The sequence below is a fragment of the Sebastes umbrosus genome, chromosome 24 (genome assembly GCF_015220745.1).
Source record: "Sebastes umbrosus isolate fSebUmb1 chromosome 24, fSebUmb1.pri, whole genome shotgun sequence".
Taxonomy (NCBI): domain Eukaryota; kingdom Metazoa; phylum Chordata; class Actinopteri; order Perciformes; family Sebastidae; genus Sebastes; species Sebastes umbrosus.
Window position 1 is genome coordinate 3,827,285 of NC_051292.1, and position 142,357 is coordinate 3,969,641.

At 41.2% G+C, this 142,357-nt stretch overlaps 9 protein-coding genes across 20 annotated transcripts in view; 5 read left to right on the forward strand and 4 right to left on the reverse strand.

The window, feature by feature from the left end:
- The window catches only part of zgc:65895 (uncharacterized protein LOC393546 homolog), a 36,689-nt gene extending 28,427 nt beyond the window's left edge, over positions 1-8,262 (reverse strand). Inside the window, exons 1-2 of one of the 2 annotated variants that reach the window (XM_037761683.1) lie at positions 7,975-8,262; positions 4,722-6,633 (exon numbers count right to left, since the gene is read on the reverse strand). In XM_037761683.1, the coding sequence (XP_037617611.1) occupies positions 4,722-6,628 (1,907 nt within the window). In that variant the 5' untranslated portion in view covers positions 6,629-6,633; positions 7,975-8,262. Of the gene's footprint in view, positions 1-4,721; positions 6,961-7,974 lie in introns of those variants that run through there. The other variant, XM_037761684.1, reaches the window with a different exon arrangement.
- Positions 8,263-11,728: 3,466 nt separating this feature from the next.
- On the reverse strand, positions 11,729-20,500 carry LOC119483506 (thioredoxin domain-containing protein 16-like). Of its 2 annotated transcripts, none has more exons than XM_037761671.1 (20): positions 20,362-20,500; positions 17,919-18,102; positions 17,702-17,784; positions 17,437-17,510; positions 17,269-17,343; positions 17,050-17,171; positions 16,793-16,883; positions 16,485-16,653; positions 16,169-16,338; positions 15,873-15,933; positions 15,626-15,752; positions 15,390-15,536; positions 15,228-15,287; positions 14,896-15,091; positions 13,858-13,991; positions 13,612-13,696; positions 13,306-13,447; positions 12,870-13,057; positions 12,586-12,776; positions 11,729-12,503 (listed from the first exon to the last, which is right to left on the reverse strand). In XM_037761671.1, exons 2-20 carry the CDS (start codon positions 18,076-18,078, stop codon positions 12,304-12,306), a joined length of 2,475 nt encoding a protein of 824 aa, XP_037617599.1. In that variant the 5' UTR covers positions 18,079-18,102; positions 20,362-20,500; the 3' UTR covers positions 11,729-12,303. The 2 variants fall into 2 exon arrangements, with proteins under 2 accessions (XP_037617599.1, XP_037617598.1); XM_037761670.1 differs by lacking the exon at positions 20,362-20,500 and adding an exon at positions 18,752-19,014.
- Positions 19,962-30,707, forward strand: gpr137c (G protein-coupled receptor 137c). The gene is made up of 8 exons (XM_037761752.1): positions 19,962-20,695; positions 24,894-24,943; positions 25,201-25,308; positions 26,803-26,941; positions 27,633-27,782; positions 28,901-29,026; positions 29,119-29,243; positions 29,330-30,707. Exons 1-8 carry the CDS (start codon positions 20,321-20,323, stop codon positions 29,613-29,615), a joined length of 1,359 nt encoding a protein of 452 aa, XP_037617680.1. The 5' UTR covers positions 19,962-20,320; the 3' UTR covers positions 29,616-30,707.
- A 5,542-nt stretch (positions 30,708-36,249) lies between these two features.
- Positions 36,250-41,676, reverse strand: LOC119483513 (probable myosin light chain kinase DDB_G0279831). Of its 3 annotated transcripts, XM_037761690.1 has the most exons (13): positions 41,510-41,676; positions 41,240-41,401; positions 40,549-40,751; positions 40,308-40,380; positions 39,945-40,163; positions 39,503-39,817; positions 39,123-39,359; positions 38,647-38,741; positions 37,894-37,935; positions 37,473-37,688; positions 37,207-37,384; positions 36,907-37,086; positions 36,250-36,816 (listed from the first exon to the last, which is right to left on the reverse strand). In XM_037761690.1, the coding sequence occupies exons 1-13, from the start codon at positions 41,574-41,576 to the stop codon at positions 36,725-36,727; spliced, it is 2,079 nt and encodes a 692-aa protein (XP_037617618.1). In that variant the 5' UTR covers positions 41,577-41,676; the 3' UTR covers positions 36,250-36,724. The 3 variants fall into 3 exon arrangements, with proteins under 3 accessions (XP_037617618.1, XP_037617617.1, XP_037617619.1); XM_037761689.1 differs by having other exon boundaries at positions 40,308-40,751; positions 41,510-41,674; XM_037761691.1 differs by lacking the exon at positions 39,945-40,163 and having other exon boundaries at positions 40,308-40,751.
- A 1,453-nt stretch (positions 41,677-43,129) lies between these two features.
- Positions 43,130-51,869, reverse strand: acp2 (acid phosphatase 2, lysosomal). The gene is made up of 13 exons (XM_037761758.1): positions 51,704-51,869; positions 48,520-48,615; positions 48,347-48,433; positions 48,034-48,094; positions 47,860-47,951; positions 47,679-47,777; positions 47,479-47,568; positions 46,294-46,377; positions 46,139-46,187; positions 45,695-45,783; positions 45,364-45,470; positions 44,844-45,019; positions 43,130-44,759 (listed from the first exon to the last, which is right to left on the reverse strand). Exons 1-13 carry the CDS (start codon positions 51,791-51,793, stop codon positions 44,614-44,616), a joined length of 1,266 nt encoding a protein of 421 aa, XP_037617686.1. The 5' UTR covers positions 51,794-51,869; the 3' UTR covers positions 43,130-44,613.
- Positions 51,870-52,633: 764 nt separating this feature from the next.
- Positions 52,634-79,388, forward strand: LOC119483500 (insulin receptor substrate 2-like). Of its 3 annotated transcripts, none has more exons than XM_037761656.1 (5): positions 52,634-52,719; positions 61,670-61,730; positions 65,839-68,874; positions 68,981-69,465; positions 76,771-79,388. In XM_037761656.1, the coding sequence occupies exons 3-5, from the start codon at positions 66,215-66,217 to the stop codon at positions 76,773-76,775; spliced, it is 3,150 nt and encodes a 1,049-aa protein (XP_037617584.1). In that variant the 5' UTR covers positions 52,634-52,719; positions 61,670-61,730; positions 65,839-66,214; the 3' UTR covers positions 76,776-79,388. The 3 variants fall into 3 exon arrangements, with proteins under 3 accessions (XP_037617584.1, XP_037617582.1, XP_037617583.1); XM_037761654.1 differs by having other exon boundaries at positions 52,636-52,719; positions 68,978-69,465; XM_037761655.1 differs by having other exon boundaries at positions 52,654-52,719; positions 66,048-68,874; positions 68,978-69,465.
- LOC119483510 (calcium-dependent protein kinase 1-like) lies at positions 55,551-61,095 on the forward strand. 5 transcript variants are annotated; one of them, XM_037761678.1, is made up of 12 exons: positions 55,552-55,735; positions 55,844-56,005; positions 56,285-56,706; positions 56,791-57,022; positions 57,167-57,442; positions 57,587-57,862; positions 58,244-58,338; positions 58,946-58,987; positions 59,144-59,359; positions 59,448-59,625; positions 59,741-59,920; positions 60,011-61,095. In XM_037761678.1, exons 1-12 carry the CDS (start codon positions 55,669-55,671, stop codon positions 60,124-60,126), a joined length of 2,262 nt encoding a protein of 753 aa, XP_037617606.1. In that variant the 5' UTR covers positions 55,552-55,668; the 3' UTR covers positions 60,127-61,095. The 5 variants fall into 5 exon arrangements, with proteins under 5 accessions (XP_037617608.1, XP_037617606.1, XP_037617607.1 ...); XM_037761679.1 differs by having other exon boundaries at positions 55,553-55,735; positions 56,285-56,451; positions 56,671-57,022; XM_037761681.1 differs by having other exon boundaries at positions 55,554-55,735; positions 56,285-56,515; positions 56,978-57,022.
- Positions 79,389-101,583: 22,195 nt separating the features above from the next.
- lig4 (ligase IV, DNA, ATP-dependent) lies at positions 101,584-108,145 on the forward strand. 2 transcript variants are annotated; one of them, XM_037761663.1, is made up of 4 exons: positions 101,584-102,530; positions 103,196-103,309; positions 104,648-106,718; positions 106,805-108,145. In XM_037761663.1, the coding sequence occupies exons 3-4, from the start codon at positions 104,656-104,658 to the stop codon at positions 107,472-107,474; spliced, it is 2,733 nt and encodes a 910-aa protein (XP_037617591.1). In that variant the 5' UTR covers positions 101,584-102,530; positions 103,196-103,309; positions 104,648-104,655; the 3' UTR covers positions 107,475-108,145. The 2 variants fall into 2 exon arrangements, with proteins under 2 accessions (XP_037617591.1, XP_037617593.1); XM_037761665.1 differs by lacking the exons at positions 101,584-102,530; positions 103,196-103,309 and adding an exon at positions 103,333-103,860.
- A 4,225-nt stretch (positions 108,146-112,370) lies between these two features.
- On the forward strand, positions 112,371-142,191 carry fam155a (family with sequence similarity 155 member A). The gene is made up of 3 exons (XM_037761768.1): positions 112,371-113,655; positions 138,747-138,918; positions 141,324-142,191. The coding sequence occupies exons 1-3, from the start codon at positions 112,957-112,959 to the stop codon at positions 141,620-141,622; spliced, it is 1,170 nt and encodes a 389-aa protein (XP_037617696.1). The 5' UTR covers positions 112,371-112,956; the 3' UTR covers positions 141,623-142,191.
- The last annotated feature ends 166 nt before the right edge of the window (positions 142,192-142,357 follow it).

The following is a 142,357-nucleotide window of genomic DNA, read 5'->3' on the forward strand; positions in this document are numbered from 1 at the left end:
ATTCTTGAATTTAAATAAATCTCATGTAAAAAGATGTAAAGTGAATTCTGTAGTTTCGTTTCTTCGAGGAGAAAATGCAACACAGTCCACTTTATTCTTGTCTTTGTCACGTCTATTAGTCATTCATTAGTCAAGCATGTATAAACAATGCTGCGGTACACCTTACATTCATATCCTGGGGTGTGTTCGCCAGAGCTGTGCTTCACAAATATGTTTGTCGTTAGGCATGGCTCACTGCTCAGTTTTATGTTTATACTATAAATAGATTTAGAATACGTTTACAATCTGAACGCTACGTAAACTACACCCTACGCCCGTCACAATAATTACTATATCAAGTTATTGTACAATATATGGACATGACCTCACTGACTTATGGTCCACAGCTCCAGTGCGGGCACATTTTGTGTTTAAGCCAAATGAGAGGGGAGTGTTGTTGCTACTTAAATCTAAATTATAGCTCATGTGTTCTTACTGTTCTGTTAACAAAGGTCTTCCTACTTCCGGCTCCTTTGCTCGGACCACACCCATCTTCAAACTTGACCTTCATTTTGATCTCAACGACACACCTGTAAACTTTCGTGACTGCATCTTGCAAGGTTGTGACCTATCGCAGTGACAAAATCTGTCCACAGATGTATAAACACCTGTCAAAGACGCACTAAAAAAACGCTTTGTTGTAAATCCTCCTAAAAGTATAGTAGTAAAAATGTCTAGATCTTATCTTGGAAACGCCTGGGATCGTCATATCGTGGCACTTAAAGAAGCTAGCATTTTCTTGAAGTCATACATCATAACATGAGCTCCATTTCTGACAGTAGCTCCAAGCATTTATATGTTTGGTTTTAACCGTTGGGGGCGCCCTCCACCTCGTAGATGCTCAGTTTTGGATGGCGAGCAAATTAAAAACAGGCGTGTCGATATTAACATCACGAGTCAAAGCCGGTATAACTGCAGAGCTTGACAGGCAGATGAAAGACGCATAAAAACTAAACAGCTTTCAGTCACATACTGACATGAAACACATAAGTCAGTTTAAGTGCTTAGAAATGTCAATCAGCTCAGAAACCAAACCAACATGTTATTCTTCTTACATTTAGAAAACCAACTGATCATCTACTGATGCTGAGAAGTCATGAGATGATTGTTAACGCCTTAAAAAAACGATCAGAAAATCAGAAAGTAAGCTTGCACCCCCAGAATTTTACACAGCAAAATATTCAGTCTAGAACAAAGCTCTTTTGACAACCGTATGAGCCTTGTCAAGCGCAACAAAAAGGAGTCTTGACTCTTTCAGATCCACCTATAGCACACCTGCTGATTTCACTTTGTATTCAGGCTGTAAACTCGGTGCCCCTCAACCTCACGTTCTCGCATGTTACCTAATAAAACACTGGAAAAAAAACCCCTTCAAATTTAAAAAGAATGCCGCTAATATAAAACTGTTGAGCGTGCAAAATGAGCAAATAATAAAGATTGCACCTCTAACTTTTATGGCTCCAAAGGATGAAGTCATACAGATAAATTACCCTAATAAAACGCACTAAATGCAATATGACACTTCATACAGTATATCTTTGACGTTTAGTTGGCAGGGAAATACATATTAAAACTGTTATTGTATTTTTTAACAAACGTAAAGGAAATATTTTTAGATTCTTGTGGTAACATGTGTTGACTGAAGAATAGAAAAAGACTTTGGCATAGTAAATTATTCCAAAAATAATGCCTTGAACCAGAGTGTTCAATATGCTTTACTGCAAGGAAAAATGAGCATGGCCATTTTCAAAGGGGTCCCTTGACCTCTGACCTCAAGATATGTGAATGAAAATGGGTTCTATGGGTATCAGCATATTTTTTTATGCTAAATGCAGTACCTGCGAGGGTTTCTGGACAATATTTCTCATTGTTTTGTGTTGTTAATTGATTTCCAATAATAAATATATAGATACATTTGCATAAAGCAGCATATTTGTCCACTCCCGTGTTGACAACAGGTGTATAATATACTGGAAGTGTGTATGTGAAAGTCACAAGTGTTTTCCTTTTACTGTGAAGCGATGTTGGCAGATATCCAAAAGTCAAATCATACCGGTACCGACCTGCCGGCTGAAATTCCACCCGGGGCGGCACGAGGACCTGATGAAAGCCCTGATTAATACCACCGTCCCTACGGCACTCTCACTGACGGATATAGAAACAGACAGCAAGGCAGGTGAAAAGACTCAATCCTGCAGACACACCTTCACATCCCTGTTTTACAACATGACACACGAGTCACGCACACAGCTGTGCTCGATCAGGCGTTGTCCGAGTCGTGACAGCTGCAACGTGACGCTGTTAAAGAGCCAAACTGGACTCTGACAACAGGTAATCAGGTGCTCTTGGTACAGCAATCATCCTGGACAACTAGTTCTTGTTTAAAGGGCGGGTCCCTCATTTTTTAGGTTTTTATATCATTCTGTAGTTTCCCAGTGGTGTTCCTTATATATTCAAATCCAAAACTGGTACTCTCATTGGTAAATACAGGTGTAAATGCCTCAATGTTAGCTTCACTATGGCACAGGACTCGATGCTATTAGTTTAGGGGAAACACTGCATGCATGCAGGGAAAGGAGAGGGATATTTTAAGAGTGGAAAGAGAAGAAAAGGGTAGAGGAGAAGAGTTCGGACAGCTGACACATGACGCAAAACTGCAAATGGAAAGGAGATAGAGAGGGTGACAAAAGGAGATAAACGCAGAATGACATGACCATGACTATGAACAAAGCAGACACACTAAGACTGTCTGCAGGACAGTGGACGATTCATGACAAGAAAACGGGCCGACTAACGGACGGATAGACGGAAACACACCATGCAAAAGACACACAAACACAGTCATGATGGGGTGCCATGAATTGCTGACAAAAGCCTCCACACACAGAATACAGTCCTGCTCTGTCTGCAGCTGAATATGACGACTACATCAACATTAATCCAGCAGTTATTGCACCCTCCGTCTCTCCGTTCCTCGAGTTCAGACACAGCTGACAATACATAAACAGCTTCAGCTCACCGACTACCTGCTGTGCTGATAATTAAATTAGAAGTATGTTTACTGGTTCGCACAGCAACTGTTGTTTTAATCACGGAGCTACTTAGAAGTCTCCATTGCAGTTCTGATGTATACAGCATGTGTTTGTACAACATTTTCACGTTTCTCCACAAAGAATCACACAAAAGTACCACTTTAAATCCTGTGTTTACTAGAGATGGGCTCATAAGTTTCTTGTAGATGTAGAACGATTCATCTACTAAATCGATGCATCGATTTATATTCCTACGATCCAACATCGATAGGTACTCGGCAAGTTGTCCTAGTAGTCGACTAACACTCATACGATTTTGTCGACTAATCGATTAGTTAATTTATCGACAAAGAATCACACAAAAGCACCACTTCTTCCCCTCTTGTGTTTACCAGAGATGTGCTCATAAGTTTCTTGGAAATACGTCATTCAGCATGAAAGAAGCTTAAAAACCGACTAATCGACTAAAGAAATATTGGTCGACCAAGACCAAAACGACCAATTAGTTAACTAACCGACTACTTTGTAGACAGTTTGCATTTGTTTCCAAAAGCTGAATAAAAGTCACAATCTTCAAAAAGTATTTCAGTTATGGGTGCCTAGGTGAGGCTGACAGTCTTCAGTCAAACTCCCTCCGTACCCTGCAGGCATTATTGTTGTACTCACAACATGAAACTCCTGCTAAACCAGAACACGGGACAGTACAGTGGTAACACTAGACTGCTGCCACAACAGTGCTCCATTTCTCTGCAGGGAGAGTTTATCAGATTTATGCAACACAATGACCAGACCGTCTACAGCACAGACTCTGAAAGACTGCAGCTTCAAATGGGGCAGTGGAGGTTTTGTTTTTTTCAGGGCATCGACTCTATTTAGACCAATACCATACCTTTTTAGAAACTACCTGCAGCTGTAATTACCACTTTCAAGCTGCAAAACTAACAGGAGTAATTGTTCACATAAATAAACCACTGCAGAGCTCTCCCAGGGGGGGTACAAATTCACACAACCAGTGTCTAATAAAAGACTGAACCTGAGGGGAGATAGAGACACAAATACTGAATAACAAAGGAAGGATAGTGCAACCTTAGTGACACAAATGGAGGAGCTAAAGGAGGTGGATGTGTGATAGTCGGGGGGTCGATCCACGGCACATCATCTGCTGAGTCACCAGCTCCCTCGGTGACTCAGCAACTCCACTGCTGCTACTCCAGTTACTGATATTTTTAAAATAACAGCGAGCTGTTTTTCAACCACTGTCCTCTGGAGGCTGACCTCAAGGGACAGGGGATCAAGCAAATGGGACAAAACCAGACAGACCAGTTGCAGGATGCTGTTACAAGCAGAGCAGGACAGTTATGGTGAGGAAATATCTCACTGCATGTTTTGCCATTCAATATTACTGCAAAAGAAAGTATTTGTGTTACAATGAGAAGCTGTCTGAACTACAATGTTAACTTAAAAACTAGAGAAAATCGATTCACCTATGTATCATGATTTTTTAATGCCAGAATCGGTATATTTGCTTCATTTGAGTCTATGCAGAGGTAGAAGGAAGTTTTATTGTTGTAGTCTGAGCAACGTGATGTATTAAAAACCTTAATCTGCAAAAAAGAGTTTACATTAGAATAAAGAGCTTTACATCCTCACCTGTCGTCCTCTCCTTCAGCGTGCTGAGTCCTGAGGCCTGCAGCAGCGGCCATGAAGGCGCTGGCCTCAGCCGACATCCCCATGTGGGCCAGCGTTCCAGCAGCACCGCCGGCCTCCGCAGCCCCCTCTCTGCTTACTGCCACCCCCAGCCTGGGCAGACCCGGCAGCCCCAGCAGGCCCTGGTGCTGGAGCAGAAGCTTATGGGCGTCCTCCAGCTGGGACGCCCTTATGGAGCTCCCTCCTCCGGGGACCTGGGTGAGCGTCGCACCCAGGTTGAGGAGAGGCTGAAGGTCAGCTTGTAGTGCAGTCAAAGGCATGTAGGGGGACATGTGGGTGGGCAGTACTGGGACTGTAGCAGTGGAGGGGGGCTGGATTTGTGGCGGTGGGAGGGTCTGTTGCTGTCCTGTAAAAGCTGGCTGACCTGGATGTGGTAGCTGATGAGTAATGCTGATCGGCGGCTGTGCTGTGACCCCTGGAATTGGTGGTAAGATTCCCGTTGTAAGATGCGGCAGCGGAGGCTGGACCTGCGTCTGGAAGGGAGCAGTGGGCTGGATAAAGTCTGGCTGTCGGACACTTCCTGGAGCTATGACCCCTGTGTGGAACTGAGGTACAGGGTAACCTCCCGCCTGGTGGGGATCCACAGTGTAGGGCAGCTGCTGGGGTATTACAGCGGGAAGCTGTGGCATTGCTGTCGGGAGCATGACATTAGCGACTGGTTGCTGCATGTGGCTCCCAGCAACAACCTCCTGGGGTGAAACATAGGTCAGAGTAGTCGTTTGGGCCAATCCCTGTTGTGGGCTCTGCATTGCTTGTGGACTGGTGAAGTCCTGGCTCGGCTGCTGGTAGGACTGAAGCGTGTGAGGTGGCTGTACAGCAGGTACGTTTCCTGCTTCTGTCTCCACAGCCACCTCGACACCTTTTGGTGCCTCAGATGTAGTCGGATGAGGAACCTCCTTTTCATAATAATCTGTACACGTCCATCTTCCTTTGCGGAACGGCTCAGAATTAGTGTCTAGTTTGACCACCCGAAAACGAGAGCCGGTAGCGGTCTGAGTTTGGGTGTGCTGGGTTTGAGCGTTGGGCGCTGTTCCTCCTCCAGCAGGAACTACTTGCCCACTCACACTAGTGTTGTCAGAAGGACCTGCAGCAGCAGCAGGCACATTAGAAACACTGCCTTGTAGATGTGGATCTGTCCCACCAACCATAGGGGGTATAGGTTGGGCTGCAGGTTTACTGTTATCCAGCATCGGTTGCCTCTGTGCCTGCCCGGCTTTGGACGCCATAGCCGGGCTGGAGCTCGCCACAGGAGCAACGGGAAGTCCTGGTTCACTTCCTCCCACGCTATCAGAGTGATGATGGTGCGGAGGATAATAATGCATGGTCCCATTCACCATGGAGGTGTGTTGTTGGGACCCCTGAGGGATGGAATGAGGGTGAAGAGGCTCGTTGGGTGACACAATCCCAGGCGTGTCCACCCCATGGAGGCTATTGAGCGTCTCATCAGAGGAGCTTCTCTCCGGCACACCTGTATCCGTGGCCCTGGACACGGAAACATCCAGCATATCTGAGGAGGAGAGGTCTTCTGTGTGGGACTCATCCATATCATCATAGCTCTCGGTGTCATCTGCCAAGCTGTTGTTGCCGCTCACGTTGCTCTGAGCTGAGGTGACACTTGTTATCTGGAAGCCACTCTTCTTCTTCACCTGGGCGCCAGCCGCTTGGGACTGATGATGGAGAGCTGGAGAGTTGGATCCAGGCTGGGCTGGAATGTCGTCAGCCGGGTTGGCTCCACTGCCGCCGGGTGTGGAGGGAGCAGAGGCACTGCTGCTACCTCTCCGGTAGTGGTAGGCTTGTTTCCTACTCCCGGTCCCAGCAGGCTGGTCTGCAGAAAAGTCCTGGTGGTGCATCTTGACTGTCAAAGAGTTACTAAAGATGAGTGTATCTTTTTGGCTTAAAGAGCTCTCATCATATTTACCTTCAGAAAAGATTATGTTTAATCTCAAAAAGAAACCATGGCTCTTTAATAAATGCTGGTGTAACCTTTTTACATACCGGTACTTCTCTTAATGGTGTTGTCCTTGGTCAGACCGTTTAAGAGATTATACTACACTATAGCTTGTCTATCTCTTGTACTACTATTACTTCTGTAATTCTCTCTCTTTATTTGTTTTTACTTATTTATATGTATGTATATATGTATATATATATTCTTTCTTCCTTCTCTATTAGTTTTTTACTTTCTCCCCTTTTTTATGTATTTATTTATTTATTTGACTACTGTTATGTTGACTACTGATATTTTACTTTTTTTTTTTACTGTTATTTTACTTTTACTTATTTATATGTATATGTATGTATATATATTCTTTCTTCCTTCTCTATTATTTTTTTACTTTCTCCTTTTTTTTAATTTATTTATTTGACTACTGTTATTTTACTTTTTTCTGTTATTTAATTGTTTTTACTGTTATTTAATTTTTTACTGTTATTTTACTTTTACTTATTTATAATTTTACTGTTTTAACTTTTTTTACTGTTATTTTACTTTTACTTATTTATATGTATATGTATGTATATATGTATATATGAATATATATATTATTTCTTCCTTCTCTATTAATTTTTTAATTTCTCCTTTTTTTATTAATTAATTTATTTATTTATTTTAAATTTTTGTATTTATTTATTTGACTACTGTTATTTTACTTTTTTCTGTTATTTATTGTTTTTACTGTTATTTAATTTTTTACTGTTATTTTACTTTTACTTATTTATATGTATGTATATATGTATATATGAATATATATATTATTTCTTCCTTCTCTATTAATTTTTTAATTTCTCCTTTTTTTATTAATTAATTAATTAATTTATTTTCATTTTTTGTATTTATTTATTTGACTACTGTTATTGTGACTACTGTTATTTTGTTAAATTTGTTGTTATTTTGCTAAATTTATTCATGCAATTATCTATGTGTATTGCTATCTGTATTGATTGTGTTTCTATCGTTTAAAACTCAATAAACATATTGATTAAGAGTTACTAAAGGCCTTCAATTAGCTGCTAGCTAGCTAAACAGATGCTAACCAGCTAGCATCAGCTGTTAGCCGTTGGTTAGCTTTAAAAGCTATCTAGCATTAGCCTCACTCTTCCTCACCTTTACTGCATCTCTCCACTACTTATACTGATTATTCCTGCACACATTAGAGTCACATTAAAGCATGAATAAGAGTAGTAAAGGAGAGTTTACTCAGGAGTTCTTCAGAGAGGATGTGGCTGGTTTGGTGTCGCAGGTCGCATCAGTTCCTCCTCTTCTCTTCTCTCTCTCTGGAGACGGTGAGTAATGATCCTAGAGAGGGTTCAACTCCGTGGTTAGTCAGTGTAGAGCAGGGTGGGAGTAGTAGCCGTGTTTGTGGTGGTATAAAGGCTCCGTTAAGTCCATGTCTTGGTGTCTAGTGGAGCTGTTTGCTGTCTCATTGTATCTCTGCCGGTGAACAGCAGCAGCTAACGGGCTGTCACTCTGAAAACACAACCACTGCGCATGCGCGGAACGGCCCAGTTTTTTATGCGACATTCATGATCAGCTATAAAATCGGAATATACCAAATTCAAGTTGGTCAGGTCGACTTTTAAAAAAATAAAAATAAAAATGTATTCTGATATTAATCGTTGTTCATTAAGATAAGATAATATAAGATAAGATATTCCTTTATTTGTTCCACAGTGGAAAATTTGCAGTGTACAGCAGCAAAGGGGATAGTGAAAAAAAACAAGATGCATCAGCTAACACATTAAAAAAAAAAGAGCTAAACAAAGTGTAACAAAATATGAACCATTTAAATAGAAGGAAGTAAGGGATATATATATATATTAATATAAAAATAGAAGAGAAAAAAAAAATAATAATAATAATGATAATAATGAATAAATAAATACATTTAAAAAAAAGGAAAAAGAAGTTAGCACTACTGGCTACTCAGATTACTGTAGTGGGTTTCTCAAAAAATGATTAATATGATATTAAAAAAATGATAAATGTAATATTAAAAATATACTATTAAAAAAATATTTAAAAAAATAATAATAATAATGATAATAATGAATAAATAAATACAATTTTTAAAAAAGAAGATAGCACTACTGGCTACTCAGATTACTGTAGTGGGTTTCTCAAAAAATGATAAATATGATATTAAAAAAATGATAAATGTAATATTAAAAATATACTATTAAAAAACATATTAAAAAAAAATAATAATGATAATAATTAATAAATAAATACAATTTTTAAATAAAAGGAAAAAGAAGATACTACTCCTGGCTACTCAGAGATTACTGTAGTGGGTTTCTCAAAAAATGATTGATATGATATTAAAAAAATTATAAATATAATATTACAAATATAATATTAAAAAATATAATATTCAAAAATATAATATTAAAAAAAATAATAATAATGATAATAATGAATAAATAAATACAATTTAAAGAAAAGGAAAAAGAAGATACTACTACTGGCTACTCAGAGATTACTGTAGTGGGTTTCTCAAAAAAATTATAATTAATATTAACTAATATTAAAGTTGCCTAAATAATGAACAACGATTTATATCAGAATAAATCGATCTTTATTTATTTTTTTACATATCGATGTATCGATGTAATCGCTCAGACAGCTGCAGCTGATTCAGAACGCTGCTGCTAGAGTCCTCACTAAGACCAAGAAAGTGGATCATATCAGTCCAGTTCTGATGTCTTAACTTTCCCTGTATATAGACTGTTCTATTGATTATTGACAATTAATAAAAAGACCTTTGAAGAAAAAGAAAAAAGAAGAAAAAACAAAAAATTGTTGTTTTACAATGTATTCATCACTTGAACCACATGTCCAAGGTCACATCTCCATTTTACAATATTTACTAAGCACGTGAAGGCAGCACTAGCCTCTGGGTCATGTTTATTTATTTTCTTGGACCTCACTGTTTGGGAAGTTGCTACCATAAGCAATCTGTATAAACTACTAAACAAAGCTGATTGATGTCTTTGAAGCTGCTATTTCCTTTCTTTTTTTGCTAGTTACTGCTTAATACATAACACATTCTACCATTATATAATATGTGCCTCTATACACATTGTTATAAGCTTAATTAAGACTGATTTTCCTTATAGAAAATACAGTTTACTGCATTTTAGAAAAGGTTCAGCCTCTTTTTTCTGTGTTCAAATAACCTTTTGATGGAAAACAAGTTTTTACAAATAGACAGTTGAACCACCTCCTCATATAGGACCAGCTTGTTTAATTGCTAGTTACTAGTTAATACATAGCAAATTATCTTATATTTACCCCTATACACATGAATTTTCCTCATAGCAAATACAGTATACTGCATTTTAGAAAAGTTTCAGCCTCAATTTTCTGTATTCAAATAACCTTTTGATGGACGCAATAACAAGCAAATTATTGCTGACATGTCATGCAAAACAAATGAAACAACTATCTAATATTTTCCCCTATACACATGGATTATAAACTTAAGTAAGACTGATTTTCCTCATAGCAAATACAGTGTGCTGCATTTTAGAAAAGGTCTCTATTTTCTGTATTCAAATAACCTTTTGATGGACGGCATAACAAGTCAATCATTGCTGACATGTCATGCAAAACAAGTCCTGACACAAACATAAAGCTGAACCATCACCTGATATAGGACCAGCTTGTTTATTTGCTGGTTAATACATAACAAATTAAGCCATTATGTAACATTTTCCCCTGTGCACATGAGTTATAAACTCAGGTAAGGCTGATTTTCCTCACAGAAGATACCTCTATTTCATGTATTCAAATAATCTTTTGATGGACGTGATAATAAGCCAATTATTACTGACATGCCATGCAAAACAAGTCCTGACACAAAGATAGAGTTGAACCATCTCCTCATATAGGACCAGCTTGTTCTGCCTGTTGGGTAGATGTCAGCTACTGTTATATAAACCCACCTATACAGATCTTACACATAAAAAAATAGTTTGTTTTTGTGCCTGCCTTCTGGCAACAGGTATAACTGACGTTTTGCCAGAGTGACGGGGAAGCTAAAACAAAGAATTGAGACACGCCTGTCAGAGGACTTCCAACCTGTCAGCATCACGGCTATTCATAAACACACATCACATGTAGCTGCAGGGGAGGGCGAGCGATGGGAAAGTTCCACTCCGAAGTCTGATTCCAAAGGTTGCATAATGTTGAAACCACAGAAAGTAAACAGAGAGACGTAAGCCATGCTTTCTGTAAACGTTCAACCTGAATGTCAAGACTGTTCCTGGACAGCTTCTGCTGCATGATAAGAAGTTATGTCAACCTCTGCTTGGATTTTAAATTAATTCAAATGTATAAAAAGCTCCTCATCACAGGACATTTTCCTCTTATAATAAAAATAATATAATAAAACAAAAGGCATATATTTAACAATGAGCAAACTATTTCTATATATGAATAAGTGTCACCATAAACCAGTTGTGGATGAAGTACTCAGAACTTTTACTCATGTAAAAGTAGTAATCCCACAATGTAAAAAATACTAAGCATTCAGAGTAAAACTACAAAAGTATTAGAATCTAAATAAACTTAAAATATCAAAAGTACAAGTACTTATTATGCAGAATGTAACTGCCATAATTATGTATGTCATTATTTGATGTTTGTTTATATATAGTGTATTTAACGCAATTTATTTTCATGAATATTGATTTGTTTGTATTAAAACTCACAGTAGGAGCAATGTTTATTATTAGATGTTGGCCCACTGGCAGTGGAAACAGACGGTTGTATCTTTAAAAAGCAGTTGTCTGCTTATCAGGTAAAACCAGAGTCCACCAGGAGTCAGTTGCAAAACCGCAGCAGCTAAAAACCAGGAAATGAAACTTAATGTTTTTTGTTTTTTATTTAATTTAATGAGCAAAGAATATAAATAATATTAATAATAATTATCATATAGTCAGGGGGGTGTGGCCCTGTCCTCTGGTAGTAAAGCAGCACCGGGGCACCTTCAAGGAGCTCCAGAACGGGTCAGTCCAGCAGGGTCAACCGGGTTATTGTTTCATTTTGTACTTATTAATATGACATTGTATTCATAATTCTTTTGACTGATTGGACCAGCTATAGGTCCCCCCCCCCAGACCCCTATAGGAGGTACATACTGACGCGTCGTCAGAGCCCTCAGCGTCACTTTTCAGTCGCAGTAAACACGTTCTTAATGTTGTGAATTAAACAAAAACCCTTGCTTAGGTTTATGCAAGCACGGGACACGAACAGCTGATTGTAACGGGACACAAAGGACACGGACACCTGTCTCCTGGATGAAAGACTTGTGTTTACTGCAGATTCCAAAGTTCAGTGTCTTTTCATTATTCCCACCTTTAACTGTATTAATACATTGCATTGTGTGTTTTTGCTAAATCTTGCTCCGATACATCTCAGATACTTATTCAATAATCTTATGATAAATACATCATAATATTAAAAATAAGTAAGAACTGAAGCCTAGAATCATCAGCCACATTGTTATTGTTCCATCTTGTTCTGTTACAGTTCAGTGTGGAGTTTGTTGTCAGGAGAGCTGGAGGAGGAATCGTCTTCTTCCTCCACAGTCATCTCTTCCTCTTCCTCCTCCACCTCCTCTGTAGGAGTCTGCTGCTTGGCCGAGTCGGGGTCCTGCATGTCGATGACTTTCAGGAAGTCGATGAAGTCGGCAGAGGGAGCCCAGTTGTCCTCGCCCATCATCCCTACAGAGACAAAGACATTTAATCTAATGCTACAATAGTTTTCTGTTATAATATCAAGAACCAGAGACTTCCTCTTCCTGACCTGCTGCTGACTCCGTCCCCTCCTCGATTCTCTGCAGCCACTGCAGCACAGACGAGGCCACGATGGGCGTGTTGGCAGCGTACTGGTAGATTTCACCTCCAGAGGGCAAATGGGTGAGGACCAGAGCAGGGAGGGGGGGCATAGAGCCCAGGTATGAGCCCAGGACGGACATACCAGCTGGAGTACGGCCACTGGAACACACATGGAGACAGAAATATAAGAATACATGACGGATGGATGGATGAGCCATCTAGTGGGGCTTTCATTTTGATTGGTGTACGTACAGGTGGATCCAGCAGGCCAGGTACGGCTCCATCTTCTCCCCTCCCATCTCCACCACTGCTCTCATCTCCTCCACCAGCGCCTGGTTCTGCCTCCGCCCGATCTCGTCCTCCTCCTCTCCCACGAAGAGGAGCAGCAGGGCTTTACCCCGAGAGAGGAAGGACGGCAGGTTCTCCACCGTCAGCTCAGGCTGGAGACAAAACAGAGACGGAGAGTTCAAATATACACGTTAATAAATCAAGGTTTGGCTCAACCACCTTATTCTCGGAGGCGTTACTGTAGAAATGATTATGGGCGTAACTTCCAGTGAGGTAGCGGAAGTATCAGTAAGTGACTAACCACAAAATTTGGACTCTAAATCAGACAATTGTTAGTATTTCCCGATGCAAACGTGTCTTTATAACACAGAATGATGAATGAGTACACAGTTTGATTTACCAGTGGATGCAGCAGTGCAGCGTTAATGTGTGAGACCAGCTCTTTAGGACAGGAGGACACAGGCAGCGTGGAGGGACGAGTGGGTGTCCCCCAGGACGGGAACACCAACAATGCAGGGAGGTCCACATTGTGCTCTGCCGCCCTGCACAGAAATACACATTAAGACACTAATTGTTCTCCTACTCTTCATCCTTTGGTGACATTGTGTTTCGTCAAATCCAGACAAAAAGCACTTGAGGTGCATTATGACGTCAAACGGTCAGGGACGACCTTGAAACGGGAATGATGAAAGTTTAGAGCCATTACCATTCCTCTGCCAGCTCATCAGTCAGCGTTCCAGTCAGCACTTCTCCTCTCAGCGACTTTGCTGCGTCAATAAACGGTGCTACGCCTGACAAGACAGAGCAGCATCATTGTTACATCATCGTTACATCATCAGGTCACTGGGTTGAAGGGGACATTCACTAAGTGCCACAGCATCCAGGGTGCCAGGGTAGGCATCACCATCAATTAGAAAATGTCATCACTAGCCGATAAAGTACAGCCTCACACCTGCTAGTGTCTTAAACAGTCCCAGTACTCTGTCGACAGGCTTATGGGCCACTAGCTCCGGGTGAGGAACCTCCTGAAGGAATGATGTCACTTTCTCTTTGGTGGACAGCAGTGCAGGAGAAGCTGTCTGGCTCCTGGTTAAAGAAGAGACAATAAGCACATACACATAAAAACAGTACACAGATAGACAACACACATATAGCAAAACTTCACAGGCATGTAGTTTACTGTTGTGCCTGAACTGAGTGGAAGGCCTGGTACAAGTTAAAGGCTCAGGAATGTGTGTTGAAATGTTGGTGATTTGTTTATTTTAATGTTGCACTTAATAAATGTATTATGTGATATGTATTACTATAATTTAATATGATGTTAATCGCTAATTTGTTAGTACGCAATTTATTATAATACTATGCAATTCTTTTCTTTATGATCATGACTATGATTATTACTTTAACGAATTTCTTATATTTTCTCCATTCACTTACCATTATTTGTATTAATATTTTAATTCATTAATATTTTAAATTTTATTTACTTTTCTTCTTTTTGTCCTTGCTTTTAATTTATTTTATTGTTTTATTTATTTTATTTACTTTTCTTCTCTTTTTCTTGCTTTTAATTTATTTTATTTATTTATGTAATTTTCTTTTCTTCTCTTTTTCGTTATTTTCCTTTTCTTCTCGCTGTTAATTTATATTGTTTAATTTATTTTTATTCTCTTTTTCTTGCTTTTAATTTATTTTATTTTATTCTCTTGTTTTTAATTTATTTTATGTACTTATTTTATTTACTTTTTCTGGCTTTTAATTTATTTTATTTAATGTATTTATTAATTTTTCGTTTCTTCTCTTTTTCTTGCTTTTAAATTAATTAATTAATTTTCCTTTTCTTTTCTTTCAGTCAATGAATGAAAATAAAATAAAATAAATTATTAATATTAAGAATAAGAATAAGAATAAAATATGAAGTAATTCAACTCCTGATTTCAAAAATGATTTCAAAGACAAATTCTTGTCTGCGGATTCTTAGCAAACTCACATCATGATGAAGCGATGCAGCGCCTCAGTACCCAGCATGCCTCCGTAGTGCTGCGCCAACTCCTTGGGGCGGATCAGCAAAACGGTGGGGAAGACCGTGATTGGCTGGAACGGGATCGGGAGGTCGCTGCCTATCTCGGCACCACAGAGGTCGCTCCACTCGCCGCAGTCGACCCCCGCCATCTGAACCTCGGAATCTGGAGAGATTTAGTAAATCAGGCAAAAACATCAAGATCAAGTCATTTCAAAACTGTCTCTGTTTATCTATTTAGTCAGGTTATCTCCTTTAACTCCCCATGCCTGGCCTAAGAATCATCACATCCTCCTGTTTACCTCCAAGTCTCTCTGCAACGTCCATGAAGGAGTGGAGGAAAACCTTTGAAACAGCATCCCCTGGTGGGGAAAAGCAGAAATTAATTCCATCCGCATGTATCTCAAATTCATATTCATTTGCTTCCCATTGCCTGACAGGACAGGAGGAAGAGTGTGGCTTACATCTGAGGTAGAAGAGCACCACCGTCAGGCTGCTTTGAGCCACTTCGGTGTGGAAGTTGTCAGAAGTTAACTCGATGATGGAGTCCAGGTCCAGCATGTTGGCTCGTTGTGTGTGGACGGATGCCGCGATTTCATCGTCCAGCTTGGCTGGGGGCAGACACAGAAACACATAAACACTCCTTTCTCTCTCCTTCTCTAACCTCCTCTCTCTGTCTCATCTCTCATCAGACACTTACTAGCATGTGGATCCACGTCGTCTTCCTCCAGCTGCCCCCCTTGCTCCTCTTTCTCTTTCTCTTGGTTTGCAAAGAGCTGATACAACTCATCGATGTGGTGATAGGTCATATACTTCACGTCTGAACTCTTAAAGCACACACACATAAGAGTATTAAATACTTGTCAAATCTCCCTTTAAGGCACATTTTGAACAGATAAAAAAATGTGCAATTAAATATTTTAAATCGGTAAAATATTATATCATACCTTCTCGGGAAGCCGGAAAGCAGCGTTATAGAGTTCGGGGGTTTTCACCGAAGGACTCTGTCTGATAACACACACAGATAAAAGTAGATTAGACAGTTTTGCAGGGAAAATAGAGAATGCCAAAAAGAATATAGGACAATATGTTTAGGATGAAATACAGTAATAAAAATATAATAAAATTGAAAGCTATAACAAGATTAAATTGCAGGAAAAATACAGCATGTGTGATGTGTTAGCTCTCAACAAAAACAAAGCCTGAAACCGTATTCAGATCCATGCTCATATATGTATCTCACCTGTGAACGAGCACCAGCAGGGCGAGGCCGCGGAGCTTCCAGGCCAGGGTGGTGGCCGTGTCCAGGTCGGCGTGCTTGGTCGCGGGACGAGAGAACAGGAAGATCTGGGGGGTGTGCTGGTAGGGGAACTGAGGGCGCTGGACCGAGGACGGGTCGTCGTAAACTTCAGACTGGCGGTGGAGAGACACATTTGATTATGTACGAATTAATACCGTTTAGATTTTGTTCTGACTTGTGCTACAAAATGTTGCAGACATCTCTAATGAATATCCTGTCTAGCTATTAAATTTTAAAACTTTATTTCCATCCCACTCACCACTAGTGGAGCCTCCATGAGCTGCAGGAAGGAGTGGAGGCTGAGGGTGGACAGGGGCTTCCTCATACGGGTCAGAGGACAGTGCTCGGAGGTCTTCGCGGTCTTGAGCCCGCTGCGAACTCGGCAGTGGAGGAACCACACCTGAGACGAGTGAGACGCCTCGTCAACACTGGAAGACAGGTGGAGACGGAGAGACACAGTAAGTACTCTTCAGGGGTTTGATGACAGTTTTTTGCCTCAACATCACCACGTAGATTAAAACAGTTTTAAGACGAGGGAAGACAGGAAAGAAGGGAAGAACAACCTACCCTAAATGCTTCAAAACTGGGCCTCCAGTTATGAGGATGAACTGGTATTTGGATCCGTACACATACGCCGTCTCCATCATCGATCTGTGCTCTAGAGTAACACAATGGTACATTTAATTCGTCATTGAAGTCAAACAGACAATCTGAGTCTCCATGAGGAGTGGCGGCCTCTCACAGTACGATCCAGACTAGGAGGAATCAGTCCTTAAATGCATCATCTCCATCACTGACTCTGTACATCTCCTTCTTTTCCATACCTTGTGTACCCAGACTGCGGACGTAACCCAGCACGATATCCTTCTTCCCTTTGGCTGCCTTCTCCATGGCCAGCAGGTCTGTGTCTGTGTGAACGTACTTGACCTCTTCACGCAGAATGGCACTAGAAGAGAGAGACAAAAGCTCTGTCAAGTACATCTTAAAGGAGGAATCTGGTGTTGCTCTATATCTTTATCATAAAAAGAGTGTTTTATACTTACAACAGGATTTCAGAGACGATGGAGTTGACGTCAAACACGGTGTCCAAACCAAAACCCAGGAATTCCTTGCCGCCCCTGTTAGAAAGACACAGGCAGAGTTAGAGGAAGATTAAAGTACAACACACCTGTAGGTCTTCTGTGTCTACAAATACGATCAACAAAACCCACCTGAACAGAAAAGCTGTGTGCACCACCTTCTCTTCTGAGCAGTATTCAGAAACCAGCTCTTTGTTGCAGTCGACCTAATCAGGAAAAACAAAAAAAGATAAACCGTGCTCAGATTGAGGATTTAACATCTGGAGAGATAAAGAGATTAACAGTTTAAAAGTTTTCGACTGCAGCCTAAGTTTGAGGTTTGTGTTTTTTTTTCTGTGTTAATAAAAATATTGTTTGAAACAGATGGAGCACATTGGACCGAGAGGACTACAGTTACCTTGCCAACAAGTACTCCATAATCCTTCAGAGCGTCAGCAGACTTCTCCAACTCCGCCAAGAAGAGAGAGATGGTTGGAGAGACTGGAGACAGAAATGCATTTTTAAACATTGAGGTTAATGTTACTGCTGTGTTCAATGTGAGCTACTCCTTGTGCATTTAAAAACTACGTGAAACGAATACAAATATGGAAAGCCATTGTGTGTGAGCAGCCTACCTTGACGCTCGAAATAGACGAACATCGTCTTCCCAGAATGCAGTTTCTCGTAGAAGTCTGCAGCCGTGTATTCTATTAGGTCTGGTGTGCTGGCCTTCTCTGTGCATACTCCTGACCCCACACACAGCAGGAAAACTGCCACGCACGTCCACATCATCATGGAGAACAATCCCTGTTGGGCTCTCTGTGGGGGGGAAGAAAGCATTGTTATTAGCACAGAGGAATAAAAAGAAAAGTATGTTGTCTGTGCATGACATGATGATCCCAAACTAACCGAGGAGGGTCAACAATATGAACACTCATATGACCTGCACTATAAGATAAGATCAGATATTCCTTTATTAGTCCTGCAGTGGGGAGATGTGCAGTGTACAGCAGCAAAGGGGATAGTGCAAAAAACAAGATGCATCAGCTAACACAGTAAAATAGAGCTAAACAAAGTGTAACAAAATATGAAACATTTAAATAGAAGGAAGTATAAAAATAGGAGCAGTATATACAGTATTGACAATAAACAGACTATTAACAAAATTGCACATGTGGAAAATGATATTGCACAGTGAGAATGAATGAATGAATGAATGAATGAAATTCCACCTGAAAATATCAGGTTATTGTCATTTTTTGTGTGTAAGTGGTAAAAATGGAGCTGATCTTTTTCACATGTCACAGTGGGGAAAAGCACAGGTGTATGTGATTAATATCACTGGAATATAGCTTTACTGTGACACAAGTAAGATCAATTTCACCTGTGCTTTTCCTGCTTATGATAAGTCTGCTGTGGAAAAATAAGCAGCCACAGCAAAAGATGCTGACAGTTACAGCTTGTTTACCTGAGAAAGTAGAGGAGGGGTTAAAGTTCTAGCTAGTCCATTAGCTAGGCTTGTTAGCTGCCAACTTCTGGATGTTCCTCCATGGTTTTACATGCCTAAAGTGAGCTAAGGTAAACACCTGTGCAGTTAAAAGATACATGTCTGTATAAGTCTAAGGTTAGGCCAGCAACAAAGCAGGTTTTCAAGGTTATTTTGCACCAAACTACACAGAGAAATATGAAAAATAGTGTGTCTTGGCAGAGTGATGTGTCAAGCTACCAGAGATGAAACAGGATTTCCTGTTATGGTGTCAAAATAAAATCCTTCAATGACTATTTTTTTTTTAGTAGTCCTACCACTTATATGATAAACACTCAAATTATACTGTAATAGTCTGCACCTAATGATAATACAGCTGTTTTGCAGTTGTTATAAATATTGTCTCCGGTGATTCCGTGCACGCCAATATTTCTATTTTTTAATTTTTAATTTATTTATTTGCACATATATAAAACTGCAAACAGAGATAGATATATTTTCTTTTCTTCTGTACTGTTTTTTGTATGTGTTTTTTATTGTTTTTATTGGATTGTTTTCCACTGCTTGGTTAGGTTTTTCTGCACATTTTGTGTACTTCTTGTTGTTGTTTAACTTTTGTTGTATTTTTAAAATTATGTTAGTTTAGATCTTTCTTCCTTTTTTGTTATTTTTTTTTCTCCTTTGGTCCTTTGTACAAGACTGTGGCTTCTTGACCTCTCCTGACACATTTCTTGTTTGTTTATTTTAATTGACTGGATTTTGTGCAGTTTTATATATGTGCAAATAAATAAATAAAAAAAATAAAAAATAATTACGAGCAGTGGATTGCATATATGAAAACAGCCTTGAAAAAAGGGAGAAAAAAAGTATAAAAAAAATGAGTGTGAGAGCAATTTCTTTCCATGTACTGACAATATTTTAAGCTTTTATTTCGAAGGCACTTGTCCTTGCCTCTTTGAGCCAATCAGATCAGAGAACAGTTGTTTGGCCAATCAGAACGCACGGTGGGCGGGCTCTGCCACAGCTGACATCATCATGAACCAATGGGGTGAGAGCGCTGTGGAGGTTGGGCTGCGGGGTTAGCCAATGAGAACGCTGCACTGGGGAAATGTGTGTGAGGAAACTGGCTTGAATCTGTGGCTCTGGAGTCAGCTGTTTCAATACAAAACGGGTGTGGTGTTGAGCCAAGATGGCGGCCTAAGGAGCGCCAGTTTCCGTTTTAGTTGAAAACAAGGGGGGCGGGTCTAAAACTGCATCACAGCTGATCTGGAGGTTTTCCCCCCCTTAAGTTGTTTTTTGCAGAGAACAGCTTTGCAGAGATTCACAAGGGGGACCTCTCTTGTTTTCTTTCTTGTTATTTTTAACATTTTTTTTTAAAACTAGACATTTTCAGCCTTTTTGTGGATTTAAACATCATTATGCCACTTATTTTTAGAATAAAACTGCTTTTATTGCATTTTTTACCCTCGTCTTTTTGATGCATTCAGCCCAGATCTGACCCATTTTTAAGTGTCTTCGCCTTTCACAGCATCCCATGTGTTAAAGTGCGAGATGTTTTCTGCAGGAGAGGAGGTTAATCCCCATTTGTTTACCTCACTGAAGGAGTCCCCTGCAGCTGCAATCTCCCCAACACTGGAGCTCAGTCTCACAGCCGTCTACACCGTGCTCTACTCCTTCTTGTTTGTGTTCGTCTACCTGCAGCTCTGGCTCATTTTGCACTATGGACACAAGCGGTTCAGCTACCAGAGTGTGTTTTTGTTCCTGTGCCTGCTGTGGGCTGCTCTGAGGACGACCCTCTTCTCTTTTTACTTTAGAAATGTGGTGCAGGCCAACCAGCTGCAGCCTCTGGCCTACTGGCTGCTCTACTGCTGCCCAGTCTGCCTGCAGTTCTTCACCCTCTGCCTGCTCAACCTTTACTTCACACAGGTAGGAATCTGCACTGTGTCTGACAAAAGAAGGTGTGTGCAATGTTTGTGCATATGTGACCTGATTTCATAAAACAGCTGACATTGCAGTTTTTGTTTTCATTGTATTAAATCTGATTTTTGCACACATTTTAACCTCCATGCATGCAAATTCTCTCCCATTGGTACATCCTTATATATAAAGTGATTCTGGGTCTGCTCCCACAAAAATTGTGCACAGTATTCACTGCCTTCACAGGACCTTCTTTGTGCTCTCTGTCCCAAAAGCTCAGACAAAAATTGGGGAATTTGCATTTTCTGCACCTTCAGTCTGGAATTTGCTCAAAAATGACCTAAAAATCAAGGAGCTGGTATCATTAAATATTTTCAAATTGTTGTTTGTTTATTTGTTTTGCACAATTTAAGACTATACAACATAACAAAAATGAATAATATACAGTGCAGGAAGAGGCAAAAAACCCACTGAGCTTATCTGAAGCCTCCACCTACAGACAAGATTAATATAAAGAAATAATATGACTATATAATAGTGATAACAAAACAATTAGGACAAGATATATACAATAACAACAATAACAATACAGTAAATATATCAAAAAAAGACAAGTGAGTGTGTGTTACGTGGAAGTGTATGGTTAGTGTTTGTGAGGTGGATATTGATTTAAATATCTATAAAGACTTCTGGGAAATCAAATCCAAACAACAAATCCAAACAACAAATCTAAAATGAAGGCTTTAGAAGCAGACTCTATGGCATGCCAATGTTTTTAGCTTCCGTTGTTGTACAGTGGTCCCACCATTTCTCTTTAGATAGTTCTCTTTCAATGCAAATTTTAGTGCTATTAGTGTTTTGTGAATTGTATTTTATCTCTATTTGTGTCTGCAACTTTGTGTTCTTGCTGCTGACCGTCTTGGTCAGGTCTCCATTGGAAAAGAGGTTCTTAATCTCAATGGGACTAACCTGGTTAAATAAAGGTTAAATAATAAAAAAAAAAGTCTTCACATTGAATTTGCAATAAACACACAAGATAAAAGACCAACTATTCAAAAAACTACAGCTCCCATGAGGCAGTGCTTCTTTGACATTGAACATTATTTTCAGTATTTTTATTGATATTTTAATGATTAATTGGTTAATTGAGAATATATTAGCAGAGCAGATCAATCGTCAAGGAAAATAATTTGCAGCCCTAGATTAAAGGTGCAGTGTGTAGGCCTTGGCTCTAGGATCCTGGCTCTAGCGTCATATTTAAAGGTGCTGTGTGCATCTAGCGGTGAGGTTGCAGATTGCAACCATCTGAAACTTCTCTCTCTTCTTGGTTTAGATAGCCAGGAAAGCTATTCCCCCCTGTTTCCAGTCTTTATACTAAGCTAAAGTAGCCGTCTCCTTGCTCTACTGTCATATTTAAAGGTGCAGTGTGCATCTAGTGGTGAGGTTGCACATTGCAACCATCTGAAACTTCTCTCTCTTCTTGATTTAAATGTGCACAGACAGTCGAATAAAGGGGTTTGAGTAGAAAGGAGAGGGAGAGTGGAGATTAGGTAACGAAGCCAAGGTTGTCATATGATAGCTGAATAAACATTGCAACCCCTCAGTTGATCTGCGTCCAGTTAAAGCATACAAACTACACTCCCTCTGAGTAAACATAAATGTCTTCCATTCACATGTATGGTGGCAACATATGCCTGTCTTCTTCCATCTCTCTGTCTATGTTGGGAAAACCATGTGACTGGCCAACTCAGTGAGCAAACCTTTCCTACTTATGGTTTCATGTCTAGCCGGGTCAGAATCTGAGTAATAGATCACATTCATATTTTTCTCCCACAGTAGAGGCTTTGACCATCCTGCTGCTGCATTACTTTCTCAATCACGAGTCGTGAAACAAATTGCTTTTACAGTCTCAGTTATATTAAAGCTATCAATTAAAAAAGGACGACATTATAATATTATGTATTTTCTTTCTTTTTGATCATGATTATTATTATTTTTAATTAATTTTCTATTTATTTTATTATTATTATTATTATTATTATTATTATTATTTTGGCTGTTTGGTTGTTTTCGCTTTTATTTATGTCATTTTTAAAATAATATCTAAATATATATTATAATTATAATATATATAATAATAATAATAATGATAATAATAATATAATTATTTTAATAATACTGTCTGTTTGTTTGGCTGTTTTTGCTTTTATTTATGTCATTATTTTTTATTCTTTCTTTTATCTTTTCCCCTCAAATAAAAATACTACTTTTGGATTTACATATGATGATTATGTTATGGCAGGTTATATTAATTTATATTATATGATGAAATGAGTTTGTATCTTAGATGACAAAGTACATGTACGGATTAATTGAGTTAATAAATAAAAAGATTAATAAAAAAAAAGGATGCCCCGTACTGAATGTCATTAAAGAAAACATTAAAGCAGCTATAATCCTCAAAAAGCAATACTGCTGAACATCGCTGTTTAATGTTGAACTCACTGACAGCAATAAAGCGAGCTGATATAACATCATGCCACGGTGATACAGCCTACCGTGTGACACACACAGGCATGTGTGGAAATACTTGTATATAGTGTGTTTTCTGATGAGTCAGGCTTGACTCCTGACCTGTTATTTACTTCCCCCTTATTACATTTTAGCTCCTTCTCACTACAGAAAACGTTAATGGTAACGCTGAGCTACAAACACAGATATAGTTCACTATAGTATGTAATCCGGCCGTGCTCTGTTGCTTCATTTCTAGGTTACAAATGACCTCCTTCTGGCCTACATTCTCACACAAAAGGCAGAGTGTTGACCACGTTGAGCAATTTACAAGATCATATAATATCAACCTGAAAGATGGTAGACTTTGATCAGAGATAGTATTAAATGTCTGGTAATAACCGAACATTTTGGTAAACATTTTTCAAAACCAAAAAGTCATTCCAGGAAGTGAGTGATCTAGATCAGTGGAGGCCAGTGTCCCAGCTTTGGTAAATTGGACTTGTGTCCAGCTGGATGTTTTTTACTGATAACATGTTGGCAGCGAGGCAGCTGGTAGATATGTAGTTTGTTTGGCTTGTTTTGTCTATTTGTTTGATCATTTTCAGACTATATCAGAGCTAGTAACAGTCCAAATTACATTTTATATTAAAGAGGATTGTGTTTTTTCCCTTTCCTTTAGTGTGCTATGTAGTTTTTTGTGCATGTAAAAGGTCTGTACAAAAGTCCAAAGTCCAAGTGAAAAAAAATGCTGCATATGCATACAGTTTATTGTCTTAATAAATGAGCTACCAAACTAACATCCACCAGAAAAACAGACATAAAGGCCTACCTGCATACCGTGTCAGGGATCGGTCAGATATTGAGCGGCGTGCTCCTTTTTCTTCGAGTGCTGCTCGCAACTTGGCAACTGTTGTTTTCTTGTTTGTTTGTTTAGTTAACCAAATGAATTAACCACTTGACTTCCTTTTGCTAAGTTTACATCTCCGCCCCATCTCCGGGCTAAAGGAGCGTCTAAGAGTACAAACAGTTGTAAGCATTATGCTTGCACTACGTTTTGGTCTTAGTCGACTAAGATTTCTTTAGTCGATTAGTCGACTAATCGGTTGTTTTGGTCTTATTCCACTAAGGTTTCTTTAGTCGATTAGTTGACTAATCGGCTGTTTTGGTCTTAGTTAACTAAGATTTTTTTTGTCGATTAGTTGTTATTTTTATGCTTCTTTTCATGCTGAATGACTTATTTCTAAGAAATTTCTGAGCACATCTCCGGTAAAGACTAAGTGGTGCTTTTGTGTGATTCTTTGTGGAGAAACTCAGTTTCACAGATCTGACGATTAAATCAACTAATCGATTGGTCGACAGAATCGTACGAGTGTTAATCGACTAAGAAATTCATTGGTCGAGGACAGTCCCTGCTATGATGATGTGGATTCTTGCTCGGCCTTATCGTTTGTCAAGTTGTCTTGTTTTAATGTTCGTTGCATAAATGTTTGCATATGTGTTACGACACACCAGAATCTCCTCAAGCACTGTTAAGTTCACACCCGTCTCCTAAAAGAAACCCCCACCCTCTGCTGCTCCCCCTTTCATTCTATATCTTAAATGTGAAATTTTTAAAATACCATACTGGGATTATGAAGTGTGAAATATGTATTATTATCTCTGCATGATATCTTCTATACTTTTCTTTGTTTAGGTGATGTTTAAGGCTAAAGCCAAGTATTCCCCAGAGCTCACCAAATACAAGTAAGTCTGTCCTTTAACTTTGTTTGTTATATAACTCCCTTTTTCTTGCATTTATTTTGACTTTTTTATGAGAAATTATTCTAAAAGAATCTGCATCTAATCACATGCAATAATATTTTTGTCCTTCCTCTCCTCGACTCTGTCTTTTCTTTTTTTCTCACAGTTGGTTTGCAGCTTCGACACCATGAATTTTAATTAGTTGTTGTTTATGAATAAAGTCACATTGTCTGTATTTTCCTCTCTCTTTCCCTCTCCAGGGTTCCTCTGCGTTTGTTCTTCCTGTGTCTCAGTATATTTTTCCTGGTGGTGAATTTAACTTGTGCGTTGTTAGTGCAAGGAGCTCTGGAGCGCTCTGAATCACCGAGGTAAACAAAACAAACATCATTAATAGAACATGTTTTTCCTGCATATTAATGTAACATTTAGCCCCCACACAGTGCTTAATTTGTAAATGAGGAGGTCCTAGAGCCGGAACAGCCTCCAGGCACTCGGTGCTAGCTGTTGAAACTTGACTTAACATAACGGTCATCACAAACAAAGCATTATTTACATGTGCCTAAGGGGAGATAGCAGGTCAACAGTAGATGTCACATAGAAGTGGTGTACATCATCTGAAAGCTGGGAACCTGAAGATTAATTTCAGCTCAGCACTGTGTGTCAAGTTGTTTTAGTCATAAACCAGAAATAACATGAATTCATTTATTAAAATAAATTGTGAAAGTGTATGGGTTGATACCATTTGTTACACAGATTTGGTGCTAAATTTAACCATTTTTTACCACTCGAGAATTGATAAAAAATGATCAATAATCCCTCCAAAATACCACATTAAGACACCAAGACCTTGAGGAACACCATAGAAAAAGATACGCTGTGATTTGGTATAAAAAACTTTTGACATTTGGAGATTTCTGCAAGAACTGCATCATTTTTCGGCGATTAGATAGCGAGCACTTGTGTTGTGTAAACTGCTCAGAAACCCCCTTATTGTTAATATAGCTAGGAAAGCCATCCATCCTCTGAATGCTCTAGGTCTCTAGTTTGTGGCTGTAAAGTTTCAGGAGGTTGTGTTTATCCTAGAGGTCACCACAGGTCATTTTATACAGTGAGGTCAAGTTTAAAAAAATGGTCTCACTACAATGAAATGTCTCCTATGGGGACTAACATCATCACACATGAATACAGTTGGGCTCATTTGAGTCTCAGCTTTACAGTGATACCCAATTTATGTAATTCAACACTGTTTAGGGACCACAGTATGCAGAAATATTCAAACACACCATTTTAGAATAGGCTAATATAACACATTTATACTACATTATACTTTTCATTCACATATCTTGAGGTCAGAGGTCAAGGGACCCCTTTGAAAATGGCCATTCAAATAAATATTGTGATTAATATGTCCTATGTAATCATCATTGTTATGGGTAATTTTAGCGGACAGATGTGAGTTTAATTTATCAAAATTTGGTTGGTCTAGTCCAAATAGTCTCTGAGTAATTGAGAGAAATGTAAAAAACAGAATGTGTTGCAACTGTCCCCAGGCTCTTAGCCAAAAGCAAACACACTTTCATCCAATCCTAAACCTCCAAGTGGACAAATGGTCCTTGCATGTAGTGTCATAAAACAGCATGTCTTAAAGGGGAACTACACCCATTGTCAAAACTGTTATTCCTATGGTCTAAGACAGTCCAAAAAATATAAGTAAACATGAACAACTCTCTCCCAAATCTAAAAACTAAAGTGATAAAACTCAAACTTGTGATGTCATAGGGTATAAAGTCTGGAAATAACATGTATGCATTTTGAAAATGGACGTAGTTCCCCTTTTAAGTTAATAACTTTTATGTCTCCAGTGATGGGGGTATCAGACATGCAGTCCTGGCCCGGGTCTTGATCAACGACAGTCTGTTTGTCCTGTGTGCTGTCTCTCTGGCCGTCTGCATCTTCAAGATCGCCAAGATGTCCTCGGCCAACGTTTACCTTGTGTCCAAGGTAGGAATAAAAATGTGCATAAAAAAATGATAACTGAGAACTGTGTCACTTCATGTCGCTGTGTTAAATTGAAAAAAATAACTAGCAAATGTCACAAAAACATCAAGGAATCGCCTTCCACCAGCTTATACATACTTATAAGTAGTTTCACATTCTTCGTTGTAGCTGCTCTTCCTTTTTCTTTGTGGTAGTTTCCATCATATTCCGTCTAAATCTGCATAGCTTGTGACTTTGCTGTGACTTTGCTGTGACTTTGCGGTGACTTGCAATTTTCCCTTGTTGGGTGTATAGCGTAGCAAAGACGGTGAAAGGTTAACCTGCACTTGACCCACGTGTGCGCAGTTTTACAGCAAACACAGCGCCTTGATGAGAGCTCTCTTCACAGCCAATTGGATAAAAGCCAGATTTTTAAAAAGCGGTTTGACTTTTGAAAACTGGAGCCAATGAAAATGTGGGACATCGTCTCAATATGTGGGATAAAAATGCTGTGCAGTCCCCCGTAAAGTGGGACACCTGGTCACTCTAAGTAACTCTATTGGTATCAGGACTCAAAAAGTTGGAATGTTGCATCCCTAATGTCATTTCAGCCTCAGTCATTTGATGGATCCCATCTGCGGCCCACATCTGACATTCAATTACAGGGCAATAGCCGACGCATGGCTTGTAATAAGCATAGCATCTCTTCCACCAGGGTACATCAGTGTGCCAAGCTACCGCCATAGGAGCCGTGGTGATCCTGCTCTACACGTCCAGAGCCTGTTACAACCTGGTGGCGGTGGCCCTGTCACCACAGGACAAACCCAGTCCCTTCAACTACGGCTGGTACAGCGTTTCTGATCAGGTACTGCACCATCATCATCTCCATCACCATCAGTTGGATGGAAAACAAGCTTTTATTTAGCCAGAAACACAGTGCCCTGTGTGTGTGTGTGGAGGGGGTGCTGGGGGACAATCCATCTTAGGAGATTTGGGAAAGCAATGCTTACTGGGGTAAAGGGCTTTGTTTGGCTATAAATAACCATGTGTGTGTGTGTCCTGACCTACATCATGGCTCAGGCCTTAAGATGGACAGCTCATTTTTAAGGGTTGATATACAATATTTTCTATTTGTTCAGTTGTTTAGTGTGCTCAAGATTCAGGTAATGAATATTATGTGTGTTTCTACAACTATGGTCACTTTTTATTAAAAATAAGTTAATAAAAAAATCAACTTTTATGAATTTTAACCATCAGAGTATGTTTTTATTTCATTTATTTATTAGATTATTTGACAGGGACAATACAAAGGCATTGTTACACTTAATTAAAGTGCAACCGATGCAACGTAAGCCTGGTTAGGCTTTTAAGAAAAAGAAAATAAAGAATAGCACATCATACATTCAATTCAATTCAATTTATTTTTATATAGCGTCAAATCATAACAGAAGTTATCTCGAGACGCTCTATCAAATAATACAACATCGTACATTACAATCAATTTACATATGTATATTCCCAATCGATAATCAGTGATCACAGGTTTGGTTTAGTTTCAGCCAGTATTTCACATATATTTCATTTATATGTAATACACATAAACATTACATATAGTCGTTATGATTTTAATCCGTAACAGGTTTATTTTTGTATGGTTTCATCACTAAATGTCGTTACCGCAACATTACAATAACCTTCATTTTATACATTTTACTTTTTCAAATTCTATAATTCTATAATTCATTTTCATCAAGCTAAGTGCATCATTGTAAATATTGATATAAAAACATTTTCTATAAATAGGGGATTTCATGATTTTCTCACATTATTTAGGAATTTTTTTTAATGTCATGATGGGAAATAACACTGTATATATTTATCAAGCATTGCACTGCAATTATTAACAAAAATCAGAAATTTGGTTGCTGTGACTTCCCAGGAAACACCCTAATATATTAAACACTGTGTTTACGTGTTTCACAGGCCGATGTGCAGGAGATCAGCGGAGAAGCCTACGTTGTGTTTGGGATCATTCTGCTCTTCTGGGAGCTGCTACCTACAAGTTTAGTGGTGGTTTTCTTCAGAGTCCAGAGACCCAACCAAAATCTGGTAATGTAACATTTAAATAAAGATAGACAGACAGATGTGACCCTTCAGGGCTGTGAAGTATAACGAAGTTTGAACATCTCTATAACTGTCAGGCTCCAGGAGGGATGATCAACAGCCACAGTTTCAGCTCCAGAGCATATTTCTTTGACAACCCTCGACGGTACGATAGCGATGACGACCTGTCCAGAAGCATTACTAGTAGGAACGATCGGGCCAGGTGGGCACACACCCAAGCAAAAATACAGTTAAGCTTTATATTGAAAAATCAATACAAGATTCATTTCTCTATTTTCACTCTCTCAGCCTGCTGTCCACCACTCCCCAGCTGGGTACGTCCAGTTGGTACGGCTCCATCCAACGCAACGGGACTCTGACCGCGGGCGTCGCGTCCGCCCAGCCACCGCCGTCTTCCACGGCGCCCCTCCTCTTCGCCTACGGAAACATCCAGAGTCACGATCACCACCATCACAACTACTACTCCACCCCGCAGAACAACAACTACCACCACCATCATCACAGCAACTACTTTTCCACGCCGCAGAATTATTACTGCGGTTCGCAGACGTATTTCTGCACACCACAGAATTAATCCATCCTAAAGATCGGAAAAAGACTTGCAATTTCCTGCGTTTTTTGTCACCATTTCGCTTCCCCAGATACATCACGGCAGGTACTTTTGAGTGATATTCTGAGGCGTTGCTCCGGACCAGGTTGGGCCTAAAAGTTGGGTCCAGAGAAATGTGGTGGCATCAGTAACTGGGAAGTTCTTATGCCATGACTAACTGTTGTTTTTAGGTCATCACTGTCTTTAAATGGCATGACCAGAATGAAAGCAAGCACAGGCCATGGACCAGAGTTTTAGCACTAATATGGCTAATACACCTAAAACTGCAAAGACCAAAACAAATGTTTTGGTCAGTTATCATTTCTAAGACTGGAAATCGTCAGGGACCAGATAATCATCGCTCTCATTATCCTTTCCTTGTAAATTTCCTCCAATTGTGCTTCTATGGAACAATACCATTCTGCTCAGATAGGATGTAGCCGGCTAGCTAACGTCAGTCAAAAGTTCTGGAAAAAAACACATAATATTCACTCGCCGTTTCTCAAACTGTAATTTGGGTTGTCAAAAATGGGTTGTGTGACTGTTTTTAATGGGCACACGTATGGTACAATCATTAATTAGTATAAAAAGGTTATTTTTTTATTTGGCGGGAAAGTAACAGTGAAGGATGCTGGCCTGCTAGCTTGAGCCTCCGTGCTCAAAAAAAGCTTTTCTGACAATGAAAACGCATCTACAAAAAGGGCATTTCATGGTGTTTCTCACCGTTAGGTCTGGTTACGTGTGACAGGAATTAGCTGTTGCTAATTTGCCATTTGGCTGTTTGTAGCAGTGTGAGCTAGCTTATCGCCAACGCTAACCGTTAGCTTAAACATAATCTCAGACCGAGCAAAACTGAAATACAAAAAAGCTAATCTATCCATCACAGACTTGGTAATATTATCATGTTGGTGGCAAATTAAACAGCTTGTTAATTTTGGTGCCACAGAAATAGAAAGTTGTACAAACACCGTTAGCCTAATTTGCCGTTGGAAGCAGTGAGAGCTTATTGCTACTGCTAACCGTTAGCTTAAACTCATCTGTCTAGAAAAGACAGAGAGACCTAGCAAAACTGAAATACAAAGCTAATAAAACTTCCATCCATCACAGGTAATATTATCATGTTGGTGGCAAATTATTTATTTGTTAAACAACTTGTTAACTTTGGTGCCACAGAAATATAAAGTTGTACAAACACCGTTCGCGGGTGCAAGCGGCCGAAATGGGTTTCCTCAGGAGGGTGGCTGGCGTCTCCCTTAGAGATAGGGTAAGAAGCTCAGTCATCCGTGAGGGACTCGGAGTAGAGTCCTTGCTCCTTTGCGTCGAAAGGAGCCAGTTGAGGTGGTTCGGGCATCTAGCACGGATGCCTCCTGGGCGCCTCCCTTGGGAGGTGTTCCAGGCACGACCAGCTGGGAGGAGACCACGGGGAAGACCCAGGACTAGGTGGAGAGATTATATCTCTACTCTGGCCTGGGAACGCCTCGGGATCCCCCAGTCAGAGCTGGTTAATGTGGCCCGGGAAAGGGAAGTTTGGGGTCCCCTGCTGGAGCTGTTGCCCCCGCGACCCGATCCCGGATAAGCGGTTGAAGATGGATGGACAAACACCGTTAGCCTAATTTGCCGTTGGTAGCAGTGAGAGCTATTGCTGCTGCTAACCGTTAGCTTAAAGTCATCTGTTAAAAGACAGAGAGACCTAGCTAAACTGAAATACAAAAGCTAATATCCATCCATCACAGATAATATTATTGTGTTGGTGGCATATTATTATTATTTTAAACAGCTTGTTAATTTTGGTGCCACAGAAATAGAGAGTTGTACAAACGGCGTTAGCAAGCTTAAGGCTTCAGCCTGCCTGCTCGGTACCGGATTGGTGTTTAGTTTGTAAAATAAGCTTATTGCAGTTCTCATAACTGACTGTAATCAAAAATACTGGTCAATTTATTTCAGTGTTCACAAGTATCATCCATGTTAACTGCTTACAGATGCAAAATATATGTGAAATTGATATGTAGCTGCCATGTCTCAATAGCACAAGCTTGGTGAATAGCTTGGTTAAGTGTGTGAAACATCTGCATTTATAGAGAAATAGTGGAGGAACAGTTTCAACATGAATTTAATGACCGACTCAGGCTTTAACAAAATCTGCTCATGAACATGCCACTGCTGTTGGATTATACTAAACAGCAGCTTTACTTCCCCATAATTATACATAATGGAAACTATGTGGAAAAACCTAAAACAGGGAGTGCCATACACTGTCAAGATGCTGAATGTTGGGGATTAAAAACATATCATTGATTTTGGTAGCATTATATAATTTGGACAATATATAATGGATCAAAATGTAAGCTACATCGGAGTAGAAATCAACCCTAGGATTGTTTATAACAGGGTGAAAATGTTTCTGAAACATATGTTTGACCAAAAATATTTCATGTAATCTGATCCTCTGTGAGATGTGAGGCAACAATTTGCACTTAGAAGTTCACCTTCAGAGAAAAAGGCTTCAGGCCTGAATGTAGGATCTCCTACTTGTTTTATGTCTTTTCTCCAATCATCGTCTATATTTTAATATTTATCCTGAGAAAGGAAATATCAATGTGCCATCACATTTATCATAATCATTCCTTAAGGAAAATATTTTTGCACAAGAAATGGTTGGATGATTTTTAATTGTGTGTAATCGATTTCTAATCCATGTGAGTTTTTTGAGTCTGTGTGATCTTACATTTTAGTTTTTATACATTTTTATTTGACATTTTTTTTTATTGTTTAACAGATTGTTTTTCCTCCTATTGTTATTCACAAATCTTCTGAATCTCATGGCAGACTGCGAGCAATATTTCACTTTGACGGAACATTTCCGCGTACCGGCCCAGACTGAAATCAGTGTACATATCTGTGCTGAGTCACGACTGAATGGAAAAAATGCTACCCAACACCGCGGTACTTCAGCTGTCATGAAAATCAATCTGTAAATGACCATGTAAACTTTGACTCCATACAAGAAAACAAAAAAAACAATACTTATTAATAATGGAAATGAAGTTGTTGGGTCCAGCTGTTCACCTATTCCAGAAATATTAACATCTGCAGTGCATGCTTCTGCATCAGAGTGCAAGAACTCAGTGTCATATTTTCTTTTCCAAGGTGATATAATTTATGTAAAAATGTTGCTCTATCTGCTATAAAATGGCAGCGATAATTGTTTTATGAATCGTTTCATGTTATGGATTGTTTTATCCGTGGCCATACTGAATGTAACCTATCGTGCGACAGATCACTAACGATGTATGCAAGAAAAGCACTACCATGTTTAAATAAAGGCCTACTGCACTGTTTTTAAGACAAACGTGAACCAAATTTTTGTTTCTCTTGTCGAACTAATCATAATTATTAATCTATAAAAGTGTTAAATGAAATATTACACTCTCCTAGCTCCTTCACAGATTTCCGCAGGTTTGACCGCGTCATCCCGCCAGCACCACGGAGCAGTTGGACTACTGCTTTGCTGACAAAGCCCTGGCATCGGACCTCCACGGGATAAACCTTTGCTTTCCAGCCAGCCTCTTGGCGTTCCGCCGCCAGCTCTGAGTACTTCAGATGTTTCCTTTTGTTGGCTGCTGTTATGCCCTCTTCTATTACAGTATATTGAAAACCAGTCCTTCATTTGTTATTTATTCTACTGTACCAACTCTTGTTAACAAGCTTTTTATCATTCTTTGTGGCTTCAGGCCTCTCAATAATTTTCCAGCTGTTATTTTTGTAAAGACGTGATTGTCAAATAGTCTTTCTGGGTCCCATTTATCACATGACCTGTGGTTCAAACATCAAAATCACTGCACATCCATCCAAATACTGAATGTTGGGAGCTAGTCCCGCTGATCTTAACTGCAATTTATCATGAACACGTGGACAATCTAATGCAGGGGTCTCAAACTCTCGGCCCGCGGGCCAATTGCGGCCCGCAAGACGATATTTTGTGGCCCCCACCTTGATATGAAAGTTTAATGTTAGTGCGGCCCGCAAATTTTTTTTTTTTTTTAGGGGGCATTTTTTCATTTTTATTGACAGGACAGTGGATAGAGTCTTGGAAAGGGGGGAGAGAGAGAGTGGATGCGGAAAGGGCCACAGGCCGGATTCGAACCCGGGCCGCCGCGGTCAGGACCAAGGCTGTTTTCGAAACCGCATACTGCATACTACTGAGGAGCGCAGTATGCAGTATGCAGTACATACTGCATACTGCGCATCCTCAGTAGTATGCAGTATGGAACGTAAATCGGTTTATTTTGTAGTACGCGAGGCCGAGTTTCGCGGGCTTCCGGTTTTGGAAAGCTTAAAAAAAACTTAAAAGTTACGGCTTTGCTATGGGTAAAGTTAACGTTAGTAGGACAGATTACGTTCGTTACAGATAGACAGTAGCACTTATGAATTGCTGTCCTTACATTAAATTAGAAAAATAATATGCTATTTTTACATTTATATTCCTCCCTGTCCACCGCTGTCACCGGGATGTTGACGTCCGTCATTTCCGCCATTACAAAAATTTCCAAAAAGTGACCGTCGCAGCGCATTGCATTGTGGGATACAGTAGGCGAGGTAGACTGGTCTGATGCATACTGGAGAATTTTTCCAAATCAGTACGTCATCCGGGTATTTTTGGCATACTGGAGATTTTGCTTTTGTTCGCATACTGCATACTACATACTACATTTTGGCCAAATCAGTACGTACTACTAGTATAGTATGCGGTTTCGAATACAGCCCAAGTCTTGTTACATGGGCGCCCGCTCTACCAACTGAGCTAACCACGCGCTCTCGGCCCGCGAGTTCTATGTGAATGGCAGTTTGCCGCGTTGTGTGTGGAAGGTCCCTTTGTTGCGCGAGCCCGAGCTGAACGAACCGACCAATCACAGCGGGGTATGTGGCTCCCGGGGGCGGGCCAATCACAGCGGGGTATATGGCTCCCGGGGGCGGGCAATCAGCCGGGCTTGATGCAAGCAGAGAAACATTTCACAACAACTATGGCGGCGGCCCGTGTAACATCGCATAAGCTTGATTAAAGCTTGATTTATACTTCTGCGTTGACTCGACGCCGTAGCCTGACTCCACCTCTCCAGACATGGAACTACACGTCGCGGCGACGCAGACCGCAACAGCTGTGATTGGTCCAGTCTCTCAGCGATGCTGAGCGGCCAGGACCAAGTTCTACTTCTCTCTGCCTCCATCTGTTCAATGTTTGTTCACACAAATCCACTCAGATATATGTTCTCTTTTCGGCGTTGCAGTAATGTCAGTAAAAGTTCTGTGGTTCAACAGTTATTAGCTCCAACTGCGCTCAGTTTCTGTTTGTAGTACAAGAAGAAGAAGAAACTCATAGAGACGCCGCCAACTAGCGGCTTGGTGGTGTAATTGCAGAGCAACACAAACACAGCAGGCACAACTTTACTGTGGAGTGACACCAAGTGGAATGAATATATATCATGTCTTTTTCAAAGCCTGCAGTGAAGAGAAAGGTTGGTGACGAGCACAGACAATTTCAGGAAAAGTGGGAGACGCAATAGAGGCCATGTTCAGAAGAACTGTTCATGTTCTTCAATGTTCCATTCATGTTCAGGACAGTTCATGTTCAGAAGAACCGTTCATGTTCAGAAGAACCCATTCAAGTTAAAGAACTGTTAATAATGACGTTTGAGAAGATTGTTTTTTTTTTAACAAAGCTTTTTTTGTGGAATACCTGATGCGGCCCAGCCTCACCCAGACTCTGCCTCCCGCGGCCCCCAGGTAAATTGAGTTTGAGACCACTGCTCTAATGCAATCCAGTACAGCAACCCTTTCTTCAAAAACATTAAGATGTAATAGTACACATAAATCATTGTGTCAAGAAGTTGTTATGAGGCATTATTTATTTATCAAGCCTTCTTTCTGTGAGGTGACAGTGATCACCACTGCACCTCCACCTTTTAGACATTTTGAATTCACTTCAAGTCATTTTTATTTGTAGCCCCATGTATAAAATAACCCCCATTATTACACGGCTACGGTCTGTTATTTCTTCATAGCAGTTCCGATGTCGGACTCTGGAGGACCATTTTTGTCTCAAATTAGTGATTTCTTAAGTAAGTAGCCGTGTAATAAGCGGGATAATGTACAGTTAGCGGGACAACAATGACCAGCTCGCCGTACATTATCCCGTGCACTCTCAACCCAGCTCCAGCTCTCTAAGAAAACGAGGAAAAACTCGGTAAGAAACCTCGGAAAAGGCAATTCAAAGAGAGATCCCCTCTCCACGGACAGCTGGGTGTTTGAAGCATGAACGTAGGCCTATAATCACTATGGCTTGTCGCGGTAGTCCGTGTTACCAGTGTTACACAGTGGTCGGGCACATTACATTACATACCCGCCACCCACACCTGACAACTTGCCGCCAAAATGAATTAAATGGGTTTTATTTCTGTAAAAAAAAGCAAAACAACGCTTTTGTATTTGTACAGAAATAAAATCCCCACCCTCATTTTGGCGTATCAGCGGCAGGTTGTCAATAGATAGTCGGACGACCGATGCATCTGCTCCATACAGATTCTCAGCACAGAGTAGCAGGAGTCAGATTTCACACACACGGGACGGGAGAGAGTTGAAAGACGGAGCGGTCACAGCTGGTGTGCGCGGCGGAGCGGCACCGGGTACACCCCAGCGGCTCCGCAGCAAAAGTTCTACCGGAGAGGCCAGTCACTCAGCCACCCGATGGTAAAGATCAAAGTAAGCGCGCTACACATAATGACCGTCATCTTTTCCTGTAAAATCTCCAGTGTAATCGGTAACACCCATGTTGTCACAAGAAATTTTCCTCCCTGTCACATCCCTACTAGAGATTGACGCCACCGGCCTCTCGGTCTAATTTCTACTGCTTCAAGAGAGAGTGCAATGGGAGCCACATATGGGGACAACAGCAGCGTTAACCCTGGACGAGGTCCTTCCGTGATCCTGAGGGGTCCTTCCGTGGTCTTAAGGGGTCCTTCCGTGGCCTTCAGGGATCCATCCGTGGTCCGAGAGGTCCAGTCTGTATCACATCAGACTGGACCCCTTAGTACCACAGATCACACGAGCCAGGGGTGTTGCTTAAGAGTCTCCAGGGTGGGTCGGGCCTCTGGGCTCTTGTCCATACAGCGCGCTAGAAAATCTTGGCAATCTGGACAGACCAACAGGAATCATGTTTAAATACAAACGCTGTACTCTTTGTGTGTTTATGTGTGTGCTTGTATTCTACTGCATGTCTTACTGTAGGAAAGAGTGTCACGGATGTCAGGGACTGTTTTGATGATCTCACGGGGGCTACGGAAGGGGGGCGCCCCATCATGCAGCATCTCAAACAGCACCACACCGAGCTGCCACACAGTGGTAGCTTCAGGCGTGGACCACCCACGCCGGATAAACTCAGGAGTGGTGTATATAGGGGTACCTACAATATATACAGCCACACAGAGACAAAGGTTAATGGATGAGGGACGGGAGTAGAGGAAAGAGACGGCAAAGATGCTGGGTTGTTTCAGAGAACAGGACCATAAGAACGATAGCCTACCTTTATTATTAGTGTACCTCTCCTCTGTCAGAAATGCGCCGCAGCCAAAGTCAATGATCCTGACACGTGGGACATCAGAGCCGGTTTCGATGAGGATGTTTTCCATCTTGATGTCCCTGTGGAAAACACCTCTGGATTGGACCTCTTGGAGACCTTCCACCAGTTGTTTTGTTATGATCTGGGGGAGAAAGAAAGAGACATGAATACTGTGTGACATGGTTGGCGTGGACACACATACAGAAACACACATGTCATCAGCTACTTACCCGGCCTATGTCCTCCTGTATTGATAACTGTATGGACACCAAATAGTCATAGAGATCCATGCAGGGGGCGGGTCTCTCTAGGACGAGAATCAGCTCATTGCCCAGATTGTACCAGTCCAGCAGGCTCACCACGGCACTGGTTCCTGCTGCTGCTGGTTTGAGGTGCAGCAGCAGCGCCACCTCTGTAGGGATCGATGTCATTTCCCCTTCCAGATCCTAAAGATATGGAGTGAAAGAGAAAGCAAATAATGAAACCTTCATGTACACATGTATACAAAAGTTAACAGTATTTTAACTGTTAGATTGTATGAGGTACAAGAGGAACATGTTCCCTTTGTACTCAGAATAAAAAGAGAAATGTTACTCAAATGATTTAAATAATGTAGAGTGTTGATATTAGGATGAAAAACAAATCTCTTACCACTGTTGTGCAAAGAAACCGGCGGATACGCTTTATGGCCACCTACGGGATAGAAACAGACATTTGGTCAGCTTATACTACATGAGGCTGTTCTCATACACCCTTCGTAGCTATACCTACGAAAAGTAATGCACTGTAGTTCGTATAAATCAAAGGAATTTCCCCAATAGGCCGGTGTTTGTATCCCACGTGAAACCTGTAGTCAACGTTGATTTGTCACGTAACCTCTGTACTTAAGTTACGCCACTTCTGGAGTTATTTTAACCCAACCGTGTTGTCTAAACCTAACTAAATATTTTTTTGTCTAAACCTAACTAAGTAGTTTTGTCGCCTAAACCTAACTAAGTAGTTTTGGTTCCTAAACCTAACTAAGTAGTTTTGTTGCCGAAACCTAACCAAGTCGATCTTTTCCTAAACCTAACTAAGTCGTTTTTCTCATGTAACTTCTGTACTTAAATTACGCCACTTCCGGTGTTATTTTAACCCAAACCAATTTCAATACCTAACTAAGTAGTTTTGTTGCTGAAACCTACCCAAGTCGATCTTTTCCTAACTTTTATTTTGAAAAGACTGGAGCGGAAATTGACACATGCGTCACGTGTTGCTAGACATTCGTATGAAAACGCAATGAAAAGTAGGAATAACTTTTTGTAAAATATCATTCGAACCGTTGTATGAGGATACGTTGACTACTTACAGAGTGGATACATGAATCATGGATTATTTGTGTGTGTGTGTTTGTGTGTAACTTACAGGCAGATGGTCGTCTTTGCGGATGCCAGCAAAGACTGCTCCGAAGCCTCCTTCACCCAGAATTTCCTCTTCTTCATATTTCGCCTCAAAGTCAGCTGCAGAAACAAAACACAAACACTTTGACTGTACTTGTTCAGAACTTTCATTCCACTTCTAAACTAACCCCTAATACTACAGTAACAATTACTGATTTAAAATCTAATCCTATTACCAATATGAATCCAAAAGCCAAGACTGAAACTTATAGGAACGATATGACCTTTTGAGCCAGCAGACGATTAAGCTTAGCTTAGAATCAAGACTGTAAACAGTCTGATTCTGTCCAAAGGTAACAAGATCTGCCTATCAACATCCACTAGACATTATACAACAGTCTTCCCAGGCTAGTAGTACGCCCCATGAAGAATAAACTCAACTGAATTTACTGATGGAACTCACACTTCATCAACGTTTCACGTATTTCTATCTCTACTCACCTCTGTTGTGAAACAGAGTGGCTTCTGGGAAGCTGGTGTCAGAGTCGCTACTGCTGGTCTCAGGGATGGCCTCAGTAGTGGCCTGGTAGCTGCAGCCCTCACCGGACCTGAGGGGCGTTTTTCTCCTCTTCCTGTATATTTTTGTGTCCTTATACTTCCTCTTCCTGCTCTTCTTCTCCTCAGAGTCTGTGCTGGTGGGTATCCGTGGCACAGCATTCTCAGCGGTGTAAAAGGTTTCTAAACACATTATACATGTTAGAAAATAAGTGCTGAAACAGTCTTCCTAGGCTAGTAGTGTTCCTCATGAAGAGTAACTCAACTGAATTTACTGATAGAACTCACACTTCATCAATGTTTCACGTATTTCTATCTCTACTCACCTCCGCTGTCTTCTGAGAAGGTGTCAGATCGGTAACTGAAGGAGGTCTCAGGGATGGTCTCAGGAATGGTCTCAGGGATGGCCTCAGAGTTGGATGGAAAAAAGAGATTAAAAAGAAAAGGAAATGGGTTAGAGAGGTAGCGCAGGGGCGCCTGGTACCAGGGGTAGCTGGTGCCAGCATCGGGAATGAGGGACGTTCTACTCCTCTTCCCGTAGTCTCCTGTGTCCTCAGACTTCCTCTTCCTGCTCTTCTTCTCCTCAGAGTCAGTGCTGGCGGGTCTCCGTAACACAGCATCCTCAGAGGAGTAAAAGATTTCTAAACACATAATACATGTTAGAAAATAAGCGCTGAAACAGCCTTCCTCATGAAGAGTAAACTCAACTGAATTTACTGATAGAACTCACACTTCATCAATGTTTCACGTATTTCTATCTCTACTCACCACCGCTGTCTTCTGAGAAGAAGGTGTCCTCAGGGATGGCCTCAAGGGCGGTCTCAGTGGTGGCCTGGTAGCTGGTGCCCTCACCGGGACGTAGGAACGTTCTTTTCCTCTCCCCGGATGTTTCTGTTTCCTCAGACTTCCTCTTCCTGCCCTTCTTCTCCTCAGATTTGGTGCTGGCGGGTTCCGATTTCCCAGCATCCCCAGTGGAGTAAAAGGTTCCTAAACACATTATACATGTTAGAAAATAAGTGCTGAAACAGTCTTCCCAGGCTAGTAGTGTTCCTCATGAAGAGTAAACTCAACTGAATTTACTGATGGAACTCACACTTCATCAGTGTTTCACGTATTTCTATCTCTACTCACCTCTGCTGTTTTCTGAGAAGAAGGTGTCAAATTCATCACTGGAGGTGGTGTCAGGGGTGGCCTCAGTGGTGGTCTCAGTGGTGGACTGGTAGCTGGTGTCCGTACCGGAACTGAGGGGCGTTTTTCTTCTCTTCCCGTAGTCTCCTGTGTCGTCAGACTTCCTCTTCCTGCCCTTCTTCTCCTCAGAGTCGGTGCTGATGAAGGTGTCAGATCCAGATCTGAAGGAGGTTTCAGGAGTGGCCTCAGGGATGCCGTCAGGGATGGTCTCAGTGGTGGCCTGGTAGCTGGTGCCCTCACTGGGACTCAGGAACGTTCTTTTCCTCTTCCCGTATTCTTCTGTGTCCTCGAACCTCCTCTTCCTGCCCTTCTTCTCCTCAGATTTGGAGCTAATGCTGGCGCAGGCGGGTGTCGATGTCCCAGCATCCTCAGTGGAGTTAAAGGTTCCTAAACACATTAAACATGTTAGAAAATTAGTGCTGAAAACATGTGAAGAGACTGAACTATATAGTACTGAATTGTGGAGTTAGACTGCTTTTCACCACTGGAGCCATCCTTAGTATAACCCTTTGCCTAATACTATATAAAAACTAGAGTGGTTCGCCCACTCATTCGAGACTTGTAACACTTAACACTCATTTTTTCATGATTTTTAAACCAAATTTTTTTATACTTGGTGATATTTTTAAGGTAGATGTTATAGGTGTATATAGCATGGCAGAGACAAGCCGGACCGACCCAGGCACACTAGATACTGTATGTGTATACAGTATGTACTGTTTGGATATTTTTCCTAAACCTAACCAAGTAGTTTTGTTGCCTTAACCCAACTAAGTCGATCTTTTCCTAAACCTAACCAAGTAGTCGTGTTGCTATTTTTACGTTACCCGGACTTTAACAAAATAGCCCCTGAGGTTCTTTCCATGTCATCTAACCTCTGCTGAATGACGGTCTGAAGCCCTCGGAGGGACATTGACTTTTCCTACTCGTCTTGATGGCTCTTTCATGGCTCTCGTCAGACTTTCTCTTGGTGGCCCTCTGGTTTCCACCTGACCTGTTGTCCAGCGTGTCCTGGTTGTGATCTACTATATGAGAGACTTAAGGAAGAAGCAGCGTTAGTAATCATTAGCCCAGCAGCTAAATCACATGGATATTAAAGTAAGAGAGACTGCAGTTCTCGTCAGGATTTTGGTATCACTACTTACCCAGTTTTCTCTTGTTGGACGGACGCTCAGGAGTCCTTACTAATCTTGATCTCAAATTGTAAGGCATGGCTCTCAAACAGTAATAGTTCACCGTTGAAATGTCGAAGATTCGAAGTTCACCGTTGAAATGTCGAAGACTCGAAGTTCACAGTTGAAGTGAGATTGATGAGAGATTCTGGTTGGTATCAAGAGTTTTCTCCGGAATGTTGGCCTCACAATTCCATTAATACCTCACAACTGTTTCATGACCTCACAACTCCTTTATGACATCACAACTGCTTCATGACCTCACAACTGCTTCATGACCTCACAACTGCTTCATGACCTCACAACTCCTTTATGACATCACAACTGCTTCATGACCTCACAACTCCTTTATGACATCACAACTGCTTCATGACCTCACAACTGCTTCATGACCTCACAACATTCTACTGTTGTACAATTCTACTCTTGGAATGCATGATGTCATGTCAAATCTAAACCAATAAATGCATTTAAAGGTCCCATATTGTAAAAAGTGAGATTTTCATGTATTTTATATTATAAAGCAGGGTTAAGTGATATATAAATACTGTTAAACTATCAAAACACTCAATATACGGAGAAATACAAACAGCCTGTATTGCCGTTTGGATTTTTGTCCATTTGTGATGTCACAGATATACAGTATTTAAACCATTACACGGTTTTAAACATAAATATTCTAAATGTGTCCCAGTTTATTTCCTGTTGCAGTGTATGTGAATAACACCAGCTGACAGGAAGTAAACATGGACCCAAACTGTTGCCTAGCAACGCAATTCCATTGCAATTCCGTTGAAATGCACCAAAACAGTGCGTTTCAGACAGAGGGTAAATACAGGTATATTCAGGCAGACAGTATGAGGAAAATAAAGTTGTTTTTTTTAACATTACAGCATGTAAACATGTTCTGATAGAAACACAAAATACAAGTGTGAACCTGAAAATGATATCAAATAAAAATGTATATATATAATATAATATATAATATAATATTATAAATTATATTATATTTTATTTGTATTATTTTTTTAAAATATTTTTTCATTATTATTTTACTTTTTTTTCAGACCCTCGACCCTTTTTTAATCGTATCTTAATTGTAATAAATATTATTTAATATCTTGACATTATTAATATTTTGGGTGCACAAGTTCTCATCATGTATGCACAAGATTTTATTTAAAACATTAATTAAAAAAAAATGTGGGACTTCGGGGGCTGTGTATTTCTAAATATTTTTTAATTAATCATATTTAACTTTCTTTTATTTTTCATGGACCCTTGAAGTCCCAGAAGATTATATATATATATTTTTTTATCTTATCTTAATTGTAATAAATATTATTTAATATATTTATATTATTACAAGTTATCCACCTGTATGTGCAAGATTTTAAAAAAATCATAATTTTTTATTCATATATTTCATAAAATGTTTAAATCAACAGCACAAAAACAAACTAAATATATAAACCTGTCTGAACCAGCTGAAACTTAACTAAACACACTGAAAACTAAACTAAAATGGAATCAAAAAGTCAAAACTAAAATAAAATAAAAACTAACTGAAAATTAAAAACTATTACAACCTACATTCACATTGATTGTTTATTTTTCAGAGAGAGAAACCCATTTACAACACATTCTCAGGCTGATGAATTATTTCATACAGCATGAAAGAACATTTGAATGACAGCTTAGAGTGGAGCCACACAATACAGACAAATAAGCTTTATTTAATTGAATATTGAAATGTGTTGATTTTTCAACAAAGATCATGTGTTCTCCATCTTTGACGTAACTGCAGTTACAATGATGATTTTGACAATGTGCAAATTAAATCAAAGTGCTGACTTGAAGAAAAACAAGATCCTAGTCAAGGCTGCATTAGGATTATTTGTAATATATTAGATTTTCTTTTCTGTTTTCTAACCAAAGACCCATCATTTCATCACCTGTTATATAAAAGCCAGGGTGTGACCCTTTTAAGTTTTATTTAGCCAACACAGTTTATGGTTTTTCATAATATCTCTTGAGGAAAAGCATCTAATATCTGCATTTTAAATGATAGTTTCAAAGATAAAACATTTTATTTTTCAAATAATTCAAAGTCAGCCATATTAAAAAACAAACAAGGTTTCCAGTGTTTCCAAAGATATTCACAATAAAAAATCATATTCTGTTTTAAGCTCCATCTGTACAAAGTTGGTTTACATGATCACAAGAGCGATTTGATTCTTGTAGACATCCAAAAGATATTTTATTTGCTGGTGTTTTAGTGTCTTTCTAAAGGACACTCGGAGGGTGATGCTTGCTGTCATGAGCCTTAAAGGGATAGTTTGGGTGTTTTGAAGTGGTACGTATCCATAGTCAGTGTATTATTTACAGGTAAATACCTCGTACCACTCTTCAAAACACCCGAACTATCCCTTTAAGCCATCTCTCTCTGGGCGAGAAGCACCCTGCTGCTCCTTTGATAAATCAAACGCACCTATCTGAAGAAGTTCAAATCAAAAACTTGAAATCCTACAAAATGATGTGACGCATCAGAACAAAATAAAACACTCCGTATTCAAAATATTTAAGGCATCTTGGTCATTAGGCCTCCGAGTCAACGCACATACTATACACGCAAAGCATGAATACACATGGACTTACAAAACAAATGTATTCTGCCCATTAAAAAAGATAAAGATCTTTTTTTTAAGAACTGATTGGAGATCGGACCACACAGCAGTTACTTTAGCTCACAAAGTGTTAAAACACAAAAGGTTTTCCCCGCTGTAGAAATCAGTCCTGGTCCCTCCGACAATATCTCACTCATCAAGTTAGTTTAGAGCGATGACGAAACAGTTTTTCTCTAAAATCTGAAGTCAAAATATTTCTTAAATTCCTCTCTCTGACCAAACACAAACATGGTCATTTTGGACAAAAGCTCTCAGTTTAAAAATAACAAAACAATTTATTTGAGGGTCCCGAACGTGTTGCTGAAACCATCAAAAAGGTCAAAGTCCATCGTCATCGCTGCTGTCCCAGGACGCCGGGCTGGTCGATCTCCGAGAGAGGAGAGGCTTCTGTCAGGATTCCTCTCCGACTTCCTGGTTGACCACATGGCGGTACCCCCGGTTGCTGATTGGCTCCTTCTGCCAACAAATAACGCCGAGGAGGATGATGATGATGAAGAGGAGCAGACAGCCGGACACCGCCAGACTGATGATCACCTCTGGAGACGAAGAAGAAAAAGGATCAATGGTGGCACAATCATTTAGTCATCTCTCTTTATCTGGAGTTTCTAGAGTGTGTTCACCTTTATCTCGCCCTCCTGAAGGCACTTGACACTCTTTGTCCCGGTCGTCTGAAATAGAGAGCTTTGTAATTCTCACAAACTCCTCTAGAGGGCAGTCAAGGGAGCAGCCTGGTATCTGCTGAGGGAACGGCTCCACTGTGCTGTCATTCCTGAAGAACAGCGACACCGAAACAGAGCTGGAGGCACAGAGAGAGAGAGAGAGAGAGAGAGAGAGAGTTTATGATTGTCTAGTGTCACTTAAAGATGTTTCGATCAGCAGTTTGGACATTAAAGGGACAGTCTGGGTGTTTTTAAGCAGCGTTGTAAGAGTGTATTACCTACAGTAGATGACGGTCGGCAGCTGAATCTGGTTGTGTTGAATTTCAAAGTAAAAGTCTCATCTGTTTATTCCACTTTGCATATTGTTTTTACTTTCTTTCTGGTATCAGCTCCTAAAATCCGTCTGTTTGAGTCCATATTATAATGTTTTTGTGAGTGTCTACAGTATGCTCTGTGTGTGTAAGTGTGTGTATTTGTTTACCCGTTGTCGTCCCTGTGCAGCTCAAATATCTGACAGGAGGCATATGGCGGCTGTCTCCCACTGAACACATCCAAGCTGGTCTGAAGAGCAGCTATAGTGGTGTCATGCTGTGGAACAGACACACGCACATTAAAGGGATAGTTCAACATTTTTTTTAAACTTGCTTTTTATCCCCAGAGTTAGATGAGAAGATCGACACCAATCATGTCTGTATGTTAAATATGAAGCTACAGCCAGGAGACAGTTAGCTTAGCTTAGCTGGAAACAAGCTCTGTCCAAGGTAAAAAAAATAAAATAAAAATCAACCTACTAGTAATTGAAAAATTCTTACCGCTGACAGCATCATCAATTTCAGTTTCTGTTTTGGGTCCGGGACAGCCATCTTGGAAAGATTCTTCACTATTTCACCCAACAGCATACCTACAAGACAGACAACAGTTCTCATTTCCGTATTTAGTACTGTAATTAAAAGATAAGTCTAAGATATTCTATAGTTTATCAATAAATCCCATGAAAAAAAACAAAACAATAGTGAATAACAAGTATTGTTATTGATATATCTTCTTCCTCTGTGCCACACTCTTTACTGACATGTTCCTTCATTATCATGAACTGTAGTTTATTTAGACTTGATCCCACATACACCTCCCTGCTGCCAGATATAGTAACTAAAGCACCAAATGAGGATTAATCCGCCGCTGAAAATAATCCCCAACAAACACCATTTCTTCCTGTTTGAGTTGTATTAGATTTTCACCAAACTACACACACATACCTCCCTGCAGCCGGCTCTTTTCTCGTTGTTCGTGGACCCCGAACAGGACCTGTGAATAGTGGAGATCATTACATTACTTTACATACTTAGCATTTAGACCATTATGAGACACCAAAAACTCATAAATGAAACCAGATATTTGCTGCTGCTTTTACCCGAAATCCAAAATCTTTGAGGTCTTGGAGCATCTTCATAACATCGGGAGTCACCCATTCGGGAGCTGTGAGGTTGTGACAGGACTGAATTCAAACACAGACAACACAAAGAGACACTTGATTAAAAGGAGAATGTCAAAAGAGGCCTATAAGCTTCAATTAAGCAGTCGTTAGGTTGTCTTGATAGCACTTTGTCAGCAGTCCTCTCACTGCAACCATCTCTCACATTGTTGCTCATCTCGTGGCTGCACTCAGTGACCCAGATGTCCCTCATTTCAGAATTGGCTCACACTTGAAACCTCACACTATTCTGTGTGTATTTGACTCGTGATAATGTGGACAAAATAATAGCTACACATGTCTGATTATGTATTAACAGTAATACAATATATTGATTGGAGGCTGAAATGCCAGCAGTGACCTTTGTTAACTAGATAAGATCAGACAAAACACACATGTGAAAGCGGTACTAGTTGCACATTTCTGTTCCTCAAACAGCTTCTTTGCCAAAATGTCGACGTGTTCCTGAAATGCTGATGAGGACCGGTTGAGTCACAAGACTAAAAACCAACAGCTTTGAGATCTGGTCAGTCACAGTCTCGCCTGCCAGAGGTTTACACATGACTTATGTCTGTTGAAATACAAACAACTTGTGAATTGTGTCTTGAATAACAGGAAACTCTTATTTTAAATAACCGCAACACAAGCAGTTTGAGTTCATACTTGAAAAAATGTCTTTCATGTTACATAAAACACGTCATGAAAGTCCTGCCAAAACCTAAATATTACAGATTTATGGCCAGAATTCAGATGTTAATTTTTGCAATTATTTACCTATAGTTTATGTACTTAAAAATAATTGTTTCAATCCAAGAACTATACTCTATTTCGCCCAGCAAAAAGATCCAAATTTGTTGGTATTGTATGTACAAAAAGTCAACAGAAATATTAGAGGTGCAGTGTGTGGGATCTGGCGCCATCTAGCGGTGAGGTTGCAGATTGCAACCAACTGAAATTTCTCCCATGTGCCAAGCGTGTAGTGGAACACTTTGGGCCACGCCGAGTCAAACCATGCTGTGCTGATTTGCGTTTCCATTACCATTTTAGCGAGCCGAGTTGGACTGGGCGGCGGTGACGTCTTGCCGGCCGCGGCCAACCCGACTGTGACTGTGTGTGTGTTCTCACCTCACAGAAGAGTGTGTCGTAAACGCTCCAGACGGATTCCACAGTCGTCTTATTCAGTCCTGTTTTTTTCCTTACCAGCTCTATAACATCCTGAAGAGAGGAACACAGTAAGCTCAACATAACATCATCATTGCATCACAAAATCATGAGTAATCGTAGGCTCCTTTTGATGTCACGTAACACCCCAAAAATCCCCGTACCTTGTACGTAGTGGTGTAATTAATAAATATCTTGGTGTGTTCAGTTTCGTTCATCAGCTGTTCGTAGCGAGGACAGTCACGCAGAGGAAAAGAGAGAAGCTAAAAACAAAAAGAGAGAAGAGGTGTTGAATCACTTGGAGCGAGGAGCACTTATAAAACTATTTATATTATACACACATACCCTCTCTTCACTTGGTGGTACCGTGTGTACAGGTATCGGCTGCCACTGCAAGGTTTTTGTGAAGACCTGCTGACCAGCGGGGGGGTAGAGACCTGGATGACCGCAAGAGACTGTTAATGTGAGGAGGAAAAGTACGAGTATTGCAGGTAGAAGGAGGAAGAGGAGTTAGCTGACCTGCAAGGTTGGCCTCAGCGCTCATCAGGGTGCGATCATAGTCTGTACTGCGAACCAAGATCTGAGGACAAAGGAGTAGCGAGTGTCATCGCAGCCTTAAGACAGACATTAGTTTGGTCAATCTGTTAATGAAGTGTTATGATAAACAGAAATACACAGAGGCCTCCTCTCAGAAAACACCTCTATCATGCTCCAGGAATTCCAGCACCAGTGGGAACCCTGTATAACACCAACGTGGCGAAGGAGCCCTTCTCCTAAACATTCAAATGAATCATCGTTCTGGTGACGTGTCATGTGATCTGAAAGAGGTTACCTCGTGTCTGTCGTAGGATTCGTTAAGGAATCCTTTGTAGCGATTCCTCAGGAACTGGCCCAGGTCTAAGTGCTGCCTCATCCCATCCTGAAAACACACATCCAGAGGTGACGTCACTGGATGTAGTTAACCTTTCAAACTTTGACACACTTGATAAGACATATTGATTATACCTGTGTCAGCTGTCCAAAGCCTTGAGGCCAGCTGCTCTCTTGGTAAGGGTCGGTAGGATAGGCTTTGATTGGTGACCTGTCGCCGTGCCGAAACAACTGGAGGGGAGAGAGAGAGAGAGGAGAAGTTAGGCAACTAACAACAAAAACTTCCCCTATTGCATAAGAAAATGGGACATCTTTCAGTATCTTTATAGCTGTTTTAAAATCCCAGCATTGCTACGATATCAGCCTGAGAGTCACGCTCTATAATCCAACAACACAAATGCAATTATGGAAAAAATGTGAATGTATTTACCAAACTTTTTGTTGTTGCAGCCTGGAAGCTACTTGATCAAGCTAATAAAACATTCACTGTTTCATCATGTGCCTTGTGTTTGACTTTATTAGCCTACTTAGAGGCCCAGTTTCCCACTGCTTGAGAGTAGATATATTTGATACAACCGTTATCATTCCCCCTCAGAATCAAGCCAAAAGCCTCGTCCAAGTGTTATCTGTGTCACTAGCTGTTATGAAACCCAAGTCAGCTGATAGTGACGATCTTGCCAAGTGTTTGTAAGAGACTTAAACTTTAGTGTGGAGTGAAATGTCTGTAATCCAGTCGGTTGGGTCTTGTAACTGGATGCCACCACATCAGCTGTCTACTCAAGTTTCAGTCTTCACTCCAGAGAATTGTGGGTTTCTGGTTTCTTTGGTGTGGAGAGCATGCATGACTGATCCGTCCAAAATAGATGAAAAAAAAGTGTGTAAACTCTATTTGAAGGGTGGATTATCCCTTTAGGACTCCTAATCTTATCTGCTCCGTGATCCATTAACGGCTATCTTGGTTTTTTAAGAACGAGTGCAATAATAAGAACATTTAGTTGTCAACAAAACAACTTCCACACGAGAAAATCTACGTTGACCTTCTGACCTGACTTCTCTTTCAGCGGCGTCATATTTTAACAGCGTGACATGCAAGATGCTTGATGTCACGGCTTTGACACGGGAAAACACGAGTGTGTCCAATGCTATTTCAATTCTCACATACATGACAGATTCTGTGTCTGTAACGCTAAAAAAACAGAAATGGAGGGTGGGAAACCTCCTCAAACCACGGTAGATTTAGAAAGAGATTGTGGTAAATAATCCAAAAAAGGACACTTTAAATTTAACAAAATTGTTGTTATTAGTGTTGCTGTACTAGTATTACAACTTTGTCTTTACAATGTTTTTAATACCGTTAAGCAGTCGCAATGTTTGTGTTCACAGCTTGCCACACTGGTTCTCTGCAGGGTGATCCAAGGACGCCACCCTGCAGGTATCGCCATACTTTGTATGGGAGATTAGCAGACAGATCAAATTCACTGGCCCTCATTCAACAGTTAGATAAACGCAATGAAAAAAGGACATGCAAAAATGCATTAATGTGGGAGTGACGCTTTAGTGCTGGTTTTTACTGTATATGGATAATGGTCAATGAAGGAAGTAGACAACCTTTAAACAAACAGTAAAGCTACAAATAACCATTTAAAATAGTGCATTTCAGTTGTATAATGCAAGCAAGGAGCGAGATGTTTTGTTCTTTACTACAGTTTCAATTTTCAAGCTTGTGTTCTCTCTGCATCATCTTGCATTGACGTCAATGAGTAACTCTGTCAAAACAATAACTTCTGTATCCTTGACTACACTGGGTTTCTGTGAACAGGTCCAGGGCAGAGCAGCTGCATATTCAAATACTTTAACAAGTGCTTTTTTTAACATGTGACTAATATGAGAAATATGCAAGCAGAACCAAATGAGGTATTTGTTTATGTAATGAACAATAGCTATTCACAACTGGGGTTTGGTTGTTTGTGTTGTTAGTACAGCTGACTAGTCACCTGATCAGACAGTACGGAAACCCTAAAGGGACATTATTCAAACATGTTATTTCCTTCCTTTAAAGGCTTGTAATGCAGGGTTAACAGAAATACATATTTACTTAGCTAGCTCATGCGGAAAATGTTTAATGCTGCTGTTACTGCTACTGTTTGCCTTTGTTAGTGTGACTCTAGTACAGATGTCATCTCAATTTTACTTCTTCTTGTATGCAATGTAAAGAACTTGACCTGCATTAATGTGAGAGATTGCTTTAAGTGTGTGATTAGGTAACAAAGGAAACTTTTAAAATGAAAGGGACTTGTTTTATTGGGAAATAAGTTTCTTCATCTGTTCATTGCCTTTTCTGGTGTTTCATTAGTTAGTTCTGTCACCTTTAAAGGTTCCATATCGTGCTCATTTTCAGGTTCATACTTGTATTTTGTGTTTCTACTAGAACATCTTTACATGCTTTAATGATCAAAAAAACCTTTATTTTCCGCATACCGTCTGCCTGAATATGCCTGTATTCACCCTCTGTCTGAAACACTCTGTTTTAGCGCATTTTGACGGAATTGCGTTGCTAGGCAACAGCTTGGGTCCATGTGTACTTCCTGTCAGCTGATGACTTTCACATATACACTGCAACCAGAAAATAAACTGGGACACATTTAGGATGTTTACGTTTAAAACTGTGTCAAGGGTCTAAATATAGTATATTCGTGACATCACAAATGGACAGAAATCCTGACAGCTTGTTTCAAACGCAGAGTTTCTGAATACGGGCTGTGTGTATTTCCCTATGGATTGAGTGTTTCGATACTTTCACAGTATTTATATAGGACTTATGCCTGCTTTATAATAAAAAAACAGGTCACTTTTTTATAATGTGGGACCTTTAATACTCAGGGGCAAACTACTAACTACCTCTTTTAGTTTTTTCAATATTTGAGTTGTAGTGGGATACTTCTGTATTTCCTTTTTTTATAATTTATCACACCAGTAAAGTATTTTTTTGCATTCCTGTGTTAACCATCACTGCATTATTCTCACATTCTCTGTTGACTTATAAAATGCATCTGAAAAAAGCATTACTTGCAAGCAATGTGAACCAAACACAGCTTTTTTAAGTGTTGCTAGGTGGATTATTAATAAGCCGAATACAATAAAAGACTCTAATTATTCCTGACATACTTAATTGGTGTTCATAGAAACATGCATGTTTAAATAAAAGCAGATTAAACACTAAATCTGCTATTTTTTAAATGTAGTTCCGCACCACACCGCCTAGACACGCAGATCTCAACATAGCTTCTGTTGCATCATATTAAATATGATTAATACTCACCACAGTCACATAAACTAGTTGTCTTTCTGCAGCAGCTTCTCCACAGATATAAACCAGCGTTAAAAGACAGAGAACCGCAGCGGACACCATGTTTACGTCTCTATAACCGAAGGCTCTAACCAACGGATCACAGACTGAGATTGTAGGTTTCTACGGACTCCTGTTTGAGCTACACCAAGTCAGCCGCATCTACACCGGAAATTAAAGCGTAAAATGTAATTTTTAAAAAATACGTGCAAGTCTGAGGGCCCATGAAGCATTCAAATGTTTAATATATCTATTTAATTATTTTCAAAGCATTTTTATACATTTTCGACCACATTTTTCCTTTTTATTTGTTAAAAATGTCACATATTGGTTAGCACGTATTTTATTTTGAAATGAATAGCCTGCATATTGCTGGGTGGCAAAAAAAAAGAAAAACGGAAGTGACGGAAAGGAAGTGATGATAGAGTGAAATATATTTTGCCGTTTTTTTAATTTATTTATTTATTTATTTATTTATTTATTTATTTATTTATTTATTTATTTATTTACTTATTTATTTTATTTTATGTTGGTTTTGTTTCATTTCTGTTGTCCTTTTATGTTTGGCACAGCTCTTTGTTTATGTTTTTGCTATGCTTTTGTATGTAAATGTTTTTAATGTTTTCTGCTGTTACTATGGATACTGTCATTTTGAAATAATAATAAAAAAAATCTATATACATATTTTTTTTTTTTTTTAATTTTCTTTTTCTTTATTTCTTTCTTTATTTTTTATTTCATAATGACAGTATACATAATAACAGCAGAAAACATTAAAAACATTTACATACAGAAGAAGCATAGTGAAAACATAAACAAAGAGCTGTGCCACACATAAAGGGGAAACGGAAGTGACGGAACGGAAGTGACGACAGAGTGATATATTTTGTAGTTCTTGTAGTTTCTGCCACTAGAGGTCGGTGTTGTGCTCTCTGCAAACAACTACATCTGATATCAACTTTACTGGATTCCTACGACATTAATAAAGTGTAAGTATTGATTATATATGTTGTGTGTGCTGTATTAGACGTTTTGTTGTGTTAAGTTTGAAGTATAAACCGCTATATAGGCTAAGTTAGCTTCTAGATAATTAGCTACATTGCTAACGACCGTTAGTTTACTGTGCGCGCGCTTAAACTGACCTCACAGGTGTTACATTGAAATCTGTCCCCTTGTTGAATAGTGTTTCCTTATGTTCCATAGAACATAAATTGGAGGAAATTTTACAAGATAATGAGAGCGATGATTATCTGGTCCCTGACAATTCCAGTCTTTTTATTTATTTATTTATTAGTTTATTTGACAGGGACAATACATAGGCATTGTTACACTTGATTAAAAAGCAATCGATGCAACATATATAGCAGCTATTCTCAACCACTGGGCCGGGGCCCACTGGTGGCCCTCAGAGGACCACATAGTGGGCCGTGGAGGACCTGCACAAATGGTTAGATTAACCTCTTCAAAATCTGATTGCTGGTATTCTGTCTTTCAGTGGTTGTAGTGGGCTCAGTTTTAAAGCTACCGGTATCATAGGAAACTAAAAAACCTAAAGAATCCATTGGTCCCAACCATGTCTTGCCATCTTGTCGGAAAGGAGGCTAAATAACGCTCCAAATATACACTAAATTTTGGAGAGGAAAAACTGGCATTGCCATTTTCAAAGGGGTCCCTTGACCTCTGACCTCCAGATATGTGAATGAAAATGGTTTCAATGGGTACCCACGAGTCTCCCCTTTACAGACATATATGTCTTGGATGCAAAGTTGAGTGGTTTATGAAACGAAAAAAATGTTGTTGGAGCCCAGTTTGTCATTTATTTGGCAAGGTGGTCCTCAGAATGTTTTTAACAATCAGAAGTGGGCCTCAGGATACAGAAGGTTGAGAAACACCTACTATGGATAAGTACCTCCTACAACCCCACTTCAAAACATCCAAACTATGGCTTTAAGCCTCATGACGGCAAGCACCACCCTCCTGGTGTCCTTTAGAAAGACACTAAAACACCAGCAAATAAAATATCTTTTGGTTGTCAACAAGAATCAAATCGCTCTGGTGATCATGTAAACCAGCTTTGTACAGACGGAGCTTAAAACAGAATATGATTTTTTATTGTGAATATCTTTGGAAACACTGGAAACCTTGTTTGTTTTTTAATATGGCTGACTTTGAATTATTTGAAAAATAAAATGTTTTATCTTTGAAACTATCATTTAAAATGCAGATATTAGATGCTTTTCCTCAAGAGATATTATGAAAAACCATAAACTGTGTCGGCTAAATAAAACTTAAAAGGGTCACACAAGGGCTTTTATATAACAGGTGATGAAAGTTTTTGTTCGCTTTGGGTCTTTGGTTAGAAAACAGAAAAGAAAATCTAATATATTACAAATAATCCTAATGCAGCCTTGACTAGGATCTTGTTTTTCTTCAAGTCAGGACTTTGAATTAATTTGCACATTGTCAAAATCATCATTGTAACTGCAGTTACATCAAACATGGAGAACACATGATCTTTGTTGAAAAATCAACACATTTCAATATTCAATTAAATAAAGCTTATTTGTCTGTATTGTGTGGCTCCACTCTAAGCTGTCATTCAAATGTTCTTTCATGTAAATGGTTTTCTCTCTCTGAAAAATAAACAATCAATGTGAATGTGGGTTGTAATAGTTTTTTTCAGTTAGTTTTTATTTTATTTTAATTTTGACTTTTTGATTCCATTTTAGTTTAGTTTCCACAGTGTGTTTAGTTAAGTTTCAGCTGGTTCAGACAGGTGTTTATATTTAGTTTGTTTTTGTTTTGTTGATTTTTTGTTTAAAATTGTATGAAATAAATTAATAAATAATTGATTTTTTTTTTTAAATCTTGCACATACAGGTGGATAAGTAGTAATAATATCAATATATTAAATCATATTTATTACAATTAAGATAATAAGATAAAAAAATATATATAATCTTCCGGGACTTCAAGGGTCCATGAAAAATAAAAAAAAGTTAAATATGAATAATTAAAACATATTTAAAAATACACAGCCCCCGAAGTCCCAATTTATTTATTTTTTAAATTAATGTTTTAAATAAAATCTTGTGCATACATGATGAGAACTTGTACTGCCAAAATATTAATAATGTCAAGAAATTAAATAATATTTATTACAATTAAGATAATAAGATAAAAAATATATATTCTTTCGGGACTTCAAGGTTCTGAAAAAAGTAAAATAATAATGAAAACATATTTAAAAAAATAATAGAAATATAATATCATTTATAATATAATATAATATGGTATATTATATTATATTACATTTATAATATAATATACAAGTAAAACAAAATATAAACAATAAGATGCCAGAAAAACAGTAGGAACATTTTTCTATTTCTTTTTTTAGGACCAGGTATAACATCTCAGAAGTATGTAGCTAATGGACGTAATGTTTAATGATCTATTTGCAGAAATGGTATATAATAAATAATATTCATAACCATGTTTTCATTAGTGTATAATCACTATCACAATGTTATAATGTTTGTACACATATGAGATTTGGCTATGGAAAAAAAAATGTTTTGACAAAAATGAAGAATCCTAATCTGCCAGAAGCTGTTGTTTTAGTATTTGTTTTTGATTAAATGCATTTATTGGTTTAGATTTGACATGACATCATGCATTCTAAGAGTAGAACTGTACAACAGTAGAATGTTGTGAGGTCATGAAGCAGTTGTGAGGTCATGAAACAGTTGTGAGGTATTAAAGGAATTGTGAGGTATTAATGAAATTGTGAGGCCAACATTCCGGAGAAAACTCTTGATACCAACCAGAATCTCTCATCAATCTCACTTCAACTGTGAACTTCGAGTCTTCGACATTTCAACGGTGAACTTTGAATCTTCGACATTTCAACGGTGAACTATTACTGTTTGAGAGCCATGCCTTCCACATTGAGAACAAGCTCAGCAAGTACTGCTGAGCGTCCGTCTTCCAGTAGAAATCTGGGTAAGTGGTGATACCAAAATCCTGACGAGAACTGCAGTCTCTCTTACTTTAATATCCATGTGATTTAGCTGCTGGGCTAATGATTACTAACGCTGCTTCTTCCTTAAGTCTCTAAGACAGTAGATCACAGCTATAGCAAGCTGGACAACAGATCAGGTGGAAACCAGAAGGCCACCAAGAGAAAGTCTGATGAGAGCCATGAAAGAGCCATCAAGACTAGCAGGACAAGTCAATGTCCCTCCGAGGGCTTCAGACCGTCATTCAGCAGAGGTTAGATGACATAGAAAGATTCTAATAACATCTGCCATAAAAAATATCAGCAAGTATAAAAAAAATTGGTTTAAAAATCATGAAAAAATGAGTGTTAAGTGTTACAAGTCTCGAATGAGTGGGCGAACCACTCTAGTTTTTATATAGTGTTAGGCAAAGGGTTATACTAAGGATGGCTCCAGTGGTGAAAAGCAGTCTAACTCCACAATTCAGTACTATATAGTTCAGTCTCTTCACATGTTTTCAGCACTAATTTTGTAACATGTTTAATGTGTTTAGGAACCTTTTACTCCGCTGAGGATGCTGGGACATCGACACCCCCCTGCGCCAGCATTAGCTCCAAATCTGAGGAGAAGAAGGACAGGAAGAGGAGGTTCGAGGACACAGAAGCATACGGGAAGAGGAAAAGAACGTTCCTGAGTCCCAGTGAGGGCACCAGCTACCAGGCCACCACTGAGGCCATCCCTAAGACCATCCCTGAGACCACCACTGAGGCCACCACTGAGGCCACCACTGAGGCCATCCCTGAGACCTCTTTCAGTTGCGACAGCATCAGCACCGACTCTGAGGAGAAGAAGGACAGGAAGAGGAAGTCTGCGGACACAGGCAAATACGGGAAGAGGAGAAGAACGTTCCTGAGTCCCAGTGAGGGCTGCAGCTACCAGGCCACCACTGAGACCATCCCTGAGGCCATCCCTGAGGCCATCCCTGAGGCCATCCCTGAGGCCATCCCTGAGATCATCCTTGAGATCATCCCTGAGGCCATCCCTGAGGTCATCACTGAGGCCACCCCTGAGACCTCCTTCAGTTGCGTCAGCATCAGCACCGACTCAGAGGAGAAGAAGAGCAGGAAGAGGAAGTCTGACGACACAGGAGACTATGGGAAGAGGAGAAGAACGCCCCTCAGTTCCGGTGCGGGCACCAGCTACCAGTCCACCACTGAGACCACCACTGAGGCCACCGGTGAGACCTCCTTCAGTTACCGATCTGACACCTTCTTCTCAGAAAACAGCAGAGGTGAGTAGAGATAGAAATACGTGAAACACTGATGAAGTGTGAGTTCCATCAGTAAATTCAGTTGAGTTTACTCTTCATGAGGAACACTACTAGCCTAGGAAGACTGTTTCAGCACTTATTTTCTAACATGTATAATGTGTTTAGAAATGATTTACTCCACTGGAGATGCTGGGAAATCGACAACCGCAAGCACCAAATCTGAGGAGAAGAAGGGCAGGAAGAGGAAGTCTGAGGAAACAGAAGCATCCGGGGAGAGGACAAGAACGTTCCTACGTCCCGTTGAGGGCACCAGCTACCAGGCCACCACTGAGACCACCCCTGAAGCCATCTCTGAGGCCATCCCTGAGGCCATCCCTGAAGCTACCACTGAGACCTCCTTCAGTTACGGATCTGACACCTTCTTCTCAGAAGACAGCGGAGGTGAGTAGAGATAGAAATACGTGAAGCATTGATGAAGTGTGAGTTCTATCAGTAAATTCAGTTGAGTTTACTCTTCATGAGGAACACTACTAGCCTGGGAAGACTGTTTTAGCACTTATTTACTAACATGTATAATGTGTTTAGAAACCTTTTGCTCCGTTGAGGATGCTGTGTCACGGATACTCGCCAGCGGCATCCTCAGCACCGACTCTGAGGAGAAGAAAAGCAGGAAGAGGATGTCTGAGGACACAGGAGACTACGGGAAGAGGAGAAGAACGTCACTCAGTCCCGGTGAGGGCTGCAGCTACCAGGTCACTACTGAGGCCATCCCTAAGACCATCCCTGAGCATTCCCCTTGGGCCTCCTTCAGTAGCGAATCTGACACCAGCTTCCCAGAAGCCACTCTGTTTCACAACAGAGGTGAGTAGAGATAGAAATACGTGAAACGTTGATGAAGTGTGAGTTCCATCAGTAAATTCAGTTGAGTTTATTCTTCATGGGGCGTACTACTAGCCTGGGAAGACTGTTGTATAATGTCTAGTGGATGTTGATAGGCAGATCTTGTTACCTTTGGACAGAATCAGACTGTTTACAGTCTTGATTCTAAGCTAAGCTTAATCGTGTGCTGGCTCAAAAGGTCATATCGTTCCTATAAGTTTCAGTCTTGGCTTTTGGATTCATATTGGTAATAGGATTAGATTTTAAATCAGTAATTGTTACTGTAGTATTTGGGGTTAGTTTAGAAGTGGAATGAAAGTTCTGAACAAGTACAGTCAAAGTGTTTGTGTTTTGTTTCTGCAGCTGACTTTGAGGCCAAATACAGGAAAGAGAGAATGCTGGGTGAAGGAGGCTACGGAGCAGTCTTTGCTGGCCACCGCAAAGACGACCATCTGCCTGTAAGTTACACACACACACACACAGAATCCATGATTCATGTATCTACTCTGTAAGTAGTCAACGTATCCTCATACAACGGTTCAAATGATATTTATCATTTATTTATTTTATTTATTTATTTATATAATGATATGCGTTTTCCTACGAATGTCTAGCAACACGTGACGCATGTGTCAATTTCCGCTCCATCGACTTGGTTAGGTTTCAGCAACAAAACTACTTAGTTAGGTTTAGGCAACAAAACTACTTAGTTAGGTTTAGGCAACACGGTTTGGGTTAAAATAACTCTGGATGTGGCGTAACTTAAGTACAGAGGTTACGTGACAAATCAACGTTGACTTCAGGTTTCACGTGGGATACAAACACCGGCTTATTGGGCGAAATTCCTGTGATTTTTGACCCACCCATCCACCCCGTTCCCTCCCTGCGCAGCATTTGTCGTTCTTTATACTTCGTGGGTCACAATTACGTGGATTACATACAAATTGATTTTGTGTTATATATACGAACTACAGTGCATTACTTTTCGTAGGTATAGCTACGAAGGGTGTATGAGAACAGCCTCATGTAGCTTAAGCTGACCAAATGTCTGTTTCTATCCCGTAGGTGGCCATAAAGCATATCCGCCGGTTTCATTGCACAACAGTGGTAAGAGATTTGTTTTTCATCCTAATACCAAAACTCTACATTATTTAAATCATTTGAGTAACATTTCTCTTTTTATTCTGAGTACAAAGGGAACATGTTCCTCTTCTACCTCATACAATCTAACAGTTTGCTTTCTCTTTCACTCCATATCTTTAGGATCTGGACGGGGTAATTACAGCGATCCCTACAGAGGTGGCGCTGCTGCTGCACCTCAAACCAGCAGCAGCAGGAACCAGTGCCGTGGTGAGCCTGCTGGACTGGTACAATCTGGGCAATGAGCTGATTCTCGTCCTAGAGAGACCCGTCCCCTGCATGGATCTCTATGACTATTTGGAGTCCATACAGTTACCAATAGAGGAGAAGATAGCCCGGGTAAGTAGCTGATGACATGTGTGTTTCTGTATGTGTGTCCACGCCAACCGTGTCACACAGTATTCATGTCTCTTTCTTTCTCCCCCAGATCATAACAAAACAACTGGTGGAAGGTCTCCAAGAGGTCCAATCCAGAGGTGTTTTCCACAGGGACATCAAGACGGAAAACATCCTCATCGAAACCGGCTCTGATGTCCCACGTGTCAGGATCATTGACTTTGGCTGCGGCGCATTTCTGACAGAGGAGAGGTACACTAAAAATAAAGGTAGGCTGTCGTTCTTATGGTCCTCTGAAACAACCCAGCATCTTTGCCGTCTCTGTCCTCTACTCCCGTCCCTCATCCATTAACCTTTGTCTCTGTGTGGCTGTATGTATTGTAGGTACCCCTATATACACCACTCCTGAGTATATCAGGCGTGGGTGGTCCACGCCTGAAGCTACCACTGTGTGGCAGCTCGGTGTGGTGCTGTTTGAGATACTGCATGATGGGGCGCCCCCCTTCCGTACCCCCCGTGACATCAGCCATTCAGCCCCTGACATCCGTGACGAGCTTTCCTACAGTAAGACATGCAGTAGAATACAAGCACACACATAAACACACAAAGAGTACAGCGTTTGTATTTAAACATGATTCCTGTTGGTCTGTCCAGATTGCCAAGATTTTCTAGCGCGCTGTCTGGACAAGAGCCCAGAGGCCCGACCCACCCTGGAGACTCTTAAGCACCACCCCTGGCTCGTGATCCGTGGTATGAGGGTTCCAGTCTGATGTGATACAGACTGGACCTCTCAGGACCACGGATGGATCCCTGAAGACCACAGAAGGACCTCGTCCAGGGTTAACGCTGCTGTAGTCCCCATATGTGGCTCCCATTGCACTCTCTCTTGAAGCAGTAGAAATCAGACCGAGAGGACGGTGGCGTCAATCTCTAGTAGGGATGTGACGGAGAGGAAAATTTCTTGTGACAACATGGGTGTTACCGATTTTACAGGAAAAGGTGACGGTCATTATGTGTAGCGCTTACCTTGATCTTTACCTTCAGGTGGCTGAGTGACTAGCCTCTCCGGTAGAACTGTTGCTGCGGAGCCGCTGGGGTGTACCCGGTGCCGCTCCGCCGTGCACACCGGCTGTGACTGCTTCATCCTCCTCCTAGCATTGGGTTTAAATCTGAAATTTAAACCGCGTTTGCTTTCCTCCGCCATCTCTCGGTCTGTCAACTCTCTCCCGTCCCGTGTGTCTGAAATCTGACTCCTGCTAATCTGTGCTGAGAATCTGTATGGAGCAGATGCATCGGTCGTCTGACTATCTATTGACAACCTGCCACTGCAGGTGTGGGTGGCGGGTATGTAATGTAATGTGCCCGACCACTGTGTAACACTGGTAACACGGACTACCGAGACAAGCCATAGTGATTATAGGCCTACGTTCATGCTTCAAACACCCAGCTGTCCGTGGAGAGGGGATCTCTCTTCGAATTGCCTTTTCCGAGGTTTCTTACCGAGTTTTTCCTCGTTTTCTTAGAGAGCTGGAGCTGGGTTGAGAGTGCACGGGATAATGTACAGCGAGCCGGTCATTGTTGTCCCGCTAACTGTACATTATCCCGGTTATTTTATACAGGGGGCCACAAATAAAAATGACTTGAAGTGAATTCAAAATGTCTACAGCATGGAGGTGCAGTGGTGATCACTGTCACCTCACAGAAAGAAGGCTTGATAAATAAATAATGCCTCATAACAACTTCTTGACACAATGATTTATGTGTACTATTACATCTTAATGTTTATGAAGAAAGGGTTGCTGTACTGGATTGCATGAGATTGTCCACGTGTTCATGATAAATTGCAGTTAAGATCAGCGGGACTAGCTCCCAACATTCAGTATTTGGATGGATGTGCAGTGACTTTGATGTTTGAGCTACAGGTCATGTGATAAATGGGACCCAGAAAGACTATTTTACAATCACATAACTTTACTAGAAAAAAAGTCTTAATATTATGAGAACGCAGTCATAACTTGAGGAGAAAAAAAGTCGTAATATTACGATAATAAAGTCATAACTTTACGAGAAAAAAGCTTCTTAATATTAGGAGAATAAAGTCATAACTTTACGAGAAAAAAAGTCGTAATATTACAAGAATAAAGTCATAACTTTACGAGAAAAAATATATGATATAGGGGGAAACACATATTGGTCGTAAACAGTATTTGATGCAACACCTGTGTTATTGATTCAGGCCTGTTTTAATTTCCGGTTAGATATGTAAGTGCATGCAGATAGTAGCTTTTAACTGTCCTCTTCTTCTCTCTGTAGAACAATGTAACATTGTGGGACCTGATCAGGACCTGAACAGAGACCTACGATGCAGTCCCAGGTAAAAAAACGTATAATTAAGGGTATTATTAATTAATTAAATTAATTTGTAATTGCAGCTGTAGGCACATGTGTTTAGTGTCATTCCTCATCTGTCCACCAGAGGGCCTCATAACACTCTATTAGTTCAGCAGCTGTGTCTAAAGGTGAGTTCACTGCATGGACTGTGTGTATGTAAAGGTGTTTTAAAACAGTAAGAAATATATTTTAGCTTCACTTCTGGGATGCTTACAGTCTTTATTTCCATTTGTGAGTCCTAATTGTTTTATGTCATTTTAATTAATTTATTAGTTGTATTAACTTTTACTTTGTTTTTACCTTTGTATTATTGTTGTTATTGTTTCTTCTATCACATGGTTACACCTTTGGCAGCGACAGTAGTATCTGTTTACGCTGCTCCAGAGCCGTTAATAAAGAAACCCTCTGGTACGCTGATCTGTATGTGTTTACACAGTGAAAAGCAGCTTTGTTGCATGATGATCTGGCAAAGAAGAAGCACTAAGCCTGGATCCCAGTGGGAATTGGATCTTCATCTACCTTTTTTCATCACCACACTGTGATTAAATTTTTTATGTAATCACAGTGTGCAAGTGACCATGGTTTAAGCATGATACTGCCCCTCTAGGTGTCCATAATCAGGAAATAATGGACGACGTGGGGGTTACTGGCCAGAACTATCAGATAGCGCAAAGATAATGGACACCTCGACAGACATTATCCCTTATATATACTACCATCATACTGATATTGCTAATACAGTTATCACTATTTGTAATGCTTCTACTTATCATACTACTACTACCACTTGTATGTAGCCTACTATTAGGCCTACTTGTCTACTATGGTTATTTCTACTGACTTTTACTGGTTTTGAGTCCTGTCATGTTCTAGGACAGGGGTCAGCAACCTTTACTATCAATAGAGCCATTTTAGGCAAAACAAAATAAATAAAAAATCTGCCTTGAGCCGCAAAACATTTGAGCATTGTGATGTGAAGGTAACACAGTTTATAGTCTAAGTATATAGTATATAAGTCTAATGCAGCGAGGGCCAAAGAGCAAATGTACTACGGAGTATTAGGGCCACATCGAGGGAAAAAAGAGATGAGATTTACAGAATAAAGTCATAATATTACGTGAATAAAGTCATAACTTTACGAGAAAAAAAGTCGTAATATTACGAGAATAAAGTCATAACTTTACGAGAAAAAAAGTCGTAATATTACGAGAATAAAGTCATAACTTTACGAGAAAAAAAGTCGTAATATTACGAGAATAAAGTCATAACTTTTGGAGAAAAAAAGAAAACGTAAAATTACTACTTTATAATATTATGACTTTATTCACGAAATCTCAGATTATTTTTTTTTCCTCAATTTGGCCCTAATACTCCGTTGTACCGTCGTACCATAGATCTACAACAATGATAAATAAAAATGAAAATGTAAACAAAAAACAGTTATTAATTTTTTCATTTTTAAAAATCCACAGGGAGCCACTGGAGAGGAGCTAAAGAGCCTCATGTGGCTTCTTGACCTCAGAAACATTAATTTGACAAAATGATCTTGTTTGAACACTCATACTCTGTCCGCTGAATGAGATGCAGTTGAAAAACTCCAGAAAAAGCTAGTAATAGGGCCTTGAGTTGGCCCATCAGAAGTCGTTCCTTCAGCCAGGATACTCAAACTGGAGCTGCTCCAGTAGAGAATCATCTGGGAAGACGGTAGCGTGAGAGATTTTCTGGCAATAAGAGGGTCTGTCCTCAGGCCTGTTCACACTGGGGTTTGTTGTAGCCTTTAACGTGGCGGCCTCATGGAGTTGAAAATGAACCAGCGGTGGAAATAAACCCAAAATATCCCGCTGAGGCAGGAGAGCTCCTACTGTAACTTGCAGATGTTCTGCTTTACTGGCATCCAAATGTACTTGCAGAAAAGAAACTTATTTTAGTAAAAACTTAGTGAGAAAAATGGGTTGTTTGTAGCACACCTGGACATAAACACAGATAAAAGATCCCATGGGCTCAGGTTTAGAAAACACCCAGATTAGTGTTGAAGTAAACCCTGTGGGAACGCATCAGTTCACCACATCCCATGAAAACATAGAGCAGCAAAACAACAATATTCAGCCGTCAGCGATATTCCTTCACTATCGATGCCAAGTTATTGTACCACTTTGCCAGTCAAGTGTCAACAATAATCTCTTTGTTCCTTTTGTTTTTCGCCTCGGGCTGTTTATATCTGCTATGTGTTACTAAATCCTGGTGGAGGTGTTTATGTTTTTGCTCATAACTCAGATTATAGGCGACGGCTAATGCTGAAAACACATGCTGCGGCCCCGCTTAAACCTGAGAAATTAACACTCGTGCAAAAACAGAAAAATAGGCGACGGCCAAATGTCACACACAATAACAATATGGAGAACAATAGTGATTAGAGACGTCCGGGGATTACCCTTAATCTGGGGTATCTGTGTTTGTTTAAAGGGGCAGATATGCTCATTAAGAAGGAGTTAAAGCAGGATACCCTCCTGTCATCTATAGCATCTAATTCACACTGACACCTCATTGATGGAGGTGTAATCTGCTTGTTGTGGAGATTATAAAAACACAATCCAAGTGTGTGATTGTTTGGCAGGGGGTGCGGAGATCTGCCCCACACTGACATGACTGATGATCATGAAGATCACAGGGAGAATCACTAACATAATTACCGAGATGATCTGATGAACAGATGTCTGCCAGCTTCCTTCCTTCCTTCACAGCCTAATGCAGTCACCCTGTTGTTCAGCACGACCTTTGGTGGCTCTCTGATTGATATCTACACAGAGGAGAGAAGTTTTGTGTGTGGAAGAGTTGGTGTGCAGGAGATGTGAGCTTGAGCATCCAGATGATGGCAGTATTTCCTGCAGCTTGTTATGACACAGAAGCCTCTGACGCATTTGCTTTCCCCTCTCTCTGTGAGATGGCTGCTTTTCATTCAACATGAACCTTTTTTTTGTTGCATAAAATAAATCATTCAGCTGTTGTTTTTCACACAGCAAGAGCTGCATCTTCTAAACAGATAATGTCTATAATTATTACCAAATGTAGACATTTGGGGGAAGAGACGGTGAGGTGTTGAAATGGGAAAGTTGGAGAGGGATACCCACAGGTTTAAATATAGACCACAACACTCCTTATATAAGAAGTGGGAAGTCAGGGTTGTTTACACTGTTACTGCCTCAGAAATCAGGTTACAATCCAGCATTAGTTTACATATTTTCATTGTAATTGGCTTCTCAATAATAATAGGCAAGGCAGCTTTATTTGTAGAGCACATTTCATTAACAGGGCGGCTCAAAGTGCTTTACATAAACATTCAAGAACATTGCGACAAAGTGCAAAAGAACATTAAGACATAATTAAAACAGTTATAAAAACATGACAGATTAGAAAATAAAAACAAGCTAAGAATAAAAGCTAGGATCAAAGCTAAAATAGAGTACAACACACAAGAGTAAAAGCTCTAGTGCAGTATAAGATAATAAAAGGCAGCAGCAAACAGGAAAGTTTTAAGCTTTGATTTGAAAGGTCCTGCAGTTTTCTGGGAGCTTGTTCCAGATATTTGGTGCATAAAAAGTGAGCGCTGCTTCTTCTGCATGTTTAGTTGTGACTCTGGGGACACTAAGCAGACCTGATCCAGATGACCTGAGAGGTCTGGATGGTTCACAACATAGCAGAAGATCAGAAATGTATTTTGGCCATAAACCATTTAGTGCTTAATAATATATTTTAGTGGAATATCAGTAATGTGTTATGGTGTGTGTTTTTGCATGCACTTTCATTTTGCAGTACAGGAATTGGTGTTATTGTACATGCTGAGTGTTAAGGTGTGTGTTTTTGCATGCACTTTTATTTTGCAGTACAGGAATTGGTGTTTTTCTACATGCACGAGTGGGAAGTCAGGGTTGATTACACTGTTACTGCCTCATAAATCAGGTTACAATCCAGCATTATTTTACATATTTTCATTGTAATTGGTTTCTCAATGTCACTGTAAAATAATAATAGTGGAATATCAGTAAAATAGATGTGTTAAGGTGTTGTTTTTTGCATGCACTTTTATTTTGCAGCGCAGGAATTGGTGTTATTGTACATGAGAGAGCTATTGGAGAAGCAGGAGGTGTGGTTTTCCTGCCTTGTATTACCCAAGCAGCCAATAGTGTGCCTCTGTGCCTCCTAATGGACAGGCACAGCCCCCTGCAGGATGCACCGCCTCCCTATGACTCTGTTTTATTCTGTTTTTAGAGCAGCAGCAGCGTCACATGTTGTTTTTCTCCAGGATCAGATCTGCGCTGGTCCACACTGCTGCTGCACTGTTGCATCTACCGAGGACGCACACATTTGGTGCCATGGATTAGATATTATAGAGGGATATATTTCAAGTTTTTTCTTTTGCAAGTTTAAAACAAAAGGCTTATTTGGAAAAAAAGAGAAGTGGAGAGAGAAATGGCAAGTCCTCCAGCATCGGGAGGACACCTGTTATCCAGCTGCGTAAAGAAGTGTGGATACCTGCGGAAGCAGAAACATGGACACAGGCGCTTCTTCGTGCTCCGAGAGCCGACAGAGAGCTGTCCCGGAGCACGCCTGGAGTACTACGAGAGCGAGAAGAAATGGAGGAACAAGTCTGCTGCGAAACGGGTGATAACTTTGGACTCGTGTCTGTGCGTAAACATGCGCGCAGACGCCAAACACAAGCACCTCATCGCCCTCTACACCAAGGACGAGTACTTCGCAGTGGCTGCAGATAACGAGCAGGAGCAGGAGAGCTGGTACACGGTTCTGACTGATCTCATAGCTGAGGGGAAAGTGTACGACAGCCCTGCATCTACATCCTCTCTAGTGGGCTTTGAGGAAGCCAACTATGGACTCATTACTCCTGCAACAGCTGTGTACAAGGAGGTGTGGCAGGTCAACTTGAAATCCAAAGGCTTGGGTCAGATCAAGAACCTCACTGGAGTGTACCGGCTGTGTTTGTCCAGCCGCACCATCAGCTTCGTCAAACTGAACTCAGAAACAGCAGCTGTTTGTTTGCAGCTCATGAACATCAGGAGATGTGGACACTCGGATAGCTTCTTCTTCATAGAGGTGGGCAGATCAGCGGTTACTGGGCCTGGGGAGTTCTGGATGCAGGCGGAGGACTTGGTGGTGGCGCAGAACATCCACGAGACCATTCTGGAGGCAATGAAGGCGATGAAGGAGCTGTCTGAGTTCAGGCCGCGGAGCAAGAGCCAGTCTGCCAGCACTAACCCCATCTCTGTGCCCACAAGACGCAACCTCAACAACCTCCCTCCAAGTCAGACGGGTTTGGTGAGGAGATCCAGGACGGATAGCATGGCGGCGACGTCCCCGGGGAGGAAGTTCACATCCTGTCGGATAAGAACGGCCAGCGAGGGAGACGGAAGCGTGACCCGGCCTGTGTCCATGTCCATATCTATGAACGGGAGTCCCACCAGCCCGAACTCTGGGAATCACCTCATCAGGTCCCACACCCTCAGCAGTGGGCGCACCTGCAGGATGCTGGAGTCCAACTCCAACTCCATCTCCAACCTGCATCACAGCCGGTCCATGCCGGTGTCCAACTCCCCGCCAGGCACCTCCAGCCCCATCAGCATGTCTCCCAGAGGGGGACATGTCGGCGTCTCCACTCCTGACAAAACCAGGCGGCCTTTCAGCTGCAGCGCCTCCATCTCCGGCTCCCTCAGTGACACCGGCTTCATGCTGTGTGACGAGTACAGCTCCAGCCCAGGTGACCTTCGATTCATCCCCCTGACCCGCAGCGACACCCCTGACTCTCTGTCCAGCACGCCTCCATCCCGTGACATCAGCGACCCTTGTGGCTACATGATAATGGAGGGAGGAGGCCGGTCCGGAGCTGGTGGCGACAGCCTGGCGTATGAAAAGGCCTACAGGAAGAGGACGCACTCCCTCACCACGCCGCGCCAACAGAGGGTGGTGGCGCCGCTGTCCTCGGCCTCCCTGGACGAGTACACGCTCATGAGGATGGCCCACGGGCAGAATTCTCACTCCGCCTCGCCCAAAGTGTGTTACCCCGAGGATTACGGGGACATTGAAATCGGCTCATCCAGGAGCTCCAGTAGTAACCTCGCCGATGAGGGTTACATGCCAATGACGCCAGGTGTCGCAGCCCAGTCTGGCAAGGTAGACAACTACGTGCCAATGAGCCCAATGTGTGTCTCGGCGCCGAAGCAGATTGTGAACCCCAGGGTGCATCCTCAGGCGGCCAAGACCAACTCCCCCTGCAGCAGCTCTCTGGAGGACACCGGCTACATGAGAATGTGGTGCGGCTCCAAATCCTCCATGGAGAGCCCGGATAGGAACGGCGAATACATGAACATGTCGCCTGGAAACCCACCTCCACTCCAGACCCCTCCTGACTACTACTTGGGCATGCTTGCTGGTGAACCAGTGAGGTTGGCTTACCAGGCCGGCTCCCTCACGCTCCCTGCTAAACTCCAGGCCTCCAAGATTGAGGAAAACAGCCAGTATGTGTTGATGAGCCCTCAGAGTTTGAGGCAGAGAGCGGTGGAGTCTGACTATTATTCAGTGATGCAGCCCAGTGGAGCTCAGACCTCACCACTGAGCCCCTCGGTACCATCCCCAGTCAGACACGGTCGGGCGGAGACCCTACCCTACAGGGGGAGGCTCGGCAGGCCTAACAGGCTCTCCCTGGATACCCTGAGGACCCTGCCCAGCATGAACGAACACCCCCTCCCCGGAGAACCCCGGAGCCCTGGAGAATACATCAACATTGACTTCAGCAGCGTCAGATTCTCCCCTCCCTCCATGGTATCCACAGAGTCTTCATCACTGGGCTCCAGCAGAAGCAGCCCAGGGAGGTCCTCTCTGATGACAGACTACATGAACCTGGAGCTGGGCTCGCACTCGCACAAGGAGGCTCACACTCCCGCCGAGCGCTTGGACACACTCCCAGAGTTATCCATGTGCTCAGAGGAGGATGGAGGGTACCATCTGGATGGTGAGAAAGGGTCCCAGGGCCTCGGTGATGAGGTGAAAAACGACTACACTGAGATGACGTTTGGGATGACCAGCTCGCCTCCGCAGCTTGTTCCTCAGAACATCGGAAGGTATGTGCATCTGTGGTTGGAGGGAGCCATCTTTATCATATTTACATTTATTTCAAGGCTAAATTATTAGCTGCTTTTGGACTAAACATGTTTTGTTCTCCAGCAGCCAGATGAGGCTCTCTCTGGAGGACCAGGGAGTCCCAGAAGGCATTGGGGTCTTCCTGCTTGGCGCCACCTCCTCCCCCACGGTGGACCCCGACTGCTCCGCCAAGGTGATCCGGGCCAACCCGCAGGGACGCCGGCGCCACAGCTCCGAGACCTTCTCCTCCACCGCCACCGTGACGCCGGTCTTCCCCTCCTTCGCCCGCGGCGACGCGGTGAAGAGGCACAGCTCGGTGGAGAACATCTCGTCCCGGAGCAGCGAGGGCTCCGACGACGAGTACGGCAGCCCCGTGACCCGGCAGGGCTCGGCCGGCTACCCCAACGGGCTGAACTACATCGCCTTGAACCTGCTGGACAACAGGGACGTGGAGAAATGCGAGGACCTGGCTGGCTTCAAACCCACCAGCAGCTGCAAAGGGGGTATCAATGGATTACACAGCTCACCATATGTCTGTTTGGGATTCAAAGAGGCTGCAACCACTGCCAAAGGTGAGCAAGTACTGATAAATAATGAATCTAAACTGCTTGTTATTGTTTTAAAGGAGGGAAGAAAGTGTGTTAGGGTTGTGAATTGAACAAATTGAACAAAGTAGGTTGGTTTTACTGCACTGTCAAAAAGAAGAGAAGAAAAACAAGGATGAATGCAAACATGTATTTCCTCCAGATTCAAATTCAAACCGACTCTGTGGATTTGAAAGTACACATGTAGGTGGTGCTGATGCAGCTGCTGCTTCTGAGTACTTTCATATCTTGTAACACCCTTTTTTGTGGTATTAAAACAACAGAGTGCCGTCAGGTGTCGGTGTCAAAACGAAGAGGAGTAGCTTCTGATTTTTAGTTGCACGCTTTTACTGTTTGTTTTGACTCCTTCATATTCCCCACAACATGTGAACGCAGGCTGCTCTGAAACGTGACCAGGCTGAGAGCTCTGAAGGAAATACGACAGAGCGCCTCGCTGCTGCTGCTGCTGCTGCTGCAGATACTAAAAATACACAAGTAGATTTTTGGGATTCCACCAACGCTTGTTATGAATGAAAAAAGGAGAGCCTAGAGATAGATTATAAAACATCAGACACAAGTATTGCGAAGGCCTCCCCTAATGTCACACTGAGCCTCCGGCGTTTCCGGCCGTTGTTATTCAGTTGGGTAAGCTTTAGGATGTGTTGCACATCAATGTGACCTCTGTAGACCTCTTATTCCCACCATCCCACAATCAATATCACGTCCCAGAATATCCCAGTGAACCAAATAAAGCAGACGGCGTAAACAAAGTAAGAACAGCAGAAGCCAAGTCTGACCCCCTGTCATTGGACACACTGAGCTCACATGTGTTTGTGAGGAAGGGTTGGAAGGTGGTGGTGGGGGTTGTATGCTGACATGTGAGGCCCCAGCACAAGTGGATATGTGTTTGTGTCCTTGTAGGCAAGCGAGGGAAAACAACAAAGTGGGCGAGTTGCTATGCGGCCATCAGGTAACTGGATGTCACAGTCCACATTCCTGGCTGAGAGGGTTTTTGAAAAGTTGCTGTGAGAGGGGCCTGTTTTTGTCCCGGCGCCAGGCCGTTTGAATAGAAAGTGGCTTTTATTTCACCACATGGCCCCTGTGTACGGAGAGAGAAGTTATAGACACAGTAGAGCTGCAAAGATTAATCGATTAGTTAGTCAACTATTAAATTAATCACCAACTATTTTGAATAGTTAAATCGGTTTGAGTCATTTTTTGAGGGGAAAAAAAGTCTAAATCCTCTGATTCCAGCTTCTGAAATGTGAATATTTTCTGGTTTCTTTACTCCTCTATGACAGTAAACTGAATATCTTTGAGTTGTGGACATACCAAGACAACTTTGGCTTTTGGAAATCAACATTTTCTGACATTTTATAGACCAAACAACTAATCAATCGACAGATTAATCGACAATGATGATAATCATTAGTTGCAGCCCTAGAACGAAGCACAGAAAAATGCTATAAAAGTTATTATTTGCACACTCAGTGATGTTCTGGTAAATAAAGAGGAATGTACGAACACAAGCAGCCCCCATAATGTGGAAAATCAATTATTTTCATTCATGCATTCTTCAAACGTGTGACATCCTTGACAGTGACGAGTACAAGTTAATGATGCTCCGCTACATCCGTTCGGAAATTAAATTTACAGCAAAAACAACGTGTGCTCGCAGTTGTTTGTTTGAGCTGCGTAGGTTCGCACGTGTTCTGTACTCATGTTTTCATGGAGTACAAATATGTTTTTATGCCTCTAATAAAGCTTGACTGTAGCAGGGAGTGGGAGGGAAAAGAGTGGAGCACATACATGTGGAGTGGAGCACGTACGCATGCAGAGCAGTCGGGGGTGTTTTTCTCTCCCGGGGATCTTTTATTTTTTATTTTCCAGTGGCGTAGCCTGCATCCGTGAAAACACTTGGCAGAGATGAGGAGAACGGGAGGAGAGAGAGAGTGGCCTGTTTTGTTTTCCAGTGCTTGGCTGTTTGTGGGGGAGCGAACGAGAGCGTGCATAATGGGGCAGGATGGCACGTGCACGCCGCTGCCCTTCTGCCTCATTAGGCTGTTCACTTAGCAGAAGTAAGACAAGCAGAGAGGGGGAGAAAGAGGAGAGGAGGGGAGGGGAGGGCCTTTTTTAAAGCAACAAATAAACTCATCGGTGAGGCCCCGCTTCGACCGAGGTGCATTGTGGGAGCGCGGGGATGGCTTGTTTACTGAAAACTCAGTGTGGCGAAGCGGGGTGAGGGAGGTCAAAGTGCGCCACTGGGGTTTTTGGTGGCAGGCCCCACTGCCGAGCGGGACGTCACGCTGTCTTTTTCTCTTACGGAGTGAAATGACCGGGAAGTATCTCAATAGCAGCAACGATGAGAGCTGTTTGAATTCTCCAAATGCTAAGAAAAGGTGCTTCAGTGCTTCCTTTATTATCTCCTTTAGCATAGGATACACTGGACTATCCTTTACCAAAGGAAAGGCGATAGTGCCGCCCCACAATTCCTTGCGGTCACAACTTTTAAAGCGACGAAGGGTAGGGTGTCGGGACCAGATTGGAACCGGGCCCTAGAGTCAGCTTAGATGTCTTAACGCCTGGCATGAGGGTCAAGTGTTTGTTTACCTCTTGTTTTGTCAGCGGGCCAGCCCATGTGACTCTGCGAGGTGATGTTTACCTCTAATGTCTCGCTCGCCGTCTCTTCTCGCGACCACGGCTAGCCGCGGCTCAGCCAGGTGGATGTTCTGTACCAGAACCCAGATTAGCCAAGTCAGCCGTCTCTGTTTCCCCCGTCTGACTAATACCTTTATCTGGTGGTGGTGGCGACGGGCGGCGGCGACCTGCTTCCTCTGTGATGATTCTTACTACAGTTTATTGATTTTATTCTGAGTGTCGGGGCTCCGAGACTGGAGGAGCCCTGCTGTGAGACGCCGAGTCCCTCCTGAGTGCTAGTGGCAGATGGCCACTCTCCGGAGGGCGAGTGTGTGAGAGTGTGTTTGGTTGAGGGGGGTTAAACACCTGCCACTCTGCCCTGTCTTCACACACATGCAAACACTCATTATTTCCCTTCTCATGACCACACTAGCATGTAAACATATACTCTTTCTAATGCACACACACATCCCTAACCTACTCGCTAATGACAGCCCGCCATCTGCTTCACCCACGGGCTGCAGAGAGCACGACCATCAGCATCGTGTGTGTAATTCATCGGCCGGATTAGAAGCATTCGTGTCCCATCTACTCAAATCCCCCTTCCCTCTTCAGTCAGTAGTATTGCGAGTGACGTCACCGCGGGGATGATGTGATGGATAAAATGCAGCCAGATTACGTATACATCCGTGTTACTTACATTTCCTGTGATATGCGTGTTAGCGTTGAGGGTGCAGCGAGCGAAATGGGTCTAGCTGCACAGTCAGCCATGCATCCCTAACTCGCTCTGAGCATGCTCAGTAGTTGTCATAACACGGTGATTTTGATGACATAATCGTGGGCTACAGGCCTTTTTTTAGTATTTTCTGACATTTTTATATATATGGAGGACGAAACCCGTCAAAATGAGGTCAGCCCCCTCATTTGCATAATGAGGCAGAAATGCATAAAGGAATGTATAAAGACAGTATACAGAAATATATAAGTTTGGGGAAATAAATTGATAAATAAATACATAAATAAACCCATACAATTTAATAATGAAGTAATACATTTTAAATAAATATATATAATATATAAATAAATGCAAAAATAAATAAATAAATGTAAAAGTTAATAAAAAAAATTAAATAAATAGATAAAAAGGAATATTAAATAGCAGAGTAGATATATTGGGGAAGTAATACAAAGATAAATAAATAAAGAAGCAAATTAAAACAAAAATATCAATTTACATTTTAAATAAAATAAATGCATAAATGAATATTTTTCAAAAGTTAATAAAATTAATGCAAAAATGAGTAAATAAATGTAAAAGTTAATAAAAATAAATTAATAAATAAATAAAAGGGAAAATTAAATAGAAGAGTAGACAGATAGGGGAAGTAATACAAAGATAAGTAAATCATTTTATTCATTAATTAAACCCTACTTTTTTTTTTTTTTTTTTTTTTCATTTAACGGCATATTTATTTATTTATCAAGTCATTTATTTATTTATTTTTTATTTTGGCAGGTTTGGTCCTCCATATTTATAGACCCGAATTGACAATGTAAATAATGGTTGTTTTTTACCTCTTGCCTCCCTGCTGCTCACACACACACACTGAGACTCAAACATTTGCATAAGAGCTGCATTGATACCACTTTTTCCACTGCTGGAATCTTTTCACCAGCCATCATTACTTTGTGGCGCCCGTGTGGCTCTATTTGATTTCCCACATGTCACATTTTGTTCTCTCCTCGTAAAGGTGACACCTGATTTTAAGCATCAGCCTGATTGTTCAATCCATTGTCGCTGTGTCCCTGGCTCACACACACACACACACAAGCTGCTGAATAGTTTATTTACATCCGCATCAGACCTGCGTCGGAGCCGAGATCTTGCAAACATGTAACAAAGCAGTGCAAATAGCCAAGGCAGGAAATCCAGAAACGCCATGTTACTTGATATATCGAGAACAAACATTGCACACGTAACACCGCAGGCTCTTGTGTCAGAGTTTCCAGGCGGCGAGTGTGTGTGTGTGTGTCTGTATGTGTGTGTGTGTGTGTGTGTGTGTGTGTCATGGCACAGAGAGGAGGGGGGGGGGTAAAGTAGGCCGGGATGTTCCAGACAGAAGCGCTAGCTGCTAGATAACTGCGTGGCCAGCGTTCCCCACATTTAGCCAGCCACGGCTCCAGATGAGATTACAGTCTCTGCAGGCGAGATTAGACGGCCAGGAGGGGTAGATCAGGGAGAGCCAGCGGCTACTCCGCGGGCAGCAGCTGGCTAATGCAAGGTGTGGGCATTTGTTCGCTTTAGCCTGTGACCACATCTCAGCTCATCGTAAGCACAAACCAACAGAAATATGTGTGGAAATTGGCTATAAAATCAGATACAGGGGTTTATTTTAGGATTTTGTGACTGAACATCCGTAGTGTCCTCACCTCAACTACCCTCCATCAATTTCTTTTTATCATTTTATTATTTAAAAATGTACCTTAAAGGGAGATTTGTCAAGTATTTAATACTCTTATCAACATGGGAGTGGACAAATATGCTGCTTTATGCAAATGTATGTGTATATTTATTATTGTAAATCAATTAACAACACAAAACAATGACAAATATTGTCCAGAAACCCTCACAAGTACTGCATTTAGCATAACAAATATGCTTAAATCATAACATGGCAAACTGCAGCCCAACAGGCAACAACAGCTGTCACCATAGAACTCATTTTCATTCACATATCTTGAGGTCAGAGGTCAAGGGACCACTTTGAAAATGACAGTTTTGGAGCGTTATTTAATCTCCTTGCTGACAAGCTAGTATGACATGTTTGGTACCAATGGATTCTTTAGGTTTTTCTAGTTTCATACGATGCCAGTATCTTCACTCTAGCTTTAAAACTTTACGTTAACGGGTTATTATCGCGTTAACTTTGACAGCCCTAGTTTTTTCTTTTACATGTGCACTGGGTGACAGCTCCAAAAATGGCAACTTTTCAAGATCTAAGAAAAACAGCCGTGCTTTCAGCCCGACCGCCGTGCATTTTTGAGGTTATCCTACAGCAGTTTCCCAGCTAGTTTCCTACAGTTTCCCAGCCCAGAGACGACCATGCTTGTGGTTTCATGACACGTGGCTGCAGCGAGGATATCGTCCTCCTGGAAGCCCTAGCGCCGTCTCTACGGCTTCGTCCTCTCTGCACAGATGTAAGCCCTTCACCGCTGGACTCCATCGCTTCCTGGAAGCTTCTATTTGACCCTGTAACCCTCGTGTGGTTTCTTAACATGTGGCTGCAGCGAGGATATCGTCCTCCGGGAAGCCCTCGCGTCTCCTTCGTCCCCTCTCCTCAGCCAAAGCCCCCCAATCCCGATCCTTCATGATCATCAACGCAATATAACCTCAGTTTGTCTCTCTGTATAAGCTCCTGTGCTGCTCGCTGGTTCTCCTCCGCTCAGCGTGTGTCCATAGCAACACGGCAGCGCGACAGGAGACCCCCACCCCCCGTCACTCCACATCCCAGATTATGTAATAACGACGACCATCCTCCCACTTTCAGCCTCCCCCCCACCCGCCGTCCTACAAGGGCTTTCCGCCGCAAAACAGCTGGTGTGTTAAGAAATGACACACGCCATCTAACCACAGCGCGATAATGAACCTAAATTCATACTAAATAATACACATAACAGGTTATCAAATCCCTCCTATGTAACGTGTGTGTGCAGCACTCGCTGTTCCTGTTATTCAAGCTGCTTTTCCCAGTGTCTCCTTGTTATGTGGCACAGAAACGCAGCCTAATCTGAGCCTGAATGAGTTCACGCTGTACAGTATGAGACTGTTCTCTCAACCCTGCTCGTGTCTGCTGTCTGAAAGCTCTGCATTGTTGGCACCCGTGTTTGTTTGTGGGGGAAATAATCAGACTACAAACTGGGGTTTTACTCGCTGTTTTCAGACAGAAAGGATAAAGTTTGGTGAGGAAAAACTTGCATGGCCATTTTCAAAGGGGTCTCTTGACCTCTGACCTCCAGATATGTGAATGAAAATGGGTTCTATGGGTACCCACGAGTCTCCCCTTTACAGACATGCCCACTTTATGATATCAATAGTATGAATGTGTTACTGTAAAGCTGAGACTCTTGTGGATCCAATGAGCCCAACTGTATTCATGTGTGGTGATGTTAGTCCCCATAGGAGACATTTCATTGTAGTGAGACCATTTTTTTAACCTCACTGTATAAAATGACCTGTGGTGACCTCTAGGATAATCACAGCCTCATGAAACTGTACAGCCACAAAGTAAAGACCTAGAGCATTCAGAGGATGGATGGCTCTCCTAGCTAGATTGACAATAAGGGGGTTTCTGAGCAGTTTACACAACAGAAGTGCTCGCCATCTAACCGCCATAAAATGCAATTCTTGCAGAAATGTCAAACGTTTTTGATCCCACATCACAACATGGCTTTTTTCTATGGTGTTCCTCAAGGTCTTGGTGTCTTAATGTGGTATTTTGGAAGGATTATTGATCTTTTTCATCAATTCTTAGACAAAAACGTGTCTATTGTGGGTCTCAGAGGGTTAATAAAATGTGATTGTTGAAGCTAAAGAGTGTTGAAATGATAAGATAATTCCACTAACTCCCTCTTTTTCTCTCTTGTCGTCTCTTTCAGACTGAAGGACTCCTCTATCCTCTGACTTGGCGTCTTCACCGACCTGCTGCTCGATTTAAAAACAACAAAAAAACAAAAACTCTGTGGCCCTAAAAGACTGTCTGGACCCTCAGCAACACTCACAACGCACTTAGGAAACAAGCAGGTCACCATCTATGCATGTCATGAATTCGCTGAAGGCAGGACAGGTGTGTTTGTTTGTGTGGGTGGATGTGTGTGTGTTGTGTGTGTTGGTGCGTCTCATGTTCCCTGCGCTTTCAGAGGCCATTTCACCTGTGACCCACGTTTTGGCGCAAGCACAGAAGCAAAGATAGTCAACAAAAACTGTAACGGTACCCAGATACTATTTATTTACTTGAGGGTGGTTTTAAGACTGCCTGTGTGAGTGAGTGCGGTATGACAGCGAACAATGAAACCTACTATAGGACCGGCCCAGGGAGCGAGGATACCAAGGTACACTGAGTATATATTTAGAGTAGATATGTTATTTATTTTTGAAAGATGAATGTCTGATAAGACCTACCCGATGCCTTAATGTCTATATGTCCTTATGTTTTCTATGAAATAAGAGATATTCTATTACAGTACGTCTGTTTGGACCTCTATATTGTTATTGTGGAAAGTCTAGCTTCCCATTACAAATATGATTTCAGAAATGTACAGTACAGTGGGGCTGCTTGAGATCTGATTTATCGTATTGATATTAAAGTATTTTCTTAATTACTAATTTCTTATTTATTCTAACCTAGTTTTATTTTTTTGTCCGATCTGGACTTAAAGAAATATATTTCTAAATGTCTTTAAGAGTTATGCATGTCTTTATAGCTCAGCTCAAACCCCCGCAACACCAGGCGTCTGAATTAGGGCTGTCGAAAAAACAGATATTCAAATATTCAAATTTGATTGTAAACAGAATGCACCGAACATCACTTTCGTTAATTGCTGCCAGTTAGGACACGGTGTCGTGGACGTAATGCACAATAGATATTCGTAATAGTTTGAAAACGAACGATTCGAACGCCACTTTTGACAGCCCTAATCTGAAAGCACTGTACCTCCCACCGTTCCTCAGTCACTTGAGCCTGAAAACCTCACACACTCCTACCTTCAAACCTACGGCCTCGACGCAGGCCGCCCTGCTGTGACATCATTTCACGGTACAACTGTATAGTTGAGGTGACGACAGAGGGGGGTGGAGCCACTGAAAAATGTCAAAGGTTGGGGGTTCACAGTCGAGACGGTTTCTTGGTCACCCAGTGAGCGCTGAAAGACGGCTGCTGGTGTGAGCGCAGCTGGACAATCACTGAAAAAGTAGAAGTATGGAGGCGAACAGCCACATCTGGCGCCATCATGGACGTTCACTGGAGAACCAGCTGTCTGGAAAATATATCTATATGGCAGACAGCACAAAAAGTTGTATCTGGCTAAAGAGAATTACGTACAAGTTAAAGCAAGACTATGGAACAGGATAATGCTAAATGAGCAAAACTCTTGTAATGAATTTAACAACTGTTTTATTGCTTATGAAGTTGAAAAAGTATGTTATTTCTTCTTTTAAAATTGACATAGTAAGGCTGTAGCAAGGGTGTTTCATTGCTGATGAATTCAACTTTTAAATAGTTAGAAGAAGAATGTGTTATTTCTTTCAAAAGTTGCATAGTCTTGTTTTAAAATCTGAAGAAAACTGAAGTTTTGACCGTTCAAAAATGACCGTAACATTATCTAAAAGCCCTCCATGCTATCCTGACTGTGTGGTCTTTGCGTCGTCCACTGTGCCAACTCCCAACTGGCTCACAACCCCTTTAGTGTACAGTAGATTGTAAAACTTTGAACCATGTCTGAATGTATCGCCGAGCTGGCAGGAACGCCACAGAAACACAACGTGGGAAATGAATAATATTGGAGCTGTGTCACGCTAAAGTCGTGGTAATCTATTTATCTATAGAGTCTTGAATGTGTATATTATGTACATAGAGAGAGTTTAACTAAAAATAATCTATTAGATTTTACCTATGTTGCGATGATATTCCTGTGTAAAGACTTTGGCTACGATTTTTAAAAAGGGGGACGGGGTTTTTGCTTTGGGGTTGTACAGCGTATCGTATGCTTTCTCCCTCACAGTCTCTGTGACTATATGACAACAAATACTCTGTCTATTTTATTATAGAGATCTCTTTGCCTTGTTGACACACTTTTACCTAATGGCATATGCAATAGTGACATGAATACAATCTAGTTTACAACCGTGGAACCAAATGTAACATTGCATCGATGATTTATTTTCTTCTCGTGGCGAGCAGACGCTGTTTTGCTCCGTTGTACATTTCTCTTTCTGCCAAGTGTTTTTTTTGTCGCCGGGGACTTTTGTTCTCGACAAAGCGCTTTACCCATTTCTGTGTCCATGGACGGACTCTTCTTTTACAGATTGATCTTTTGGATTGACTCAGTCTGAATGTGTCGTTGTCTTCCATTGTACATAATTCAATATACTGTTTTATTGTGATGCTCACAAGAGATGATTATAATGATTTATAAATTCTGGTAGTCGAGTATTGCTTTTGTCTGTATTGATTATGGATAGCAACCTACAGAAATAAATGAATTTATTTAAAGAGGTACAACTTTGTGTTTGTTTTTTATTGCATTTTGCATTGCAATCCTCCTCTAAACAACTCATTATGAACTTCACAAGATGCTGCATCTCTTCTTCTCACTGGAATATCAGGCATTTGGCACAAAGTCTAATAGCTTCCTGACGTTTGTCAAGAGAGGGGCGGATATCCTACTGTGCCTCCGTCCTGTGGAGAACGAGGACACGAACTGTCCTGGCGACACTTTTCTTTTTCTGTAAATGATTTTTTATTTCAGACGGAGGCCGAGGCAGGAAGCTCATATCGAGCCAAGGACTTCCTGCCAAGCCACGCGTCTCCAGAAAGGACTATGTAATCAGAGTCTGGAGGTCAGGAGGTTCACAGCATGCAGTAAACAACACAGATCACCTGTTTCTATCGCCCACACGTGCAGCTGTCACACAGGAACCAAGTATTTAGTTATGCAGTTATCTTATTACACATGTTCATTGTAAAATATAGGAATATTTTCTATTGACGAGGTTACATTTCTTATTTTTGTTTAATTATTATTGGTTGAAACAAGGCATTGAAGCTTAGCAAAAATGTTGGTATTCATTTCCAAGGTCTTGAGACTTTTGCAGTCAATAATGAATGGAATTGAAGATAATGGAAGATAATAAATAACCATTTTTATTTCATTCAACTGTCAATATTACTTTATTATATATACCTATGGGGTGAAAACTTATGTTTGTAAGCTAATAACCATGCTGTCAGTGCTTGCCTATGAAAATCTGCTAACTTAATCGTGATTTTATCAACAGAGAAGTCACATTTTAATAGAAATTTGATACCACAAACTGAATCAAACTGAAAATATCCAAATACTATCCTTGTTTTTTAAGTATTCAATAATCCACTTAACCTTAAATCAATTATTAAGAGTGCTAAAGTCAAAATTTGGTATTACAAAGCACTTCTTTTTTTAAATAATGAGACTTATTCCTCCAAATGAAGTTGTAAAGCATCTTGTCTATGTTCTTAATAACACTCTGTGGAACATCAAGTGACAAAGTAATATAAACAGATCTGGATATTCCTTCTGCTTTGGATAATAGTACCCGAAGATAAATCTCTCATTAGCCAGTGATTACATTTAGTTTTTCCAATATTATTATATTATAATATTAATATAAAATAAGCCAGTATACAGTAGATACAGGAAAAACATTATATACAAAAAAAATTAAAAAAATTAAAAGGAATAAAATAAAATTAATCTATTTATAAATACATATATGTGATTCAATTTCTTCTTAAATAAAAAAGAAACTAAAATCTGTAAAAACACTGCTTCAGAGATTGAGTTCTCCATACATGAAATGCTATTGGTCAAGGTAGATTGATTGACAGGTCATCCAGCCAATCACAGCACAGAGTGATGTCTCAGCTAACATTATCATCATCAACATCAGCTGGCTAGTTGTGCTGGCTGACAGTTGGATAAACCAGAGGTATGAAACTACTGTTATTAAGTAGTTAGTTATGTAGACATTTATTTTTTAACTTTGTCTTGTTATGTGATGTCTTAAGCTTAATGTTAGCTGACCTGTTATCTAGTTGTAGTTGTTAGAAAACAATGCAACCAAACTGATTTTTGTCATTGACACTTGCTCGCGTCGCTTTGTTCGGAGGGTGTAATATGTTGGCTACACACCTTCCAGTATACAGTATCAGACCTCTCTGTGTTGCTGCACCGGTATGTTTACGTATTGTTTTATTCTTTTATCTACGTATGTTTGAATAGTGGTCGTGGTCCCGCCCCTTCTGCTACGTAGCCAAGATGGCAATAATTGAGTGTGGAAAGTGTCCAGCGTTCCACACTCAACGGTCTGACCGCTTTGAGTACAACATCCGGGTACTTTGAGTGCACTGCATTTTGCTGTACTTCCCAGTGTGAACGCACTTATGCACTCAAAATAGTAAGTGTAAGTACAGAAGTACGCGGATTTGAACACCCCTCAACTCTTCTGCAGTGTGTAGTGTGCGCGCATGCACGTGAGTTGGAGCGAGCTGAGTGAAGGCAAGCAGGCAGAGGAGCAGAGGAGCAGAGACTCCGGCCCTGGAGACCAAAGCTACGGTCTCCCCCGCGTCCTTCGACCGCGTCCTCCGACCGCGTCCTCGGACCGCGGCCAACACTGTTTTAGACAATAACAGTAACACAAGTTACAAACAGTCCCTTTAAAGTTCAAACTGCGCCTTATGGGGGAATGGCGGCAACATGGGAGTTTCTGAGGAGAATTTGTACACAAGCAGCGGAAGAAAGCAGACAAGGAAAATGTGAGAATGGGAATTGTCTGACAGTCTTGTTTGCAGATGAAGGAAGAAGTGAGCAGCATTCAGGCGACTCCTCTCCTTCTATATCAGTTTAATTAGTCGCCCTGGGTCTCACCCTGAAACACCGAACCCTCTGATTATGAAAAATATCTCACAATGTGATTCTAATGCTTTCTTCATGGGCATCAATGAACACACACACACACACACAAGCAGCCACCGAGGGCACACCTCTAGCTGGTGTGTATTAATTAGCAGTATGACACTGTCAGTGCTCTGCTGCCAGGCAGAAACCAGCCTTACATAAGAGCCCACCACCGAGCCACCAGGAGGGACACAGTGTTCCTAACCCCTCTCTGCACTCACTGTCTGTCTGAAAAAAACACTTCTTTTCTTCCCTATTTCTTTAACGCAATCTGTACCGGCACATTTTTCTGCTGCGAAGGCAAACCGCAGGAGAAGGACACGAAACCAGAAGTCTCTGTTGCATGATGCTCTTGTTGTCTCCCTCGACGTAAAGGACAGCTTGCTAAATAAAGTGTGTCAGGGATGTGAGGTTCTCAACAGTTAAAGATCCCTAAAATACAGTTTACAGGATGCTCCTTTGAAGTGTGTCTATTCCTGGATGCCCTCAATTATTCCCAAATTTAGACAATCACATGCTTGTACACGCAGACGAGCAAAGAAGGAATTCGGCGATGCTGGTGCCATGCGATCCGCGTCATCGTCATACGATTCAGAGGCGGGATTGTGTCGAATTTGTGACATTTTTCTTGTGCCTTGAAGACTTTGAAGATCAGGATCATTTCCACTTTCCGGTGAAATCGAGTGCATTCCTTTCCATGTAAAGAAAAACATGTTAATTAAATTAGCAGCAGAACGCGGATTCGCTAATCTGATTACACACAGGCACGTGCAAACACACTGCGAGCGCTTCACATCCATCATTTTATTATATATTTAATTATTTCTACTTTAAAGAAATACATTTTTCTGTAAGTTATGTGAGCAACAATCAATACATTTTTTGGTAACACTTCATGTTACAGGTCTGCAAATTTCATGGTAATTAGGTGATAATAAGCAAGTATTTGAAATTTCTTTGTGCCAAATTATCCCAATATTTACCTCAAAATGTATCGAGAATTGCTTTATTATAAACATTATTTAATAATTATTAGGGGTGCAATGATTCATCTACTATATCGATGTATCGATTTATATTCCTACGATACAACTACATCGATAGGTACTCGGCAAGTTGTCCTTCACGGGAGACGTACATCGATATTAAATCAATTTCAAACGCAAAAATCGATTTGCACCTTGTATTTAAGGACGACAAACGTTATATGAAAGTGTTTTTGAGCACTTGTATTAGTAAAGAAATGTTTTTCCGGATGTTTTCATGTATGAAAGACCCCAAATGAATACTGTAGGTGGACTACTCGATTACTATAGGCAGATTATTTAAACATCGTTTGTAGAGGAATGATTAGTGTCCCAAGCTGTTTGATCACTATCAGCTGTTTGGTCACTATCAGCTGTTTGATCACTATCAGCTGTTAGATCACTATCAGCTGTTTGATCACTATCAGCTGTTTGATCACTATTAGCTGCTAGATCACTATCAGCGGTTTGATCACTATTGGCTGTTTGATCACTATCAGCTGTTTGATCACTATCAGCTGTTTGATCACTATCAGCTCTTTGATCACTATCAGCTGTTTGGTCACTATCAGCTGTTTGATCACTATCATCTGTTTGATCACTATCTGCTGTTGATCACTATCAGCTGTTTGATCACTATCAGCTCTTTGATCACTATCAGCTGTTTGGTCACTATCAGCTGTTTGATCACTATCATCTGTTTGATCACTATCTGCTGTTGATCACTATCAGCTGTTTGATCACTATCAGCTCTTTGATCACTATCAGCTGTTTGGTCACTATCAGCTGTTTGATCACTATCAGCTGTTTGGTCACTATCAGCTGTTTGATCACTATCAGCTGTTTGATCACTATCAGATATTTATTTCACAGTCACACTGACTGAATTTTTAGCAAAAAACAGTTACTGTATCGATTTCAAATCATTGAATCGTATCGTATCGTATTGCTTTAGATGAGCCAAATATCGTCCTGAATCGTATCGGAACCATGGAAATCCTATCGTATCGTTACACCCCTAATAATTACATGTTAAAATAGGCTTGAGAAGCGGCTGCTCTTCATCAGAAATTTCAAATAGGTTACTTGCTAATTATCACCTAATTACCATGAAATTTGCAGACCTGGAAAATGAAGTGTTACCCATTTTTTTTTAGCATATATAACTTTCAAATGTGTCATTCACAGTAAATTAGATAACCTGATTTGTTAGCGCCTTGATCTGCAGAGAGAGGCCTAACTGGAAGTAATTACGTGAAATTGAAACAGCATTATATACATTATGTACATGGTATGGACCTGATGCACCCGTCGTGCAGCTGATTAGAACAGCATGTGTGGTATGCGCCGTAGATGAGGGACTTAAAGAGCGAATCGCTGCTCCTTTGGCAACCTTGTGCTCCACTGGGCCTCCCTGCCAGCTTGCTGCCATGCTGTGCCGAGGCTCTTGAGGGGATTGCGAGTCGCTGGCCCCATTATTTCTCCCTGAATCAGCCTAAGGAGGGTTTCAGCCGCGCTCATTGAACTTCGCCGCTCAGCAGCAGCAGGGCGGAGCTGTGACCCACTTACAGTTGCCAGCTCTGGCTCTCCACAGCACTGGTGATCCCACATGAAAACATAACATACTGACATATATTCTAGAGATACCACACTAAAGCAATGAGAATATATGTTGGTTTTGTCGTGCAAACAAAGACGTTTTAACCTAAAGGATCGGGATCACACCCCTTTACCAAAAAGTAGTACATTTCAAGTTTATTTTATGAAGTAAAATGAAGTAAAGTTCAATTTCCGAAGTATACTTTATGTTGTCTAATATCAATGTACTAGTAGTATACATTTAAGTGTACTACTTCAATACTTCTTAGGACTAATTGGCACACTTTTTAAATTATAAAAGTATACTTTAAATATACTTAGTAGTGAACGTTGTACACAATTAGTTTACATCCAAGTTGTATTTTGTACTACAACTATACTATGAACTATACTACAAGTGAACTTATACTGTTAGTTTACTAGTAATATACTTGTAGCCCACTTTTTAGTTTATTAAAGTACACTTTAAAGTAGTAAACTACTAGTTTAATAGTTTTTTTCTGCAAGTATCCTTGTTAGTTTTCATTAAGGGAATACTTGTCGGTATAAGCCAAGTGTACTTAGACTTTTCTGTATACTTGTCGGTATAAGCCAAGTGTACTTAGACTTTTCTGTATACTTGTCGGTATAAGCCAAGTGTACTTAGACTTTTCTGTATACTTGTCGGTATAATCCAAGTGTACTTAGACTTTTCTGTATACTTGTCAGTATAAACCAAGTGTACTTATAATTTTCTGTATACTTGTCGGTATAAGCCAAGTGTACTTATACTTTTCTGTTTACTTGTCGGTATAAGCCAAGTATACTTAGACTTTTCTGTATACTTGTTGGTATAAACCAAGAGTACTTATACTTTTCTGTATACTTGTCGGTATAAGCCAAGTGTACTTCGACTTTTCTGTATACTTGTCGGTATAAGCCAAGTGTACTTCGACTTTTCTGTATACTTGTCGGTATAAGCCAAGTGTACTTAGACTTTTCTGTATACTTGTCGGTATAAGCCAAGTGTACTTAGACTTTTCTGTATACTTGTCGGTATAAGCCAAGTGTACTTAGACTTTTCTATATACTTGTCGGTATAAGCCAAGTGTACTTATCTATCCATAGAGACCAAGATCATGCAGATAGATCTGGTAGTTGTGCAGCTATTCTTGATTTATTTTGGGAATGTCTGTCTAGGCGAACCACACCTTCTAGCACCCTAGGGCTTAAGAGGTTAAAGGGTTCTTGAAAAATGAAGGAAACAACTGGTTGTTAAGTTGGAAAACGACTTTGCTTTGCTCACTTCTGCCCTTCTGGTTTGTTTATTTCTAACTTAAAGCAGGAAGAAAACTGGAGGAAGTGAGAGGTCATGCGGTCAGCCACTATCTTGATCAGTCAACAGCCTGCACTCTCTTTCTCCCGGAGCAACAGCAGCACTCTAAGTTACACGAAGGTCAACGGGTCACCTGATGCATTCCCTCTGAAGCTTTTATCAGCCATCACGTCTACGTGCTTGCCCAGACAGAAAGCTGCCTCAAGGTAAAAATCTGGATGCTTGGCTTAGTATCAGAGGACTGGGCATTTTTCATTTTTGAATTCTTGCTGCGATGCCAGTGAACGTTTCTGGGTTGAGTCGTCTGCTTGAGAGCCTTACGGACCATGTAACGTCGGTGGTGTCTTGAGCTTCAGTTTGACTCGAGCTAGGGTGCTTTAAGTTGGTATTTAATGATAGCTTTATTTATAGGGTTGTGTATTGGCGAGAATGTGGCGATACGAAACGGATCATGATACTTTTTTGCCCCCAAACTGCATGTGATTATCATAAAGTGGGCATGTCTGTAAAGGGGAGACTCATGGGAACCCATAGAACCCATTTTCATTCACATATCTGGAGGTCAGAGGTCAAGGGACCCCTTTGAAAATGGCCATGACAGTTTTTCCTCGCCAAAATTTAGCGCAAGTTTGGAGCGTTATTTAACCTCCTTCATGACGAGCTAGTATGACATGATATGTTTCATATGATGCCAGTATCTTCACTCTAGCTTCAAAATTAAGCCCGCTACAACCTCCGAAAGATCACGATACTCATGTGTGTCAATATTTTCTTACACCCCTAATTATTTGGTACAACATTTTGAACATATAATGCTCAAAATCTTTGCATTTGCATTTCAATAAAGAGGTTTGTCGGATGAATCACAAGAGAGCAAAACACATTTTTTGTCTGTGAGGGAGCCTGTGCATGCATGTGACTTTGTAGTGTGTGTCAATGGAAACTCTCTGTATCTCCTGGTCCATAGCATTCAGACTCCACGTGTTTGGACAGCATGTGGAGCCCACAGGTCCCGCCCACTGCTCACAAACACTCCTGCTGCTGTTTACCACGCTGGCAGTGGAGTGGAAGACTCCAGCCTGCCGGTCCACATGCCGTCTTATCAGCCGACACTCTCTCGCAGTCTCGTAAACATGTTTTGCAGAGGAAATTCTCTGGGAGAGCACTGTTGTAAAAGAGCCAAGCATACGTCGACTCATATTTGTTTCTCTGATGAGCTGGTATGATATGTAGTTGGTCTGAAAAGCAGACAGGCAGTTCGCTGTTCTGGAGTCGAGCTAAAACAGATCAGGATTTTTTTCCCATGCTCCCTCGCTTCTGTTCATAGCAAAACATGACCCCATCACGTCATACTGGAGAGCTTTTTCAGGCTGGAATGTGAGTTTCTCATCACATTGGTTGAGTTAAACCTCGGGGGGCAGAGCAAGAGATTTAAGAAGTAAGAGGGAAGTTAAAGGAAGTGATAAATACTCGCCAAATACCGCCACTTGGTCAGCGCCATAGACTGTAGTCACCGTGACGTCACCCGTTGGTTTGTGGACGTCAGTTTTGAAGCCTTGAGTTCAGGATTTTAGCCGTCGTCATCTTGGTTTTTTGCAACCAGAAGTGACACGAGAGGTCGGCGCTATAAACCGCACACTGAATAAGACGTTTCCGTTATCAATAAGACCACAGCAGCACTACTTAGTCCAATACATTTTGTACAAAAGCGATTAGTCAAATGTGCAATTTCCCCTATGTATTGAACTAAAAGTCTTGAACTGACACATAGAACATTCCTCACGAGTGTCACCTAGAGGTATTCGTACTTTAGATGAGAAAAACAGGCCAGAAAAAACGTGAGTTCCTCTGATCGAAGCACGCCGGCGGCCTATATGAGTCACTGCGGGCCTCAGGCTGAACATGTGAACACACAAATGCTTAGCTACACCTTTACTCTTTGCATTCAGAGTTTGCGCAACCTTTAAATGTTGAGAGACATGACGCTTTTTAAGCTATTTACGTTACACCCTCGGGTTGTTTAAAAGGAATCCTGATGGCTCGCAGCTACAAGCGTCTGAAAGATAAATACTTGAGATTCTGAGACTCGTCTATATTGATGTCTTTAGTTTAAACATGCAAATATTTCTTTTTTTTTCATCATGTGATGATGTTTTGCATTATTAGTCTACATATCAGCCTTAGGTTAATCCATAACACTGTTAGTAGTGCAGTAAATGAAATACTGCTGGAAGTATTTCTTGTTTTTCTGCTCATTTACAGGTTCAGACTTGATGTTAAATGTTATTTAGCAGTAATTAGAAGGAACTAGCTGCTATAGATTAAATATCTTTTTGCTCTCTTTGTGTCTAAACAGTAGTCTTCATAAATTTAGAAAAAACTTGTATATTCTATGAAATAAAATTTGTAAATTTACGAGAAAAAAACTGAGATTAAGGTGTCAAATTTACGAGAAAAAAATCACAAATTTGCAAGATTATAAAGTCATAAATTGACGAGCATCCATTAGTTGTCATGACGATTAACTAAAAGCAAAAAATGTCAATTTGCTGTTGACGCTGGAAAAGTAATTGGCTCAACAAAATCAGTATATCTGCGAATATCTGTACAAAACGTCATGGCAACAGCAACATGGAACAGTGTAGACCAACATTGCCATCGTTAAAGCCATATTGCTTCGAGTACCACATTCGTTTTTATGTCATTTAATCCGTTCTATATGATGAAAATACTTCCTGCTTTATTTCCTGTACAAATACAAATCTCTTTAAATTCGTGAGGGGGGAAAAAAAGCTAAAATCCACCACACACGGTTCTCCCTCTGATCCACACACGTCAGGAAACATCTGAGTTTTAAGCACGGCATTCTCCGTCACAATCAAAAAGCAAAGCACGCAGGGCGAGATTAGGGAGTTATGGTGACTTCGATGAACAAATACAGTCATGCACATAAAGCCCGTCAGTTTATCCGCGTTTCCATCTGTGTGACCTTTAGTGCCTGAGAGCAAACAACATTAAACACACAGAGCTGTAGAGAGAGATCCTTAAAGAGCCTTTACTCAGGTAATTACAGAAGACTCCGCACAATGTGTGATCACAACTTGTTCCCTGTATTTGGGGTTACCTCATGTCGTGGGTGTGTATGATGTTCCAACATACCGCGGCTTACAGGTGTGTGATAATTTATGCCATGTGCTCACGCACTGTTCTCACTCAGGAATTTGAACTAACCACATCAAACATGCCTGATGTGAAGTAAACACCCTGAAGATGCTGGAGTAATCTAGCTTTACTGCAGTGTAAATGTGTCATACAGATGTTTTATTATACTATACAGCCGGTATTTCTGAACATGCCACATGCTCCGGTTTCCTCCTGGTTGGTGGTGATGTTAACAGGTCCTCTGCAGTGGTGGAGGATCCTGCTTCAGAGCGGAGTCAGTGAGACACTGATGCTAATGAGGCATTAGCTTAAGCCTATAATGCGGAGCATGGCAGTTTAACATTGAGGGCGGCCCTCAGCACACAACCAATCTGACTCACTGGGTTAGGGATGATACTGCTGCTGACCTGAAAGCTACACATTCAAACACACGCACACATTAGTTTTTACAGAATCGTGCATAAATCTCATTCCATCTGCATTATTTATATTTCATTGTAGCACGCTACTTTTGCTCCAGATGTTTTTCAGCTTCAATACAAATATTTTGCAACATATCAAACTTTAACAATCAATCAATAAAATACCCAAAAATGATGTCACAGTTTGTGTGTTGGACATGGTAGCAAACTAACAACAGAAACTGCTTGTTTGGCGAGCCAACGTAGATATAATTGCAACACAAATTGACCCTGCGGTGTCAAATAGTGAACTATTTTTACTGCTCACTGACACAGATATTGCATAACTCCAGTTATAGAATACGTAACTGAAAATTCACGCCCTCTGGAAAACAATTAAGGAGCCGGGGGGTAATATTCAGAGAAAAAACTCAAAATTTCTGTGATTAAAATCGTATATTCATGAGGAAAAATGTTGGATATTCGCTGTGTGCCAAATTTACAAGAAAAACTCAAACAAATTTGCAAGATTATTTATTCACACATTTTAAAGGAAAACTGATATTCTCTGAGATCAAAGTCGGAAATTTACAAGAAAAAAAATGGATATTCTCTGAGATTTAAGTGTCAAATTTACGAGAAAACAACTCACAAATTTGCGGGATTATAAAATCATAAATCTATGAGAAAAAATCTTGGTTATTCTCTGAGATTAAAGTCAAATTTACAAGAAAAAAACAGAAAAATTGGCAAAATTTATGAAGAAATAAATTTACGAGAAAAGAACTTGTATATTCTCTGAGATTAAAGTGGCAAATTTACAAGAAAAAAAATCACAAATTTGCAAGATTATTAAGTCATTGTAAATCATGCAAATTTGTTATATGAGTTTTTTCTTGTAAATTTGCCACTCAGCGAATATCCAACATTCTTTCTCGTAAATTTACGATTTTAATCTCAGAAATTTAATTTTTTCTCTGAATTTTACCCCCTTTTCCCATCTCCGTAATTATAATATTTTTTTACCTACAATGTCCCTAATACGTCGTCCTATGTAGGGGGTGCCGTCTGCTGGAGAAAGTATTTTTTTTAAAAACAAATATGTCAAAACAATCACCTTGGAGGTAGATATTGATTTCTTGGCCACACACACTTTATCTTATCTTTGTCTGTATGTCCATCCCAGAACAAACGTATGAACAATTTACTTCCATGGGGATGATAATTCAAAACACAATGTTACTTCAGAGTATTTTGATTTTTGTTTAAAAAAAAGAGCAGATGAAATGTATTGCCTTTGCCTTAGAGACTCGTTCTATATATATATATATATACTGTGTCATCCCTCCAGTTTTGGCCTGAGTTCAAACCTTGTCCAAGTTTTCTCTCCTATACATTCCTCTAATCTTATCTCTTTAAATGACCATCTGTGTGTTTAACATGATTGTAATCAGCTTGTTGTCTTGTAATATAACCTGTCACTCTGTGTCTGTTAAAGCCTGTTCTGATGTGTCCCCTCAGTGTATATAGTTTATCTTAAATCTTATCTTTCCGTTAGAGTGTTGCCGATGAATGAATGAATGATTTCATGCTCGCTCCTGCTGCACTGCGGGGCTTTACGTGCATCCTTCAAATTCCTTTTTTAAACCCGGGCTTTTATGAACTTTGCTCTAAACTCACTGCATTGCCAAATGAGGTAAATCCATCTACGTCTGGCGGTTAACCTTTGTAGTACTTTCGCAGACTGCTAGTACTATGAAAACATACACAAATACACACAATGTTAACCTTTGGACAGAGCTGTCTTTATGCTAAGCTAAGATAACCGTACTGGGCTTTCTGGCATGTTTGCAGCATATTTCAGTCTTCCAAACATTCTCCCAGCATTCCTCGACCTCCGATGTTGACTGTCACTGTACTACAGTGGCAATTAACCGACTACCCAAATGGATGCTTGCAGTTCTTGTTGATTACTGTGCTTTCTAAGCCGTGCAGATTTTAATGACAGCTTGAGTTTTGTATGCATGATGTGGGTCACCGTGGCTCCGATGTGCTCCAGCCTCCAGCGCCTGGCTCCGTGGTCGAGCCGCCCAGTGCCTCGTTGTTTTTGACCTTAGTCCCCGCTGCTTGTTTACCTGCTGAGCGGAATGTGGACTTATGTAAGGCTTAATCTATCAGAAAGTACATGCACACCTCTGTTACCTGGGTCACAGGGCAACAACATGACACACGACAAACAGCTTAATGATATGGCGTTTCTGGTGTCGCACACGGTATATTCAAACTGATAAAAAAAAACAATCCTGTGTACACACCGCTACGTTGTGCTGTTAAAGAGGACCTACTATGTTTTTTTTTCAGGTTCATATTTTCATTTTAGGTTTCTACTAGAACATGTTTACATGATTTAATGTTCAAAAAACACTTTATTTTTCTCATACCGGCTGTGCTGCAGCACCTCTTTTCACCCTCTGTCTGAAACGCTCTGTTTGAGCTCCTGTCCTGAAAAGCAACTCTGTTGTGATTGGTCAATCGAACCAAACTCTTCAGACTCTGCTCTAATAGTACGTGTCCACAGCCTCCGTTTATTCCACGCTTCCCATTCATTGTCTATGTAAGCAGCCGTGCAATGCGTTCTGGTAGCGTGGCGACGAGATTCGAGAGACGGGGCGTCACGTTGGCCACTCCTCATTTGCATAGATTTGAAGTCTAGGCTATTTTATGCAAATCAGGGGCGTCCGACGTGACTCGCCGTCTCTGGAAACTCCCTAGAAACATTTAAACTAACAAAATAGACACATCTTTAGCAACTGCATGGCTTACTTCTCACATAAAATGTTTTCAGAAACACATTTCGGTGAACTATTTTTGTGATATAAGAGTTTCCAAATGAGTCGCCATGTTGGTTCCGGTTTGGGAGCAGCAGCCCACGAGGGAAAGCATCCGTCCAATCAGGTGCCTTGTGTTTCGTGGCAGTCCATCAAGCGTCCAATGCTGGGAAGCGATCCCTTGCAATAAAAAAACGCCCCTGTGGACATGTACCATAACTTGCTTTGTTTGGAGCGTGCCAAACTAGCCGCTAGGTAGGCTTTGTGCAAATGTGTTACTTGGTGACATCACCACGTTACAGAAGAAAAGGCAGGGCTTCAAGCGAGGCGTTTCAGGCAGTTCAGGAGCAGGGTTTCTCCCTCGGACTTTGTAACTTTGCAGACTTTACATTCACAAAAAAACTAGATAACGCACTAGAGGAAAGAGGAAAAAGCACAATGTGTCCTCTTTAAGGTCTTACACCCCGCCTGAGCTCACTGTGTCCTGACATGTGCACTTTTATGACCCATAACCGCGTGTTTACAGTCACACAACAAAGATAAAGGCCCACTCAGCTTACGCATGCTGAACACGCACACACGCACACACAGTGGAAACACACACACACCTCAGGCGTGTTATAGGATCAGCTCCATCTATGGAAATTTCCCCTCATGTTTGCTGTAAAAAAACGGCACGGCTGACGCGTTTCCGTTATACGTTAGTGTGTTATTGACGTGCAGGTCAATATTTCTTTCCAAATGTTTCTATTCATGGATCCCATCCGGTTTTGAATAATGTTCTGCCCCCATGCATCAGACTGCTCATAAACACCCTCAGACAGTCTGTTACTCGCATCATCGGGTATCAACGGGCCGTGGCCGGCGAGGTTTCCACATAAACATATCAGAGTTTTGAAAGTGTGCACACAGAAAGCACACGTGTGACAGATATAGGCTATGTATACAGCCACTGTAAGACACAATAAAGGTGTTGCAACCACTTTGTGCTCCAGTTGAACATACTGTACAGTACTGTACTTTACGTAACCTCATATTTGAGTGAGATAATTAGAGATTTGTGCTTATGCTGGTGTCACGTGGAGCTGCAATCAATTGAAAGATTTACGGTCTTATATCAGGAGCTAAAGCTGTTCTTGTTGGAAATATGTGACAGCAGCACTATAGAGGTTCTGTTCAGTCAAGCAAGGACTTGAGTCACCTTCTTCCTGCGAACTGGTGTGATTTTGTTCACCGTGTACACACAGGAATGTTATACTGCTTCCTATACGACCCACATGAACGTTTCACCAGCAGCTGTCTGCAGGAGTTTGGCCCAATCCTATTAGTGGGAATAGTTAGTGCCTATAGAAATCTGAATTGAGCAGCACAACAAACACCCTCCGAACTGAGTTCACACCGGGGGCATGTTTGCGTGCGCAGCGGTCAAGTAAATCATCCGTCAAACGTGCCAGCCACGAGGCTAAAGCTTACAGAACAGGATAGAGTGGACGGAGACATATACTCAGAGAGGGGCTTAATGGAGGGTGGTGGCACGCAAAGATGCTGCACCCAAAACCTTACCACCAAATCCAGCCCTGTGTAAGAGACCCGCGTGAAAACACCTGATAAGCCGCACCAAGGTGTCCAACAAACAAAACAATCACGCGATTATCTTAGTATTAATGGCAGGTGTGCTGTAAACAGAGCGTGACCTTTCATTTTGTGTAGTGCCTCATGCTTACACAACTAACTAAGACACGCCTGCATGAGTTGTGAGTGGAGCGTTTGATGGCTGTTTTGCAGTCAACTTCCAAAGTTCTCTTTTTTTTCCATCAAAACATGGACTAGATACTTGTTTTTGTCCTACCCGACTCCTCTGGTTGCAAAAAGAAGTCTGATTGTATAGAAGTCTATGAGAAAATGAGCCTACTTCACTCCTGATTTATTACCTCAGTAAACATTGTAACATGAGTTTATGGCCTCAATCACTAGTTTCAAGTCTTCTTCAATACAGCATGACGTTCATTTAGTAAATTATGGTCCCATTTAGAGTCAGATAGACCATAAAGCAGGGGATGCTTTAGGGCTGCAACTTCCGGTTGCAAAAAAACAAGATGTCGACGGCAAAAGCCAAGCTGGCGACTGCCAAAAACCAAGCTGGCGACTGCCAAAAACCAAGTTGGCGACGGCCAAAAACCAAGCTGGCGACGGCCAAAAACCAAGCTGGCGACTGCCAAAAACCAAGTTGGCGACGGCCAAAAACCAAGCTGGCGACGGCCAAAAACCAAGATGGCGACGGCCAAAAACCAAGTTGGCGACGGACAAAAACCAAGAAGGCGACGGACAAAATGCCGAACTCAAGGATTCAAGACGGCAATCCACAAACCAGTGGGTGACGTCATGGCGACTACGTCAACTTCTTATATAATAGTCAAGTCAAGCTTTTTATTTCAGCATGACACATATACATTGTTTTCATAATTTTACAAGCTAATGTCGTTTTGATATAATGTGCTCAATGCTCAGTTATTAGCCGGACATGCTAACAAGTGGCTAACATTAGAACAGATAAATGCACTGTTAAATCCAACTCCTAAGGCACTTTCAAACATGCGCGAATGCAGGCGAGTAACCATCACCTGCCGAGGTGACATTCGCCTGAAAGTTCACCAAAGTTGAACATTCGAAAATTGCCTTAACCATTCAAAAGCTCGACAGACCTGCCGTGCCTAGCTGCGGTTACTAAGGTATGATGGGACAATTGCTGCTCAGTTGAGGAGTTCAATGAATGATTGATGACTTTTTAAAAAGGTAGAGCCCATCAACCTTAATTAATGATGAGAAACAACCAACCTGGCAACCCAAAAGATGCTTATGAATTGCTTCTAACTGATCTATACGGCCTCAGTAAATGATTTATTAACCATTCCTTATTTGTTGACTTATAAGCCTTTGAGATAAAGTGACATATTATAAAGTAGTATTGTTATTTCAATATCACTTCAAAGCAATTTAGTGTCTGTCGTTTTATGGGTTGGTGCAGGCTGTGATCAGATGCTGATAGAAAAACACGTTAGTAATTTATGACTTTACGTGCTTAGTCTTGCATTTCCAGAAACAGACAGTGCTGCTGACAGCCCAGCCAGAGAGAAGCTGAGAGTAAATGTTTGTTTACAAATGACCAGATTGTAGTTGCTCCAGTTGCTCATTGGATTACGGCGAGTGCCAAGTGCCTCGGATTGGCATCCCGCACCGAGGGCCAAAGTCCCGGCCCGGAGAAAAGACAAACATGCCAATAACACGGAGAAACAAACAACATAAAAGGGAGCGCGTCAGTGATTTATGAACGTTCCCTGTAGGCACGTTAAACGTTTTGTTAAAGAAATCAATCCCGCCCCGTCGTAAACCTTTCAAAGGAGCGTAAATAATCAGAATTGATGCCGTAGCAGTGTGGCTGTATGTTTGGACCATCAGGTGAGATTCCACTGGCAATAAATAGATTAATCAAGGTGAACGACCTGGTAGGAATGCAGCTACGTTGACGGTTCAAAGCTCACGTTAACAGTATTTAAGATCAGCTTACTATCTTGGCACCGTTTCCTGGTTTGAATCAAAGTTTGCCCCCCCCTGTCCAACAAGATGTCACGCTCCCTCAGAACATTGCCGTGTCATTAATTTGTTATGTGATGTTTTTGAGCAGTATCTTTAAAGCTGGTGATAGCACAGTGTTGCATAAGATGCATCAGAGGGTGTTGTGTTCCCCGTGGTCGCTAGTACTGTGTGTTTAGCTTCTGATGTGACACGATAACAGCACGAGAGAAGGTGACTCGTCTTGTAGACTGAAGTTATCGCTCTATCAGTCATCGAGTTCAATGAGAACGCTTGACTGTAACGGATAACAGCTATGCCCACAATGTTCAAAACATGTTGTGATCCATAAGATGACCGTACTGGCAATATACTGTAAATGCCAACACTGCAAGTGCATGTTTCAGGAAGCCTTTATATGATAACACAGGGGACACTTTAGGTAAGATAAGTTTATTTATATAGCACATTTCAGACACTAAAGCAATTCAAAATGCTTTACATAAGCATAAATATACAAAACAAATAAAACCGAAAATAAGACAATCTAACTATAATGCAATTAATCTCTGTCTGTCTGTCCCTCTCTGTGTGTCCTTCGCATATCTCAAGAACCACTCGTCCGATCGACTTCATATTTGGCGGGTATATTGCTGGCGACCCAAGGACGTGCAGTGTTGAATTTCAACACGAGCGGATAGCCAACTGGAAGCTGAATCAAACTAGAGTGTATTTCACCAGTGTGACCGTGAGTAAGCCACAACATGAGTGTGTGTTTTCCCCCGTGAGTAAGACTGTATTTCCCCAGTGTCAAACTTGATACCAACTTGTAACACTATTTTAATAACGTTACGGACACTTTATAACGGTAGTGGTTATGTCAAAGCAAGCAACTAATACGCCTATTTGGATATTACCTCTGCTAAGTGTCTTTCACTGATGTTTCCGACCGTGAGTAACAGCGACTTGGATGCATTTTTTTACCTGTGAACCAGAGTGTATTTCACTGATGTTTCTGACTGTGAGTAGCCGTGACTTGGGTGTGTTTTTTTCCCATGAACTAGAGTGTATTTCACCGTTTTACCTGACCGTGAGTAGCCACGACTTGGGTGTGTTTTTTACCCGTGAACCAGAGTGTATTTCACCGATGTTTCTGACCATGAGTTGCCGCGACCTGGTTGCGTTTTTTCATATGAAACTAGAATCTTCTAGTATCTTCACTCTAGCTTTAAAACTGAGCTCGCTGCAACCTAAAGAATCGCAAATTGCGTGAATGCGTTAAAGAAATTAGTGGCGTTAAAATGAATTTGCATCAACGCGTTATTATTGCGTTAACTTTGAAAGCCCTAATTTAAATGTAATGAAATATAAAGTTGTGTATCATCCACATACAAATACCAAATACTGCCAAAGCTGTGAATAATGAGGCCCAAGAGAAGCATAATAAGAAAAATGTAAGAAGCCTGGGAACGGAGCCCTGAGGCACGCCACATCCCAGAGCACAAGAAGAAATATAGTTCCCATTTCCTTTTTTGACATATAAGAGGAGAACCAATCAAAATACAGATCCTGATGCGTCAGTCCAGGGAATAACTCGTGATGGCGTGATCAGCAGTGTCAAAAGCAGCACTTTATTTAACACCATTAAAATGGGCGACTGCCAATCTAGAGAGGCTTAGGTGTGAGTGGAAAGAAAAGTGGGTGAGAGTGTGTGCTTCATTAAGCCGACACACACAAGTCCACTATGCTGATAATGGAGCCAACAACAGCGATGGTGGTTTTCCATAACTTAATTAGCCCCAATGACACCGGGGTGTTTGCAGAGTGGAGCTAGTTTAACCAGGCGTAGGGATATACACCTCCATAAACCTACCTACAGTCCTTTTTTTCTTAAATGCTCATGATCTAACCCTGACCTGCTTTGTGTAATCACTTTACTGCTCATGCTTTAACTTAAACGAAGGCCGAGACCAGGTCACTCAGAGGACGCTATGGCAACCTCCTGACCCCTCTCTTAATGTGCCACATGATGTAACCGAGCAAGACCGCCGCACAGGTCAGCTGGCCGGATATACACCTCCATAAACCTACCTACAGTCCTTTTTTTCTTAAATGCTCATGATCTAACCCTGACCTGCTTTGTGTAATCACTTTACTGCTCATGCTTTAACTCAAACGAAGGCCGAGACCAGGTCACTCAGAGGACGCTATGGCAACCTCCTGACCCCTCTCTTAATGTGCCACATGATGTAACCGAGCAAGACCGCCGCACAGGTCAGCTGGCCGTCCAGACAGTCTGATGAAAACACAGAACGGGTCGGGGATTTTATCTGAAATGCTATTTCATAACAGCTGTTATGACACAGCGTGGGGGGGGGGGGGGGACAGACAGACAGATAGCTATTAAACAGGTAAAGAAAGAGATGGCAGTGTGGAATGGCAGCGATGTGTGAATCTAATTTTAGTGGAAGGTCACCGAGTACAGCATGGCTCGCTCTGCCAGCTGAATAAAAAAGCCCGGCACAATATTTTGTGCTCTGCAATTTAGGTGAACAGGATCTCCCTGTCCTCCCCTCCCCTGACATTTGTGTAAGATTATGTGGTGAGTAGTTCAATCGTGCCTTGAGGCGGCGGCGACGAATCAAAAGTGGCTTTGGCGAGCGTACAGAGGTTGTTTTTTTACACTCTGTTTATAAAACAACTGCTGGGAACACACATTAGGTACCGTACGGATGGGTACATCATGTACTGAAAACAAACTCTCATACCTACGCTGTGTTTGTGTTTGTGGGTAATGTGTGTCAACTTCGCCTCCTTCGGGTCCCCATCTGCAGCTGGTGTGCTATACTATGGAGGAGGGAACCTGCCAAAATAGAAAATAAATAAATAAAGTACTCATTTAATGTAGCAAAAATAATATTAAAAATAAATGTAGCCATTAATTAATTGATAAAATGTGAAATAAATTGATATTTCTGTTTTAATTTGCTTCTTTATTCATATGTCTTTGTATAAAGCATGCATAAAGAAATGTATACAGAAATAAATAAGTTTGGGGAAATAAATAAAGGGTGAAATGCAAAGGGAAAACCCTGCAGAAATAAATAAATAAATACATACATTTAAAAATAAATATAAAATAAATTAAAGAGAAGTGCAAAAATAAATAAATACATTTGAAAAATAATTAAAATAAATACATAAATATATAAAAGGAAACATAAATACATTTAAAAATAAATAAGAAATAAGTGCAAAAATAAATATATATGAAAAAAAATTAATAAATACATAAATAAATAAAAAAGGGAAAAATGAAACAGAATAGTAAATAAATAAAGAATTAATACAAAGATACATAAATAAAGAAGCAAATTAAAACAGAAATGTCAATTTATGTCACATTTTATCAATTAATTAATGGCTACATTTATTTTGTAATATTATTTTGCTACATTTAATGACATATTTATTTATTTATCGAGTCATTTATTTATTTATTTATTCATTTATATTTTATTTTGGCAGGTCCCGTCCTCCATACCATATTGCCTGATACCAAACATACATGCCATACTTCATTTTACAGTGTTATACACTGAATTTAGTAAAGATAATATAATTTAAGCCTTTATTGATCCTCAGAGGGGAATTTCAGGTGTTCAAGTATGTTTTTCTTTAGTGTATAATCACCTATAAATAAGATTTGTTGTGTTTTCGTTAGTTTAGAAGGAGACGTTTATTTCATACGGTGCAGGTCCTCTTCAAGGAGCCGGCCGCCATGTTTCTACAGTAGCCCAGAACGGACAAACCAAACACTGGTTCTAGAGAGGGACATTTGCGTTTTCACATTTTCGCGTCTGCCACCGTAGTTCTCCTACACGCTTGGCACACGGGAGAAGTTTCAACCTCACCGCTAGATGCCGCCAAATCCTGCACACCGCACCTTTAAAATATCCCTTCAAAGCCACAGAATACATTACACAGTTGTTTTCACATAGTAGTAAACTGATCGTGTATATAATTAGTGGAATGCACCTTTAAAAGTCTCATCTATTTCCACTTATTTCCGTTGTCTAATAAGGAAAGTCCATATTGGCTTTCACCTGGACTCCCTTTGTGACACGTCATACAATCAGTGAAACAATCAATGGGAAGCATTTTGGCAAACATATTTCACAATGTGTCAGCAACCAGCAGGGGACCGGAAGTGTTTACGACTGTCTCTGCAGCCACGCATCACCAACAAGTCGCTTCCGAATGAGGAGGCTGACGCACCGCTTAATCATCGGCCATGTCCAGAGGGGATTTTAGCTCTATTACTCTGCCCAATTCTCTCTCTTTCCCTGTGTGCCTCCATGCCAAAACCTCACTCAGTCCTACACCAGCACACTATAAACAACCCCCCCTTCCTCCTCCTCATCCTCCTCCTCCTCCTCCTCCCTCTCAGTCCCCAGTGCGAGCTGATGCATGCCACGGAAGCAGTGACGTCAGTTGTTTACTGTCTTGTAGGTCGCTGCTAGTTGCAGTGCAGCAGCACATCCAGCAGGGCTTATGTAACTCCACGGCCTGCTGCATGACAGCATGACAGGCCGTTTACTGCAGTGTGGTGGGGGTGGGTGATGGGGTCTTTAACGCTGCAGCCTGCACGGCATCCCCCTCTACAACCACATAAGCACAGGTGCATGCACATACTGTACAATACAGTATAAGCAGCCAGTCAGCCAGCTTTCCTCTCCACTGTGCTGCGTTGTGTGTGTGTGTGTGGAGTGAAAACACAGTGGGTTCACTGCTGGAGCACATAGTAGCTCCAAATGGACCTCCTCCCTCCCCACACATATCCCAGGATCCTCCACTGCAGCAGGAGATAGGTAAACAAGCCTGGCTGGTGTGTGACTCAGGGCTCAGAGCAGCTCCTCTTGCACAGACACAAGTCACCCCCTGTCGGCAGCAGGAAGCTATGAACAACACCAAATTTGGGTTGCTGAGAAGCCAGAGTCTGTTTTTGTTTTTCAGATCAAAATGCATCCTAGACTGGAGGTTTTCTAGACTTATAAAGGCATCACTTTGGCTGAATGATCTTACATCTACGTTTAAATTAGAAAGGAAGAAGAATATTCAATCTGCTACCACCAGGTGTAATTTTTCTTAAAGAAACAATAAAAAGAAAAGAAAATAATATTCAACTTGACACCACAGGGGTGTGTTGGGAATCTGGTGTGTGAACTTTTTCTTTTTTGCATTGATTTATGTTTCTTTATTATTATTGGTATTTATTTATTTATATTAATTTGTACAAATTTATTATTATTGGTATTTATTTACTTTTATTAATTTGTGTCTTTATTATTATCATTATTATTGGTATTTCATTATTTCTATTAATTTGTATTTCTTTATTATTATTGATATTTCTTTACTTTTATTTATTTTAATTTCTTTATTATTCTTTATTATTTATGTTTTTATATATTTGTATTAATTTGTACTTCTTTTTTATTATTGGTATTTATTTACTTTTATCAATTTGTATTTCTTTATTATTATTATTGGTATTTATTTACTTTTATTCATTTATATTTCTTTATTATTATATTTCTTTAATTTTATGTTTTATGTATATTAACATTTATTATAATTATTTATTTTTATTATTTTATTTTCATCATTATTATAACTGCCATTTTTTTCTCCTTCCTTGTTTTTAATACTTTGTTTTTCAATTTACTGTTACTATCTGTTATTATATGTATATATAACTTTTTTTTGTTATGATTTAGGTTGATGTAATGCTAAATAGGGTGACTTAAAGTAACATGTTCTCATTTGTTTTCCATATGTAATAACTAGAATACATTCATGTCCATAGTTTTGTGTGTGTTTAAAAAAACAAAACAAAATGTAGTTGTGTTCTTGATATTTTCCCGTTTCGTAACGTTTTCTGTTTTTAAAACACTCCCAATATACATTGCTGTTTTTTAATAAATCACCAGTGACGCGCTTTATTGATCGTATTGAGGTCACTGACTGAGCAGCAAACCTCTTACCTGGAAGAGACTGACTGTTTTGCTCTGAAGCTGCCGTCCAAATAAATGATTAAACTCACTCAACTAAATAAATGTGAGTCCCTCATCACCTTTATGAAAAACAAGCGTCACTATTTGTGGAATCTACGTTGGCAAAAACCTCAGATACTTTCCATTGGGAGCAAGCCATCGCTGGCTTGATGTTGCATTACTTTACAAGTGATGGCGTGTACTTGGCGTTACACCAGCTGCCACCTAATGGCGTGACTGTCAAAACAAGTTTATAATGGAAACAAAGGTTAAAAGTCGTGAAGCTGTTACTGGCAACTAATGTCAGCACAGTGGAACGACTTTTATGTTCAGGCCAAATATGTCAGTATGTATAGATCATACTAATCCAAAAGATATGCATATAAGAGGCTTGTTTTGTCCACACAGAGAGACTGTTTACTCCCCAGAATAATCAGAGAATATAATTGTTTTATCATACAGTGTTATAAAATGATCCTGAGCCCATCTGGCTTATCATCATAATCATAAATGGTTATTGTCAAGGTAATGTTACTGCATTAATGACCAACCAGGGAGGTTTTAATCCTACAAACGCCTTCTCGTGGTCAACAAGTATGCATTCCTATCTTTTACTACAGGTTTACTACTGGCTCACTGGCTCCAGGTCCATGATGGTAAACAACATCCTCAGCACTGCAGCATCCCAGTGTCGCCCTCTGCTGCTGAAGGAAAGAGAAGCAATATTATGTCTACAGGGAATTTACACGGTTTGTTTTAATTTGACAGTATATCATAAAAATGTGCTACATTGATATAACATTAAAAAAAATATAAGAAATACAGAAAAATTGGTATGAAACAACATAGCCTACTTAATAATAATAGTACGATAAAAAATAAGATATTTCAGATTAAATATGCAAAAAATATACTTTTATAAGGTGAAATCTGAGCTTCACAAGACTACAATTTAGTTTATTGAATATAAATATATTAATAAAATCAGAATAAAAATAAAACATAAAATTAAATGAATATATATGTATGTATATATGTGTGTATATATTATGACAATAATTATATTATTTATATGTCACCCTTTTATTATCTTGTTTTCACTGAATTATTTATATTTTATTTTATTATATCATTATTATTTTCCCTGACAAACCTACCTCTGTGTACTGTACTGCTGCTTAGTATTTTTATTGTTTGTATCATTTTTTTTTCATTTTGTCCACTCCCATGTTGATAAGATTATTAAATACTTGACAAATCTCCCTTTAAGGTACATTTTGAACAGATAAAAAAATTTGATTAATCCTGATTAAATATTTTAATTGATTGACAGCCCTAATATATATATTGTTGTGTTTCAAAACACAAATCAACATTGTATGGCAACAATAGTTCCCCCCTCTCTTGTTTCCAGGGGGAAGGTTTTCAGTGCAGCTCCCTAGTCTGAGAACAAGGAAATGGTGTTCAGCATGTAGCCAGAAGAAGTGTCACATCCACCTCCTCTTCTTTGGAGGATAAAAACAGCAAGGTAACACTAAAATCTCATATATTTCATTATTCCATTAATATGTGACGTCACTGTTCCTCGAGAGAATAATAAAAACTTCCCATTTAGAAGGGTTTTCAAAATAAAAGCGCGACGAACGTTAAACGCTTGATTCCTTCTCGTTGTGTTGTGTGTGAGCGGAATAGCATGCTAAACTGGAATTAAAAACACAAAATAACTCTTAAATGTTGGCTTATTATCGGAAAAATGCCTTCTCAGACGTCATATGACAACATAGACTTTTATTTTGAAGGTTGACTAACCGGATTTGGCAGTAGCCTCCTGTTTGACAGCAGATGTAAACAAATGTTTTTATTAGTAGCTAATAGCCAGCAGGATATGCTTTACTTCATAGGAGTTGGATGTTTTACATAGATTTAATTATTTACATCATCTTTAGTTAAACTTTTTAATCAGGTTTTAGTTTAATAAGTTCTTATTCTTGTTTGTTTTAAGTCTGTCAGCTGCTTGTCAGATCTTTTTGTTTGGAGATATGTCAGGACATGTTGAAGTTTGACATCTGCAACTAAGTAGTAAGTGGAATAATAAGAATTATTTCAATCTGAATTGGGTAATGTGCACTTATAAACACTAATGATTTACCATGGTTCAGTTTTGTTTTGTACACTCTTGTTTATTCTTTAGAAAAAGGATGAAAGCAAACTATTAAGAGTATTATATACCTTCATGGGGCATATTCTGTCTTTCTATACTTGTTATATTTGTATTATAATGTATCAATTAGGGCTGTCAATCGATTAAAATATTTAATCACGATTAATCGCATGATTGTCCATAGTTAATAGCGATTAATCACATTTTTGTCTGTTTAAAACAAACATTAAAGGGAGATTTGTCAAGTATTTAATACTCTTATCAACATGGGAGTGGACAAATATGCTGCTTTATGTGAATATATGTATATATTTATTATTGGAAATCATTTAACAACACAAAACAATGACAAATATTGTCCAGAAACCCTCACAGGTACTGCATTTAGCATAAATAATATGCTCAAATCAGCTGTCAACAACAGCTGTCAGTGTGTCAGTGTGCTGACTTGACTATAACTTGCCCCCAAACTGCATGTGATTATCATAAAGTGGGCATGTCTGTAAAGGGGAGACTCGTGGGTACACATAGAACCCATTTACATTCACATATCTGGAGGTCAGAGGTCAAGGGACCCCTTTGAAAATGGCCATGACAGTTTTTCCTCGCCATAATTTAGCGTATGCAATGCTGTTTATGCACCTGCACAAATCCGCCACTCCTAGGCTGTTTTTTTTTTTTTTTAATCTTTGACATGTATTACAGATTTCACCATGGAGGGAACTTCCAAAAGCGATGCTGCAGCTCAGCCCTCTGTTGCTGCTCAGGTTCCTTTCATTCACCTTTGTAATACTTTAGAGAAAATCCAGAAGTCTAAACTCCGTCCAGATAAATCCAAGGTCCTTAGGGATTTCATTGAGTCATGGAGGAAGTTTCATTCTGCCCTCCACAAAGACAACCCCAAAACAACCGACTCTTTCTACCCCGCTATGCGCCTCATAGTCCCGTCCTTCGAACGAGAGCGCATGGCGTACGGCATCAAAGAGAGCATGTTAGCTAAACTCTATATCGACGTGTTAGGCCTCCCAAAGAATGGTCCGGAAGCCAATAAACTACTGAACTACCGCGCTCCGACTACATCCCAAGGAGAAGCTGGAGACTTCGCCGGCATGGCGTACTTTGTGCTGAAGAAACGGTGCACCAGTCAAGCAAACCTCAACATCAAAGAAGTCAACGACTTCCTGGACTCGGTGGCCATCAACAACGCCAGCAAGAAGAAGGATCTGGTGAGGAAGAGTCTGCTGCACCTCATCACCCAGAGCACGGCTCTCGAGCAAAAATGGCTCATCAGGATGATCCTGAAAGACATGAAGGTCGGGATCAGCAAAGAAACCGTCCTCCAAGTCTTCCACCCGGATGCCGCCGATCTCTACAACGTGAGCACGGACTTGAACAAGGTGTGCCAGCAGCTCCACGACCCCTCCGTGTCTTTGAGCGAAGTCTCGATCGGACTCTTCTCCGCTTTCAAGCCAATGTTGGCAGCTATGGCGAACATCCGCAACGTGGAGAAACAGATGGGGAACAGCCCTTTTTACATTCAGACCAAGCTGGACGGAGAGCGCATACAACTGCACAAAGACGGGGATGTGTACAAGTACTTCAGCAGAAATGCTTTTGAGTACACCCAGCCGTTTGGGGGATCGCCACTGCAGGGCTCGCTGACGCCTTACATCCACAACATCTTTAAAAGCAACATCGTAAACTGCATCCTCGACGGCGAGATGATGGCGTACAACCCGACCACGGAGACCTTCATGCAGAAAGGGAGCAAATTCGACATCAAGAAACTCATGGACGACTCCGAGTTGCAGACGTGCTTCTGCGTGTTCGACGTGTTGTTAGTCAACGACCAGAAGCTTGGCAAGGAAACGCTGAAGACACGTTACGAGACCCTTCAGACGGTTTTCACGCCGGTCAAGGGGAGGATACACCTGGTGCCAAAGGCTGATGCCAGAACCATGCAGGAGGTGGTGGATGCCCTCAATGACGCCATTGACGGCAGAGAAGAGGGGATCATGGTGAAGGATCCTTCGTCCATCTACAAACCTGACAAGCGAGGTGAGGGATGGCTGAAAATAAAGCCTGAATATGTGGCCGGCTTGATGGATGAGCTTGACCTGCTGATTGTTGGCGGCTACTGGGGGAAAGGAAGACGTGGCGGTATGATGTCCCATTTCTTATGTGCCGTCGCCGAAGCTCCAAAGCCTGGCGAGAAACCCTCCGTGTTCCACACTCTCTGCCGCATCGGCTCCGGCTACACCATGAAGGAGCTGTACGACCTCGGTTTAAAGCTAGCCAAGCACTGGAAAGTCTATCGGAAGAACGACCCGCCCGCATCCATCTTGTGCGGAACGGAGAAACCAGAAGTTTACATCGAGCCCTGCAACTCGGTCATCCTCCAGGTCCGCGCGGCTGAGATAGTCGGAAGCGACATGTACAAAACCAACTGCACCCTGCGCTTCCCCAGGATCGAGAAGATCCGCGACGACAAGGAGTGGCACCAGTGCATGACCCTGGCGGAGCTGGATCAGTTCCGCAGCAAGGCGTCTGGGAAACTCTTCTCGCGGCACCTTCACATCGATGGCGACGAACCGCAGAAGAAGAAGCGCAAGGGGCCAGCCAAACCCAAGAAGGTGGTCGGGATCATCGACCACTTCAAGCCCCAGGACCTCTCAGGGGTTACCAAGGAGACGGATATGTTCGAGGATGTGGAGTTCTGTATCCTGAACGGCACCGAGGATCACCCCAAGGCAGAGCTGGAAAAGGGCGTGGCCAGGTAAGACGAAAAAAGCGTCTTCCAAAAGTCACATAGTCGCGCTTTAAAGTATCTTAAATAATGAACTGGTGTCTTCTTCTCATTAGGTGTGGAGGTATCGTGGTGCAAAACCCAGGACGCGACACTTACTGCGTGATCGCCGGCGTGGAGAACATGCGCGTGAAGAACCTGGTTTCGTCCGACCAGCACGACGTGGTGTGGGCCGCCTGGCTGCTGGAGTGCCTGCGCCAGAAGGAAGTGGTCCCCTGGCAGCCGCGTCACATGATCCACATGTCGCCCTCCACCAGGGAGCACTTCGCCAAGGAGTACGACAGCTACGGCGACAGCTACTTCGTGGACACGGACGAGCAGCAACTGAGGGAGGTGTTCGGCCGGATCGGCGACGCGGACGCGTCTGCAACGGTGAACGCCGGCCAGGTGGAGCAGCGTTACGGCTGGGAGGACCTCCCCACCAGCATGTTCAGACCCTTCGAGGTTTACATGGACTGCTACGCCGACATAAGTGACCGTAAAACCGCCATACCTGCCACCTGCTTGGACATCAGGGCGCTGGAGTTCTGCTTCCACGGAGGGACGGTGATGCAGAAGTTAGAGGAGGGAGTCTCTCATGTCGTTATCGCAGAGGAAACACGACTTCTGGATTTCAGGACTCTGAGGCGCCTCTTTAGGAAGAAGTTTAAGATCGTAAGAGAATCATGGGTGACTGATTCAGTCAAAGCGGGGTATCTGATGAATGACACCGACTACTTAGTGTGAAGAGCCTTAAAAACAGGAGTTGACACTGGAGAGGAATCCTCACGTTTTAATTAATTTCCAATAAGATTAGCAATAAACAATTTAATAAAAGTAGATATATAAACAAATCCAGACAGTCAAAATCACTGTTAAGGGTGACGATGTGATTTAAAACTACACTGTACCGTACAGGGATGTTGCTTCTCAGGGGTTGCATGCAGACTTTATGAGTTTTAGTTTTTATTAATGAGTGATAAAGGCTGCTTGTTATTAGCTTTTAATTAATAGACCACTGTGATATTCAGCAAGCAATGATTGGTTTTTAAAATGTTGAAAGTTAGAACAGCATTATGAAGTATTAAAATACAGAAAGCTGATTAATCTTCAGATATTGCCCTCTTTTAAACTTTTAGCCGAGCAGTTTTTAATGCATTTCATGGAAAGGGAACAAGGTTTTCTACTTTAACAAATTGAGGGGTTTCATTTTCTGGGAATATAAAGGTGTCAGAAATGAAGCTGTTTTCATCGTGTTAACTGTGATATCAATTTCACCATAATAGTCTAAAATAGGCCTATTTTTATTATTCAATTTCGTATCGCGCTTACATGAAATTGGGTACTCAAATGGTCAAAATCGAAGCAGCAGAGGTTGAGATGTCCTGACTTTTAGTCCCCATTAAGAGTCAAGCTCCCACACCTCCAGTTTCTGTTAAAAGTCTTAAAGAGATAGTTCGGGTGTTTTGTAGTGTGGTTAACTTAAACTGATTATTTAAGGTGTAAATACGTTTTGTCCACAGCAGTACATTGCTTTGCTCCCCGTGCCGGTAATCCTGTCTGTTTCTCCAAACTACCGCCATCTACTGTAGGTAATACACTGACTATGGATAAGTACCTCATACAACCCCACTTCTAAACACCCAAACTATCCCTTTAAGCCAAAAAAGGGGGATTGTCGTGATGAGTGAACAGCTAGCCCTCTTTTTATGATCTGTGCCTTTTTATGTTTTTATTATCTGTTTAATTAACACAACTCTAATAAACATCTTGAATTAAAATAATAAACTGTTGTGACTGTTTTTTAAAAATTGTTAATTAACTTAAAACACGGCGTCTGTGTGAAGCGATGGCCTTTTGCCTCGGCTCTTAACAGTCGGCAGAGAGAGACCGAGGGACACCACGGGGGTACGTTAAAACCGGTTCAGCTCAAGGCCCTCCGACAAAGATGTGGCCATGTTTTCCTGTCTTCAAAAATGTCACCAATGCGCCTTGGGACTCATTGATATGTTATAACCTTCATTACCGTCGCCTCCAGGGTGCAGGTAGCTGCCTGTGGTGTCCTGGGCATTGTGCGTAAATGCCGCATGAATACATTTTCAAAGTAAAAGTGATGAGGTACCTGTTCTCAATCATATACTGTGAATAGTAGCTCTCATTGACATGTTGTAGTGTTCCCTGTAGGGGTTGGGGATTTTATTAAAGAAATTAATTCACCTTTGAGACGTTCTTCAGCGACTGTGAGACCCCTTTTGTCCAAAACAAAATAGTTGAGAGCAAAATGATCTCCACTAAACGATATTGTGCCTCTGTAAGCACTCTGTAACCCATCGCCCACTCTGGACTATTTCAAGGTGATGCGGCGTGAGCGTTTTGACTGACAGGCCTTAATTAGAGGTACTCAACTGGTGCTTATTCCTGTGTGGCGTTCCGTGTATGATGTGTCGCCGCAACACAACTGTTGGTCTTGAAAAAGTCCAACATGCTGGTCCTCGCAGGAGCACATCATCAGTCCTGAGGATCTGGACACGAAAACAGCTGCTGAAAACCAGCATCGCTGTGTCCTAATGGGATAAATGCCCTAATTAGGCTGGCCGCAGCTACTGGAGAGATGGCACCAGCGCGGCCGGCGAGCACGCTGGACACAAGCAGGAACAAATGGTTTGGAAGCGGCCCCCGGACGACCAGCGGCTGCATGCGCTCAGCTGAAATAAATGAGCTCCTGTGGAGACCAAAACGGAGGCTCGCGGCTGCACGGGAGGTTTTGTCTGCAGCAATTAGCTCGGCCCACCCTCAATGAAGAAGTTCAGTCAAAACAACAGAGAATCAAAGTCCTTCTTGTGCCTCAAATCATTTATATATTTGACCAACATCAAGTGAACTAGTCATTGTTGAAATGTCTGTTACATGTACACTCCACTCTGGTTGGTGGTGTCGAGCACATTCTCTCATTTGCTTAAAAGCTGAACTTTAAAGAGGACATATTCGTCCCCGGGGCAGATGTCCACTTTGCCTGATTTGTAATCCAACCTTAGTCACCACAAAAGCAACATGGCAGTACTGTGAAACAATTAATGGATTAGTTGATTGGCAGAAACTTAAAGCTCCCATATTGTGCTATACTTGTATGTTTCTACTAGAACATGTTTACATGCTGTAATGTTCAAAAAAACACTTTAATTTCCTCATACTGTCGGCCTGAATATGCCTGTATTTACCCTCCGTCTTTAGCACATTTCAACGGGATTGCAACAGAATTGCGTTGCTAGGCAACAGCTTGGGTCCATGTTTACTTCCTGTCAGCTGATGACATTCACAGACACTGCAACCAGGAATAAACTGGGACACATTTAGAATATTTACATTTAAAACTGTGAAATGGTCTATATATATTGTATATTTGTGACATCATAAAGTTACATACAGTATATTCTGACAGCTTGTTTAAAGGTCCCATATCATGCTCATTTTCAGGTTCATACTTGCATTTTGTGTTTCTACTAGAACACGTTTACATGCTTTAATGTTCAAAAAAACTTTTATTTTCCTCATACTGTCTGCCTGAATATACCTGTATTTACCCTCTGTCTGAAACGCTCCGTTTTAGTGCATTGCAACAGAATTGCGTTGCTAGGCTACAACCAAACAACACACCAAAAACACAACAGCAGCCTGTGCTTTTGAAATTTGGAGGCTATATTAAGATAAGATAAGATAAGATATTCCTTTATTAGTCCCGCAGCGGGGAAATTTGCAGTGTACAGCAGCAAAGGGGATAGTGCAAAAAACAAGATGCATCAGCTAACACATTAAAAAAAAAAGAGCTAAACAAAGTGTAACAAAATATGAACCATTTAAATAGAAGGAAGTATAAAAATAGGAGCAGTATATACAGTATTGACAATAAACAGACTATTAACAAAATTGCACAAGTGGAAAAATGATATTGCACAGTGAGAAAGAATGAATGAATAATGAAATTCCACCTGAAAATATCAGGTTATTGTCATTGTTATTATAAAGTACACTTGATTTTAAATGAGCTGAAACATCATTATTGTCATTTAAAGCAGAAGCAGCCTCCTTTGTTTTGATGAGAGCATCTTGCCTGAGGCTGAAACCAGGTGAGTACCAACCTGTCTGACTGCTACAGTGTCAAGACAACTACATTATGGGCTATAATAAAGTGTATTAGTGGGAATTTTCAAAATAAAATGATCACAGTTATCACAAACAAGCCTTACCAGCCAGTTTTATTGTTCCATATCTTCTGTACAGCTGCATGCTTTTACTTTTTCCTTATTTTATTTTTTTAATTATAGACATAAATAGTGTTGAGATAGTGTTTATTTTGAAAACTGACATCATAGGCTTTCATTTTGAAATCATAATTACAACATTTCTGGTGACATGTTATTGGTGTCTCTCTGACTTGACGCACCTTGAGCACCAGAGGGATGCGGTGGATGCGATGCGCGCGCACAACGTCAGAGATGGAGGAGGTTGTCAAGGTAGCCAGGTGAGGTAGCACAATACCGGATGTTTGGCGATATGACCTTCACAATAAAATACAGTATGTAGCTGAAACATAAGATTCAAGCCCTTTATTGTCATTGTGTAGTACAACGAAATTAGATTATGACATTCCCATAGGTGCTTATGAAAAGATAATACAATAAAAAAGAGATAGTGCAATATAAATATAAAACATATAAAAGATTATACAATATGAAATATAAAAATACAATATGTATATTGATGAGATTACAGTTTTTCCATATTATTGCACAAAGTGTCCGTCAGATAATTATAAAATTATTGCACAGAGTGATCAACATAAATAAATAAATAAAATAAAATAAAATAAATGATAAAATAAAATGAATTATCTAACAAATAAAATGTAAGGAAAGGAGAAATAAATAAAAAAACAAACAAACAAATGGAATACATTTTAAAAACAATTTTTAAATCACACATGACGGCAGAAAATAAGCTGTTAGCTTGTGGACTTTTATTCTGAACGTTGCAACCGGAAGCACTAACGCTCGTTTCGCCGCTCGTTTGACGCAGCTTCCTGGCAAACACACCGTACCGTCTCTCAGGCGAACATGGCGGCAACTTGACAACGGCAGAGAGATGAGGACGGCGAGGGCTTGAAAAATAAAATAAAATAAAATAAATAATCAAATAAAATAAAATAAATTATATAACAAATAAAATGTAGGGAAATAAAATAAACAAAATAAAATAAATTATATAACAAATAAAATGTAAGGAAATAAAATAAATAATAAAATAAAATAAAATAAATTATATAACAAATAAAATATAAGGAAATAAAATAAATAAAATATTTTACAGTATAAAAATAATATAAAAATAAATTATAAATTATACAACAAATAAAATGTAATGAAAGACAAGATGAATAAAAGACAAACAAACAAATAAACAAACAAAAAACATTCGGGGTCAAAAAAAATATATATTTATTTTTATACTGTCAAAAAATATTTGATAGTATAAAAATAATATAATAATTAGAATTATTATATATTTTATAATTATTATAAATGATATTATATAATTATAATAATAATATAAAATAAATTATAAACAAATAAAATGTATGGAAAGGAAAAATAAGCTGTTAGCTTGTGGACTTTTATTCTGAACGTTGCAACCGGAAGCACTAACGCTCGTTTCGCCGCTCGTTTGACGCAGCTTCCTGGCAAACACACCGTACCGTCTCTCAGGCGAACATGGCGGCAACTTGACAACGGCAGAGAGATGAAGACGGCGAGGGCTTGAAGAAGAAGAGACCTCCAGTTAAACAGGGATGTAGTAGAGTAGAGTAGGCCTTCACCAACCGACACACTAAAGGCACAACAAGCAGCGTCGCCATGTTGGACGAGGATAGCGTCCCTTCTCGACCGAGGCCCGGGTAAAGCGGTGGCGGTGTTTCTGTAACGCGGAGAGCGGAGGCTACGCAGAGGAGAGGAGGAGCGGTTGGACTTCGCCGGTCAGCCATGGAGGACGCGGCCGTTAGTCGTCTAATTTCAAATCACAACCGTTGAAATTCAAACCAGACAAGCCAACCGCCACTAACCGCCACTTATAACTGCCAATAACGAGAGTTAGAAGAAGAAGACGTCGACGACCCCCCACGACGACGACGTCAATGACTGTTGCGGCAGAGGAGCCCCCACGGCCGGTTCCCTAAAATATGACCAGGGGTGCTGGGACGTGTTGGCAGCAAGAAGACGACGACGACGGCGGCTTCCAACTGTGGCTCGAGTGTCCCCCAAGAGACAACCAGAAGCCATTCACCGACTCCGAGAGGGCGCAGAGATGGCGACTGTCCTTGGCGTCGCTCTTGTTCCTCACCATCCTCCTCTCTGATCACCTGTGGTTCTGCGCCGAGGCCAAGCTCACCCGGACCCGGGTCAAGTTCGCCTCCTCACACCTCCACCTGTCACCTCACACACACTCAGCAGCACACAGAAACGCTATTTTTATAGGAAACAGTACCAAACGTGTGTGGCGGCTTCTTGAAACTTGCCACAACCAGCAGCACCACCAGGATAGTTGCTTCACTCTCGCAGATGCAGACCACCTGTGCGGCGGCCTTTCCGACAGAGAAAGGGCTGTAAATATGAGCGATTTGTACCTTTCCTTTTGTAACTCCTACTCCCTGTTGGATCTGTTTAAAGGCTCCACCAGTCCGGACAATCTGAACTGCAGCCTGGACGTGCTGCTCGGCGGTGGAGATGTCGGCGGCGACACCAGCAGGTGCAGCCTGTGCGTGCAGGCGTACCAGCGCTACGACCAGCACGCCCAGGAGAAGTACGAGGACTTTGAGATGCTCACGCAGAAATACGAGCCTGGGGCTTATTCGGTGAGGACGTGCATGGAGCAGTGCAAGGTAAGAGCTGCATGCACATGTAAAAAAAAAAAAAACAGGGGGCCATCTGTTGATTTTTGGGGCCCAGGATAGATGCCAGGTTTTGTGGTCCTCCTCCTCCTCCTCCTCCTCCTCCTCCTCCTCCGCCTGTCGCCATGGAGACGGGATGACAGATTCAAGGAGACTCCTCATGTTCATTCATCTCCTCATTGTGTGTTTTAGGCCCCATGCTAATGTGCAGATGGATATGGAGATGGAGATTTGGAGATGGAGATTGAGATGGAGGCCTTTGCTGGGTCTGCTCCCACAAAAAAATTGTGGACAGTATAATTGTTTATTTGTTTATTAATTAATAATATACAGTGCAGGAAGAGGGAACAAAACCACTGGGCTTATCTGAAGCCTCCACCTAGAGACAAGATTAATATACATAATATGACTACATAATAGTGGTTACACACACAATAGTGGCTAGACTGCGTTCACAGGACGTTTCTGTGCTCTCTGTCCCAAAAGCTCGGACAAAAATTGAGGAATTTGCATATTCTGCACCCTCAGCCTGGAATTTGCTCCAAAATGACCTAAAAATCCTCATGTTCATTCATCTCCTCATTGTGTGTTTTAGGCCCTATGCTAATGTACAGATGGTGATGGAGATGGAGGCCTTTGCTGGGTCTGCTCCCACAATACTTAAGTGTTTTTATTACGCACAAATAATTGTGGACAGTATTCCCTTCTCTGTGCTCTCTGTCCAAAAAGCTTGGACAAAAATTGGGGAAAAGGGCTTGTGCATATTCTGCACCCTCAGCCTGGAATTTGCTCCAAAATGACCTAAAAATCCTCATGTTCATTCATCTCCTCATTGTGTTTAGGCCCCATGTTAATGTGCAGATGGAGATGGAGGCCTTTGCTGGGTCTGCTCCCACAATATTTAAGTGTTTTTATTACGCAAAAATAATTGTGGACAGTATTCCCTTCTCTGTGCTCTCTGTCTAAAAAGCTTGGACAAAAATTGGGGAAAAGGGCTTGTGCATATTCTGCACCCTCAGCCTGGAATTTGCCCCAAAATGACCTAAAAATCAAGGAGACTCCTCATGTTCATTCATTTCCTCATTGTGTGTTTTAGGCCCCATGCTAATGTGCTGATGGAGATTTGGAGATGGAGATGGAGGCCTTTGCTGGGTCTGCTCCCACAAAAAAATTGTGGACAGTATTATTGTTTATTTGTTTATTAATTAATAATATACAGTGCAGGAAGAGGCAAAAAAACCACTGTGCTTATCTGAAGCCTCCACCTAGAGACAAGATTAATATAAAGAAATAATATGACTACATAATAGTGATTACACACACAATAGTGGCTACACTGCGTTCACAGGACTTTTCTGTGCTCTCTGTCCCAAAAGCTCGGATAAAAATTGAGGAATTTGCATATTCTGCACCCTCAGCCTGGAATTTACTCCAAAATGACCTAAAAATCCTCATGTTCATTCATCTCCTCATTGTGTTTAGGCCCCATGTTAATGTGCAGATGGAGATGGAGATGGAGGCCTTTGCTGGGTCTGCTCCCACAATACTTAAGTGTTTTTATTACGCAAAAATAATTGTGGACAGTATTCCCTTCTCTGTGCTCTCTGTCCAAAAAGCTTGGACAAAAATTAGGGAAAAGGGCTTGTGCATATTCTGCACCCTCAGCCTGGAATTTGCCCCAAAATGACCTAAAAATCAAGGAGACTCCTCATGTTCATTCATTTCCTCATTGTGTGTTTAGGCCCCATGTTAATGTGCTGATGGAGATTTGGAGATGGAGATGGAGGCCTTTGCTGGGTCTGCTCCCACAAAAAAATTGTGGACAGTATTATTGTTTATTTGTTTATAAATGAATAATATACAGTGCAGGAAGAGGCAAAAAACCCACTGTGCTTATCTGAACCCTCCACCTAGAGACAAGATTAATATAAAGAAATAATATGACTACATAATTGTGGTTACACACACAATAGTGGCTACACTGCGTTCACAGGACTTTTCTGTGCTCTCTGTCCCAAAAGCTCGGACAAAAATTGAGGAATTTGCATATTCTGCACCCTCAGCCTGGAATTTGCTCCAAAATGACCTAAAAATCCTCATGTTCATTCATCTCCTCATTGTGTTTAGGCCCCATGTTAATGTGCAGATGGAGATGGAGATGGAGGCCTTTGCTGGGTCTGCTCCCACATTACTTAAGTGTTTTTATTACGCAAAAATAATTGTGGACAGTATTCCCTTCTCTGTGCTTTCTGTCTAAAAAGCATGGACAAAAATTGGGGAAAAGGGCTTGTGCATATTCTGCACCCTCAGCCTGGAATTTGCCCCAAAATGACCTAAAAATCAAGGAGACTCCTCATGTTCATTCATCTCCTCATTGTGTGTTTTAGGCCCTATGCTAATGTACAGATGGTGATGGAGATGGAGGCCTTTGCTGGGTCTGCTCCCACAAAAAAATTGTGGACAGTATTATTGTTTATTTGTTTATAAATGAATAATATACAGTGCCGGAAGAGGCAAAAAAACTCCTAGTCTTATCAGAAGTCTCCAACAGAGACAAGATTAATATAAAGAAATAATATGACTACATAATAGTGGCTATACACACAATAGTGGACTACTCTGTGCTCTCTGTCCCAAAAGCTCGGACAAAATTGGGGATATGCATATTCTGCACCCTCAGCCTGGAATTTGCTCACAAAATGACCTAAAAATCATGTTCATTCATCTCCTCATTGTGTTTAGGCCCCATGCTAATGTTCAGATGGAGGCCTTTACTGGGTCTGCTCCCACAATACTTAAGTGTTTTTATTACCCACAACATTGTGGACAGTATTATTGTTTATTGTTTATAAATGAATAATATAAAGTGCATGGAGAGGCAAAAAACCCACTGGGCTTATCTGAAGCCTCCACTTAGAGACAAAATCAATATAAAGAAGTAATATGACTACATAATAGTGGCTATGACTACACTGCGTTCACAGGACTTCTTTGTGCTCTCTGTCCCAAAAGCTTGGACAAAAATTGGGGAATTTGCATATTCTACACCCTCAGCCTGGAATTTGCTCCAAAATGACCTAAAAATCAAGGAGAATCCTCTTGTTCATTCATCTCCTCATTGTGTGTTTAGGCCCCATGCTAATGTTCAGATGGAGATGGAGGCCTTTGCTGGGTCTGCTCCCACAATACTTATTTTTATTACGCAAAAAAAATTGTGGACAGTATTCACTGCGTTCAAGATTCAAGAAGTTTATTGTCACGCCGGTTATACAGGTACAATCGTGTGAAATGCTTTTTGCTGGGAAGCTCCATTAAAATAATAAGTTATATTATAATTATAAAAGGAAATACTTTGTATAAGGGCATATTAAGAACATATACATTATGAACATATACAGTATAAGATATATTTTTGTGTGAGAAGGTGTCGTATGAATTATCAATTTAAAAGTGATGGCCTAGGGGAAAAAACTGTTCCTCAGTCTGCTGGTGAGAGTCCTGGGGGTCCTGTATCTTCTACACTGCGTTCACAGGACTTCTTTGTGCTCTCTGTCCCAAAAGCTCGGACAGAAATTGGGGAATTTGCATATTCTGCACCCGCAGCCTGGAATTTGCTCCAAAAATGACCTAAAAAACCAGGAGCTGGTATCATTAAATATTTTTAAATCTAAAATGAAGGCTTTAGAAGCAGACTCTCTGGCATGCCAATGTTTTTAGCTTCCCTTGTTGTACAGCTGACTCCCAGAAAAGTTCCTTTTTGTCCCCCCATTTGTCTTCAGATAGTTCTCTTTTAATGCAAATTTGAGTGCTTTGTGAATTGTATTTTATCTCTATATGTGTCTGCAACTTTGTGTTCTTGCTGCTGACCGTCTTGGCCAGGTCTCCCTTGGAAAAGAGGTTCTTAATCTCAATGGGACTAACCTGGTTAAATAAAGGTTAAATAATAATAAAAATTCTAGTTTTTACGCAGCTCACAATCAGCCATCGATAGCGCGCTTTTATAGCCCTATTGAGGGGCTGTTTGGCAAACAACCCCTTCAGTGTGCGCTGTCGCAGTCCGCCAGGTGTTCATCATGGCCGCCCACTCCATATCGAGAGCGTTTCATTAAAGTCAAGAGGTGGTTTCCCCGCCTAATGTGGCGGAAGGCTTTTTTCCCTTCGACTTGTGTTTGCTCATTACGCACGGGCCTTGCGCATCTGCTCATTACGCACAGGCCTTTCGCCTCTCTCTCCACTAGGCCCCACTAGGCCCGCTGTTTGATTTGTTTACCAAGTGACCACCACCGGGAAGCCAGAGCCAGAGCCTCCGCTGAGCCGTAAAAGCTGCACTCAGCACCGCGGAGAGCTCCCGAGCTGTCCGCAGTGCTGAATGGTGCCTCGTCGGCTCCATTCACAGAAGCCCTGGCCAATCCCAGGTGGCTTCCATTCACCCAACCAACCGGTGGCATATAGGCGTCAAAGCCATCTGCCTGCTTACACAAACACCAATGCATGCATATAGAGTGGGCCTATAGTTTGCAAGCTTACATTTAGAATAGAAAAAACATCCCTTTTATGTTTCTTTCATAGTTTCTTCCCTGTCAGATGTCTTAATCCTTGCAAACAGCCTTTTAAGAGAGATAATTCCAGCATTCTTACTTGTATAAACACTCACACACTCTCTTTGTGTAGCACAAAGGAGCTGTTTCTTTTATCTTGTGCTCAAACATCAGGTTTTATTAGCCAGGTTGTTATAGCTATCTTTTGTATTGTATATTTTTTAATGCCACAATCAATATATTTGCTTCATTTGAGTCTAAGCGGAGGTAAAAGGAAGTTACCGCTTTTATTGTTGTAGTTTGAGTAACATGACGTCTTATCTGTTCCGTATCCTTCAACCAAAATAAACCGCAGCGAGCCGAAAGTAGAAAACAGCGGAGGGTTTGCGTGGATACGACTTGCACCCTCACATGTTAAATCCAGCGTGGTAAACACTACACATCCAGTAAAGTATGGAAACACTTTGGGTTTGCAGGAAAAGAAAAGCTAGACCGAAGACACCAAAGGGAGAAACACTGCTCCTGAACTGCCTGAAACACCTCGCTTGAAGTCTCGCCTTTTCTTCCGTAATGTGGTGATGTCACCAAGTCACACATTTCCATAATACCAATCAATAAATCAAATGCTCTGACAAAAAAAAAGAAAACAAATCTGGTATCTGTGGCTGTCGCAGGACTGTAATAAACATGTACAATCATTTTAATTTGGCCCTAATGTAATGATTGGACGGGCTACCTGCCTTCCTTCAAAACTCCGAACCACAATCTGCTAGCTTGACAGCTGTGAGTACTAACAATAGCCATGTTTGTTGTGTACGTTTGTTATGATAATTTGGGAGGAGTGGCTTTGGAGGGAGGCCTGAAGGGACGGACTGTCAGTGTTGGCGACTTCCTCTCTAGATTTAGGGACTTTTGGAGCTAGTTCTGCTGGCTACTTTCATTTGGAAAAGAGTTGGCAACTCTGGTCTGGATTTAAAATCTAGCGTGCTCCGGCGCCTGGGTTAGCTCAGTTGGTAGAGCGGGCGTCCATGTATTAAGGCTTGGTCCTGACCGCGGCGGCCCGGGTTCGAATCCGGCCTGTGGCCCTTTCCGCATCCACTCTCTCTCTCCCCCCTTTCAAGACTCTATCCACTGTCCTGTCATAAAAATGGAAAAATGCCCCCAAAAAAATAACTTTAAAAAAAAAGAAAATCTAGCGTGCTCTTGCAAGTTTCTCAGCATTACAATCAAGGCAATTCAGGCAGTTCAGGAGCAGTGTTTCTCTCTTTGGTGAAGACTTTGTAACTTTGCCGACCTTTTACAATCACAAAAAACTATATATCACACTAAAGGAAAGGGGAAAAAGCATAATAGGTCCTCTTTAAGAAATAGCCAGCCTTTCTGTCAGCCATTGAGGAAAGCTCCCACCGAAGCCTCCATGCGTGACATTATTTCTTTCCCTCTGCTGAACCGAAGCCCCCCACACATGAATCCATATTTTATCCTCTGCCAGTCTCCGAGCCTCACCTCTTGGCATTGGAGAGAAAACATTTATCCAAGCTGCTAATTTCTTTTAACAATGACCCGTCTCTATCACCTTCTTGATTATAGGTTTGCTCGTGTGGTCGGAAAGAGCGGCCGGTAATGTCGAGCTCTTGTTGAGTTAATGGCTACCTGCCTCGGAGAAGCCCGGCGGTGCGTTGTTGTGCGCCGGCTCAGACAGATGTATATGTAATCTGCGTAAATACGGCGAGATTATAGCGCTGGTGTGTGAAAACATTAACCGAATACATCCCTGCCTCATTGTCTCACTTCAGCATGAAGGGGAACAGAGAGTGTTTGGATCCCTGACATTTCCAGTGATGATATTTGACATGGAGAGTAGTGTTTGTTTGTGCAGGAGGAGCGACTCCTGTGGTCCGCAGGTGGTGCTTTGATTCCCGTAGCCCGAGGTGAAACATCACACGGTGGACACGGCCGGTGTGCTGTTCCTCACAATGGGATTCTCCATCATCTGACTCCGTGCAAACCCTCCATTCATCTTGACAGCGGGGCCGGGGCTCCAAACATTTAAACCCGGGGCCGACCGACGCGCTAATGCTGACTTGAAAGCGGCGTGTTTTTTTTTTCTCTTTCTCCCGAGTGTGAACCAAAATGTCAGACTTGTTTCACAGGACACAATGGAGCAAAAACAAACCTGTTGGCAGCACAACAACTGTTAGCCAACAAAGGCCTGGGGTGTCTGTACTGTAGCCACATCATTCAATTGAGGGTTTCCCCGAATTTTTATGCCACAGGTCTGCAGCATTATAGCATAACTGTTATTATCACCTATTCACATGAAGCGTATTTGAGCACACCGGTGTATAATTTTCAATGCAGGTGCATAAACAGCATTACAAATGCTGTTTATGGACTTGCTAAAGGAAAAACTGGCATGGCCATTTTCAAAGGGGTCCCTTGACCTCTGACCTCAAGATATGTGAATGAAAATGGGTTCTATGGGTACCCACGAGTCTCCCCTTTACAGACATGCCCACTTTATGATAATCACATGCAGTTTGAGAGAAAAGTCCTAGTCAAGTCAGCACACTGACACACTGACAGCTGTTGTTGCCTGTTGGGCTGCAGTTTGCCATGTTATGTTTTGAGCATATTTTTTATGCTAAATGCAGTACCTGTGAGGGTTTCTGGACAATATCTGTCATTGTTTTGTGTTGTTAATTGATTTCCAATAAAAAATATATACATACATTTGCATAAAGCAGCATATTTGCCCACTCCCATGTTGATAAGCGTATTAAATACTTGACAAATCTCCCTTTAAGGTACTTTTTGAACAGAGAAAGCTAGTTATATTAGCAGTGAGCAGCCGGTAAGCAGCACAGTCCTGCTAACAGCTAACGTTAACTAGCTCTCGTCCTGCTAATTTCAACACAGGTTTGTTGTTCACAATGTAGCATTATCAGGGAAAAACTCCTCCCGATCGTACACTGCACGGCAAACGACGCCCGACGAAGCTGAAATTTGGTCCGACTCTAAAATGATTTGTGCGGCTCAAAGTTCGGGCCAGAAACGGGCTAAAATCGTACAGTGTATGCCCAGTTTAAGAGGGTTAATCTGGCCCTGGTGGGGACATAACACAAAACATGTAGTTTGTCGGGGTTTCCCATCAGAAATGATGAGTTTGAGGGCTTTTCATTTTGGAAAACGTCCCAGTTCCCACCTGACACGATCACAGCATGACACAAACATATCTACAATTTTTCCCTAAACCCACACAGACAATCGTTTGACAAGAGTAATGAATCTGCGGCTGCACATGTGTCTGCAGCCTTGTTCCTCCCAGGTAATCTCACTCATTTATGAACTTGAAAGACTCTCTGCACCTGGCCAGATAATCATGGAGTCTCTGGAAGTGAACAACTCTATCTTCTTCTAGGAATACTTCTATTATTACTCTCTTTTTCTGCAGTTACTACCACTACTGTGGTATAAAATAACTTCAAAACAATCACTGATGCACAAACCCGTCTCCTCCCCCACCCTCCAGGTCCAATTGAATGTCTAATCTTAGCCGGTGTTGTGTGCAAGTGGAAAGGAGGACAGCGTCCACACAGCGTCCTCCCTCTTTAGATCCTTGTCAACCGCACACATCTGCATTGATCTGAGCTCTTTTTGAGCCGGAGGGACGGGCGGCAGCAATACCAAGAGGTTGATCCCTATTGATTCGCACCGAGCCCTCCGCATTCGCTCGTCCTTCACTTGATAGCGGGCCGCTCCTCCGACCGAAATAGGGCATCGTGTTGCTGTCTGAACCTGTTGGATTGTGTGTTTTACATGTACAGTTTACGTAGAGAAGTGTTAAAGTTGCTCCTTCTTCATCTGTTATCTCCCTCTCTACAATATGGACAGTTATGCAATTCAGCAGTAAATGATGCGTAACAACAAGGAAATCAGTTCTCAGCTGGGGAGCCCTGGAACAAAATCTAAACACAGATGGAGCCTCGTATTAGGGTTTGGAAAAGCTCCATATTTGGATTATCCCTTCAACGAAATCCCACCAAAATGTGTAACACGTTCAATCACTTTGATAAGTTTGGGCCGCATTGATTAATCAGTCATTTTGAGCTAGCAGCATGGTTTTTCGGCACAATTGCGGGACCATGTTAGCATTGTCACTGTGAGCATGTTAGCATGGTGAAGTTAGCATTTAGCTCAAAGCATTGCCTCCCGGAGCTGCTAGCTTGGCTGTAGACTCTTATATCTCATTGGCCAGCTCTGAACTAAATATACAATCAGTCAAACAGCAACATATCTATCACATCAGAGGCAGATCCTTTCATGTGAAGGGCTAATATTACCATGCAGATCCATCAGTCATGCATCAGTGTAATTGTATTCTTTGTTTTCAAGTGTTTTGTGTGTGTACATCAAACCGGCAGTGATTATGAGTGGAAGTAGCTCACATACGGGTACCACTTTAGCTTTGATTTGCTCCCTTATCCCACAGTACTTGACAACAAGACATAGATGCACAGACTCCCTCATCCCCAAATCTATCAGTTACAGCATGCAGTATGAATGTGGTTTATCTCATCTGCATGAATATCCTGTGATCACCTATGCTTTTTTTAATCGCTGCCTTTGTTAGCCTTTTATTGGCTCGTGTGCATTAATGAGCGACAGACGGTTGTAGTGCATTGTCCGGGTTGCACACGGAAGTGCTCACACGTGTGATTTCCGCCATTGTGTCTCCCTGCGGCGGTTGTGAACGCTGACCTTGGAGAGAGGGGTTTTGTCCCTTTCCGAGATGCTCGGCCCACTCCACGGCAGCCCTTTTATGAATGGGCAGATCCCTGAGCGGCATGCTAATGAGGCGGGGAGGGAGGAGAGAGGGGCGGCGCTCTGCTGCAGTGCACGGCAGCGCTCCCATATTGTTTCAGCTGTGAGAGCAGATCAGATCACATGAGATAACAGCAGGGCTGGAGGAGGGAGGGAAACCGCACCAGGGGAACGGGGGTTAAAGTGGGTTACCCAATTAATAGGCCTCATTTAACCTCTGTGGCATTTCCATTATAGGTGACATGAAGCAATTTCTCTGGCGTACAGTAATGTTGTCAATCACAGGTGGAGATTGTAATTATATATCTACATTCTCTCTGTGTATAGCAATGATTCCATTTATGAAACTAATGGCCTTCCCATCACCCTTAGCTGTACTTTGTGTTTGTGCTAATTAGCAAATGTTAACCTGCTAACACGCTAAACTAAGAGGGTGATCATGTAAGCATTGTACCTGCTAAACAGCATTTTCATTGTGAGCATGCTAGCATGCTGACGGTAGCATTCAGCTAAAAGCACAGTTGTGTCTATACAGCCTCACAGAGCTGCTAGCATGCTGACAGTAGCATTCTTGTCTTTGACTTGATGATGTCATCAGGGTTATCTCCAATTGGGCTTGAGACTTCATATTTTCCTCAGACTTTAAAAAGCTCCCGTCAAAGCCACAGAGGACAGGATACAACTGTTACATATATGAACATTATTTTCACCTGTAGAATTTGTGGAGCATCCCCTTTTTCGCTTTTTTTTTGTTGCATTTATTGTGTGAAATTTCCCCCTAAGAAAACACACAGATGTGTTAAAATGACATTCTTAAAAATATATCCTCCCCGGAGATGAATTCCTTTAGTTGCCAAGCTGTTCTCCTGAGCAATAACAGAACAAGCAAAAACGTAATTATAGTAAAAACATTCATTACTGTGGGTTCATTATTGTGAGAAAATGAAGATGTTGCAAAGCAGGATGTGTTTTTTTTCCCTGTGAAACACCTGAGGGTCAGACTAATACCTTCATTCATTTATGGGCATGACATCAATTAGTCTAACAGTCCTATTGTCTGCATAGGCATTTAGATGGATTATTTTTTACAGGGATATAAGCCTGAATGCATATCCCTGCAGCTCTGTGCTGTATTGAATTTTAGCATTTAACTAATGTAGGAAATGCAGGAGCAGGGTGGAGGTTTGTGTCCTTGTTCAGGGGGCAGCGCTGTCCATCGCTGGTGGTGTCAGTTATGAAAACTGATGACTAGGTAACTCAGATATCCTGTGGACTAAATTCCCCACCACTTGACAGTAATGGGATTACCTGACTTCCCCTTATTCCCTAGTAATGTACCTCTCTCTTCATACGCCCCCTTTTTTAAAAGCTTTTTCCCAACCAGGTCTGTATGTATACACTGGACTAGGTAAAAGGTTGGAGTCTCTGTTAAGCTCCGTGTGGCCCATTAGGATGATTGAGGATGATGTTTGTCCTGTTAGATGAATTGTCAGTCACTGGACATGAGTCTTGTTTATGGGAGCGCAGTGCGGCGGTTTGCCTATTGTACGGTTCTTTCCGTTAAATTGCTCAATGCATGATGTACGCTTCTGTGTAATGCAATAAGTTACAGTATGACAGTCTAATGCACTGCCAGCGTAAGATGTATAGGATTGTATAAGGTTTTCAGTGTGTTACAATGCTGCTGATTTACTGTACATCATCTTGCGTCGAGAGGAGACAAAAAATAAGAACAGGAAATGTGAGAGAAAAGTCCATTTAAGGCCTTTACGCACCGGAAGTGTTACGAATAAACAACACTCGAATGCAAATATTATATATCTATAGGGTTGAGACGATTCAATATTGTAATTTATTGCGATTTTGGTTAACTTTTTCAACACTAGACCATGGGGAAAAGTTTAATCATACACTTCTAGGGACTTTAATTTGGAAAATATCTAAATTAATACAGTAAAAATGTTTGATTTTCAGCATGTTTGTAGTCAGAGATGTCCTGAAGTCAAATATATCAGTCATTGTGAGGAATTATTTATAAAAAAAATTCCAGCAACCCAAAAGTAAAAAAATAAAGACATTTCTCTCACAAATTAGTGTTATTTTCTTTTTAATTTATAAGGAACATTAAATGTTTTATACTTCTAGTGAATACAGTCAGATCAATCTTATTTCCATAGATGTATTTTGTATATACAGTTCCCTTTGTTAAACCAGACGTAGTCACACGTGTCTACTTCCTCTAACTTCTCCAAGGTGGTCACAAGCTCTCCCGTCAGCTCCGTTCTCTTTATCCATCCATGATCAGCTCCATCGGGGCCGTTTGAATGCATTTAACATAAATGTCAGTATCTGGGTGCTCTACAGTAGTAGCGTCGGCCGATTTGACCACAGAGATGACAGCGACGGCCGGCAAAACCGCACGTTACCGCGATACGATAACGCTTCCTGTCCATGACAGAGTTAGCATGCAGCTTTAGCCGTGATGTCTAGCTCTGCTTTTCCTGTCAATGTGTGAAACCCAAAGTGTTTCCATACATTACTGGATGTGTAGTGTTTACCACTGTTTACGTTGCTTTTTCGCCGTGTAATATTTGCGTGGGTTGTGCAGAGTGGTCCAACCCTATCGCCAGATAGATCGGGTTCTATGGTGTGCAGTGATCTGATTAGAGTGAATAGAGAGGAGTACAGAGGATGTCAAACTATTACCAGAGCCACCCGGTCCACCCACAGTCCTGATGTTGATCCTGCGTGACCTCCCCTCCAAATCCTCACATCTGATCTGCCAAGTGGCCACCTGAGTTGAGAGCCGCTCTGCAGCGCTTGGAGGAGAGGCCCCTCTTCCCCCTCTCTCTTCAACGCTGTTCAGCTCGGTTATAACAGGAGATGTTACATGGGGATCCTTTCTCAACTCTAATAGATGCTCAGAAACAGCCCTGATATGCCCCAGAGTTATCAGGAAAGGTCTTTTCACAGTCACAAGGCCGTGATGTTGACTGCAGAGACGGCTTGTGGGCGGACTTGGAGGCCTCTTGGCTGTTTAACTCTCATTTTGTCCTTGGATATTAATGATACATTCCTGGATAGCTTTTATTAACATTTCTGAGTATAATACACCAGACCTCTACATAGCATGCATGTTTTGTTCCAAACTTGCTTAAAGCTCTGTTGCTTTTAGACTTCACCGCAACATATAAAAGCTATTCCTCATTTTTCAGGCATTTTCCTGAATGAATGTCCAGCAATACGGGACACTTGTGTCAATTCCTGCTCCAGTCTTTTCAAAATTATTATTAGGGCTGTCAAAGTTAACGCGATAATAACGTGTTAATGCAAATTTGTTTTAACGCCACTAATTTAGCGGTCATGTCATACTAGCTTGTCGAGAAGGAGGCTAAATAACCAAACTCAAATTTTGTCGAGGAAAAGCTGGCATGGCCATTTTCAAAGGGGTCCCTTGACCTCTGACCTCAAGATATGTGAATGAAAATGGGTTCTATGGGTACCCACGAGTCTCCCCTTTACAGACATGCCCACTTTATGATAATCACATGCAGTTTGGGGCAAGTCATAGTCAAGTCAGCACACTGACACACTGACAGCTGTTGTTGCCTGTTGGGCTGCAGTTTGCCATGTTATGATATGAGCATAATTTTTATGTTAAATACAGTACCTGTGAGGGTTTCTGGACAATATTTGTCATTGTTTTGTGTTGTTAATTGATTTCCAATAATAAATATATACATACATTTGCATAAAGCAGCATATTTGCCCACTCCCATGTTGATAAGGGTATTAAATACTTGACAAATCTCCCTTTAAGGTACATTTTGAACAGATACAAAGTGTGATTAATTTGCGATTAATTGCTATTAACTATGGACAATCATGTGATCGATTGACAGCCCTAATTATTATAGATTGAAGGCCCTGCATCAGGTGTTATGGGTTCTGATTAGACCTGCTCAGGTTAGGGTTGTGCTAAGATACATATGCTGGGATTTACATGAGGATAAGTTGTATCTTTCCTGCATCAACACTAACAGGAAAGTCAAGAAAAAATATTTTTTATTTTGTTGCAGAAGATAATAACTGGTTCTCACACATTATTATTGTATTATTATTATCTATGATGTGTGGACTACTTTGAAAACAGCTTTATGTCAGTGTAATCTGGTGATAAACTCTGTTTACACAGTGTTGAGTCGAGGATGAATGGGTGCTGATGATAGTACAGCTGAGCTCAGTCCAGCTTGTTGTCGTGGTGTCAAAGCCTCCACTCAGCGTTTATCTTGCTGTGTTTATCGTGTAGCGACATCTCGGAGGGGGCCGCGTTCAGTCAATATGCTCTGTGCTCAGGTCGAGCCTCCTGCAGTCAGCGGGCTCTGCATCGATAGACAAAGCAGAGCCACCCTGACCTGTCCAGCAGCCTCCCCGAGCTCTGATCCAGCTGAAAATGAATTCTTTAAACCTGTGGAGAAGAGAGCTGCAGCGCTGGAGCTGCGCCAAACAGGGATCCTGCGACCACGGCGCCGCTTAATCTACCCAACATGAAACCAAACCTGGGAAACAACCTGTCCAGATTAGCTTCGGCCTATTCCTAGATCTACCTGTTTTGTAATCTAACCGGTTCGTTGCTGCGCCTGCGTGCTCAACCAGGCTGAAAACAAATCCCGACATACACATTCATGGCCATGTTTTCTCAGAACTCATCTACAAAACACGGTTCAGGGAAATGAATGCCATCTTCGCGTCCCTGATGGGTGGATCCATGCATCCCATAATGCCGTGTGCACGCACTACAGGACATTTCCAGTTAAAGGGTTCAGGGTTTCTGGAAGCCTCTGGAGGCCTGTCAATACGATTGACGGATCACTAACCGACGTCACAAGCTGAGAATGTGCACCTCCATGTTGTGTGCTGTCTTGGTTTTTATTTCTAGAGCTGCATAACACGAAAAAACTGTATCTGAAACAGTTTTAACTGTTCTGAAACAAAATAATACAGTATTAAAGTCACATTGCAGTACAGATTGAATCTTCAACACAAATACTCAGATTGTTTGGGGATGTCCCTGCCAATTCTCGCTGAAGAGCAGCCATTGTGGCCACAAGCGGCAATTAAATAAGCTGAAACATAGTGTAACAGCAGCACAAAGCTCCGGAGGCCTGTCAATACCATTGATGGAGCACTAATCAGGGCCTCTGTTTACTGTTTTGCTTCTGAGAAACTGACATGGCTCTCATTTTGTGTTTCTGTTTGCATCATGAACATGTATTTAAAGACATTTGCACAAATAAAGGGTTCTGATTAGTGAGATTTCAAACAAAAAAAACATTTTAGGGTTGCACACTGAGCTTAAAGAGGACCTATTTTCCCTTTCCTTTAGTGTGTTATATAGTTTTTTTATGCATGTAAAGGGTCTGCAAAGTTACAAAGCCCAAAGTCCACACCAAAAGGTGACAACACTGCTCCTGAACTGCCTGAAACATCCCACCTTTTCTTCCGTAACATGGTGATGTCACCAAGTAACACATTTGCATAACAGCTAGTTTAGCACGCCCTCAAACAAAGCTAGTTAGAGCAGACAGGGGAGTAACGTTACTATGGTTAAGGTTAGGCGTTGACCTTGAATGGTTAAAGGTCCCATTTCATGCTCATTTCCAGGTTCATACTTGTGTGTTGGGTTTCTACTAGAACATGTTTACATGCTTTAATGTTCAAAAAAACAATACTTTTCTCATACTATCTGTGTGAATATACCTGTATTTACCCTCTGTCAGAATCACTCTGTGTTAGTGCATTTCTACAACATTGCAATGGAATTGCGTTGCTAGGCAACAGCTTGGGTCCATGTTTACTTCCTGTCAGCTGATGTCATTCGCATAGGCTTCGTCCGAAATCACATACTATGCAGTACATACTCAATATGTGTACTATCGTTTAACATACTTTTAAAAATAAACCTAAGTGGTGTGAAGAGAGAGAAGAGTCACTCTCACCGGACTGCTTTTCCTCTCCGTCCATTTCACGTTACTGAGACACACGGTAAAATAACACTTTAATATGTGCTCTTTGGTGGATTATGTGTTTGCCGAATTCCAGGAGATACTTGGACAGATTCAGAAAAGATGGTGGATCTAATTTTATCACTGCATTTGATCGGTAATCAGAGCTGCGCTGTTATTTTCGTTGTTTTTTGAAGGGAGTTCTGCTGATACAGACACCAGCTCAGAGCGGGACTGTGCAGCCGCTGCTTCTTCTTCTTTTCAACTTCACCTTTTGACTCCATCCGTCTGGGTATCACTACAGTTTATTTTTTGACCGCTTGCACCCAAAAATAAAATGGGGTATCGTATCGTTTTTAACGGCAGGTTATCGCGATACCTGTCTAGTATCGGTATACCGTGCAACACTACCTCAGGTCATTTCCTGCCAGAATGTCATTCAGAAAAGAGACCATTTTTAGGCTCTGTCAGATTTGTAGTCCTCCACCGCTTGACCCCGTTTCTTCCAGAGAGCTCTCGTCAGTAGAAGATGACACGCGGCGAATGTACAAACAAGGGTTGCACCGAGATTGCAAACCGTCTAATTTGATGAAAACGCTCTGCCTCGGAGTGTCATTTTCCAGAAGCACACATGCAGCGCCTGGATACGTTACATCACCGGGGAACGGGATGTATTAAGCGCAGACATCAATGCGGGAAGACAGACAACCCGCATGCATCCCTGTCCTGCTGGATTATCCGAGGGTTGCGTCAGTGACCCGAGGCAGCCGCTGAGATTTGAGTTGTGAGTGCATCAAAGTCCTGTCAACAACATTTTGTCTGTCTTTTATGTTGTAAAAAAATACTCCTTTTCATGAAAGTCTCATGAAACAGACCAGGTGAACACATCCAATTTGAGGCTCTTCAGTATCAGGAATATTTTGCACACTCAGGACAATATGGTGCTAAAAAAAAACAGCCCAGGTAGTGCGAGAGCCGCTTCCTGTTCAGCCGTGATTTGTGTGAGTGGCAATGATCTGTGTCATTCAGCTTCTAACTGGGATCTCACTCTGCTGCTGCTGACTCACATGCTTTTTATAGCCGTCTCTGTCATTCCACTTTATAGCCGCCGTTGTGTGTGACACCGTCCTGCTGGGAAGAAAGAGAGTGTTGATACTTAGCGGCGTGTTCAGTTAAAGTTCTTACATACCCGGGAGCTTAAAACCGACATCGGTACAGTTTACTTGCTGCTTGATTTGGGAAGTACAGCTCCGATATAAACCGCTACTGGCTGAATTTGTGGTTTTATCACTTTTGTTTTGGTACTACATCACTGTAAATACATAAGACATCATTAAGGCTTGTTACTTGTTGATACTGGTATCATATGAAACTAGAAAACCTAATGAATCCATCGGTACCAAACATGTCATACTAGCTTGTTGGGAAGGAGGTTAAATAACGCTCCAAACTTACGCTACATTTTGGTGAGGAAAACCTGGCATGGCCATTTTCAAATGGGTCCCTTGACCTCTGACCTCAAGATATGTGAATGAAAATGGGTTCTCTGGGTACCCACGAGTCTCCCTTTTACAGACATGCCCACTTTATGATAATCACATGCAGTTTGGGGGCAAGTCATAGTCAAGTCAGCACTCTGACACACTGACAGCTGTTGTTGTCTGTTGGGCTGCAGTTTGCCATGTTATGATTTGAGCATATTTTTGATGCTAAATGCAGTACCTGTGAGGGTTTCTGGACAATATTTGTCATTGTTTTGTGTTGTTAATTGATGTCCAATAATAAATATATACACACATTTGCACAAAGCAGCATATTTGTCCAATCCCATGTTGATAAGAGTATTAAATACTTGACAAATCTCCCTTTAAGGTACATTTTGAACAGATAAAAAAAAGTGTGATTCATTTGTGATTAATCCTGATCAACTATGGACAATCATGATTAAATATTTAAATGAATTATTTCAAATATTGCATCTGTATCTTAGGTGTAGTCTCTACGCTGGACAAGTTCTTTTATGTGTCCCTATACAAACGTCCTCTCAGTAAATCGGCATTGATGGAAGGACAATTTCAAATTGCGTTGCTGTAATTTGTTAGAGAAAAAGAAGAAGTTTTTCAAATGACAGCAGGTGATTGTTATGTTTGCAACAGATGAAAACATATTTAAAAGTGGATATGAAAAGTTCTGGTTGTTGTTAAGTGTTTCCTCTATGGTTTAATGTCGCAGCTGCTGCTTTAGGGGGAATTTTAGTTTGCCATTTTCCTCACGGTGGTGGTAATTTCGCTACTGAATGAATATCGAGCATCTCTCTGCTGCTCGGTGGTTCCTCTTGTCTGCAGACAAGCTCTCTGTGTCGGTTGACGGGCGTGTGAATGGGAACGGCGAGGGGAAGCCCGGCGCCGCGGCGAAGGAGAATGGAGGAAAAGCCGCTTTGCATGTCAGATTTACAGTAGCTGTCAGCCTGAGCCGACCGCTGCCTGTGAACCGCTGGATGCTGGCAGAATGACCAAAACTGACCCGCGTTTACAACACTAAAGTCACAGGAGGGGGGGTGTTATCCATCTGAGCTGAGCCGTGGATCCTCTGAAGCCAAGCAGAGAGAAATGCTTTGTAGTATTGAACAAGGGTCACCTCATTACATCATAGACGTGACATTTCTCTCACTGCGGTTGCTAATTTATATAACATTGAGCGCCAGTAATTCCCCTCATCCTTCGACATGTAGTACAGTTCACTGTCTGCTGGTTGCAGCATTATGAAATAGTGCGACACACACACTCCCCGTTGAGACACCATTCGATTTGAGGATGTTTTTCGCTCTCAGATTGATTGATGCTACGTGACAGCACACAGGCAAGAAAACCCCCCCTGAAGGCATCAGATGCACTTTTTTTTCCCAACCTGCCAATTATTTTATGAGCCAGACAGCAACACAAACTAGTAGCACTTAAATGGAGCTGAGAATAAGATTCATGTTTGCCAAGAAATCAGCATATACTGTACACTGTAGGGGTGGGAAACAGCTTCCACTCAAGCTAGTCTAATTAGCTTCCACTTCCAAGTTGTAGTACTAGCAGCTTCTACTCAGGCTAGGCTAACTAGTTTTCACTTTGGGCTTGAAACTTCTCAACGCTGCAGTACTATACTGTAGTTTAGATTTCCTTACACAAAAACTGAGGAGAATTCAAATTTAAGGTCGATGTTAAAGTGGCAGTAGGCAGTATATTTTTGACATCACTGGGCAAAAATTCCATAATAACCTTTCAGCATATTGCAATTCAAGTGTTCTGGAAGATAACTAGACTTCTGCTCCTCCTCATGGCTCTGTTTTCAGGCTTTAAAAAATCTGTGACGGGAGACTTTGACCAATCAAAGGTCATTTCATTGAGAGAGCGTTCCTATTGGCTGTGCTCCGGTCATGTGACCCGAACTTGGCGTTCCTTCACTAGGTTTCACAATGTCACAAACTTTCTAATTTTACAGCTAAACTGTGCACTACAAGACGATTCTGAAAACATTTGAGGCGAGAAATAGGCATTAACGTAACATAATATTGATTCATATTTGATCAGCGCTGCCTAGTTTGACCGTTTGGTCGGAGTTCGCGAGTGATTGACAGCTGGCTCTCATAGACGGCAGCTGGACAGCAGAACTCAGATCAGATCTGACTGTTTGTTTTCCTCCGGTCTATACAATCTTGCAGATGCCGTTAGGAGCACCGGAGGACACAGAGGCACATGATTTTATGTACTACTGTCACGATTTAGCGCTTTACAAAAATAACTTTTTTTAATCATAAATTATTTGCTCCTACTTCAGCTTTAATTGTATGTTAGACCACCTGATGTATTTTCTCTAGTTTAGGGTGGACTGAGGAAAGTCTGAGGTTTCTTTATGTGGTTCTTGTTAAAACAGACTCAAGGTTTATGTATGCTGCAAACCAAGAGTCATATATCTGAAGTTCTGGCTGGTAAGAGGACTGCATGCATACAGAAAATAACAAGCAGTCCAAGACTTGTTCTACAGTCTGCTTCTTATATAATAGTAATAATCACTGTGGTGAAATTCAGATGCCAGCGCTGCTGACACTTATCTGCCAAAGCGTCAGCGTTTGAATCTTAATTTTTTGAATGTTATTTTTAGGCTTCAAAAGATTTGCATGTAAGCACTAGCAGAAAACGTCTTATTGGCGTATTTTATATCTCCGTGTTAATGTAAATGTCCAAAACATCAGAATCGTCTCTGATTAAAGGTGGAGGGGGTGAAACGCTGTGGTTACAAATGGGCAGGCTGCAGGCACAAAGCCCCGGTGGAAATGGTCGCCAGCTTCTTTCCCGTCTGCGTCTCTGGGCTTCAGTGCATTGTTTGAAGCAGACTAAGCTGCATGGCGACAGAGGCTTTTTGAGTGCCAGGTTCCCATTCACACTGATCACACATTAGACTGATCAAATCAGACTCCAGGCCTGCTTCCTGACTAACTCAATTTGCTCTCATACGCTTCCCTTTTCACGCTGAGCGCACGCACGCGCACATTTTACACACACACACACGGGTTGTGCGGCGCTTAAACGTGCGCACACAAACAGAAAACCAACAGAGAGCGGGGCAGTACCCATTGAGCTCTAATGAAAAGCAGAAAAAGCCGTTACCTTGGCAACTGCCAGCATACATCTTCAGGAGGACCCAGATTTCCTGTCTGACTGCGATCGTATTGTTTTGGTTCTCTTTTGATAGCCGCAGCATCCCTAGACAGATTATCTCACGGCTGGCAGGAATTTATGCTAAATCATGGTGAATTAAACAACACCCATTTGCGCAGACAGGAAGTCGTCGCGGCTGACAATCCCCCGTCACCTCTGACCTCCACAGAATACCAAACTCTTAAAACACAAATGAAATCAATGAGCCAGTTTCTCCCCGACACATTCGACTGTAGAGCCCCTGTACGGAAGATCAGTGCTGCCAAAAGCAGAGGTGATTTATCCAGATTCCCCTCTAACGTATAAAGAAGTGTACCGTCTGAATGAACATGTTTATTAAGACGGAATATCCGCAGAAAAAACATTTTTCACCACCTCGCCCCACAAGCTGGGTTAAAATAGAGACAGATCTCCCATCAAGGCACTAAAACCTCTGCAGTGTTGACCTTTTTTTTTTGAAGGATAAGTGTATTTCCATGAAAAGAGTATAAATGTTTTAAAGCCCTCCTCGAGACAGTTTTACTTCCTGTTTTTTGGTATTACCATGGCAACCAGATTGCATCGTTTTCCAACCCAGTTTAGATGGATTTAATGTTCGTCAGATCACAAATGAGACAAGTATTAGCGCAACACACCGACTCTCTCGAACTCTCTCTCGAACTCTCTCTCGAACTCTCTCTCTTCTTCAGCGTCTCCTCCTGGTGAGGCGGTCGTCTGGCTGCTGCTGCACTGAGGCGCCGCTCCGCCGCACGCCAGCAGCGAGGACGGATAGACATGTTGCCGAGGTTCGCCGTTTGAAATGCAGTTTCGGGACGTTTTTGGAGGTGCTAACACCGGCCGCTCTCACCTCAGCTTTGGCACCGACACCGACACCGACACCGACACCGACACCGACACCGCACCGGGCTGCACCGTGATTCGTTTAATTCTCTAACGGGACTTTTCTCTTGTTTTATCTTGAGCTGAAAGTTGTGCTCCCCATCGTTCGGACCTTTTGGAGGCCCTCAAACCTCCGGCATCGGCTGCTTTCCGTTAATTTATCTCCAGCAGGAGACGGTAAAGAAGAGAGAGAGAGAGAGAGAGAGAAAGAGAGAGAGAGACAGTCAGTTTGTTTTTTCGTGTAATCCACAGTGTTGATTTCACCCGTTCACACACACAGAGATGCCATTGTGAAAATAAAGACACTAAACTAAGGTGGAGGAAACTAAAAAAGAAAAAGAAAACCCTCAGTTAGCTAATGCAACAAGTTGGGCTAACTAACTACACCTAACTAGCTAACACTAACTAGAAAGACAAACTGACAGCATGAGCATGAGCGCACCTGCAGCTTGGAGGATGACCTTTGACCTGCAGCTTCTACTATAGTCATACGTCATATTCCCATTTTACCAACAACCTTCTTTTTTTAAACTCTGAGCACAAAATGAAGTTATTTGTCAAAAAAAAAAACAGTGTTGCTCATCAACTTAGTCAGGAAATGACTTCAATATATATGAAATATCATAGAAATGCCAAAATACACTTGGGTGGGGGGGGGCCTTAAACCCGGACAGTTTTCCATACAACATGAAGTCATACATGACTGGAATATATTTGATTTTTGCAAAGCAGGTCCACACTGTTCTCATCATTATCATTCTCATCAGCATCACCATAATCAGATTATTATAATTATCATAATTGCCTGTGCTGTGTTTGTTATCTTTGTATGCCGGTCTAAACAGGACACAAATCAGACCCCCATGTGATTTCTCAGCGCTTTGAGAAAGCAAAAGAGAGGTTGGAGGAAGGGGCACGTTTACCTTTTGAGTCTTGGATGTAAATTAACCAAACATCCACAACACTTTAAGTAAACTATCTCACCTCCGAGCCGTAGATGTTCCTCTGTGGTTAAACAACACAGGGGATAATTAACTGTGTGCAGCGTGTTCTCTAGTGTGTCATCTCTCTCTGGGTTTTGTGTTTGTGATGATGTATCATTTAGGGTTGTAAGAAAATATAGAGTATCGAGATAATATGTATTGTGATACTGTATTGATTCACTATTTGCCCTCTCAAAGTAGAGCTATGATGTTGGACGTTACAGCGATAAATGCAGATCCCACTGTTCTGATTGCTAAAACAGTTTTCCTAAAATTTGTTTTTAAGAATTGCAATATATTGCAATATATTGAATTGTAACACCTGTATCATGATAGGTATACCAGATTATTGCCAGCCCTACTATCATTGCACATGCTAAATGTTAGCATTAGGGCTGTCAATCGATTAAAATAGTTAATCACGTTAATCGCACATTTTCTATCTGTTCAAAATGTACCTTAAAGGGAGATTTGTCAAGTATTTAATACTCTTATCAACATGGGAGTGGACAAATGTGCTGTTTTATGCAAATGTATGTATATATGTATTATTTGAAATCAATTAACAACACAAAACAATGACAGATATTGTCCAGAAACCCTCACAGGTACTGCATTTAGCATAAAAAATGTGCTCAAATCATAACAAACTGCAGCCCAACAGGCAACAACAGCTGTCAGTGTGTCAGTGTGCTGACTTTACTATGACTTGCCCCCAAACTGCATGTGATTATCATAAAGTGGGCATGTCTGTAAAGGGGAGACTCGTGGGCACCCATAGAACCCATTTTCATTCACATTATTTAGTCTAGAATATTTAATTTGTAAAAAGACAGCCACTTAGGAGTTGACATTTTCAAATGGTTTCAAAGCTAAATATTACTTTTGTACGTGTAAAACATACTTGAAAGTCATTATTCTCCCACTTGGTAATTACCTGATTGCCACTAATGGTTTGTTTTGTCTGGGATTCATGACTTAGAAATGGCTGTTGTACCGCTCTTACTTGAATGTGTCAGGTAGTAAAAATGACTCTCTTAACGCCCTTCACCACTTAACAGCGCCACATTTCCTCTACTATTTAATGGACGGGCCGTTCCCCGGCACGTCTTACTGATTTCTGCGAAAGGTGACACGCTGTGTCGCCATCCGGTTAGTTGCAGCTTAGCAGTTGACTGATGGGATGACGTCAGCAGTCCAAGTTGCTGATGTTGACAATACGGTAACCTTGTGTGGGTTGCACATGACTTTCCACTGGTTGATTACACAGAATGACATGAAAGAAACTTCTTACCTTAGCCTGCTAGCATGAGACCGAACATGAGACTTCTAACAGACAGCCTTTAGTAGGGCGTTTAAAAAATTACGATACCAGTACCCTTACGCCAAATTCACACCAGGCAGCGGCGAAGTGCCTGTACCTGTTGGGCTTGAGTGTGCCATGTTATGATTTGAGCATATTTGTTATGCTAAATGCAGTACCTGTGAGGGTTTATGGACAATATGTGTCATTGATTTGTGTTGTTAATTGATTTCCAATAATAAATATATACATACATTTGCATAAAGCAGCATATTTACCCACTCCATGTTGATAAGAATATTAAATACTTGACAAATCTACCTTTTAAGGTACATTTTGAACAGATAAAACATGTGCAATTATGATTGTCTGTTGTATTTTACTGGCACACAAACTGTTTTTTGTCTGATCCAGACTTTGGGTTGTTGCTATTTATTTTCTTGTAGCCCTTTGTATAAACTTTATTTAGGCTTACACTGTCCTTTTACAAGCAAACCAGACTCACACACACTCACATGTAGGCTGTTTGTCCGACCTTTCATCCCGCCACATTGGTAGAGATTTAAGCAACAGGATGGGATGCACAAATCCGAATACAGCCTTTGTACAATGGACTGCCTGTGCTCTTTGCTGTAATTTCCCTTCTCCTGTGTTAATCCTAGTAAAACAAAGCACATGACGAAATAGCTAAAAATGAGAATGAATCCAGACTGTGGCTTGCCCTTGGTTCATTTTGTTTTGCTAAGCTTTCCAAGCCTGAGGCTTTGGCTATTACATGTCACCATCTGTCTCCTTATGCACATACGTCTGTGCATTTTGTATTACATTCTGCCTCCCAGAGAACTACAGCGAATAGAACTCGGAAAGAGGACAGAAACTTCAATTTGATGAGGGTATTTGGTTGCCACTTGGTTTTCAATTGCACTGTTATACCTGGACAAACATACCAAACAAAATGAAAGAAGGCTTTAGTCATAGTCAAGTCAACACACTGACACACTGACATCTGTTGTTGCCTGTTGGGCTGCAGTTTGTTATGATTAGAGCATATTTTGTTATGCTAAATGCAGTACCTGTGAGGGTTTCTGGACAATATGTCATTGTTTTGTGTTGTTAATTGATTTCCAATAATAGATATATACATACATTTGCATAAAGGAGCTTATTTGACCACTCCCATGTTGATAAGAGTATTAAATACTTGACAAATCTCCCTTTTATGATAAAAAAAAAAGTGTGATTAATCACGATTAAATATTTTAAGCGATTGACAGCCCTAATTCAAAGCTATCACCTTGGGTCCGGGACATGATGATGGTTATTTTTTTGCTGTTTTCTAACATTTTGTAGACCAAAAATTAACTGATTCATTGGGAAAATAATGAGCAGATGAATTGTTAGTTAGTTGCAGCCCTTGTCTGGTGTTAAGGTGCCTTTAGCCTTCAAAAAAGTTATTGTAAAAAGTTCTGCATCTTCTACCTGCTGCAGCAGCCTCTCATAATCCATATCCCATAAATAAGCAAATTATTACAGTGTTTTTGACATGGTTTCTGTCAGCTAACGCTCCGCAGTAAGATGTATTCAATATCCCAGAGGCTCTGCTAGCAGACTTACCTTGGCTAATATCTCCTGTGGTTTCATTAATGCATGAAGTGCTGGGTATAAGTGTTTGTATCTGATGCTCAGTGGTTTAAATATACAGGTAAGGTGATGGGATATACATATCTACTGTTAACAGAGGGAGGCCCAAGACCCAGCAGAGCCAAACAACCTCCACCAGAGTCCTCAAGTGGATCATGAAGCAGCATCTCTTAACGTCTCTTTCTCTTCTTCTTCCTCCTCAGACGGCCTATAAGCCCTGGCTGTGCGCTCAGTATTTCCCCACCTCCCAGCTGTCGTGTCAGAGGAAGGTGCCGTGCCACCAGTACTGCCTGGAGGTCCAGCAGAGCTGTCCGTTCATCCTGCCCGACAACGACGACCTGATCCACGGCGGGAGCCCCAGCTTCATCTGCACAGGTCAGCACCGACTCACTGTGTCCCGCGTCACTTCCTGTTTACATGTTTGAGTGTGTGGGTGTTTTTGTGGCCTTGTAATCTCTACTGCCTCAGAGAAAAATATATAATTATTAAATAATGTTTATAACAAAGTCATTTTGAGGTAAATATTGGGCTAATTTGGCAGTAATTCCAAATAAATGTCAAGTAGGTTACTTGCTAATTATTACCTCATTACCATGAAATTTGTGAACCTGTTAAATGAAGTGTTACCAAAAATCTGCTTTATGTGAGTGAATAGTTATAAAAGTATTAATTCATGCACAGTGTGTATTTCCTGGATGGTATTCCTCCAGGAAAACAGGTGAGAGGTGTTTCTGAAGGCTTTCTGATGACATCTAGTGGCGCATTTGAGCACAGCTCAGCTCAGACGTTTTAACAACGCATTGATGAATGGAATCTGGCCCGTCCCTCAATATTTACTGCAGTTTATACGGTAGTAATCATCAAGGACTCTGCCTCAGAGGACCAGACGCAGTCTGTGAGCCAGCAAACAAGTTATCTGGAATCTGAGCGCCATAAGAGCATCATCAACACCACAGTTATTCAGGCTGATGAGGCCTCTGCCCAGGTTGGTACTGGGTCAACAACAGTTTATGAACTAAGGGATCGTAGGAACATTATTAGTGAGGGAAGGATGGTCAGAAACAGGGGAGGTAGGGTGATGTGTTTTTTGTTTTGCTGAATGGATGGTAGTCTGATAGGAAAGACCCTCTCCAGGAGAGCAGTAAATAATAACAATAATAATAATAATAATAATAATAATGGTAACACTTCATTTTACAGGTCCGCAAATTTCATGTTAATTAGGTGATGATTAGCAAGTAACCTATTTGAAATTGTAAATGAGTAGTACCAAGTCAGGGCTATATTTTGAGATATTGGGGGGACAGTGTTTTCCTGTTTTCGAGTATGGAGGACGGAACCTGCCAAAATAAAAAATACATAAATAAATTACTCAATAAATAAATAAATATGTCATTAAATGCAGTAAAAATAATATTAAAAATAGATGTAAATAAATAATTGATAAAATGTGACATAAATTGATATTTCTGTGTTAATTTGCTTCTTTATTTATTTATCTTTGTATTAATTCCCTTATTTATTTCCTCTTATGTTTAATTTTCTCTTGTATTTATTTATGTATTTATTTTTTATTAATTTTTAGATTTATTATTTGCATTTGATTTTTTATTCATTCATTTAGTCTTGCATTTATTATTATTTTTTTTTTTCATTTATTTATTTATATATCTTTTATATAATTTTTTTAAATCTTTAAGGTACATTTTGAACAGATAAAAAATGTGGGATTAATTTGCGATTAATCACAATTAAATATTTTAATCGACTGACAGCCCTAATAACAACATTTGATGAAAAGTGCTTGACCTCAGCTATTATTGTGACAAATTTCATGACAAAATACTTTATATTTAGGGTAGTGTTATAAAATGCATGACAGCACACATAAAGCTACCACTGATGCAACTTTATCTCATATTTTCTAACTCTGGGGATGTATACCTTGCCAAAATCACTACGAGTGTTATTCCCCCCAGATGGTAACGACCAACCCTATTGGCTCACAGACCAAAGACATATTTAGTCTACCAATTTGACAACCTTTAATGTCCATAAATAAAGAGTTTTGGTCTTCTGAACTCTTAATGAGTTTTTACTGTAGAAATACATCAGATCAGCCAGTCCTAGATCGGTTTTCCCTCAGCGGTCTAGTTTTCCCCGCCCAGGTGAGTGCAGCGACTGCTCCTTTCACACGTTGGCAAGTTCAGACTTCTGGAGTGATTAACTGATGCAGCGATGCGTCACCCTCTGCGTGGTCGTGGACTTTAATTGGAGTTCAGCCGAGGGTCACCGTGTCTGCTCCTCCGCTTTGTGATAACAGCTACAAACTACAGAGTCTAGTGGGCTTGACCTGTCTACAGAGCTGAAGGATGTCCAATGCAAATTAGATTGTTGGTGTTAACAGGTGCTGCTTTTAACTGAACCGGAGCAGTTTTTTCAGGCGTCAAAACCCAAACCCAAAATACAAGTATGCACCTGAAATTGAGCATGATATGTCCTCTTTAACACATCATATAAAAACTGACCTGTTGTTATTATCCCATCCGCTCCCTTTGACTTTTCTTCCTGTCCCGTCCCAGTCATGTGATGACTAGTGAACTCCCATCCCACAGGAATCCCACAGGAATCCTGTCAGCCTCTAATACACACATCATGAGACGACATAAAGCTGTCAGCTTCATTCAGAAATCATTTTTACTGGTGTCAGCTGTCAGCAAATCACCTTGACTCTAATAGACGCATATAAAAAGTCAGCATTTTCCTCCTCTCTTTCTCAGGGATCCTGGCGGATCATGTATCAGACAGCGAGGCGGAGTGCTGCGACGTCCGGTGGGACTCCAAAATGGACAGCCCCTCGGGCGGGACACTAAAAAGGACTGCTTCTTCCTGCCAGCCCGAGGGGGCCTCGGTCACCTCCGCCGCCACCTCGAGACTGTGCAGCGGGCGGCTGAAGATCTGCCTGCTGGCCCTCGTCCTCCTACACACTGTCATCATCATTTCAGCCTCCCATAACTCCACGTTGGTGGGCGTGGCTGCCATTTTCTCGCCGGAGGAGAGCGCCTCTAACGAGGAGTGAACCTTGGGGTTGAATCTGGTGCTTGTAAAGGATTTTACGGTGTCGCGGCCGCCAGGGACACATCTGGCGAGACACGCTGGTGATGCCTCTACAGTCCGATGAACCATCAACCACGGGGAGTGGGAGGGTTTTAACTGGAGCTAAGGGTGCTGGGATTGGACATCGACCTGAACCGAGATGTTTGAGAACCACCCCCCTAAAGAACTGACCTCTTGCCACTTGAAACCTGCTCATTGTTTCTATTCCATCCAAATGTTTTCTAGCATATTGTCCCTCCTCTCCTCCCTTCCTTCCCTCTCTCCCTTCCCTCCCTCCCTTCGGTGTGTATGGATGGCACGTCAGAGGAAAAACGGACATTGATGAAGTGTGCGCTCTCACTCATCATTACCTTTAGATTTTTGCTGCATTTCTTTCAGGTGCCAGAATGTTTTTTGACATATCAACTGTGTTCCACTTCCTGCTCCCCGTCACCTTAGAGGCATCTTCTTACTACCTTGTATGTGATGTTGCTCGAGGGGGCCTGTCAGGACCAGCTCATCCATCACTGAAATGTATGTGATTCTTCTATATTCTAATGTTCCGCTTGTATTTTGTCCCACTAGACCTTTTCTCAATCCCTTAACGACGGTACATGCCTACACGTTCTAGGACCTTAAGTGCTCTGAGACCGGCTCGCTTCCTCTTCTGACTTGTTGGGCCATTGAGCAAGTTAGGAGCGACGACGTTGGCGAAAGG

What these genes read in the sequence shown, in the direction of transcription:
- LOC119483500 (XM_037761654.1), top strand. Translation starts at nt 66,215, where the DNA reads ATGGCAAGTCCTCCAGCATCGGGAGGACACCTGTTATCCAGCTGCGTA. An exon ending in GTTCCTCAGAACATCGGAAG is followed by an intron (nt 68,875 to 68,977) that starts GTATGTGCATCT and finishes TTTGTTCTCCAG; the next exon opens with CAGCCAGATGAGGCTCTCTC.
- fam155a (XM_037761768.1), top strand. Translation starts at nt 112,957, where the DNA reads ATGACCAGGGGTGCTGGGACGTGTTGGCAGCAAGAAGACGACGACGAC. An exon ending in CGTGCATGGAGCAGTGCAAG is followed by an intron (nt 113,656 to 138,746) that starts GTAAGAGCTGCA and finishes CTTCCTCCTCAG; the next exon opens with ACGGCCTATAAGCCCTGGCT. An exon ending in CCCCAGCTTCATCTGCACAG is followed by an intron (nt 138,919 to 141,323) that starts GTCAGCACCGAC and finishes TCTCTTTCTCAG; the next exon opens with GGATCCTGGCGGATCATGTA.
- LOC119483506 (XM_037761671.1), bottom strand. Translation starts at nt 18,078, where the DNA reads ATGATGATGTGGACGTGCGTGGCAGTTTTCCTGCTGTGTGTGGGGTCA. An exon ending in CCGCAGTCTGGGTACACAAG is followed by an intron (nt 16,884 to 17,049) that starts GTATGGAAAAGA and finishes GTGTTACTCTAG; the next exon opens with AGCACAGATCGATGATGGAG. An exon ending in CTGCACTGCTGCATCCACTG is followed by an intron (nt 13,058 to 13,305) that starts GTAAATCAAACT and finishes TTTTGTCTCCAG; the next exon opens with CCTGAGCTGACGGTGGAGAA.
- LOC119483510 (XM_037761676.1), top strand. Translation starts at nt 55,669, where the DNA reads ATGCCTTCCACATTGAGAACAAGCTCAGCAAGTACTGCTGAGCGTCCG. An exon ending in CTTCTCAGAAGACAGCGGAG is followed by an intron (nt 57,443 to 57,586) that starts GTGAGTAGAGAT and finishes TAATGTGTTTAG; the next exon opens with AAACCTTTTGCTCCGTTGAG. An exon ending in CCGTGACGAGCTTTCCTACA is followed by an intron (nt 59,921 to 60,010) that starts GTAAGACATGCA and finishes TGGTCTGTCCAG; the next exon opens with ATTGCCAAGATTTTCTAGCG.
- lig4 (XM_037761663.1), top strand. Translation starts at nt 104,656, where the DNA reads ATGGAGGGAACTTCCAAAAGCGATGCTGCAGCTCAGCCCTCTGTTGCT. An exon ending in CTGGAAAAGGGCGTGGCCAG is followed by an intron (nt 106,719 to 106,804) that starts GTAAGACGAAAA and finishes TCTTCTCATTAG; the next exon opens with GTGTGGAGGTATCGTGGTGC.
- acp2 (XM_037761758.1), bottom strand. Translation starts at nt 51,793, where the DNA reads ATGGTGTCCGCTGCGGTTCTCTGTCTTTTAACGCTGGTTTATATCTGT. An exon ending in AATCCTACGACAGACACGAG is followed by an intron (nt 48,095 to 48,346) that starts GTAACCTCTTTC and finishes CTTTGTCCTCAG; the next exon opens with ATCTTGGTTCGCAGTACAGA. An exon ending in TTCAGGAGGGCGAGATAAAG is followed by an intron (nt 44,760 to 44,843) that starts GTGAACACACTC and finishes CTTCGTCTCCAG; the next exon opens with AGGTGATCATCAGTCTGGCG.
- gpr137c (XM_037761752.1), top strand. Translation starts at nt 20,321, where the DNA reads ATGTTTTCTGCAGGAGAGGAGGTTAATCCCCATTTGTTTACCTCACTG. An exon ending in GGTACAGCGTTTCTGATCAG is followed by an intron (nt 27,783 to 28,900) that starts GTACTGCACCAT and finishes CGTGTTTCACAG; the next exon opens with GCCGATGTGCAGGAGATCAG. An exon ending in AGTAGGAACGATCGGGCCAG is followed by an intron (nt 29,244 to 29,329) that starts GTGGGCACACAC and finishes TCACTCTCTCAG; the next exon opens with CCTGCTGTCCACCACTCCCC.
- LOC119483513 (XM_037761689.1), bottom strand. Translation starts at nt 41,576, where the DNA reads ATGCCTTACAATTTGAGATCAAGATTAGTAAGGACTCCTGAGCGTCCG. An exon ending in CTTCTCAGAAGACAGCGGTG is followed by an intron (nt 39,818 to 39,944) that starts GTGAGTAGAGAT and finishes TTATGTGTTTAG; the next exon opens with AAATCTTTTACTCCTCTGAG. An exon ending in CTTCTCAGAAGACAGCGGAG is followed by an intron (nt 39,360 to 39,502) that starts GTGAGTAGAGAT and finishes TAATGTGTTTAG; the next exon opens with AAACCTTTTACACCGCTGAG.